This window comes from Andrographis paniculata, unplaced genomic scaffold (assembly GCF_009805555.1).
Source record: "Andrographis paniculata isolate CXL003 unplaced genomic scaffold, ASM980555v1 Contig69END, whole genome shotgun sequence".
NCBI lineage: Eukaryota > Viridiplantae > Streptophyta > Magnoliopsida > Lamiales > Acanthaceae > Andrographis > Andrographis paniculata.
The window spans coordinates 9,099,708-9,209,324 of NW_026137605.1; the positions used below are offsets into that span (position 1 = coordinate 9,099,708).

The 109,617-nt window shown below is 30.3% G+C and overlaps 17 protein-coding genes and 1 non-coding gene across 29 annotated transcripts; 14 read left to right on the plus strand and 4 right to left on the minus strand.

Annotated features, from left to right (window-relative positions):
- The first annotated feature begins 4,394 nt into the window (after nt 1-4,394).
- Nucleotides 4,395-6,692, plus strand: LOC127263472 (homeobox-leucine zipper protein ATHB-12-like). The gene is made up of 2 exons (XM_051292511.1): nt 4,395-4,882; nt 6,127-6,692. The coding sequence occupies exons 1-2, from the start codon at nt 4,586-4,588 to the stop codon at nt 6,427-6,429; spliced, it is 600 nt and encodes a 199-aa protein (XP_051148468.1). The 5' UTR covers nt 4,395-4,585; the 3' UTR covers nt 6,430-6,692.
- An 893-nt stretch (nt 6,693-7,585) lies between these two features.
- Nucleotides 7,586-10,354, minus strand: LOC127263846 (methionine gamma-lyase-like). The gene is made up of 2 exons (XM_051293107.1): nt 9,515-10,354; nt 7,586-8,347 (listed from the first exon to the last, which is right to left on the minus strand). Exons 1-2 carry the CDS (start codon nt 10,302-10,304, stop codon nt 7,788-7,790), a joined length of 1,350 nt encoding a protein of 449 aa, XP_051149064.1. The 5' UTR covers nt 10,305-10,354; the 3' UTR covers nt 7,586-7,787.
- A 10,758-nt stretch (nt 10,355-21,112) lies between these two features.
- LOC127264182 (protein HLB1-like) lies at nt 21,113-31,521 on the plus strand. 4 transcript variants are annotated; one of them, XM_051293624.1, is made up of 18 exons: nt 21,113-21,617; nt 21,934-22,065; nt 22,677-22,746; nt 23,162-23,275; nt 23,819-23,902; nt 24,550-24,600; nt 24,800-24,829; nt 24,979-25,041; nt 25,125-25,190; nt 25,340-25,468; nt 25,742-25,777; nt 26,273-26,392; nt 26,593-26,775; nt 26,894-26,966; nt 28,956-29,533; nt 30,121-30,165; nt 30,272-31,271; nt 31,357-31,521. In XM_051293624.1, the coding sequence occupies exons 1-18, from the start codon at nt 21,244-21,246 to the stop codon at nt 31,512-31,514; spliced, it is 3,306 nt and encodes a 1,101-aa protein (XP_051149581.1). In that variant the 5' UTR covers nt 21,113-21,243; the 3' UTR covers nt 31,515-31,521. The 4 variants fall into 4 exon arrangements, with proteins under 4 accessions (XP_051149581.1, XP_051149583.1, XP_051149582.1 ...); XM_051293626.1 differs by having other exon boundaries at nt 31,388-31,521; XM_051293625.1 differs by having other exon boundaries at nt 30,275-31,271.
- A 365-nt stretch (nt 31,522-31,886) lies between these two features.
- Nucleotides 31,887-33,278, plus strand: LOC127264184 (uncharacterized). The gene is made up of 2 exons (XM_051293628.1): nt 31,887-32,017; nt 32,200-33,278. The coding sequence occupies exon 2, from the start codon at nt 32,216-32,218 to the stop codon at nt 33,269-33,271; it is 1,056 nt and encodes a 351-aa protein (XP_051149585.1). The 5' UTR covers nt 31,887-32,017; nt 32,200-32,215; the 3' UTR covers nt 33,272-33,278.
- A 968-nt stretch (nt 33,279-34,246) lies between these two features.
- LOC127264185 (protein yippee-like At4g27745) lies at nt 34,247-34,819 on the plus strand. The gene is made up of 2 exons (XM_051293630.1): nt 34,247-34,394; nt 34,478-34,819. Exons 1-2 carry the CDS (start codon nt 34,272-34,274, stop codon nt 34,703-34,705), a joined length of 351 nt encoding a protein of 116 aa, XP_051149587.1. The 5' UTR covers nt 34,247-34,271; the 3' UTR covers nt 34,706-34,819.
- A 546-nt stretch (nt 34,820-35,365) lies between these two features.
- TRNAV-AAC (transfer RNA valine (anticodon AAC)) lies at nt 35,366-35,439 on the plus strand. Its single transcript has one exon. It is a non-coding gene; the product is annotated as a tRNA-Val (tRNA).
- An 81-nt stretch (nt 35,440-35,520) lies between these two features.
- LOC127263399 (protein LEAD-SENSITIVE 1-like) lies at nt 35,521-44,130 on the plus strand. Of its 3 annotated transcripts, none has more exons than XM_051292405.1 (3): nt 35,521-35,828; nt 36,177-36,979; nt 44,025-44,130. In XM_051292405.1, exons 1-2 carry the CDS (start codon nt 35,735-35,737, stop codon nt 36,965-36,967), a joined length of 885 nt encoding a protein of 294 aa, XP_051148362.1. In that variant the 5' UTR covers nt 35,521-35,734; the 3' UTR covers nt 36,968-36,979; nt 44,025-44,130. The 3 variants fall into 3 exon arrangements, with proteins under 3 accessions (XP_051148362.1, XP_051148361.1, XP_051148360.1); XM_051292404.1 differs by lacking the exon at nt 44,025-44,130 and adding an exon at nt 43,778-44,015; XM_051292403.1 differs by lacking the exon at nt 44,025-44,130 and having other exon boundaries at nt 36,177-37,152.
- Nucleotides 40,804-41,305, minus strand: LOC127264008 (protein yippee-like At4g27745). Its single transcript, XM_051293333.1, has 2 exons — nt 41,194-41,305; nt 40,804-41,039 (listed from the first exon to the last, which is right to left on the minus strand). The coding sequence occupies exons 1-2, from the start codon at nt 41,303-41,305 to the stop codon at nt 40,804-40,806; spliced, it is 348 nt and encodes a 115-aa protein (XP_051149290.1).
- Nucleotides 42,240-42,733, plus strand: LOC127264009 (protein yippee-like At4g27745). Its single transcript, XM_051293334.1, has 2 exons — nt 42,240-42,344; nt 42,497-42,733. Exons 1-2 carry the CDS (start codon nt 42,240-42,242, stop codon nt 42,731-42,733), a joined length of 342 nt encoding a protein of 113 aa, XP_051149291.1.
- On the plus strand, nt 43,817-44,252 carry LOC127264010 (protein yippee-like At4g27745). The gene is made up of 2 exons (XM_051293336.1): nt 43,817-43,930; nt 44,025-44,252. The coding sequence occupies exons 1-2, from the start codon at nt 43,817-43,819 to the stop codon at nt 44,250-44,252; spliced, it is 342 nt and encodes a 113-aa protein (XP_051149293.1).
- A 1,424-nt stretch (nt 44,253-45,676) lies between these two features.
- On the plus strand, nt 45,677-46,222 carry LOC127264011 (protein yippee-like At4g27745). Its single transcript, XM_051293337.1, has 2 exons — nt 45,677-45,793; nt 45,989-46,222. The coding sequence occupies exons 1-2, from the start codon at nt 45,677-45,679 to the stop codon at nt 46,220-46,222; spliced, it is 351 nt and encodes a 116-aa protein (XP_051149294.1).
- Nucleotides 46,223-47,999: 1,777 nt separating this feature from the next.
- On the plus strand, nt 48,000-48,440 carry LOC127264012 (protein yippee-like At4g27745). The gene is made up of 2 exons (XM_051293338.1): nt 48,000-48,113; nt 48,207-48,440. The coding sequence occupies exons 1-2, from the start codon at nt 48,000-48,002 to the stop codon at nt 48,438-48,440; spliced, it is 348 nt and encodes a 115-aa protein (XP_051149295.1).
- Nucleotides 48,441-49,280: 840 nt separating this feature from the next.
- LOC127264156 (uncharacterized) lies at nt 49,281-52,118 on the minus strand. 4 transcript variants are annotated; one of them, XM_051293583.1, is made up of 7 exons: nt 52,029-52,107; nt 51,887-51,960; nt 51,297-51,376; nt 51,122-51,194; nt 50,807-50,960; nt 50,420-50,467; nt 49,281-50,347 (listed from the first exon to the last, which is right to left on the minus strand). In XM_051293583.1, the coding sequence occupies exons 3-7, from the start codon at nt 51,374-51,376 to the stop codon at nt 49,464-49,466; spliced, it is 1,239 nt and encodes a 412-aa protein (XP_051149540.1). In that variant the 5' UTR covers nt 51,887-51,960; nt 52,029-52,107; the 3' UTR covers nt 49,281-49,463. The 4 variants fall into 4 exon arrangements, with proteins under 4 accessions (XP_051149540.1, XP_051149541.1, XP_051149539.1 ...); XM_051293584.1 differs by having other exon boundaries at nt 51,908-51,960; nt 52,029-52,105; XM_051293582.1 differs by lacking the exon at nt 51,887-51,960 and having other exon boundaries at nt 50,420-50,461; nt 52,029-52,118.
- Nucleotides 52,119-55,991: 3,873 nt separating this feature from the next.
- Nucleotides 55,992-57,998, minus strand: LOC127263378 (dof zinc finger protein DOF4.6-like). Of its 2 annotated transcripts, none has more exons than XM_051292369.1 (2): nt 57,605-57,849; nt 55,992-57,432 (listed from the first exon to the last, which is right to left on the minus strand). In XM_051292369.1, exon 2 carries the CDS (start codon nt 57,421-57,423, stop codon nt 56,524-56,526), a length of 900 nt encoding a protein of 299 aa, XP_051148326.1. In that variant the 5' UTR covers nt 57,424-57,432; nt 57,605-57,849; the 3' UTR covers nt 55,992-56,523. The 2 variants fall into 2 exon arrangements, with proteins under 2 accessions (XP_051148326.1, XP_051148325.1); XM_051292368.1 differs by lacking the exon at nt 57,605-57,849 and adding an exon at nt 57,872-57,998 and having other exon boundaries at nt 55,993-57,432.
- Nucleotides 57,999-65,649: 7,651 nt separating this feature from the next.
- Nucleotides 65,650-69,896, plus strand: LOC127263736 (WD repeat-containing protein YMR102C-like). 3 transcript variants are annotated; one of them, XM_051292926.1, is made up of 8 exons: nt 65,650-65,773; nt 66,419-67,615; nt 67,730-67,820; nt 67,902-68,059; nt 68,131-68,182; nt 68,567-68,646; nt 68,726-68,819; nt 68,902-69,896. In XM_051292926.1, the coding sequence occupies exons 1-8, from the start codon at nt 65,702-65,704 to the stop codon at nt 69,462-69,464; spliced, it is 2,307 nt and encodes a 768-aa protein (XP_051148883.1). In that variant the 5' UTR covers nt 65,650-65,701; the 3' UTR covers nt 69,465-69,896. The 3 variants fall into 3 exon arrangements, with proteins under 3 accessions (XP_051148883.1, XP_051148884.1, XP_051148885.1); XM_051292927.1 differs by having other exon boundaries at nt 65,724-66,037; XM_051292928.1 differs by having other exon boundaries at nt 65,751-65,810.
- Nucleotides 69,897-76,328: 6,432 nt separating this feature from the next.
- Nucleotides 76,329-78,980, plus strand: LOC127264013 (uncharacterized). The gene has a single exon (XM_051293339.1). It carries the CDS (start codon nt 76,329-76,331, stop codon nt 78,978-78,980), a length of 2,652 nt encoding a protein of 883 aa, XP_051149296.1.
- A 2,743-nt stretch (nt 78,981-81,723) lies between these two features.
- Nucleotides 81,724-83,520, plus strand: LOC127264014 (uncharacterized). Its single transcript, XM_051293340.1, has one exon. It carries the CDS (start codon nt 81,724-81,726, stop codon nt 83,518-83,520), a length of 1,797 nt encoding a protein of 598 aa, XP_051149297.1.
- A 7,933-nt stretch (nt 83,521-91,453) lies between these two features.
- On the plus strand, nt 91,454-92,719 carry LOC127264140 (transcription factor MYB123-like). Its single transcript, XM_051293560.1, has 2 exons — nt 91,454-91,786; nt 91,890-92,719. The coding sequence occupies exons 1-2, from the start codon at nt 91,654-91,656 to the stop codon at nt 92,546-92,548; spliced, it is 792 nt and encodes a 263-aa protein (XP_051149517.1). The 5' UTR covers nt 91,454-91,653; the 3' UTR covers nt 92,549-92,719.
- Nucleotides 92,720-109,617: the final 16,898 nt, after the last annotated feature.

Here is a 109,617-nt window from a genome sequence, read left to right on the forward strand (position 1 = left end):
AAATAATTATATGTTAGCACATGAATATCATTCATTTTTATATAAATTATAAATATACTATCACACACTCTATTCATCCCACATAATTTGTCCTTATTTTTTATTTTCATCTGTCCCACATAATTTATTTTTATTTTATATTTTCATCCATCCTACGTAATTTGTTCTTTTCTTTTTTGAAAAATTTCTTATACACTTTAATCATATTTTAAATTTTAAACTTTATTTTTTTAAAAAAATTTAATTAAACTATTTAGTTATCTTAATCTTAATTTACAATTATTTTTATTAATACACTTCTTAATTACTTACTAATTATATTCTACCTAAATTCTCGTATCTACGGTAATACGTTTATCTTATCTAGGATAGAGGGAGTATATCATAAAGCACAAGGGGTAAAATGACCAAAATTATTTCACATACTTAAACTAATTAATAAAATATTATTTTTTAATATAATACAAAATCTCAAAAATAATACTCCCTCCGTCCACTTACAATGTTTACATATTTCTATTTTGAGACGTCCAATTACAAAATAAATATTTCATTAAATACTCTATTTTTTTCCATAAATACCCTTACTTTTATACAAAAAAGTAAGGACAAAAATATCATTACAATACTATTAACTATTCACTATAATTAAAATATTATTATTTCTTAAACACTGCGCCAAATGTAAATGTAAACATTGTAAATGGACGGAGATAGTACATTTTACAGAAAGAGTATTAATTTTTTCCCACGAAATATCAAATTTAATCAATATTAAATTTTTTCTTTTTTTTTTAAAAAAAAAAAATCACAAGTCAACACATTCGAAGTTATAATTCAACGTTTGAAAAGATAAAAATCGAATTGAAGTCACTAGACAAAAAACAAATCGTTAACAATCTAATAGGATAATTTTGTTTGTATTGTAGATATTTCGCAGTTTTTTTTTTTCATTAATATATTTTTAACACAAAATAATTTTAAAAAGATTATTTAAGTATATATGCTACTCCACAATCCAATTTCTATTGTTTTAAAGTATATTTGCACGGTTTTTTAGGTGATTGTCATTTTGTTATGAATAGACAAATTTGCCCTTAAGTGTATGGTAGAGATTAAAAGTAATAAATGAATTAAAGATAAAAATTTAAAATTTGTGTTAAAAAAGGAAATAGGACAATAGTTATTGGACGTCCCAAATAAGAAAATAGGAAATTAGTTTGTGGACGGATGGAGTATATGATAATTTGAAGGTGAAATACACATATAAGTTATCGAAAGCATTCCACTAAACTAACTAAATTCAGGTGTTACGTATAATGTTATGTAAAAGTAAATAAAAATAATTAATTTTACTACAACTTTTGGGAGCATCGAATTGGTAGAAATTATGTCAAAGAATATTTATAGAAAGAGACGTGCACATCTCAAAATGTCCATGCATTTATCATATTTATTTATCAAAATAAATCCATTAATTTAATTACATGTGTCACAAAAAATAAAAATAAAAATAAAAATAAACCCTAAATTAAAGCAAGTCTTTGATGGGTAAGCTTTCACACACACCCTACACTTGTCACATCCCTTACCAAAGTGTGAAACAATATATATACATAATATATTTAATACTCTCTCTCTCTCCGTCCCACCGAAATTGAACCGGGATGGATACGGTATTTAAGGTAAAAATATTTAATTAGTTAATAATAATTAATTATGATACTATTTTTTATATAATTAATAATATTTATAGTTTTAAAGTAAATTTAATATATATGATTAAAAAAATTAAAATATATGTTTAAAAATTTAAAAATTATACATCAATTAAAAAATATATGTAATATAGATATTATTTTGTAGAGAATAAAATTTTTTATATACAAGTTAATAAAAAAATATTTTTGTTTATTTATAATTAATATAAATTAATTTTATAAAAGATTGGTAGTTTTAAATATAGATAAAAATATATATATATTTTTATGAGAGAGATAGAAATAAAAAAATTTTGAATGGATCCTACGTCTTTATGATGTTATATATTATGTAGTTAATTAAGTTGATTTATATTTGTTAAATATATTTTAATTTAATAATTTTTACTAAAAATAAAAAAGTATTAATTATTATAAGACATAAAAAAATGAAAATAATGTCAATTGTGATGGGATGAAGAAAGTATATACTAAACGACAATTTAATATATTAATATATATATATATATATATTCTAGTATGAACCAACGACTTTCTGATTTAAATAAATAAATATATATATATATAATTAATGTCCCCACACGGACACACACGATATGCTGCTCTTCTGTAGGTGATGTGTATTTTATTTTATTATATTTTATTAATTGACCCATCATAGCTCAATTATTAAAAATAATAATAGTAATATTTGGACAAATTTAAATTTCTGAATTGTCTGTTTAATTCTATGTTATTGCCAAGTGGAAATTATATCAGAAGTTATATGAAAGATACATTGGAATTATTGTCGACACTCTTGCAAGGTTTGAATGTTTTGTTTCTAGATTTGAATATATTTTTATGATAAGATTGGATTTATTTAATTTAATTTTTATTTTTGTTTTATGATGCAGCAACTCGCAACTATTATTTTTCGAATGAATTTAGGATACCAAAATTTATGTTCGACACCATTATATCACTTCTTACGTGATAACTTGGATTTGTCTGTATTAATACACGATAGAGTTTTATTTAAAAATAAATGAATATATTGATTAATTGAGTCTTTTTTTTTTTTTTATTATAGAGGAGTATGTTTTAATGCTTTTTGATATTTAGATCGTGAATTAAGAATAATAAAAAAAAATTATTCAATTGTTCACTCAACAAATTTTTAAAAACACAATTTTTAATAAATATTATTAAAAATAAAATATATATACATACACTCATATAATATACACAATGTATACTTTATATTTTATATATATATAATATTAATATTCTAAATTATTCGTGCAAAAAATAGATAGAATATATCTGTAAGGAGCCGACGGAGTATGTTTTTTTATAGAAAATGTGGAAATTACGAGTGAGGTGAGTCCTGTCCACGTGTACAGCCAAATGTGAAATGGAATAAAGCCACGTGGCCTGAAAGTTTCGGAGTCTTGGAAAGACGACGGGACACGTAAGTCTGGAGGGAAATGGATTGACGGCCACATTGGCAGGACGCCATTGGCTGCTTCCGGACAGCACATCGTTACACGTGTCACCCGCTGTCGTTGTTTCGGGCATATCGTATTCTCCCCCAGGGGACCCCTTTTTGTCTTAATTCTACCATTTATTATTTCCTGTCAATTTCTAACCACACTTAAAATCACACGTTCATACACACGCTGCCTTAGAACATTACAGAATCCCTCTGATCCATCTATTCCTATCATATCCTATGTATTAAATTTATATAGAGGTAAATTTATATTATGAATCGACGGAATTTTTCGAACAAATCTTATAAATAAATTTACAATTTAATAGATACAAAGCTATCAAAATGTTACTTTTTTGGATATGTCCGAACATTTTGCAATATTTTCAAAATATGAAATAATTAATTATACTTAATTTCTATCCCACACTTTATCTCACCGTATCATCCAAATAAAAAGAATAAAATATACATTTATCTCTCCATCACATCACCTAATTTTTAAATTATCCTACTTAATACTATACACCTAAAAATTTATGCCCAAAACAAATACTGCACCTTAGTTGGGACGGAGAGAGTAATAATTTACGTGATTCCAGGTCTCGTCTGTGATACCTAATTTATATTTTGAAATTTAATAAATACAAAGCTATCAAACTGTTAATCATTTACAAGTTTCCAGGTCTTGTCTGCGATACCTGGCCTATATTTTGAGAGGAGTAGATCATATGAAATATATTTTTTTCGTGTTAAATGTTTACAATTTTTTTTCAATCCAAAATAATAGTTTTATTTTCGTAAATAATTATATAATTATAAAAATATCTCTACATTTTTTAATATTATTATATAATTGCTACTATTTTTTTTTTTACTAATACATTCATAAAACAAAAAAAAAAAATTTTATCCATATTTTTTTATCAATTATCATTATAATATCAATATTTTTTAAATATAAATTATAATTTTTTAAAAGGAGGAAGTATATAATAGGGTCGTCGATAAGATTATCAATAAACATTTACATTAAGACGAAGAAAGTCGACACCTGGAATCTTACGACACAAGTGCAATCCCCATGACCCACCATAAATATATATATATGCGGGACCCGATCATTAAAACTGCACACGACGACGATGTTGCGATGATGCGTCATTTCTTGTCCCAATAAATAAATGATGCATAGCCTAGCAGCAACCAACACATTTCTGACAGGCGCCATTTTCATACATCCTAAGACATCGGAACACGCTACCCACCCTCATCTTCCTCTTCCTACCTTCCACAATCAAAATTAATCCCAAACATATTATCATAAGAAGAAGGTGTTTTAATTAATAAATATATATATATATATATATCGAGAAATAATCAATTAAGAATGTCGTCGAAAAGGTCGTCGATGAACAGAAACAGGCGTCGATTCAGCGACGACCAGATAAGGTCCCTGGAGACAACCTTCGAGAGCGAGTCCCGACCGGAGCTCCGGCTGAAACAGCACCTGGCCAACAAGCTGGGGCTCCAGCCCCGCCAGGTGGCTATATGGTTCCAGAACAAACGTGCCCGATCCAAATCGAAGCACATCGAGGGTCAGTACACTCTCCTCAAAGCCAATTACGACAACCTCGCCCAACAGTTCGACGCCCTCCGACAAGAGAACCAAACCCTTCTCCTCCAGGTCCGCACTACTGCTACTTATTGGCCCGGATTTTTATTTTTTTTTTAATCGTTCAAATTTTAATTTTTTATTATTTGAATTTTGTATTTAAAAAAATATATATTTCTTTCCTTCCATAAAAAAGATACGATTTTACATTATTGTATGTCCCAAAATTAACAAGGATACTATTTTCTTATTTAGTAATTGTACTACTTAATTAATCTAATAAATATCTTTTTAATTTATAATATATTATACAAATGTCACTACTTTTATATTATACAATACTAATAAGATATTCTTGTCTTTTTTTACTGCAACACAATATAATACTAATATTGAAAAATCACGTACAAAAAGCAAGAGACGGAGGGAGTACTACAATTTTTTTCTATTAAAACATCTCATCATAATTAATACTTTTTCCTCTCTTCGTTCCAACTAAATTATCCTATTTAGTTTATGTACGAAATTTGAAGTATCGTGTAATTAGTAAATAATTTAAGAAATGTGTTAGTAAAAATAACTGTAGATTAATATTAAAATGATTAAATAAACTAATTAAAATAAAAGAATTTATAAATTATGAATTTAAAAATCTGATTAAAATGTATAATTATATTTTTAAAAAAATAATAAATTATGTGGTACGTACAATACAATTACGAAACAAATTAATGGAAGGAAAGGAGTAATAATAATAAATATGCTGGATTTATTTATTTATTTACTAAATTGAGTATAAAACTATTTTATAAACTAATTCGTCCTCTCTCTATCTAGGAGTAATGTGTTCGTTGTACTTTATTGATTTGTCAGTCACAGATAAATATTTCATTGTTTTTTTTTATTAATTTTTTTGAAATAATATTCTTACAATTCTAACGTATTCACAATAATATTGTTCAGTAAGTTTTTTCTTCTCCTTCTTCTTCTTCTTTTTTTTTTTTTTTTTTTTTTTAATATTATTGCCTTTCTACTTGATACAACTATTAGTGTGTATAACTAAATTAAATAAGTATATTACTTGTAGAGAGTATTAGTATATAAGATTTTATTCTATACCATCTAGATTGAATATACTGAAATAGTATAATACTATATACTTTTTAAATATAATTTAAATTACAATTAAATATGTCAGTACTCGATGATAAAATTAAACTTTCAATTATACCTTTCTAACTTGCAACAAAACACTTTTTTGCTATTATTATTATAATCCATTGCAAGATAATGACGAGAATTGAAAACGTGGGCAGCTTCAGAGGCTGAGGAAGATGGCAGAGTGCAAGAAGGAAGTGGTCGGAATTATGGAGGAGGACTTCAAAAATAATAATAATAATAATAATAATAATAATAATGATTATAATAGTGATGATGGGAAGGGGAGATTTTGTGGGGATCGTTGCGGCCACGCGCCGCCGTGCAGCGAGGAGGAGTACCGCCAGCTGGAGGAGGAAGCCGACGTGTTCGACATGGTGCGAATGGCGTCGCCGGAGAATGGCTGCAGCTTTGAGTCCGCCACATTTCTTGATCACACTTCGCACTTGTGGGACTTTTAGCTTTTTTCTAATTTAATTTTAAATTAATTTCACACACACAGACACATAATATATATATATGTATTTTATGTATGTATAGTTGTGTGGTTATTTCTGTTGGTCAGTAATATTGAATGGAGGCAGAGGAGAGCAGGGGAGTAGAGCTATAGAGTTGTAAGTAAATACTGTCGTACATAGTATTACCCTTACAGCATATATTTATTTATTTTATTATTTATATAAAATTTTGTTGGTTGAAGTTTCAGATTTAATAGTTTAAATAAATTATATATACCCCTTTTCTTTCGTAACTAGAAATTCATTTGTTTTTTATATATAATTTTAAAAATATTAGTATTATATTTAAATGTGGTAAGAATAAAATAGAAATGATTAAAATAACTTTATTAGTATGTGTGATACAGATACAAAGGTGATGACATTTGTGTGATATATTGTAAGTTGTAAGAATACTTGTAACGTTAGGCACATACTACACTTACTAAAAAAGGGAAATGAATAGTTTGTTATGAGCGGACTAAAATTAAAAAAATGAATACTTTGTTATTTAACTAATCTTTGATTTTTTTTAAAAATAATAATGATACAGTAACGTATGTAATTTTGAAATATTATATTCAAAATGCTAAAGAGAGCCGATCTGGACCAGACCGGTTCAGTCCCTGTTGACCCAAACTTGCTTAGTTTGGGTTGTGATATAATAAGTCCAACTCTAGTTTGCTCTTGGGCCGAGCCCAAATATGAGAACTAGCCCGGTTCACCCCATGGAACGAAATGTATCGAGCCAATTAGGAACTAGGTTAGGCCATTTAAAAAAAAAAAAAAGAATAAATAAATAAATCGGGTAGATCCAGGTTTTATAAGGTTGGCCCGGATAAGACCCGTATTTAGTCTTTTATACTGCACAATTTTTAACTATATATAAAAATGTGAAGAATAAATAAATCACACGTAATCAAACACATTGAAATGGTTGAACTAATGTCCACATTGCTGATGGACCTTTAATGCTGGGATTTGGTTGATGATGTTTGGATTTATTCTCTCTCTCTCTTTTTTTTTTTTTTTTTTTTCCATCTAAATTTCTATGTTCATCTATTTTTTTAAAAAATTCTTGTCCATTCAAATACATAATTTTACAGGAGAAACTAATAAAAAATCAAAACAACACACAAATTAAAAACAACGAGAATATTGTCAACAGTAAATCCACAGTATCCATATATATATAAATATTCAAATATTATAATCACTTAAACGCCCATATCATCATCACCATCAACAAAGCAAGCTCAGTCACCAAGTCCACCGCCATCAATGGCGGGGCTCAGCCTCAACCCATCAAACAATCAAATTCCCTACTGCTGCTGCATTCTCTGCAGCGCCTTCTCAAACTGCCCCCACTTCTGCTCCAACCCGCCGCTGTACCCCACCGACATCCTCACCAGCCCCGGCGAGATTCCGGCGACCGCTTTCTCCTCGTCGTTCATCTCGCTGCTCGTGCTGCTGCCGGAGCATGACATCAGCGTCTCGTAGTAGCCCAGGCTGACCGCCATCAGCCCGAACTGCGTGCAGTTCTGCAGCAGGTTCATCAGCCGGTTCGCCTTCTCCTCCGTCTCCATGTCCAGGCACAGTATTCCGCCCGACCCGTACCCGGGATTCGCCATGGACTTCAGCAGTGCGTACTCCGGGTGGTCCTCCAGACCCGGATACACCACCCGGAGCCCCAGTTTCTTCATCCGGGTCGCGAACGTCTCCGCCCGCCGGCAGTGCTCCTTCATCCGGAGCCCCAAGTGCGGCAGCCGCTCCGACAACTCGAAGGCCACCTTCGGGTTCATTGTAGGTCCCAGGAGCATGAGGGCCCCCTGGTGGAGGTCCATCATCGAGTTCACCAGACTCGCTGGACCGCACACCGCTCCTGGACTTCGTTCAAATCACGTTAAAATTATAGAATCTATATAATTGAAATTAAAGAAAATTAAGGGGATTTTAAACTGTAGTTGTCAATCTTGAATTATTCTTTTATGAAAAAATAATTATACATATAAAAATTATTATATACACAAATTTGCAATAAAATACATAAAGAAAATTTAATAAATTAATTTCATTATTATCCTTCAAATAATAAAATTGGAATATATATAAACAACCATAGTTCATAGATATTTATAGGTAAAAGCAATTACATCACAACTATTGTTTTTTTTAATAGATAAATTATCAAAATTAATCATATTTAAATTTTGATAAATATTTTTTTTCCTTCATTTCATCATCTCACCACTATTAGGGAACAATTATTTTAATAAAAACATATTTAAAAATTATAAAAAACATAAGAATGAAATATAGGAGTATTAAATAAACTTAAATAGATCCGACATAGACATGATTTCGACCGCATCCCTAATACCTGTACAAATACCTATCCCGTCATCATGTTCCTAGCACGTGTTCAAAATTTACGAAAACATTAAATAAATAAAAAATAAAAAGTGAGGTACGGCCGCGGACAATGATGATTACTGTTATGTTAATGATAGAAAAATGTTAAAAATAAAAAAGTTCTCATAATTCGGTAACAACGTGGGCACGGAAAAAGACCGGACACGTGGCAAACGACTACATATGAAGTCAGGGAAAGGAAGCAGACAATTTGCTTCACTCATCGTCACGTGATGTGACCATTTTCTGTTTCGAGTCTTCCTCAATGTATACCAACTTATTTATGTAATTTACCTAAACCTATTTAATTAGTATTTATTTTGTTGCTAATTAGGTTCTTGGATACAGAAAATCTGATACCTAAATTACCAGTGTTTTTGGTATGAAAAATCTTACTCAGCAAATCCAATATTTCCGAAAATTAAAAAATAATACTTATCCGTCAATCAAATATATTATTCTCATTTTCTTTTTTATTAGTTCTTTCCAACTATGAATTTTGTTGTATCAACGAATATCACTAACTTATTCTTTTTTTTTTCTCTTTAATTAAATTTTAAAAAATTTCCGGAACCAAATAAACTAATTTTAACCGAAATAGTGAATAATAAATAAATTAAATTGAAGGCGTACGGACCTGCCACGATATCGCCGCTGCCGCTAATGTACTTGGAAATACTGTGCACGACGACGTCGGCGCCGAGCCTCGCCGGCGAGAGCACCATCGGAGCAAAAGTATTGTCGACGACGACGGTGACGCCTTTGTCGTGGGCGATCCGGCAGAGTTCCGGCACGTCGGCGACGGTGAGCGTCGGATTGGACATGGACTCGAAGTACAGGACCTTGGTCCTGCCCTGGACGATTTCTTTGCGCACGGAGTCGTGGTCCCGGATGTCAACAAACGACGTCGTTATGTTGCACGCGCGTGGGAGGAAGTGGCTGAGGAGCGCGTGGGTGCCGCCGTAGAGAGTGTGCGAGGCGACGACGTGGCCGCCGGAGCTGCAGAGCTGGAGGAGGACGGCGGCGATCGCCGACATCCCCGACGCCGTGCAGTAGGCGGCTTCGGTGCCTTCCATGGCGGCCATAAGGCGGCCGAGGTTGAGCACCGTCGGGTTGAAGTGGCGGCTGTAGATGAAGAAATCGCGGTCGGGGCCGAGCTCGCCGGTGAACATCCGCCGCATCGTTTCCGGCTCCATGACGGTGAACGTCGCCGACGCCTCGATCGACATGTTTACGCCGCCGTGCTCGCCGAATTCGTGGCGGGCGTTCGCCAGCGCCGCCGCCGGATCTTCCGGGAACTTATTGGTACCCGCCGCCGCCGCCGCCTTTTTTGAGGCGGCGAATTGATCCCACTGGTCGTCGGAAGAGCCAGATCTCTTCTTGCTGGAATAGTTTGCCACGTCGGAATTGAAGGCTGCGTCCGCCATTGTTGCAGAGTTCGAAAATATTTGGGATTGGTTTTGAGAAGTGCGTGGAAGGGAGATGCGTATGTCTTTTTATGCAACGGCGGAAGGCTCATTGGCCGTTGATTTACTGGAAAGGAGAATGGACGGCTGTGATTTGCCTGGATATTTGGTTCGTGGAGGTAGGTGAGTAAATGGAATTTTATTAATTAGCTTAAAGAAATAAATTTATTGTTACCTAAAGCTTTGGTAAATTTTCATTATTACTATTTTCCTGAAATATCGATAGGATAATTATGTTTACATAAAATATTATTGAATAATTAGTTTATTTCAGAAATATTAATATAAGGTAAGTAACATTAGTTTGCTCCTATTTTGGAGTGTTTATTTTAATTGTTGTTAATATGATTAATATAATTTATATATTATGTATTATATATTGTTAATTTTTACATAATGTGTTTTAGATTATATAATTTATGAGGTATTTATTGTATTATATTAATATAATTAATATATTTTTTCCCGCTATGCCGTAAGTTATACCTGATTATGTTAACATAATTTTTCTTTCATTTCGGATAAATTGTTTTAGAGACAAAATTTTAGATATTATATAATTAATAAATATATTAGTGAAAATAATTGTAATTTAATAAAAATAAGTATAAATTAAAATTAATATGATTAAATAGTTTAATTAAAAAAAATTATAAATATAAAATTTTAAATATAATTAAAGTGTATAATTATATATTTTTTTAAAAAAAATGACAAATCATGTGGAACGAATAAAAATAGAAAAATTGAACAAATTAAATAAATGGAGAGAGTATTATATATAGTCCATTCTTATATTGTGTGTTGTTAACACAATACCAAATTTTATATCTCTGCTAAGTACAATAAGTTCTGCTATAATATAAACTAAGAAACAATCGTTCCGTTTACCCCGTGTATGAATTGATTTTTTGATGTGCGATACGAGAAATTATGTAAAAAAATATAAAATATATTATTTTAAATTAAATAATTTATTTATTTAAAGTTTGTATGATTTTTTAACCTTTGTATGATTTTTTTTTAAAAAAATCACAATTAAATAATTAAATAAATATTTAAATAATTAATTAATTTAAAGTTTGTATTTAAATAATTAACTAAATATTTTTTTAATATTATTTTTAAAAAAATCACAATTAAAAAATGATACTAAAGAACATAGCGATGTTGCATTGTGTTCAAATTCAATTTGACTACATGAGTATTATTAACAAAAAATCCTACTAAAGGTTAACTATGAAATAATTTATAATATGAATATAATTAATTTGATGGAAAAAAAAAATACAAATATGGTATAAATTTATATTAATATTTAATATATTTATTAGTTTGTTTGACCATTTATTTTTATATATATATATAGATATATATGGGGTAGCGAAGTTAAATAACAGTTATTGACTAACACAAGTACCCATAAGAACTGCCAAATGCTCCTAATGCTCCGAATGCTCTTGTTTGATATATCGGCTGTGTTTTTTTAGCTGAGTTGGAAAAAATTTGGTTTTAATTTAATATTAAAACAATATTTAATAATATATTTTATAAAATAAAAAAAATATATATTTTTTTGAAAATGTATAATTCAAACAAAATTCAAGAAAATTTGATTAAGGAAACAGACCAATTATTTTGAAATAATAAATTTTTAAATTAAAAAATATATTTTTATTAATAAATATAAATACTTATGATTATTAAAAAAGATGTAATGTATATAAAACAATAAATTCTTTTTTTTATTTTTTACAAATTTCAATAAACATTACCCCTGCCGTCCGCAAAATCTAAACTAATTTAAATTGGACAGAAATTTAATTAATACTATTATACTCACTTCGTTCACTTATAAAACAAGGGTGTGTTTGTTTGGGGATTAGATTAAATTTTCACTATTCATCCTATTTTTTTTCTTAAAAAACATCAAATCAAACACCTATTTTTTATTTTTTATATTATACTAAAAATCAATTTTACATTCAAAACATAACATCAACACCTATTTATATCACATCATACAACTATTCAAATTCAAAATTTTTATTATTCAAATCCTAACTCAAAATCCAAACCCCCAAACAAACACACCCTAAGCATATTTTTATTTAGAATTGTTCAGTCACAAATTAATTATTTTCTACAAATATCTCTAATTTTATAGTGAAATCCATATTTATTTTAAATAACAAACTAGGCAAAAAATAATAATAACATATTTGTGGTTTGAAAAATCTATCCGTCTCTTCCTTGATTTAAAAATTGTATTAGACTCCCGCGTATTTTAGAAAAAATTGATATAATACTCTGAAAATTGTGTAAAATTCTTTTGTGTTTTTATAAATATCGTATAAAAATTTTTAAAATGAAATTTTGTACAATATTATTTAAAATACAAAGAAGTTTTATATCATTTTGAAATTATAAAGGAGAATGATATAGGTTTTTCAAATCACAAGTGAACTATGATCAATTTAGCTTAAAATAATAATAATAATAATAATAATAATAATAATAATAAATTGATGTTTTCTATTTCATTGGAAATCCCGTTTTTCTAATAATTTGAGACGGTCATTTTGAATTCGACATATTTGAATAACCAATACAATTTTGCCTTATATTTATATTGAAAAATAATTATAGAAGCACAACAATGTATCGATTGGGATGCATTTGGATGGAAATTTACTTTAGATTCATTTTACGAATATTCAAAGAGGTGTAGTTGGATCCGGTGTTAAATTAAATAAATTATTAATTAGTGAGCTCCATAAATTGCCAATGTATTTCAACATATTAATTTAATCTTTTATAATATGTACTTCCTCCGTCCACAAACTAATGTCCTACTTTCCTATTTGAGACGTTCAAGAACTATTATCTTATGTCCTTTTTTTAAACACAAGTTTTATATTTTTACCCTCAATTCATTTATTACTTTTAATCTCTATCATACAATTAAGGACAAATTTGTTAATTCGTAACAAAAAGACAATCACCTAAAAAACCGTGCAAATATGCTTTACATTGGACGGAGGGAGTATAATATATGCTTTAACAAATTTATATGATTCCTCCATAAATTTCAGTAGGGTGTCTATGATGTCCAATAAGGCAATTGATAGTTTTTGAAACTTCCAATAAAATTCTCTTAACATCGGAAATATTGCATAATAAGTGATGTTAATATCAAATAAAATATATTAAATTAAAATTAGATTTTAAGTACGGATTAAACGTCTAGCCCAATGAACAAATAAGAAATTAAATTAAGTATTTGATCATCGATTTAAAATAGTCTCTTTATTTAATTGATAAATTGATTATAGACATTATATACAATTATAACACAATTATAACACCATTTTTTTTTTTTTATCTCATTTGCGGCAATGGTAAAAAATAATGGACTACATCCTTAACCGAGGAAATAAACTAAGTACAACCTTAGAATAATTTCTCTAGCTAAAAATAGTACGAGAAAAAGTTCAATTCGAACATTAAATTGATTACGGAAATATTAAAATATTCTATTATGCAATTTTTATGTCAAGTTTGTTAACTTATTTATTATTTTATTAAACAAGTATACAATTACAATGCAAATGTTTGATTAAAATACAATTAGTAAATTAATCTAAAATTTGACCACAATAAAAGATTAAACATATCAATTGTAGACATAAATTATTGAAATTGCATAAAATTATACATTATTTTTTAAAAAAATAAAAATACACAATATACCAAAAAAAAAAATACACCCTCCGTCCCAAACACCGTGCAACATTTCTTTTTTGATATATCCCAAACACCTTGCAATATTTCCAAAATATAATTAATTATACATAATCTCTACATCACACTTTATCCCTTCACATTATCCAAATAAAAAAATAAAATATATATTTATCTCTCCATCACATCACATAATTTCTAAATTATTATACTTAATACTACCCACCTAAAAACCCGTGCAAAAAATAAACGTTACACATTGCTTGGGAGGAAGGGAGTATAACAAAAATACACAAACTTCACTTAAAAAATTGAAGTTTGCACAATTGGGGGGACTTTGAGGGTGGGTTGGAGCCCCTCCCCCAATTTTGGGGCAATCCACTGCATTTATTAATTAATTAAAAAATTAATTTATACAGTGGGTTGAAGTTGCCCTTAGGGTGTGTTTGGGATTTTGAATAATTGTATAATTTAATATAAATAAGTGTTGGTGCGATGTTTTGAATGTAAATTTTTTTTTAGTATAATATAAAAAATAAAAAATAGGTGTTTGATTTGATGTTTTTGGGAAAAAAAAATGAGATGAATAGTAGAAATCTAATTCAATCCCCGAACAAACACACTAGTTTTTAAGTTAAGCACTACGCTCCCTTGTGAACTCATGCAAGTCTTGCATTATTAATTAATTAAAAGATTTTATGCTTCAAAGATATTAATTAATTAATTAATTATATTTTTTAAAAACTATTTTTATTAAATATGCTGTATAAAAAAATAAATTATTATTTTGTAGTACTATCAAAACACCCTTAAATTAACCGCGTGCAAACAAACCCTTTTGTTATGTAACCATAAAGAGAATAACATTTGAGACAATAATTTCTTGCCCCAAAAAGGAAATAATAATGCTTGCACACTTTATATTTATTTGCGTAATATTTTAAAAAATATAAATTTAAAATTGGAGTCATTATTATAAAAAGAAAAGGATTTAGAGTAAAACTTAAAGAATTCAGGTATGTAATAATGGCAACAATGGCTTGCAAAATACTCTGTTCATATACTAACTACTAACTTGATGTTTTAAATGTAAAATTAAATTTTAATATATTATAAAAAAAATAAGTATTTGATCCGATATTTGTTAAGAAAATTTTTTATATGAATAGCGTATAATTTTCAAAATCCTTCAAATAAACACACTCTAAATAGATATTTTTTAAGTTTTGTAGGGAATTATAAAATAAAAATATTTTATTAATTAATTAAAATGTATAGGATAATTTTGACTTTTTCTATCATTTGTACTTTATTAGTATAAATTATATATATATAATGATATATTTATAATTTATATAAAAATTAGGGTATTTTAATATTAGAGTATGAATACTTTTCTTATAGTAGAGAATTTTTTTTTGAATAAAATAAAAAAAAATAATTTTAATTTAGACGAAAGAAGTATATTAAAAGGTCGTTCGCGATGCCTTTGATTTTTAATCCTATTACTGGCTATAGGGGTGGATATATACAGTTCCATTATTTGTAAATACGTAGGTATTTAATATCTGAATCGAACCAAATAAATATTCTGAGAACTCTATTCAAATTGGAAATTTCAAGTAATTGAAAATATTTGCAATATTTGAAAATAATTTGAACCGAGTCGAATTAAAAATTTCAAATAACCTAAAATATTTACAATATTTGCAAATAATTCGAATCGAGTCAAAATTAAGAAAAGATACATTAAAAATAATTAAAATTTCAATTGAATAAAAATATTTATATACGTTACAAACTACCAAACCGAACCGAACAAATATAAAATATACAATATTTATATTCAAACCAAATTTATTCGATTAATCGAACATTCGAATCGTTTTGATTCATAATCACAATTCAATTCCACTGTTTTGTCCACCCCTAACTAGCTACAGGATTATATATATATATATAACAAGTGGGATAATTAATTTTGATGTGAAAATAATACAATTGAATATATATATATATATTTATTTAAAATAAAAAAGCAAACACATCTATAGTCGATATATAAAGTAAGTATATTGTAAGAATAAAATATATACATATAAAATTAATAAACTTTTGTAAAGAAGGCATGTTATGTCTGTGCATTATGAACTAGTTATTATAATTTACAATTATAGCTCAGCTTTATGTAACACTTATCCACTCGAGAGATATTTGTTTTAATTTATACAATTATTCAGAAAGAAAATTATTAGTGTTATTATTATTACACGTCAAGATTATTACATTATCCATCTCTATGTTCATAATATATATATTTATTTATTTATTTATTTATTTGATGACAATGTGCACGCGACACCCACGTGGATCTTATCCCATCTCCCAATTGCCGGGAATAAATCAATAAATATATATATATTTGGCACCAAACAGAATTAAGAATGGTATACATGCATATATACAAAAAACTAAATTATAAACATTTGTAAGAGTGACAAACTTGTCATTTATAGACTATTCTAGTAAGGAATCACTCAAAAATAAATAAATAAGTAAAATATATTATATATTGCTATACATAAAAATATTTATGCCAAAATATATTCAATTATTATTTTAATTATATTAATTTTGTCATTACAATATATTTTTTAATATATTTATTTTTTTATTGTCAAATTCCATATACAAAAATCAATAGAAAAGAAAAACTAAAATACCACTATATATATATAAGTGCATTTGATTTATATTTGGATTTGATAAAATGTTTTGCAACAGAATAAGACATTTTTCTTTGAAAGCATGATAATTATAGAGTAACGATGTAGAAAAGAAAAGTTGTTAAATAACCGAGCCTTAAAATTATTTTTTATAACTAAAAATTGCAAAATATTAAAGGGTTTATTTGGTTTATATATATACATATATATTGATAACGTGGTTTATAAATAACCGAGTTCGAGTCCCACTCGTCCTTATTTGCGGTATATGCATGTGCAAGTTTCGCAGACTCCACTTCCACTTGAGGGGGCGTGTTGGGGACTCCCGTTTGCGGATATATAATTAATGACTGCGTTTGCCTAACAATTCGAGCTTCAGACAAATTACACTATGACGAACTATGTGCGGCAGGTGACCTAAAAGCATCAGAGATTTAAATATTAATTTTTATGAAAATAAAATATATATTGATAATCATATTGCAAAAAAATATTTGAGCAAACAAACCCGAATGAGATGTTTTTAAAATAAATACTCCCTTTATTTTGCAAAAGTATATTCAAATTTTTTTTGATACATAAATTATAAAAATAACATTTTAATATTGTTTTTTAATTTTTGTAAGGGTAAAATTGAGATTTTCATAGGGTTAATAATACTACTCCTTCGTCCCATAAAAATGATACAATTTTTCATTTTTATCCGTACTAAAAAAGGATATTATTTTTATAATTTAATAATTATACTACGTATCTAAAATAATTAATATCCTTATAACTTTCAATATATTACACAAATGTCATTACTTTTTTATCACACAATCGAATAGGGGCAATTTTGTTTTTTTTTTTCACTATAAACCAATATAATATTAATATTAAAAGATATACGTGCAAAAAATAAATGTTACTCTTTTTGCGGGACGAAAATAATATAATTTTTGGATTAAAATAGAATAGATGTAAAAAAATTGCTGAGTGTAAAGATTCAAATAAGAATTGTATTTTTGTACTAAATATTTATATAGTATGAGTATATTTTAAATCTATAGATAAATTAAAATAATAAAGTCATCACATTTTTACAAAATAAATGGAGAAAGTAATATATTTTTTTATAAACAAAAAAATTACTTAATAAAAATTTAAAATAAATAAATGAGGACATCGGAAAAGTAAAATGGTGGATTTAAATCAACAACTTTTTGGGAACATAAGATACATGTGAATGTTATTTGTGGGTTGATGTTTATCTTCTTCCTGCTCCAACCAATTTTGAGGAATAATATTTATCTGGATGCATATTTTTAATTAATTTATCTCCATTTTTTAATTTTAAAGGATTATGATAACTACGTGTTAAAGTATTAATAATAAAAAAAATAAAATAAAATAACAATATTAATAATAAAATGCAAGTATTGTAGTCCTCAATCAAATTTATTTATAATTTAATTTCATATGGTGTTACCCATAATGTTTATATATTACTAACTTTTTTAAATGTATATTATAAATATAACTAATTTTATAGAATCAAGTTATGCCTAATTCCAATAGTCATACACAAAATTTGGTTGCAAAATTAATGAAGAAGAATGGAAGATGATAGCTACATCCCATTGGGGCAGAGCAATCGTGGCCCTCGGATCAGATGCATCCGACGGCTACGATCGTGTTTCTTGCACCACATGGTCACGTCCTCCCCACCTTAGGAACACTACGACATCATCCAATTTTGAAAAATAATTGTTGATTTTGTATTTTATATTAAAATTTAATATATATATATATATATATATACATATCGTTTTTTGATAAGTAATTGGAAAAAAAAAAAAAGGAAACACAATGGATATATCTTGTTCTACTGGCCCTACAAATTAACACAAAATTTAAATACCTTTAATTTTAGAGTTTTTTAAATAGGATTTTCATTAAAAAATACTCCCTTCGTCCCGGATAATTTGATCACGTTACCGTAGACACGGAAATTTAGGAGGGATATAATTAGTAAATAATTAAAACTGTATTAGTGAAAATAATTATCGTATAATAAAAATAATTACAGATTAAGATAAAGATAATTGATTAGTATAATTAAAATTTGAAAAAATTAAAAATTAAAATTTTAAAAATAATATTAAAGTGTATAATTATTTTCCAAAAAAAAAAAGTGACAAAATAAGTGGGACGAACTGAAATGAAAAAGTGGACATAAGAAGTGGGACGGAGGGAGTATGTACTTTGTTAAAATCATTAATTTATTAAATTCATTTAACTTCTAATCAATTTCAAGTAACCTAATATTGACTCATCCACATTCGGGATCTGATCAAACAATCGCACACCTGAGTATCACAATAATTATCAATATTATAAATTTGAAAATAAAACTTTATTTTTCTTGATTTTTTTTTAAAAAAATATTTACTATATAATTTTAATTATATACTCTCTGTCCTAAACACCGTACAATATTTGTATTCGGCACGATAATTTAGGTCAGTAGTATTAAGTATGATAATTTGAAAATTAAGTGATGAGAAATGATTATTAGATTTTTTATTTTATTTGAGTGATGTGATAGGATAACGTTAAGTATATATTAATATATATATAAATATAATTAATTATTTTTAAATTTAAAAATATTGCAGTGAATTTGAGACAAACAAAAAATAAAATATTGCACTGTATTTGAGACAGAAGGAGTATTTTTTTATATTTATATAAATATTAGATTTAACAACTTTATTATTTTAAAAAACCAATAAAAAACAAAACACAAAGAAATAAAACGCACACATCTTAGATATAAAAATTTAAAATAATTTTAAAATAGACTATTTTTTCGAGAAAGACCTTTGTCACGTTTTCATGAAATACTGATGTTACATAATATATATATATATATGTATATATATAAAATTACATCTATGAAAATCATTATACAGTAATTTTCATTTTAATTCGAGTTCAAATTTATTTATTATTTGATTGACTACTTTTCAAATTTCTAAATAAAAAAATTGTTCCAATCTTACTAAGCATATCAACCAAGAAAATGGGGGATTTTGAAGATGATATGATGACATCAGCTGCACACGCCATTGACAAGGCCAAAATAAATATACAACAAAAAAAGGAAAAAATTAAAGAAATTGATATATATAATATAAATGGATAAACTAATTTAATTAAATGACGACAATGATGTTACAATGTATGTATAAAATTAAATTTCAATTTGATCACCACTGCTGCTGTTTTTGGAACAGTCAAAATTAAGGATATGTTATATATTTTTGGATAAATTATGAATTTTATATAACAATAAAAAAAGTAATGTATTAAATGTAATAATATTAACATGGATATGATGAAGATAAAAGAAATTAAAACAAAATAATGAAGTTAAAGTAATAATTACAGTAAATATTTTAATTCATTCATTATCTTATTTTTCAATACATTTTATTATCTAGACTGATTTATTCAGATCATTATATATATATATATATTTGTCTCAATCTAAATTTTCTTTTTAATATTTTTTTTTTTGTTAAATTATTTTATTTACAATTCTATTCTTTTTTATTGTCATTTCATTACACCTAACAAATCGCACCATTTAGGGATGTCAAATTGGGCGGGTTAGCCCCGGACCCTTCCCGAATCCGATCTTAATGGAGCGTATTCAGGTCTAAAAATTTTGGTTCGGAGCAGATTGTGGATTTTGAATTTTAGACTTTGATCCAAATTGAAATATTTTAATAATTATTATAATTAATTTATTTAAAACAATTTAAACATAAAATAGAATCTTAATTTTAAGCTAGCATTTGTTTCCCCTGTAATTCTCTTTATAATCGAGATTAGTGATGATTGTCTATCACTGCCATTATTGTCAATATTTAATTATTCTTATTTTTAAAACTATAATTTTTTTTTTTCTTTTTACTTTGATGCACCTTTTTTTACTATTAAATTAATTTTCAAAAAATATATTTTATTTTTTTCTTAAAACAAAGTCGGGTTTGTCAGATTTGCCTCCGTGGAACGGATCAAAGCGAGGCGAACCGAGTCTTGAATCATAATATTTTCTAGTGGGGCGGGTCTCGAGACCAGCAGAACCGTTCGGAACACTTGCCACCCTTACATCCATTGAGTCTTAGTCTTTAAGCATTTTTCATCATAATCCAATTGGACAAATGGGTTCATTGTAAAGCCCATTAGTCATATATGGGCTTCACGTCGTCTATATAAACCCTAGGCCCATGAGAAATGCTTAATCCGAAATTCGGGCCGGGCAAACTGAATTTTCACTTCGACTGGTCGTTGGACTGAAGGAAGGCTACCGGAGATCTCGTTGCTCAGCCGCCTACAATCCGAATCCGAAACCGAAACGTCTGTTTGTAGCCAGCAGCATGTCTTCTGATTCTCAACACTCTGAATTGCAAAATGGTTCACCGGAACCGGTGCCGGCAGCAGAAGCGGTGGTGGTAGCGGCGGCCGATCCAGATCCCGACGACTCCGATTTGCAGTCGACTGAGGGTGCACAGTCCAGCGAAGTGCAAGTGGTTAATGCTGAAGTGTCGAGTTCGGTGCCGGAGGAAGAAGTTTCGAACGAAATCAGCGCTGAGGAATCAGAGGCGGTGAAGTCGACCGAAGATGGGATACGCGAATCGGAAGTGGGGAAAGAGGACGGGAATAAGACTTTTACTATGAGAGAATTGCTGAACGAATTGAAGAAAGGAGACGCCAATGGCAAAGGTGGGAAAGAGGTTGATACTCCTCACAGGTAACTTCAGTTCTCATTTGTCAAGTGACTTTACATAACCCTGTAGGATCCACAGTTTTTTGTTATGGATGTGAAGGGTCAATTATCCACATCGCTGCAGTATTTTTTTCTTTTCTGTGTGCTTATGTAGTTTTGTGACTTACTTTTTACATATCGTATAGTTAGTTGTTATCTATTAACGTGCTAATTCATTTGTCCCAATATCAATATGCACTTTGTGATGGCTGATTCTGTGAAGTCCGTCCAGCATTCTTTAGGGAGTTTGGCTATTCTTGCAATGAAATGCTACTGATGCTCTTTAATTCTTGATTAATAGTGTTTCTAGCCAACGAACCTCAGAACAACAAATTGAGCAGAATAATGCTGCTATGGACTTGATTAATAGCGTCACAGGTCTTGATGAGGAAGGTAGATCCCGTCAAAGGATTCTTACTTTTGCTGCCAGAAGGTAGTATCTTATCTTTGGTGCATTATGTAATCAAAATTTTCTTATGTGTCTGCAATTCATTTTTGTTATTATGATTTATGATAACCGAACACATATTGTGACCCAAACATTTCAATTCCATTTCCAGCTGAAACTGAAAATCCTCACCCAAACAGAGCTCCTTCTACATGCCATTGTATACACTATGATTTATAGTTCCAAATGTGATCAATATAGAATATGGTCCATAATCATGACAGTGTAAAACTTGCATTTACATAGGGAAATAGAGATTTTAATATGACTTTTGTAATTGTTATATAGCGCATCTTTTGACATTTTTTATGAAGTGCAACTATACCTTCCCATAATTTTCTTTGTGCTATCTGCCATTACCATACATGCTCTACCTGTACCACTTTTTATGGCTGTATCACATATGCCAATAGAACATGTCATTGATCTGTTGTGTTTGTGCTATTTACAAGCTTAATATTTATTTCAATTTGATTTATATTGTTGAAATCAGTCTGTCATGGTTCTGGTTTCTATTACCAAATGCTTTTCCATAGAAAGCTTTTGTTCACTGAATTTGTATTAGATTGTTGACGCATTTCAATGTTGATTTCTAGATATGCAACTGCTCTGGAGAGAAATCCAGAGGATTATGATGCATTGTACAACTGGGCACTTGTTCTTCAGGTCTGTATGTTGCAGTTTAAGTTGAAGTGTAGTAAATGTGAAATAATAGTTTCTGTTATTGGGAGTTCTTATTGTGCTTGTCCTGGTTTTTTTCCTTTATAAGTAAATGGTCAGTCAATATTTTAAAGTTGTTCTTAGTTCTTACTTCTGTGTGAGGTGTAAAGGTCATAAAGTAGGGTCTATCTTTAAAATTTGGGGGATTGGAGAGAACACAATGATCAATAAAATGTAATATTTATGTTTTAGATATTATATATTTAATGTGAATTTTCAGATGTGATCAATGAACTCTCAAGGGTTCCAGCTGGGTCAAATCTCAGTAGATTTTGTATATTCTTTGAGATATTAAGTTCAATTTATATATTCTCACAATCATAAACATATCTTATTTGATAGTCCAAAACTGCTAATTCAGGAAAGTGCTGATAATGTAAGCCCAGAATCAAGTTCTCCTTCCAAGGATTCTTTGCTTGAAGAAGCATGCAGAAAGTACGAAGAGGCTACACGACTTTGCCCCACACTTAATGATGTATGTGTCATTTCTATTTTAATGATGTTCAAGAGTTGGGATTGCGGTGTGTTCTTTCTTTTGGTTATTGAAAGTTCATATGAAGGAGTATTTTGCAAATACTTTTGATGCTTCGTAACAAAGGGGGGCCATCTCAAAGATCAATATTTTCTATGTGTGCTTTTTGTGTATGTAATGTTGATCGTGTGAACTTTTAACTTTTGCTACCAAGAACTGTGTGCATTTTATTTAGATACCATAGTTTCTAGCATATTACCCTTTTGGTGATAAATTCCAATAGATGATAAGTTAATGTACTACTTGTTCAGTTCTTATTGGTTTCTTTTTATATTCATTGCAGAAAATAGTTGTTTTATATATCAAAATGGTTACTATTAGTTATAATCCATCTTTTGGAAAAATTAGGGCTTAGGCTTACTATAACTAGGCTATTGCAATCTCTGACTGAGCCAAAATTTATAATCATCTGTAGGAATTAGTTGATTTTATATATGAAATAATTACTATTACATATAATAAATCTTTTTGAAAATATGGGGCCAGGCTTACTATAATTGGGCTATTGCAATCTCTGACCGAGCCAAAATGCGTGGACGTACAAAGGAGGCTGAGGAACTCTGGAAACAGGTAAAGTTTGATTTTTGTAGTCGTCAGAGGCCGCTTACGATTTTTATATCTTGATTGAGAATGCATTCTTGTGTTTAATGTAGTGAGCTGTGCACTAGATTTTTATCATATGTTTCTCGCTGGCATCTAGTGAGAGGAGTAGAAATTCGATTCTTTTTTTTTTAATTTTTAATTTTTATTATATGTTAGTGTCATTAAATCTTGATTGAGAATGCATTCTTGTGTTTGATGTAGTGCGCGGTGCACTGGATTTATTTTTTTTCTTCTTTCGATATGAAGGAATTATTTGTAGTTGTTGGTTTATAGATGTGTGAGCATTATATCATTGCTCTGTCAGATGGCTGTATGGATGGATTAATATAGGTCATGGCAGACAATAATTTGTCTTGATTTCTAATATTTAAACTTTTACAGTCTAGCATTTTTGGTTTATTGATTGTTTTCTTCTGTGTCTTTACCTATGTGGAGTGTGGTGAATATAGCAATCTGAAAATGGTCCTATTATGGCCGTTACATGTTTTTGTACTAAATGTGCGGATTGAAACGTCTTTTGAGCTCACAATATAGTTTTGTTCCATATTTAAAAGCATATTGTTACAATATGTGGTTAAATTATTTGTCTGATAAAAGAGAATTACCTTTTTCAGGCAACAAAGAATTATGAAAAGGCTGTCCAACTCAATTGGAACAGTCCCCAGGTAACCATTAACTTAATTAAGCTGACTTAAGTAGGCAGCCAATTCATAATGTTGTTGCAGCCGCAAATATAATTAATTGATGATTTTATTTAAATTCCAAATATTATTCTTCATTCAACATCCCCTACCTTCTAGAGACTGCCCCTGTAACATTTCTTTTTTATTTTCCTTATGTCTACTAAAACTGATGAATTCACAGGCGCTTAACAACTGGGGACTTGCTCTTCAGGTACATCCATAATTTTCATCTTAGCCAATGGTTTTCCTCATTTTGGTGGATCATGTCCTAATATGAAAACTCGAGTTTTGGTGTCCCTGTTTGTGTGTGTTGGAGTCTTATTCTTCCTTTACCTTGTGTTCAAAACCCCCATCTCTCAGGAACTCAGTGCTATTGTTCCTGCTCGTGACAAGCAGACTATTGTGAAAACTGCTATCAGCAAGGTATTGAAGCTATGTCCCCCATCGATGTTAAATTAAGAATTAGTTATAGACTAATATACTTTCTTTTCTTTCCCTGTTCACAGTTCCGTGCTGCAATACGGCTTCAGTTTGATTTCCATAGGGCCATTTACAATCTTGGAACTGTACTGGTTAGTTAACACATGCTTGCCCCATCAGTAATTTGGCGGCACGTGCCGTTTGTTAACTGAAAATGAAATTTAACATGTTAAACGACTTAGAAAACAGGGAAAGATGAATGTTGTCAAATCTGTTATCCTAAACAAGACAAATTTTGCAGTATGGACTAGCAGAAGACATATCAAGAACTGGAGGACACATGAATGGAAAGGAGGCCTCTCCAGATGAGTTATACAGCCAATCTGCTATATATATTGCTGCTGCACATGCATTGAAGCCAAATTACTCGGTAAGGGCATTACTTTTAACCCAAAGTTTTCTCTCCTATCTCGTGTTTTTTCACTTCACATCATATACACTGAAAATTTTCATTTTGATCTCTATTATAATGCTACGATTGCTCCCATTTTCTACATAACTCTTTTGTTTTTCCTAATTTTGTCGTTTCTATCAACTGCTTCAGGGAATTTCGTATCCCCTGTTCATTTTGGCATTTTTTTCATTTGCCTGAGGAAATACTTTGTTCTGTATTATTAATGTTGGACATCATGATTTCATGCAGGTTTACACCAGTGCTTTAAAACTCGTGCGATCTATGGTGAGATGCCAGCTCTTCAGCATTTTTTTTTGTTTTTAAATTTACATGTACAATGTAATTGAAATATATTTCTATTATAGTTTGGTGCTAATTTGAATGTTTTTCTGCACTGAAAACTTAGGCCATCTTATTATCTATATCAGTAATAAGGATACTAAACATTTTTTTTTCTTTTTTGTATTTACATTTAGATGATATCATGAAAAGAGGCCAGCTTTTCCATGTGTCATTAACTAAAATAGTAATATAATTATTGCAGTTTATCAATTTGAGTAGACTCAAGAAACCAATTTTGTTTTCCTTCTGTTATTTTCTATTCTCTATTTTGATTTAAAATATCTTCTCCTTTTATGTTTATTATGTTTGGTCGATCTTTTTTAATTTTTCTCACTTGTACGGAGGAAGATCAGTAACCATTAGGTTTCATTGTATCCTTTTTTTCAGTGACTTTACATTTTATAAATCTAAGGTCTAAAAAGCACTTGTATTGTCCAGCTCCCTCTTCCGTATCTAAAGGTTGGATATCTGAATGCACCGCCTGCCGGAAATCCTGTTGCGCCTCACAATGACTGGAAACGCACTCAGTTTGTGCTAAGTCACGAAGGACTTCAAGAGGTAAGCAGCAAATATCTTTGATTCTATTGAAACAAGATCGTCACCAATTACTCTTCGCTTAATCACATATCTATCAGAATCTCCGACTCAGCTTGATCAATTTACCATGGAACTCTTAAAAGCTTGAAATCCAAAATATAATATTTACTAATCCTCTTAATTCCCATTCTCACCAGGATGTTAATTCTGCTTTCTCGCAGGTTAACAGATACGAACAAAGACATTCATCCCCAAGCCTTTCGTCAAAATCAGGAGATCTCACCTCTAAACCTTCCATAACTGTCGATGTACAGAGCATCGTTTCTGTGTCAGCATGTGCTGATCTTACACTGCCTCCCGGTGCTGGCCTGTGCATCGACACAATCCACGGACCCCTTTACTTGGTAAAATGATTATGCTTCCCAAAGGCTTCTTGGTTCTATCCAACTACATGATCTGCAAACCCGAGTGTACACCACCCAATAATTCGTGCTAATTTTGCTGCTTACACACACACTGCAGGTTGCCGAATCTTGGGAGTCCCTGGACGGATGGCTCGATGCAATTCGGCTGGTCTACACCATTTACGCCCGAGGTAAGAGCGATGTTTTGGCTGGTATAATAAGTGCCTAATTTTATGTACTGTGTATATCATGAGCCGACTTCCCCGATCCATACCGCCGTTTATACCTACCTCCTTTACACCATCAAAGTTTGTTGTGCACGTAGACTTACTTGTATGGTAGTTTTGATTATTCATTCTTGTGCAACTTCCTAAATTACATTTACATATTCATCTGATGGACCATTTTTCATGACAGAACTTGTTGATTGTACAAATGCTCGATGTTATTTTTGTGTATGTAAAAATGTTTTATAATAAGTATCGTTGCTTGTGATTATTGGTGTGTGTTAGTACTTACTATTGTGTTGGCTGCATAAAAAAATTTGTTTTGCATGTCTCTCTCGCTCACTCGGAAAGGAGTAAATCATTTTAGGAGAAATCATCGATGTTACAGTGTTAGTTTGTTCGATCTTCGTTCCAATCAATATTTCTAACTACTAAAATATACAATTGAAAATATCAACAATAATGATTTAAATCTTTAAATTTAAAATAAATTGTAAATTATATGTAATAATAATTTTAATTTAGAAAATTTGTATAGGCCGGAAGGTATGATCCAGATACTTTAAAATAGAGGATTACTTATGCAAAGTGCCAAGTGTTGAATCATTTCAAAAGAAACACTTGTTAATCTAAATATGTGACTCATGGTGCAATCACATGGTGCATAGGGGATATAAAAATATAAATATATATATATATTTATAAAATAATAGTAAAATTAAAATATCCCAGATATATTAACAAACATACCCTTTATCAAATAAAAATTATTTTTAAATGAATATACTAGTTTCTAGATATCTATAAAATTGTATCAAATTTAATTGATTTCCAAAAAATGATTTTCAAAGCAATGATACGAAGGTGAGCCTTTGAAATCAATTGGGACCATTAGAAGCAATGGCCCCGACTTATCTCTAAGGGCTCTCTTGACTGAGATTAATATTTTATTTATACATATTATTATAATGATTTTATTATTTGATAAATTTTATTTTAATTTAAATATCGGGTGTCTTCTTGCACGCATTCTGCAAGTAGCGCCAATGCTTCTCCTATAAATGGCGATCGGAGAATCGAGAACCGCCAAGTCGAATTTCGCACCGCAGAGAATTTCGCCGATATGGAAGTGCCTCCGTCGGAACCCGAGGCTGAGACTACCGTCGCACCAGTTCATTGGCCGTCTTCTGCCGCGGAGTTTCTGATGGCTTTGGATTTCGACTTCGATGGAGTGTCACCGATGGATCATTTATTTGCCGGAGCAGCTTGTACTCCATCCTCTCCGCTTGTGCTGTCTTGCTTGGAGCAGCCTTTGTCTCCGTTGTGGTCTTTTTCTGATGATCATAACAATGATGGCGATGGTCCACGGTTTGCTGGCTCCTCGAGTACTCGTTCCTGTATGGCTTTTGCTTCCACATTTTGTTTGGTGGTATTCCGTATTTGTTATACTTATGGCTTTTGGAGTTCTTACAGATTTTTATTACGAATTCAAGGTTACACAATTTCTATTTGAAGAACCCTTTCTTCTTTTGGTTTTCATTTCGATATAAAACTGTATCATTGTGAATTACTACTAGATATATTGCGAGCATCCTTGAATCGATTTGGTTTGGTTTCAGTAACAGCTTTAATAGAGTTAAATAACTGTTTTAATGTTTAATTAAATTTCCCTTAGTTTGTGTTCTAACTGTTCTGAGGTTTGGTTTTGTTTGTGCTCTAACTGTTCTGAGGTTTGGTTTAGTTTGTGCTTAATTAAATTTCCGTATTAGTTTGTGCTAGTTTAATGGAATCTATTTGGTTTGGTTTAAGTAACAGAACTAATTGAAAAACTGACTGATCAATAGCTTGTAAGACGTATCTTGCATTGTAAGCATCAATTGTCTGTTAACATTGTTAATTTGTTGAATCTATTGTACTGTAATGTTTAAGTGAGAGTTTGACATATTTGGACAGATACTGGTCATCTTGACATGGTGATTGAAACTGCTTCTAGAGATGCCGACAAAAGGAAGCTCCCTTCACCTTTTACTGGCTTGATGCCTATGGCTGATAATGATGGAAATTCGATAATTATGGAGAGATTGTCTCAGGCTCTTCGAAACTTCAAAGATTCGATTAGGCAACATATTCTGGCACAGATTTGGGTCCCTGTCAAAAATGCTGGCCGGTATGTGCTCACCACATCCGGCCAACCCTTTGTTGTAGATCCTTCAAGTAATGGACTTCATCAATACAGGTTGATATCTCTGTCATATACATTTCCAATTGACGGAGAGTCTGATGGAAGTCTAGATATTGCTGGTCGTGTGTTTCGGCGAAAGTTGCCAGAATGGTCACCAAATGTGCTCTATTACTCTAGCAAAGAATTTTCACGTCTAAACCATGCAATGCATCAGAATGTTCGAGGAACCTTGGCTTTACCTGTATTTGAGTCTAGTGGGCAATCTTGTGTTGGTGTGCTTGAGTTAATAATGACCTCCCAGAAGATCAGCTACGCTCAAGAAGTCGATGAAATCTGCCGAGCACTTGAGGTTAATTTATGTTTAGTTCATTGGTTTTCTGCTCTTTAACTTCATTTCATGGTCTTAATTGTTGAACATTATAGTATTTCTTACGTTATGTTTGATATACAGTGTTTAAATTGTCTATTTTCTTTATTGTTAAGGATTTCACAGCTAATGATCTTCATGAACCTAAAAATGAATTAGTGCAAACTGAGGATGCCTGAGAATCAGCTATTGTTGCTCATGATTATTATTGGAGATGGCTTATTTTGCCTTGTTGCCCAGACAACAATCTCTGGGGTCAATTCAAGTAACTAAGACAACATACTCAGGCTTTTACTTTAGGGTGATGGAACTTGTTTTAGATCTTCTTGTCAATGTCCACGGTATTTGTGAAACTACAATGATCGTTTACCATCTTGAACAATATAGAGAAATATTTCCATTGCTTTTTCAACGCAAGAATTTAGATCCTGAAATTGTATATTAAGTCCAGATCTATTGTTGATACATTTATGATATAAAATGTTGTGCTGGACAACAATTGTCCATTAAAAACTCATTCTATTATGTTTCTATTATATTGTCCATTAACTATGTTTAATTCTTTGCAGGCAGTGAATTTGAAAAGTTCAGAGATATCGAGTCAAAACATACAGGTAAAAAGATGCATTTGTTGATTTGAATATCATTGTCAGCTTCAAGTAATTTTTCTTCCTACTCAAACTTCATCTATGTCTGTGGTATCATACTATTCTTATACAGCAGATACGCAATAAAGGTAGGCAAATTGCATTGGCTGAAATTTTGGAGATAATTACAGTGGTTTGTGAAGCGCACGCGTTACCACTAGCTCAGACTTGGGTTCCTTGCCGGCATCACTCCATTCTCGTCAATTGTGGTGATCTAAAGGAACCATGCAGTAGCTTTGATGGGAGCTGCACAGGGCAGGTCTGCCTTTCGACAACTGACGTGGCTTTTTATGTTGTTGATGCTCATATGTGGGGTTTCTGTGAGGCATGTGCAGAACATCATTTGCAGAAGGGGCAAGGTGTTGCTGGCAGAGCATTTGCTTCCCGCAACTCATGCTTCTGTCCAGATATAACTAAATTTTGTAAGATTGAATACCCGTTGGTACATTATGCAAGGATGTTTGGGTTGAGAAGCTGCTTCGCAATTTGCTTACAGAGTAACTACTCTGGAAATGACAACTATGTTCTAGAATTCTTTCTGCCGCCTAACATTGAAGGCTACAATAATCAGCGTGCCCTGTTGAACTCCATTCTGGTGACAATGAAACAACATCTTGGAAGCCTAAGGATGGCTTCTGGAGAAGATCTTGACAATGAATGGAGACCTAGAGAGATCAGTACAGTATCCATGGATGACGATCTTGATCCGGGCTCTAACTGTGCTGCTTCATTGGGTAATCAAAATGTTAAAAGGTATGATGATCAGAACACCACACTCAACTCCTTCTCAATGGTGCGAAACCTCCGCGACTCGATGGTTTTGTCCAAAAATGACCTTGATCTTGTGTGGAGGTCCATTGATGGAAAGCTTGATCAAAGACCATGTTTGGTTGCAATGCCTGCAACTAGCTCTGCTCCCATTGATGCTCAAAATAGAAGATCTGTTACTGCAGCTACTCACACGCAAAAATCACCCAAGAGAAAGGGAGGGAAGGCAGAAAAAGCTATTAGCTTGGAGGTTTTGCAGCAATACTTTTCTTACCCTATGAAGGATGCGGCGAAGATTCTTGGGGGTAAGCATACATTATTTATTACATACCTATATTTGCACATATCAAAATCTAATCATATCCTGCATAAATGTTTCTGCTTTTCAAGTTTCTGCTTCTACACTAAAGCGTACCTGTAGATGGCATGGAGTTTCTCAATGGCCCGCCCGGAACATAAATAAGGTTAACCGCTCACTTTCAAAGCTAAAGAAAGCAATCGAATCTGCACAAGGCTTTGAAGGAACGTTCAACCTGACTTCGTTTTAAGAAATGAAGAAGTTGAATATATGTATGTAGCAGAGGAACGGAGCAGATTCAGTTGCCTTGCTGTTTCAAACATCAAAACTGCGCCACTGATGTCCACTGCCGTAAAGAGAGTCTGGCGCCCACAATGGGAGCTTCCACTGTGACGAAGCCCTCGGCTTCTTCATGATTCGCCTCATGGAGAAGTTCTTCCATGCACAGATCGTCCGCACCCGCTGATTACTTTGGATTTTACAGGTGCTAGAAACACTGACGCTGTGCTCGATGTGGGCGGTGCTACGAATACGATCATCATCAGAAGGGTTTCGAGCAGGTTTTCGGGCACATGTTCAAAACTAAGCTCAGTAGTGCTGGGCTTGTTTACAAGGTAACGTTCTAAGCAATTCCTAGAGTTTGGGGGGTTGGCGGGATTTTCGTGCTTTATCGGAGGAAATGAAACGTATGAAGATGCCCTTGCCATGGAAAAATGCTTCTTTCAAGTCTTGATGCATCATCACGACCTAACGGTGAGTAGTTATTATTACTGTTCTAACAACCTTTGTTTTTTCCCTATATTTGGGTCAGTATAGTATTTAATAAGTATCATTGATGAAAGCCTTGTGGAATTGTCACGTGCCAAACACTCTGGATATACACCCTCTTGGTGGCTTTGTCCTCTGCTAAGTTTTTATACTTTTGCCCCTTGCAGTTTCTGAAACTCAGCCATGGCGTCCTTCTCACACTCCCTCTGCATCCCTTCTTCTTCTTCCGCTGTTTCTTCAATGTCCGCTCTCAGGAAATCCTTCTTACCTGCTGCTGGTAATTGTCCCAGCCCCAATTTCAAATCCCATTCATTCTCATTCCCCCAAACCCTAAATCTCAACCCCAAATCCCTAATTCCCCCTCCGCCGTGCTCCGCCGCCGTCGCCGCCGCTGCCTCGTCAAATTCGCTTAAATCTCGCCTCCAGAACGGCGAAACTCTGTATGGAATCTTCCTCCTGTCGTTTTCCCCAACAATCGCCGAGATTTCGGGGTTCGCCGGCTACGACTTCGCCGTTGTCGACATGGAGCACGGCCACGGAGGGATCTCCGACGCCTTGCCCTGTCTCCGCGCCCTCGCCGCCACCAACACCGCCGCCATCCTCCGCCTCCCGGAGTCCTCCGCCGCCTGGGCTAAGAAGGCCCTGGACATCGGCCCGCAGGGCATCATGTTTCCGATGATCGACAGCCCTAAGTCCGCCCGGAAAGCCGTGTCGTACTGCCGGTACCCGCCGGCCGGCGTCCGAGGGGCGGCGCACCCGATCGTCCGCGCGTCGAACTACGGCATCAACGAAGGGTACTTAACGAGCTACGAAGAAGAGCTGCTGATCATGTGCCAGGTGGAGTCGGAGGAGGCGGTGGAGAAGATCGACGAGATCTCGGCCGTTGATGGGGTGGACTGCGTGCAAATGGGGCCGTTGGATCTGAGCGGGAGCATGGGGTACCTTTGGGATCCTGGGCACAAGAAGGTTAAGGAGGTCCTGCGGAAGGCAGAGAAGGCGGTTCTGAAAGGCGGCCGCGCGTATCTGTCGGGATTCGCGATGCCGCACGACGCGCCGCCGGAGATGCGGCGGAGGGGGTACCACATGGTGGCCGGAGCCACCGATATGGGGCTGTACAGGAGTGCTGTGGTGGAGGATGTTAAGAAGTTTAAAATGAGCTCGGTTGATGATGAAGATGATGATGAGGAGGCTGTAAAGGGCATCGGAAAAGTTGCAGAGGAAAAATATTGGAGTGAGTGAATGAGTTAGTGAGTGAGAATGAATTGCTTTTTTAACTAAAATATTTATCCATTCCCCCTTGTTCTTGAGCAGAAGAAAATATTGAGGACTAATTTTATAGAATAAATCAAATGCTCCCCTGAAATCTCCGGCCGGAAGTTACGCCGATGATGGCCCCTTCGCCGGACGGCGATGCTCCGGCTCCTTGTGCCGCCGGCGGTCGGAATTCCTTCTCTCTTTCTGCTGCTATCTCTGATCTGATCTGCTTCTGATATTTAATTAGTTTTTTCTTTTTGAAGTTCTTATGGTATACGCATATTTCTTTTTCTTTCTTTTAACCTCCATTTATTTGTTGTCATTATATTTTAAGCTCTTGATTGGTCAAAAGTTTAAAATGAAAAATGAAACTTCCATTAAAATTTGTCCTTTTCTCTTTGGCGTATGATCAGATCAAACAAGCCATTATTGTTTTACATTACCCATCCATCATGAGGGCCGACCCAAGACAATAATAATAATTACAACTTGTTCAATCCCCTTTGCCTCTTAGCCCTTCTCTCCTCTTTTCTCCTCTCACCGTCGCGACCCTTTCCAACTCTCAGAAGCCCCACGTCACGATTATCAGGTGATCTCTCTCTCTCTCTCTCTCTCTCTCTCTCTTTCTTTTTTTGTTTCTTTCTCTCTCTACTCTACAGAAGGGTGGTTCGATTTCTTGCGGAAATAATTGATCAGGGAGAGAGGCATGGATGATCCTCCATTTTTAGTTACTTCTACTTAAATAGAGGTCTCTTTCCAAACCCTTTTCTACAGATTCTCTGCTTTCGTTTTGGGTTTTTGATTTCTGTCTCTTTTCTTGAAAAATATTTCGGAGGCATTGACCTACTTGACTTGTTCTTCTTCTTCTTGGATTTGGGGATAAAACAAATCGAGATTCGAGACTGACTGACGATTTAAAAGCCCTGTTTTTTGTTAATTATTGAAAGAAAGTGAAGTGAGGTCCCAATTCTGATCATCATCGAATATGAATATGGCTGCTGCTGATAATAATCATACTAATAATATTATGGCGATAAGGGTTTACAGTTGCTGCAATTGCAGAACTCATGTCGCTCTTCATGACGACATTATTTCGAAAGCATTTCAGGCAAGAATCTTTTGCACTTTCTCTAATATTTTCTTTTGTTGATCCAATTTCGATTATTTAAGTAAATTAATTTGATATTGTAGGGTCGACACGGGCGTGCTTTCCTGTTCTCCCATGCAATGAACATCAATTTGGGGAATAGAGAAGACCGGCAGCTGATGACGGGGCTCCATACGGTGGCCGATATCTACTGCAGCGACTGCAACGCTGTTTTGGGATGGAAGTATTTGAGGGCCTACGAAGACTCGCAGAAGTATAAGGAAGGGAAGTTTATACTCGAGAAGTTGAAGATCATCAACACCGAGGATTGATCGATCCATTGAAATTGTAATTCATTGTTCGTTCTTGTGCATATATGCATTTTGATTTCTTTGCGATGGATAATTCAATAAATGCAGCGGATGAAGTTGTTCTTGATTATTGTATTCATATATTGTTATTATGTTCATCTTGTGTTTTCTCTTTTTGTAGTTTTGTTATTTTTCTGTATCAGTAAAATATTAAGCTAAATTTTAGGATAATAAAACTAGATTGAAAATAAATACATAGGACTTATCATTTAAATTGGAAACATACACTTATGTGGCTTATCTAGATATTATCTCCTACTGAAGAAATTGAAACCCGACACTCGAAGGCAAAACAGTTGGAATTGGAGGGCTTTGAACCGAAGAAAAAACTCACCTTAATGAACACGGAGTAAACTAATTCGGGAGATACGGTGAAGAAGATAAAAGTTTATTGCAACAGAGAACATAGCAATATATATTTATCGATCATGGACAAAATAGTTGAGATGGGCCAAAACACAACCACCATACAACTTAAAGTTTTCATGAATCAAAGTGGAGTTTGAATTTGATTAAAATATTTGAACATGCGTAATTAGTGAAATTTCACTCTTTTACGGTCATTCAAAGCAGTAAAATTTAAAAGTTTATAAAAGTATATGTGGAAACTTTCAAACGAAAGGTGTCGTGGTGTAGTTGGTTATCACGTCAGTCTAACACACTGAAGGTCTCCGGTTCGAGTCCGGGCGACGCCATTTATTTAATTTTTTATTTTTCCAAAATTATATATGTAACCGTCTGTTTGTGGGCTGTGCTATACTAAAAATTGAAAATTCTTAAAACCCGCTGTGCGTCGTCGTCGTCTCGTCTGCCCTCTGTCTGCTATTTTGAATCTGTAGCGATGGACCTTCTGCAATGGCGGAAGAAGAATCATCCGTGGATGAATGAATGATACTTCTGTAGTAATAATTACGAGGAACGGTAGAAGATTGCGGAAATTTCAAATCTGACGAATTAGAAAGGGGAAACTGAAAAGCTGCGGAATTTCGAATGGGCGTCCTCTCACACAGAGTGGAGCGAGGCGATTTGAGCGCCGCCGACCACATCTACACGTGGAGAACTGCTTTTACTTACTCTCACCACGGTTTAATTCTTCATCTCATCTGTTTCTACAGCTTCTTCTGTTTCCCTGTTTGTTACTGCGTCTGTTCGATTGGACGAATAATACGAAAATGCTGGAATTTACCTGTTCGAATGACGCATTTACGTTTGCGAAATTGGAGGGTGGTATTGATTCGTTCTCCGTACTCTTTTGCTTGTAGAATTGGGGATTGCATAATTTGTATTGATTTAACGGTCTATTTCATCCCTAGCTTTTGTTCGATTAACTAACTGATTGCTTTGGAACTGTAGTTTTCCAGTTGATGTTCATATTTGGTGTGATTCTGATTTCATATTTTGCTGTATTTCTGAAACTGTTAATTGTTCTTAGGCATCTTTGTTGGTGGGGATAAAGTGGTGCACTTCACACATGACCAAAGTTTTAGTTCACCCAGCGAATTAAGCTCCATGTTCCTGTCATCATGTTCGTCCAACACTGCAGATTCTCCTTGTTCAGGTATTCCAGACTGCGGATTCAGAAAACATCCTAGCGGAGTAACCATGTCTTGTCTAAATTGCTTCCTGGGGAAGGGGCTGCTGCATCGATTCGAGTATGGCGCCAGCCGGCTGGCATTCATTGCTAAATTCCGCGGCGGAACATGCACAACTGCAGAATCTGATCCATCAGCAGCTGTGATTCACAGGGCTATGTATTTGCTCCACAATGGATTCGGCAACTACCATTTGTTCACCAATAACTGCGAGGATTTCGCTCTGTATTGTAAAACCGGCCTCCTTGTTCGCGGCAAGGAAAGCAGTGGCCAAGCCTTGGGCGCCATAGGAGCTCCTTTGGCTGCTTTTCTGTCTGTGCCGCTTAAGTTTTTGGCCTCGGGTCCGGTTGGCTTTGTTGCGGCAACGGCTGCTATGTATTCTTTAAGCCGGTATGCTTGCGACATTGGGGTCAGGGATGATGCTGTGAAGGTGAATGTCGAGGACATTGCCTTGTTCCATGGCTACTGTGATGATGATAATGGCGCTGGCTCTGGTTCTGATTTGCTCGACAGTAATGGTGATTGTGGTGCAGGCTCTGGTTCGGGTTCGGTCGACAGTAATGGTGATGCTGATGCTGATGCTGATGGTGATGGTGGTGAGACTCTTCAGCGGAAGCGACGAAGGAGATGAGGAAAACCACAGGTTCAATTCTCGAAACACCTTTCCCTCTTTGCATTCTTTCACATCATATGCTCAAACATTTTATGTTGTTGGTATCCCAAATATTTGCTCTGTTATTTCAAAATCATTTTTTAAATGCGATTCTAAAAAATTAATAATAAAAAATACAATATTTTATATAAACGTTCGAAATCATTTTTTAAATGCCATTCTAAAAAATTAATAATAAAAAATACAATATTTTATATAAACGTTGAAAGGTCAAAATACAAAAGTAAAAAAAATTAAATATTCAAATATAAAATAATATATTTTATATTTTTGACACAATTTTATACTATACAAAAAAAGAAAATTATTTCATAAAAAATGCTGGTGAACGTTATTATTTGAAATAAATATTATTTGATTTTAAATAATTTATTAAAAATGCTGGTGAACGTTATTATTTGAAATAAATATTATTTGATTTTAAATAATTTATTAAAATATTAATAAATTTGAATAAAATATAATTTTTAGCAGGAGTCTAAATTTGGTAAGTCTATAGTATATATAAAGGTAAGAGACAAATGAAAAGAAACATTTTCTCTTTCCTCCTCCCTCTTTTCTCCTCGCAAATTTTAATTTTTATGCATCATTCCTTCCATTTACAATTTCCTTTCTTTCTTGTTTTTATTTTCTTTATGTTTTCTTTAATTTTTCTTTCATTTTGTTTTATTTTCTTACTTTCTTCTCATTTAATATTTGTCCCTTTCTTCTCTTTTTCTTATTTATTACTTGCAAATAGTTCCAGATCCTTTTTGTTATTTGTTTGCTTTCTTTTCATTTATTTGTCTCATTTTTCTCCTTTTCAAAATAGAAAATAATTAATTATACTTAATCTCTCTGCCCCACACTTTATCCCCTCACATCATTCAAATAAAAAACTAAAATATATATTTCTTTTTCTATAGCATCACCTAATTTCTAAATTATCCTATTTAATATTATCCACCTAAAAACCCGTGCAAAAAACAAACGTTGCACCTTATTTGAGACGGAGGAAGTATTTGCTATCCTTTATCATTTTTGTTATTTTTTTGTTTTCTTTTTATTTATCTTTGTCCATTTTTCTCTTTCTTTTTTCTTTTATGTATTACTTGCGAATAGGGTTCCGGATCTTTTTGTTATTTTCTTATTTTCTTCTCATTTATTTTGTACCATTTTTTCTCTTTTAGTTATTTATTTATTGCGAATATGGTTCCGGATTTTTTTGTTATTTCCTCGATCTTTTTTCATTTATCTTTGTCCCTTTTATTTATTTATTTATTTATTACTTGTGAACACTGTGCGGAGTTTTTTTAGGAAGCCGAAAAATTCATTCAATTTTGACTGGTTCGATCCGATAAACCATCAAAAAATATTTTGAGAGACCAGAGTTGTATTTTTATGTTTTGAATTCTGCAAATTGGGATCATATCATTAATTTGATGAAGTTTTTACTCTTCTTCTATTCTTTCGTCAATTAGATCTCTTAGCTAGATGCAAAAATATCATGCCATTCTGAAAATATCTTTTCTTAGATTGATAAATCATCGAAACTTACTTTTATAAAATTCTTCCAGCGCTGAATCTTTTAAGTTCAGTTCAGTTCAGCACAAAATGGCAGAGGATGTATTTAGGAATTTTAGTTTTTTGAGCTAATTTAATTGTTTTTGTAAATTAGTCTTTTGAAATTATTTATTGACTAAAGAGTTAATTTCTAAAAGATTAATTCGTGTATTCATATAATTTTTTAAGTTTTATTTTATTTTTTAAAATATTAAGTTTGAATAATTAAATAAAATTTGATAGAATAACAAATTATCATAATAAATAACCAAAATATGGATAAATTAGAATTTTGTATATATATATATATCCCAGATATTAAGCCAAACAATCAGGCCAAAATCGTTTAGACTAGATTTTTCGTCCAGCACTGCACAGATTCGAAAAAGTAGCGATTCCCGTTTCATTAACCATCAAATCAAAATATTTTAATAATATTTGAGGATTTGGATTTTGAGTTGAGATTTGAATAGTAAAAATTTTGAATTTGAATAGTTTAATGATGTGATATAAATAGGTGTTGATGTGATGTTTTGAATGTAAATTTGATTGTTAGTATAATATAAAAAATAAGAAATAGGTGTTTTTTTATGAAAAAAATTGGATGAACGGTGGAAATCTAATCAAATTTCCCAAACAAACACAAGTCTCCGTCGCACTGTTCTTTTCAGTTTTCCTCTCTATCTCTTGAGATTTTTAAGTTTTTACAATTTGGGAGATTTAGATTTGGTTTTATATTTAGATTAGATTGTTTAGATTTGTATTTGTATTCAATTTTCTTTTCCAATTAAAGTTGCTTTTTGCGATTCTATTTAAGTTTCAAAGAAAATGTTTATTTTAGATATTTAGTTTTAAATTTAATAGATTTAGATTTAAGTATGTTATGTGGTGCCTCTTCGTCAAATAGAAAGCTTTTCATTTGACTTTTTTACGCGGAATAAAATAAATTAATATTTTTCAGATAAGTAGTGTAATTTTTATTTTATCCTTGGAATTAAAATAAAAGTAATGTGAAAATTAAAAAATATAGTTATTTTGATATTTAGCGTGACTTCCTAAAAAAAGTTTTCATTTCGACAAATTAAAATGACAAATAAAAAATTTACTAATAGACAAATATAATATATTATATAATATACCAACTAGGCTATGACGTTTCTTTGGGAAAAAATCTTCCTCAATTCCACATCATTTGCACTCTTTTTATTTTGTTCCATCCCATCAAATTTTTCTGTCTTTTTTTTTTTTTATATTTTAATATTTTAATACATTTTAATTGTTGGTAAGTTACTTGGTTCCAATCTAATAAAAAGGAGTTTTGATAAATTTTAAAATTCATAATTTATAATTTTTTTAATTTTAATGAAACTATTTAGTTATTATAATTTTAATTAATAATTATTTTTATTATATAATAATTATTCTTTTATCAGTTCATCTTTTTATTTTCATCAGTTCCACTTATTTTGTTATTTTTTTTTGAAAATATTTATATATTTTAATCTTATTTCTAAATTATTAATTTTAATTAGACTAATTAATTTTTTAATTTTAATTTATATTTTTATTATACGATAATTATTTTTATTAATAGTATTATTAATTATTTACTAATTATACCATCTTAAATTCTCTTGTTACGGTAAAGTGGATATAAGCAGACGGAGTGATTAATAATAATATATATAGGATGTGTTTCTTTTGATGGATGGTAAGAAATTTTGGTTTGGTTTTGATATTAAAATAAGGTATGATGTGATTTGTAAAAAATAAAAAAGTGTATTTTTTTAAAAAGACATAGTCTAAATAGTAAAAATTTGGAGCGTGGCTGGTAAAAAAAATACACTCATATATTTTCACATCAAAGCAATCAAAGTATCAACCAAGAACCAAACCCGACACCTCCATGTTTGGTAGCGGTGGTGAAATGAGCTCGTGACTGTGAGATCATGAATTCAAATTCCGATGTCTTTAAGTCTTGTCTGTCACACATAATTTGTCTAGTGTGACTTGCTTGTCGGACTTAATTTGCATGCTATTAGATTTGACCAGGGATTTACCCAGAGAAACACAATTCAACCAACATGCATTGAATCGTAACTACGCGCAAGAATCTTTAGAATTCTCCATTGGACACGAGAACAAAAGTATCGAACAATGAAAGAACTAGTGTTTTCGATTCAGCAAGAGTAAAATGAAAAATCCATGATCGAGGTACACAATAATACCATCAATCAATTATCAATCGACAATCAATCCTCCTTGACCTCGATGATATTTCTTCTCTCAATAACGAACTTCCCTTCCTTATACTTTTGCGACTCTTGGTCTTCAGTGGCCATCAAGTACTTCCATCCCAACACGGTGTTGCAATCGTGGCAGTAGACATCAGCCACGATATACTCCCCATCACCAGCTGCCGGTGTTCGCTCTTCCCCACCCGAATGTTGAATACATTCGAGAATAGGAAAGCACATCCGTGTCGACCCTACAAACAAATTAATTAATTAGTTGATACTATTTGTAACAAATGTCGTACTAGTAAGTAGTATTATGCTATATGTAATTGAAACACCACAGCCACAGCCTAATTAATACACAAACACACTACACTCCACTGGATCAAGAAAAAGGGCCAAAACGTCTTGCCTGAATTTCTCTGCATATGATATGATCATCAAGTGCAACCTGAGTTCGGCACCTGCGGCAACTGTAAAACCTTATCTCCGTTGTATCAGCAACAGCGACAGCCATACTTGTTTCTGATGATGATGATTACGATCAGAATTGGCACCTCACCTCATCTCACTTTGTTTTTCAACAATTACAGAATCAATCAGAGAACAACAACAACAGCCGTCATCAGTCTGTCAGTCTTGAATCTTTATAGATTTGTTCTTTTATCCCCAAATCCAAGCAGAAGAAGAAGAAGTCAAGTAGTCGATCAATGTCTCCCGAGAGGAAAAGAATCAAGAAAAGGTCGTCTATAGAAATCAAAATATCCAAAACGGAAGGCAAAGAAAGAAACTGTAGAGAAGAGGAGAGAAGAGCATATGAGAAAAATTGTACTGGTTAACAAAACCCTTTTTGTTTGCATATACATATATAGTATAGGCAGCCGATATATATATTATTAACTGTTTGACTTAAAATTTCTAAAGAGTGATGTTGTGCTGAATTGAACTTAAAATTCAGATTCAGCACAGTAAGTAACTGCAAGCGCATTGGGATCAAATATGTTATCATCAATCAAATCAAAGAAAACAAATATTTTCAGAAATGAGACAAATGATGAAGCCTTAGCCGCTAAACTGGTATCAATTCACCAACAGGCAGGCATATTATATGCAAACAAAAAGGGTTTTGTTAACCAGTACAATTTTTCTCATATGCTCTTCTCTCCTCTTCTCTACAGTTTCTTTCTTTGCCTTCCGTTTTGGATATTTTGATTTCTATAGACGACCTTTTCTTGATTCTTTTCCTCTCGGGAGACATTGATCGACTACTTGACTTCTTCTTCTTCTGCTTGGATTTGGGGATAAAAGAACAAATCTATAAAGATTCAAGACTGACAGACTGATGACGGCTGTTGTTGTTGTTCTCTGATTGATTCTATAATTGTTGAAAAACAAAGTGAGATGAGGTGAGGTGCCAATTCTGATCGTAATCATCATCATCAGAAACAAGTATGGCTGTCGCTGTTGCTGATACAACGGAGATAAGGTTTTACAGTTGCCGCAGGTGCCGAACTCAGGTTGCACTTGATGATCATATCATATGCAGAGAAATTCAGGCAAGACGTTTTGGCCCTTTTTCTTGATCCAGTAGAGTGTAGTGTGTGTGTATTATGTAGGGTGTGGCTGTGGTGTGTCATTTACGTATAGCATAATACTACTTACTAGTATGACATTTGTTACAAATAGTATCAATTAATTCATTAATTAGGGTCGACATGGGTGTGCTTTCCTATTATCCCATGCATTCAACATTCGGGTTGGGAAGAGCGAACACCGGCAGCTGGTGATGGGGGAGTATATTGTGGCTGATGTCTACTGCAACGATTGCGACACCGTGTTGGGATGGAAGTACTTGATGGCCACTAAAGACCAAGAGTCGCAAAAGTATAAGGAAGGGAAGTTCGTTATTGAGAGAAGAAATATCATCGAGGACAAGGAGGATTGATTGTCGATTGATAATTGATTGATGGTATTATTGTGTACCTCGATGATGGATTTTTCATTTTACTCTTGCTGAATTGAAAACACTCATTCTTTTATTGTTCGTCACTTTTGTTCTCGTATCCAATGGAGAATTCTGCTTACTGTGCTAAATTTTAAGTTAAGTTCAACACAACATCCAAACTGCTAATTTAAATATTTTGTAATCAAATTTTTAAAATAATGTATTGATTAAAAGCTATTTAATATGTTATATATATATATATTCTTTATTAGTCTTAAAATATATTGCATGATCAGATAAAATATAATAATAGTCTACACAATATGTTGGCGCCTATTTATGATGTGCGGACGGAAAAATCAAAATCATATGGATTTATACCCCTCAGTACATGAAGGGTGTATTTGTTTGGGAGTTTGGATTTTGACTAATAGTAAAAATTTTGAATTTGAATAGTTGTATGATGTGATATAAACAGGTATTGATGTGATGATTTGAATGTAAAATTAATTTTTAGTATAATATAAAAAATGAAAAATAGGTGTTTGATTTAATATTTTGGGGGGAGAAAAAATAGGATGAACAATGTAAATCCAATCCTCCAAACAAACACACATTCGCCCACATAAAAGTTGATATATAGAGAAAAGATGAGAATGAGCATACCAAAGAATTTTCTGAATTAATATTTTCCCATAAATCTAAACCATGTAAGAGTATTAATATATAAATAGTTACACATCAGATATGAAATGAACATCCTTTAAGCTTATTAAAGGATATATACACATAATTTATTTGCTACCATGTATGTATCAATGCATGGCAGAGAGGGAAAACTGTTTCTTGTTTTCAAAACTAATTAATTATTTAATTATATATATATATATATATGCAAAGAAAAAAAGGGTTTTGTGAACTACTACTACAACTTTCTCATTTGCTCTTCTCTTCTCTTCTCTCCTATTTTCATGTTTTTCGATTTCTTGATTCTTTTCTTTTTCTGCTGTTTTTGTTCTCTGATTGATTCTGTAATTGTTGAAGAACAATTACGTGAGGTGTCAATTCTGATCATCATCGAAGATGAACAATATGGCTGAAGTTTCTGCTGCTCTACCGAAGATAAGAATTTACAGTTGCTGCAGTTGCAAAACTCATATCGCATTTCATAATCATATCATTCCCGGAGACTTTGTGGCAAGAAATTTTTGGGCTCTGTTTTTCTAATTTTCTTGATCCAGTAGAGCATGCATTAATTAATTAGTTACAAGTGTTATAAATTAATTTGTAGGGTCGACTAGGGCGTGCTTTCCTACTCTGCCATGCAATCAACATTCGGGTGGCGAAGAGCCAACGCCGGCAGCTGATGACGGGGGTGTATACGGTGGCGGATGTCTTCTGCAAAGATTGCAACAGCATGTTGGGATGGAAGTACTTAAAGGCCGAAGAAGATTCGGAGAAGTATAAGGAAGGGAAGTTCGTTCTTGAGACATTGAAGGTCGCTGAGGTCGAGGATTGATATTGACGGTATTATTGATGATGGACTTTTTGGTTTGTTCTTGTTGAATTGAAAAGACTTATTCTTCATTGTTCGTTCTTGCTTGCTCATAGTCTTAAAATCTCTTATTCACACACATAATTAATATGTATATATATAGATGGATATATGATTAGGCGATCGTTCCGATGCTGAACTTTAAAATTTAACATTGACAACTCATTGTTTGTTAATCGCCACTTCGCCAACCACAATATTGTATCAAATTATCTATATACAATAAAATGTATAAAAATATGTTAGACCGCTTAGTGGTTTAGGATACACTTAGGTTCAAACCTCCGATGCTTCCAGATTACATGCTACACATGGTTTGTATAGTTAGACTTGCCTTGTCGGCCTAATTTGCAAGTATTAGATTCGGCCGAGGGTTCAGCGAGTGCGCACTTTCAATTTATATAATTTATATAAAAAGAAATTAGCAAAACAAAAATAAAAAAAAAAATCTAAAAATACAGGAATCATAGGAATCAGACACTCTCTTTGTTTCTTTTAACAAAAGTATACAAACATATTTTTTCAAAAAAATTAATATAATACAGACTCTTTATTTTTATATTGCCTACACATTTCCTCATAATTCACATAAAAAAATATCAAAACACAAAACAAACACACACATTTGGGAGTAATGATTCTCATATATACAACATGTTGTCAGCCTATTTATGATGTGCCATCATATGGATTTCTACCACTCAGTACATTAACTTGGCTCACATAAAAGTTGATATATAGATAAAAAGTGAGATTGAGCATACTCAAGAATTTTCTGAATTAATGTTTTCCCATAAATCTAAACCATGTAAGAGTATTAACAGAGATAGATATATATATATATATATATATAAAACACCCTTTAAGCTTATTAAAGGATGTATACAAATAATTTATTTATTTATATATTATGGAATGGAATCAACCAACTACCTACCATGTATGTAGCAATGCATTGCAGAGAACAAAACATCTAGCTAGGGCATGCAGCAAGCATATTAATTGGGAGAACTGTTTCTTGTTTCCAAAACTAATTAATTATTTAATTATATATATATATATATATATTAATGCAAAGAAAAAAAAAAGGTTTTGTTAACTACTACAACTTTCTCATCTGCTATTCTCTTCTCTTTCTTTTCTTTCTTTGCCTTCGATCCGTTTTGGATTTTTTGACTTCTGTCTCCTTCTTGATTCTTTTCTTTTTCTGGAGACATCGATTGACCTACTTGACTTGTTCTTCTTCTTCTTGGGTTTGGGGATATATAAGAAAACAAATCTATCGAGAGAGATTCGAGACTGACTGACTGCTGTTTTTGTTCTCTCATTGATTCTGTAATTGTTGAAGAACAAAGTGAGGTGAGGTGCCAAGTCTGATCATCACGATGATGAATCATAGGGCTGATGTTGCTGCTGCTAATATGCCCGGGATAAGGTCTTACAGTTGCTACAGGTGTAGAACTCATGTCGCACTTCATGATCATCTCATTTCCACAGACTTTCAGGCAACAAATTTCTGCCCCTTTCTTGATCCAGTAGAGTGTGTGTATTAATTAATTAGGTTGTGTTGAGTCAATTACATATAGTATGACATTTGTTACAACTTTAGGGTGGGTTTGAGTTTTGGAGTTTGGATTTTTGAATAGTAAAAATCTTGTGTAAAATCCACAAAAAACACAACCTTAATAATTAATTTGTAGGGTCCAAAAGGGTGTGCTTTCCTATTCTCCAGTGCATTCAACGTTCGGTTGGGGAAGAGAGAATACCCGCAGATGATGACGGGGCTTTTCATGGTGGCGGATGTCCACTGCGACGATTGCCACAACGTGTCGGGATGGAGGTACTTGATAGCCGTCGAAGATTCCCACAAGTATAAGGAAGGGAAGTTCGTTATTGAGAGATTGAATATCACCGAGTTCGGGGATGAGGATTGATAAATTCATGATGGATTTTTTTTCCGGCGATTCTTATTGAATTCAAAAAGCTAATCCGATGTTCGTTCTTGTGCATATACATACATAAATACGATTTTTGATTTCTTCGCAATGGATAAGATGATTGAATTCTTGATGCATTTTGGTTGCAATGAAGTTGTTCTTGATTGTGTTGATAAATTGCTATATGTTGTTTTCAATAAAATAGCACGTCTCACCCATTGTGGAATCTTTTATGAATGATCCCATAAAAAAACATCGACACAAATTGCAGACATGATCATCTATTCTATTCAAAGTAGGAAGACCAAAAGCCAACAGCTCTCTCAAAATATTTCTTAATTTTTCTTCGATAGACAGATCATTTGATTTCCTGTCTGTCACAGTACAGAAAATTGTTCCTAACAATCACAAAATGAAATAGGAAATTAATTGCATTTCTACTTCACATATGAAATGAAAATCCTTTTAGAACATAAAAAATGTATATCAAATGGAAATTCAGAAACAGGCATAATCGAATATAAACATTAGTACAAATATTACTTAAGATAAATTAATCTCATCCATTTAGTTGGGATTAATAATCCTTATATAGTGTATTACTAATTACAATCTTTTACTTATTTCGCAATATTCATTTTGTAAAAAATATCAGATCAAATGGATTTTTTCTTTTACAAAACATCAAATCAAATATTAATTCTTTATTTATTTATTTTTCAAATTTCTAAAATTCCAAAAAAATCCGCATCTAAACAAAGCAGAGCCCTATTCTCCCATGTAATGCAATGCAATCGACATTCGATTGGGGAATAGTGTAGAAAAATTAAAAGTAAAAATAATACTAATAAAATGTAATTAAAATGTATAATTATATTTTTAGAAAATGAATAATATATTATATCGAAGAGACGAAAATAAAAAATAATATCAAATTAAGTGAGACGGATTGAGTAATATATATTTTATTAGATCAAATTTATGACCATTTAACACAAACAACATAGCTTCACCATCCAATCTATCTGCGAGTCTCCCCTTCTTCATGGAATTACACATTTAAAACGATTGCAGCTTGAAATACTCTATTAGTTTCAATTCAAAGTAATTTTTTTTTACTATTTTCGATCGTCTTACTCCAAAGTATTCATTCCATATTTTTAGTAAAGTAATCCTACATTAATAACAAAATATTTTTACCTTTTATTTAAATTACAAACATATTATTCATCGTACAATTACTTTATACATGACTCTTACGCACTTTCACTGACTAATAAAATACTATTATTTTTAAATTTACTAGAAAACCCTAATTGGCCATTTGGAGTGAGAGTAGAGGGAGCAGTAGATAACTAAGTACCATATATGTAGCAATGCATTGCAGAGAGCAAAAACTGTTTCTTGTTTCCAAAACTAATTAATATATATATATATATATATTAGGGCTGCCTATATATGCAAACAAAAAGCTTTCGTTAACTACTAGTACAATTTTCTCATCTGCTCCTCTTCTCTTCTCTCCTATTTTCAACAGTTTCTTTGTTTGCCTACCGTTTTGGGCATGTTTTTCGATTTCTTGATTCTTTTCTTTCTCTGGAGACATTGATTGATCTACTTGACTTGTTCTTCTTCTTGGATTTGGGGATAAAGAACAAATCTATCGAAAGAGATTCGAGACTGACTGACTGACTGCTGTTTTTGTTCTCTGATTGCTTCTGTAATTGTTGAAGAAAAAAGTGAGGTGAGGTGCCAATTCTGATCATCATCGAAGATGGATGATATGGCTGAAGTTTCTGCTGCTCTACCGAAGACAAGAATTTACAGTTGCTGCAATTGCAAAAATCTTATCGCATTTCATAATCAGATCATTCCCGGAGACTTTCAGGCAAGAAATTCTTGGCCCCGTTTTTCTAATTTTCTTGATCCAGTAGAGCATGCATTAATTAATTAGTTACAAGTGTTATTAATTAATTTGTAGGGTCGACATGGGAGTGCTTTCCTATTCTCCCATGCAATGAACATTCGGTTGGGGAGGAGCCGACACCGGAAGCTGACGACGGGGGAGTATATCTTGGCGGATATCTACTGCGAAGATTGTAACAGCCTGTTGGGATGGAAGTTTTTGTTGGCCGAAGACGATTCGGAGAAGTATAAGGAAGGGAATTTCCTTCTTGATACATCCAAGGTCGCTGAGGTCGAGGATGAGGATTGATTGATTCGTCAATTGATTGATGTTTGATTTTTGGTTTTGTTTCTTGTTGAATTGAAAAAACAGCTGATTCTTGATTGTCCCTTCTTGCTTGCGCATACGACTTTTGATTCTTCATCTCATTTCTTTTGATTGGCATGGAAATGTTGTAATCTGCGTGCCTGTTTGCGGATTTGGAGATCTATTTGTATTGATTCGTTCCTTCTCTGCACGCTTCTGCTTGTAGAATTGGGGATTGTCAAGTTTAGCCCTAGCTGCTTTTCTGTGATGAAGATTGCTTTGGTACTGTCAGTTACACAGTCATTTCGTTGCATTTATTTATTTCTGATACTAAAAAAATATTGTCAACAAACTCAAGTAGTCAGGTTGATGGTCAAATAGTACTTGACTTCATTAGAACCATAAAAACAATTAAAATTTTAGAGTCGATACACTCCCATGCAATCAACATTCGGGTGGGGAATAGCCAACACCGGCTGGTGATGACGGTGGTGCCACACCATGTTGGGATGGAACTACTTGATGGCCATTTAAGACGAAGAAAGTTCGTTATTGAGAGAATAAATATCATCGAGGTCAAGGAAGAACGATTGTCGATTGATGGTATAATTGTGTACCTCGATCATGGATTTGACAAAACAGCTAATTCTTCATCGTTCCTTCTTGCTTGCTCTAATACATTCGACTTTTGATCTCGTCCAATGGAAAATTCTAAGGAATCTTGAGCTTCGTTACGATGTATGTATGTATTTGGTTCTTGGTTTTTTTGATGTGAAAAATTATATATGTAAAATTATAGTAATCTTGTGTTTCTTTGTATGCACATATTCACAAGAATCTCCAAAATCAAAATCATGACTCAACTTTAATTTAACCTAACAAATTGTAAAAGTAAAGGTATTCGTATTTACTACCTCTACAAAATCATTTCTGCATATATTACGGATTCTAAAATCCTAATCCAACAATTATCCAGAGGCTATTAAACACAACATCTTCGAAAATTATGAGGAAGACAACAGCCCATCATACCTCTTTAATCAAAGGCTTTCCCATCTTTTCGGTTTTGGGATTCATCCCGGCGACGTTGTTTCGTTTACTGTCTACGTATTCCGTTGCAGACATCTTCTCCGAATTGACAATAGCCGCCAACGAGGACCACGCTTCGGATGGCTGCTCGTGTACCCAACACATGATGAAGTAAATCTTCCGGTCAGCGGACTTGAGTTTGTTCTTCAATTCTTTCCTTTCTGAAACGGGGAGTTTCTCCGACTTAACCTCTCTCTCGCCATTCTGAACTATTTTCTGCATATCACAAAGCAAGCACACTAAAGCAGATCTCCCGAGATAGAGAAGATGAATTATATCATCGATAATGCCGAAGCCAAATTGCAAACCACCCATGTGCCGGAATTGTGCAGAACATGTTTGCTCCAGGCAATGTGACAAGGCTTCGAATATGGTTTCTGGCTGATCTCCTTGTCCTAAAACAGAGGATATAGACAGCACAACTGTCGCCGACTCAAGAGGGTCTGCTCGCCAGTCCCCGTTGTAAAGACGAAGGGTGAAGCAGTAGCTGAATAGGATGTCGACAAGGTGGATGGTTAGTAATGGAGACGGGCCGGATGTGGTGAGTTTGCTGATTGGTGGCAGGGGAGTTTCGGGTCCTGGTGGTATATTGTGCAACTGGTCACTGTCTGTGTCGTTTCTGGAGGACTCCCCCGGCTCGTCTTTTGAAATTGATTGGATTAATTGGGATCCGTCGGGGCTAAGGGATACAAATTTAGCAGAAGGTCTCAACCACCATGGATCCCAAGGCTTGATCAATTTGCTCAGCTCTCCAGAGGCCACCGCTCTCTGAAAATATTTCTTTTCTTCGATAGATAAATCATCGAAACTTACTTGATCTCCTGTGAAAACAAGAAATTGTTCTTATATTAAGTTAAGAACAAAATATATATATAGAGAGAGAGAGAGCATACCCGATAGAATTTTCTGAATGGTCTGCTCCGACAACGGTGAATCTGAATCTAAACCATTAAGAGTATTAACATATGGTAATAAAGAAATTGTTGCACATCTATAAATCACAAAATGAAGAGGAAATAGCATTTCTACTTCAGATATGAAATGAAATCCTTTTAGTGCATCAAAACTATCAAATGGAAATTCAACAGCAGGTATTTGATATGGTCATAAACCTACATCCGGATAACTTGCGACAAATTTAAACAAAAAATATCTGTACCCTTTTCCACTCAAAAGATGTGCTTCCATTGACCATTTAACACATAAATTGCTTCGATTGTGTGGCAGAAATCTTACGATTAACAACTTTATTTAGTAGTCGAGCTTTAAATGAAACATACCTTCACCATCCATGCTATCTGTCTCCTCTTCTTCATGGAACCGTTTAAGTATGTCCAGCATCTTCGATTTACTTTGTTCATTCGGTCGCACCTGTTGAAGTTCTTCCATGACATTTTCTCTCATAAAAGATTCAGTACAGCGAATATTATGAGACTGCAACAATACCAGAGGATAGTTCAGAAAATCTATATCAAACACCGTATATTAAGCTCAAAAGGCATGAAACAACAATGGAAGCATTCAAAAGCAAGGATAACATCAAATACTCATTTACAACCATTGCAGCATATGAAATAGATACAACAGATAACTACCTTGTAGCAATGCAGAGAACAATACCGAACATTGCATCTAGGGCACGTATATTGCGAAAACTGTTTCTCGCAACTGCATAAACACAAAAATCATTTATTAGGCATACTAATTGAATCAAGCACTAACGCAATAAGCATTTTAATCAAACAACCATTGATTTAAACAGGAACTTACACGCGGCAAATCATACGAGAGTTGGAATTTAAGTCTGACGATTTGGAAGATGCTTCCGAGGTTAATATAGTGTCCTCCATCTTAAAAAAAAAAAAAGGAAAAACCTCAGCAGTATCTTTCAGTTGTGTCTGAAAAAATTGCTGTAACAAATCAGCAAACAAGCTGTGAAACCTAAGACATCTTCAAACTGAAATTGAGATAACAAGGAGCAAAAATAATGAATTCACAAGAACAGCAATAAGTAATATAACAATAAGACATCTTCATATTGAAATTGAAATTAAGATAACAATGAACACGTCAAATTCGGAGATAAATCATTGTAACTACATAGATTTGGGGAATGAAATTAAGGCTTAGGGTTTGGCATTCTCTAACCCAAAATCCAACCATGGAACAAACACACCGAAAAATTCTATCCTTGAAGAATTATTATAGCACATTAGCTGCTCTGCCTAAAATCAGCAACCTTAAGAAGCAATGCTAAGTAGAACTTAAAGGAACACTAGGTCCGACTAAATTTATGCTCTCTAACGTTCGTTCCTTACAAATCGGCAGGCGAAACGAACAACAAGTAGAGGTTAGCTTACGTCTTATGCAAAGCAAATTACCCATAGGTTGATGTCAGGAACAATTCATTCGATTATACAAGTGAGAGTTTCTCCTGAAAATTAGTATAGAAAACCCTTACTTTTGCTTCGATAAATGAAAGTAATCGTCAATTTGAGATACCTGGAGCAAGCGTCTGACGGCAGCGATCCGACCGCAACCGAAACGGTGTAGGACGAAGAAATCAACCTCAAATGGAATTCTCGACAGCATTTCCACAAATCGGATTCTAATCGAACCCAACAAATACCCGCCCGCCCGAATTTTTACAAACCCGATTCTACCCGATGAAGATTCGCCCCGACAGACCCGTACTATTGGGACAAGAGTTGCCTTTCCCTTACGACCGGCGGTTCGATTCACCTCAAAATCGAATCGAAACCGAGTTTTTAAGGGTTCGTGGCGGCCTGGCTTTTTTTAATAAAATTTTATATAAATGAAAATAGTAAATATATTAAATAGGCTTTTTTTAATATATATTAAATATATTAATTCTTCATTTTATAAATTTTTATGAATAAATTATTATTTAATTTTTACAAAAATGGTAAAAATTTAAGGATTGATTATTTATTTATTTTATTAAAAAAGATTATTTAATATATTTCATTTATTTTATTTGTATAATCCAAGTTTGTATTTACAATAAAAAAAATATTTTGATTTAATATTTAAAAAAAAATTATAAACAATAAACCATCTATATATAAAACAAAAAAACCTCAAACAAAGGTCTTTAAATTATAAATAAATAAATAAATAAAACTTCATAATAATTCTATATACTACTATTATTTAAATTAAAATAATAATAAAGTAGGAAATAAAAGAGAAAGAAAAGTGAAGAGTATGCAGGTTTCTTTCGATGTGCAATAGCGACATAATCACCAAAACAGCAACAAAAACATACTATTGATCTGATCTCTTATCGACCGCTCAAATATTAATTATATACTCCCTCCGTCCCATATAATTTTTTTTTAATCTTAATTAAACTATTTAGTTATCTTAATATTAATCTATAATTATTTTTACAAAATAATAATTATTTTTTCTAATACATTTTTTAGATTACTTACTAATTATACTTTACCTAAATTCCCGTGTCTACGGTAATACACCCATATTACATGGGATGGAGGGAGCAGTATATTTTCACTCTTGTATATGATATAACACATCTTATTGTTTTGGCCCTTTAACCAAATTTATATAGAAATAATAATATATTTAACTCATAATTATTGCAATTGAAATACTATTTATATTACTGCGTGTGCTAATATATTGTTATGAACTACCTATGTGACAGGTTTCAGCATAAAATGCTAACGTGCATTTACTTTTGTATATTTATTTTAAAAAGTAAAATTGCTCTATGATTAGCATATACTTAATTTGTAGCCGATTCTAAAAAATATTGTCAACAAACTCAAGATGGCCGTCAAATAGTACTTGACTACATAAGAACCATACAAACTCAATCAACAAAATTTAAGACAACTGGAATATAATAAACTTTTATTATGACATCAAATTCTCTGTTGATCTGGCCAAATTAGTATTATATTGATTTAACCAGATCAATATACGGTTATAAGAATAACTAGCATATATTTATACATATCTAAACGTATATTTGTATTATAAAATAGCATAGGATATAGGAGTAACTAGTCATTTGATTATTTATATTTTAAATTTAAATTTAAATTTAAATAAAAAGTGTACATATATTTAGCGGCTGATGGAGTACAAAATAGACGTTTATGCCCCCACCCCACGTAGTGCTTTACAGCAAATGACGAGAAAATAGCTATATAGGAGTGGTATATATATATATATATATATATATTTATATTTGTACACACACTAGGCTAGATTGTAATAATAATACCATTTTCATTTTAATATAGTATTTGCTAGGATAGTATCCATTGATTTTAATTTTTTTAGTGTATTAAAAAATAATGTAATTTTATTAGTTAATGTAATGTATAAGATATTTTTGATATTTTTATAGTCGCTTTAATGTAAGAAATAGATATATTTTAATATGACAAATAAAAATAAAAAAAATAAAAAACATTTATTTGAAACTAATGAAATATTATTTTTAATTTAAAAATAGTTATAAAGTTTATTCGTTAATAGTCAGTTATTATTATAAGTGCAAATTATAAATTCAATGATAAAATGGATAAAAAAATAAAAATAAAAACTATCAAGATTATACTACTTAAAAATCGTATCAAGAGTGAACAAAACAAGTATTTTGGAAGTCATGTAAAAGATGGTACGATGGTGTGGGAATGGACTCGTGACTGTGAAATATGGGTTTAAACTTTCGACTCACTAAATAAAAATATACGATTTCTCTCTCAATTTAAAATATCATTTTTATAATTTTTGTCTATCATATTTCAAAATATTTATTTTTTATTTTAGAAAAAGTAAGCATAGACTAATATCAAAATACATTTAATTTTTATTTAAATTACAAACATACATACTATTACACGTACAATTAATTTATACATAAAAATCAAATAACAAAAATATAAAAAACTCTTAACATACTACTTCCACTTACTAACAGCACACTATTATTTTTTAATCTATTATAAAATTTAAAAAAGTCTAATATAATTTAATTAGAGAGGAAGGGAATAGAAGTTTAAGAGAATGTTTGTGGGCCCATTTGTATGTTCAAAAATGTGTAGGGTTCTTGAGATCTTTCTCAATCTTTTTCTTTCAACTAAAAGAGGAACATGGCATGGCATGCCTTTCCTCACTCATTTCTTTCTACTCAAATATATATCTATTTTACTTTTATAATAAATAAAAAAATGTTATTCCTAAATAAATATATATATATATAATAAAGTATTGACCAATTTTCCATTATATGTATAAAAATTTCAATTTGTATTAATTTTTGTTATAAGCATTTTGATATCTAATTTGTATTGGAATAACCTTACTATAAAACCTTATAAGATATAACTTGATGGTGAAAGGTGAATTCGTGACAATTTATTAAATAAATAATTTATAACAATTATTATTTTAAATATATATATATATATAAATACTGCCTTAAATTGATGGGAATAAGTGAAATAAAATTGGAGGTGAAGAAAATTAGTGGATTTATGCACAAATATGAATCACTCAATGATGCTTCAACAGTATGACCCATACATATTTATATATATATATATATATATTTTTTATTTTTTTTTTTTTTGAATTTGAAAGAATTAAGAGTAAATAATGATTAAATAAAATATTATATAAATTAAAAGGATTTTGATATTAAAAATAACTCTTTTAATAATAATTTTAGGTATTCTATTTATTTGAAATTTATAATTTTTTGTAAAATTATAGTATCATTTATTCTAACAAAAGATTATGTTCAAATTGCTGTTTAAATTAAATTTCAAATAAACAAACATAAATTATATCATGAAACAAAAAAAAAAGAAAAAAAATGAAAATAGGGTAATTGGCGGGTGTGTATATTTGTTTTTTCTTTTTTTTTTTTACAATGCCTATTAAAAATATGTTTTAATATGATATATTTTTAATAATAATAATAAATAGTAAAAAATAAAAAAATAAAATAAAAACAATATATAGAAAGAAAATCCAAATTATATAAGTGAAGCTTCACTCTTCTTGAATTTTGATCATGCATATGTTCTATTAGAAATTTTATTTTAGTTTTAGTTTTTTTTACTTCATGAATTTACTGTTATTAATAAAAATAAATTCATTTTTTTTGTAAACAATTCAAGCAAAATTTCATCTTTAAAAAACTTATAAAGACGTGTTGTAGTTTAAATATCTTAATTTTTTGTTATTTTTGGGCAAAATAATCCTTAAACAATATTTCACATGAAAATATTTATTGAAAACAACGAGCTTGTATAATAAAATAACTTATAAAAGAAAATTAAGAGAAATGTATACATTTTTAACATATATACATCAACCTTTTTTTTTTTTTTTCCTAAATATTAAAGTTAATTATATTTGAAGTTAAAAATCATATAAAAATAAAAATAAAGCAGAAGAAAATCACACATTGATTGAAAATCATCTCATTGACTTGTTCATATCTCTTCATCTGCCCTCAACACAATCACTATATACACAACATGCATACATACATACATATATATATATATATCACCCCCACTTTCTCACCCTAAAAATAATTCATCAACCCCATGAAATCAAATCACTCACACATATAAATAAATATATATATATATATCTAGAGAGAGAGAGAAATGTAAACCTGAAGAAGCACTAGCAGCAGCAGCAGCAGCAGCAACCCTAAACTAATTTCTTGACATTTGAAGAGATCCAAACAAGTCAAATTAATTTCTCTCTAATACAAAATTAAATTAAACCACAATAACACAATCCATCAAATCATATATATTAAAATAAATATACCAACTCCCTCCCTCCCTCTCTCTCTCTCTCTATATATATATATATATCATCATCCTCGTCATCATCATCAGTAGCAGTGAAGTGAAGAGTTTTTTTTTTTTAATGGTGTGTGGTGTGTGTAAATTAATTTTAATTAATTATTAATTAATTACCAGGGGCCTCCACTGGTGCCCATGACTCCATTCCAAAACGATCCTCCACTCGAATGATCACCTCCACCATTGTTAATCTGATCCCTATTGCTTCCCTCATTCTCCTGATGATGAATCTGATCATCGCCATTGTTGGAATTCGAGACCTGCTTCAGATCCTCAAATGGAAACAGAAGCTGCTTCCCATTCGCCTGATCCTCCTGGAAGCTTCCATAACCGCCGCCGCCGCAGCCGAGCCCGTCCAGGGAGAAGCTCAGCGACGACGCCTTGAACTGATCCGATCCCCCCAACGGATTAACGTTAAAATTAAATCCCGACGAATAAACCATGTTCAGATCAGTGAAACCCCCCAGGCCTCGCCCTGTTAGGAGCTCCAGATTCGACGAAGAAGACGATGAAGACGGATGGTTCTGGAGCTCCAGCTTGGTCGCGCTCCCGTCGAAGTCCGGGACCTGGATCATCTCCGTTATCGCCTTGAAGTCCTGCCGGTGGGCCGAGAAAATCCCCAAATTGAGATCCTGCGCCGCCGCGTCGAGGATTTTAGGGTTAGGGTTTTGTAATTGGGGAGGGTGGATTAGGTCTGGGAGGGACACTTTCTTTGCGGCGGCGGCGGCAGAGGAAGAAGATGACGACGACGACGATCGCTTGTTTTTCCGGGAGCCGCCGCCGACGGGGATGTTGCGGAGGGAGCCGCCCTCCGTCCAGTACCGGCGGCAGGTTTTGCAGAAGTAGCGCGGCTGAGAGAGGCTGTAGTTGTTGTAGTAGCAGAACTTGGTGTTGGTGGAGTTGCAGCGAGGGCAGTTCAGCGCGTGCTCTTTCTGCGGCCGGACTTTGGACTGCGGCGCCGCCGCCGCCGCCGGCTTCGGACATGTTACGATCTCCTCCATCGGTTTCATCACTATGTCCTAAAAAGGGGGAATTGAAGAAGATTTACAAATTACTGATGAATCGAAAAATAATTAAATAAAATGAATTAGCTAAGATATAAAAACAAGTGGAAAGGAACAAAACATAATACTAACAAAAATAATCTTTATTCACTTTATTCACAAAACTGAAAGGAAAAGTGAAGGTTACATGTATATGTGTGTGTATGTCGTCTCCGATCAGACCCAAAAAGAAAATAAATAAATTGGAAAAAGGTAATTAAAGAGATAGACACAGATATATATATATATATATCCAAAAACAAATTGAAGAGAGTAGATCTTAATTAATTGAAGAAATAAATTAAAATGAAGTTGCAGAAAACCCTGATTTGATGGAAATGAATAGAGATTTATACAGGTTGAAAAAGGCAATTAGTAATTAGAAAGGATGTAAGGAGGATGAGGAAGTGTTGACCTGAGGCCATTGAGCAGAAGCAGTATCCATGGAGGATTGAGGAGAGAGAGAGAGAGAGAGAGGAGAGCGTGAAGAAGAAGGGAGAATTGTTAAAAAGGGAGGGCGAGGGTGGAAGTGCTTTTGGTGCAAGTGGCTTAAAAAGCAGGAAAGGGAATGTTTGAAAATTGAAATGTGTGTGTATGTATGTATAGTGTATGTAATGTATGTGAGAGTGAGGGCTATGGAGCTTCTTCTTTATGCGTGTCACTCACAGAGACAGACATACCCCTCTCTCTCTCTCTCTCTCTCTTACTACCTCCTCCTCCATTAGGTAATTTACGTCTCCACGTTAATATTTGAATATCAATTACTATGAAATTATATTCTTTCCGTTTCGAAATTAAATATTCATTTATTTTTTGTACGTAATTTTAAAAATATTAATATTATATTAAGATATAGTACAAATAAAGTTGAAATGACTAAAATAACCTTATTAGTACGTGTGATATAAATGTAGTGATATTTGTGTAATATATTGTAAATTGTAAGGGTATTTGTAATATTATGTAGATAGTACAGTTACTAAAAAATGAAATGGATACTTTGTTATGGGACGAACTAAAATGGAAAAATAGATATTTTGTTATGGGACGGATTAAAATGAAAAAATGGATACTTTATTATGGGACGGAGGGAGTAATATAAATAAAAAAAAAATATTTTAGTATTTTATAATATTATTATAATAATATTTGTGTAAAATATTATACAAATATAAAAAAAAGTAAATGAAACCAAAGAATGAAAACGACACAAATAAATAGATTTTATTATTAACAATACACGAAAATATGTTTCTGTACATTTGTATTATAGATAATTTTCTTTAAATATGTATAGATATATATTAGATGTTATGTTAAAGACATAATTTCATTGTACATTGCATAATATGAAAACATACAAAATTAAATTATAGCCCGATAAGAATGGTCGTGTTAGTCTTGTCGAAATCTATTTTTGATCAATTTTGCTTTATAATTTTTTATAGTCATATTTTGATCATATAAACATATATTTTACTATTTTATAATTGCACAATCTTGAATTTTATACAAATAAAAGTATGTGTATATGACAAATACAGGATCATACAAAACTGTAAGAATAAGGGAGCTCTTGGGTACAAATAATGGAATTGCAGAGAAATGTGAGTAGATAATAGAATTGGAGAAAAAAAAATTAAATAGAGAATGAGAATCAATTCTCTTGTTTGGTTCAGTTGAGAAATATATATATAAAAAAAAAAAAAGGACAAGAATAAATGATTAATCGAATAAAAAAATTTTTTGCATTTAAGTCACTCTATAAACGTAAAAAATTAGTATTTTTTATCCATAATTTATTATATATATATTGATATTCTATTAACAGTGAAAATGATTACTATCGTTTTTTAAATTATATACTTTTTTTCATCCTAATTCAAAATATAATTTTCATTATTTTTGTTTATTCCATTTAAAATTATCAATTTTTTATTTTAAAAAATATAATTATATATTAATACAAAAAATATTATTTAATTTTTTACTTAAATTATAAATTATTACAAATACAATTTTTACCTTATATATAAAATCAAATAACAAAAATAACAAAACTTGTTACATATTTATACAATTATTCTAACTAATAAAATACAATTACTTATTAATCTACTACAAAATCGCAAAATAACCTTTTTAAGTGGGACAAGCTTATTTTCTCTTTCACGGAATATAACATTAAATACTCAATTTTTACTTATTAATCTACTACAAAATCGTAAATAAAATATTATATTAAATTAAATAATTATTATAATTCTAGATTTTTACTTATTATAAAAGACACCAATGCCGTCAATTTTTAGGCAAGGTAAATTCGATATTCTGCCATGAATTTAAAATGAATCCATTTTCAAGATTTAGGTTGAAAAATGCCAGATCTATATCCATTTTTATATGTGTTTGAATTGACATATTTCAATAATAAATAGTTGTAAAATGATGGTAATAAAAATAAAAATAAAAAACAATTTTATTTTATTTTTTTTGAATTTTACTATTCAAATTATTTTTTCTCTAAAAATATATCACATAAAACAATTACTTTTATATATATATATTATAATTCAAATTTATTTTGTATTAAAAATATTACATCAATACTTATTTATATTAAATCATACAATTATTCAAATTAATATTTTATTATTAAAAACTCCAAACCCACAAATAAACACACCTAGCCGCTATAAATTTGGAAATGCGTCATTTTTATTGTCTATTATAAAAATAAAATAAAAATAGTATTAAAAAAAATACACAAAGTACTAAATACTAGGAATTTTATTTTACTTTTAAAAAATATTTGACTATAATTACGCAAAAATAATCAAATTTAAAGAAGTTTGTTTTATTATAATTTAAAATTCTATTTAACTAATATTTTATAAAATAAAATAATATACTTTCAGTTAAAATTTTAGATATGAGTAATACCCTCTTCATCCATTTATAAGGTTTACATTTACTTTTGGCGCGGGGTTTAAGAAATAATAGTATTTTAATTACAGTGAGTAGTTAAAAGTTGTGTAATGATATTTTTGCCCTTACTTTTTTTGTGTAAAAGTAATGATGTGATATAAAGTAAGGGTATTTGTGGAAAAAAGTAGGGTATTTAATGAAATATTAACTTTGTAATTAGACGTCCCAAAATAGAAATATGTAAATATTGTAAGTGGACGGAGGGAGTATTAATTTTAATTTAAAATCATAAAAAAACAAACCTAAAACAATTCGTCCCATTAATTAATACTCCCTCCGTCCCAGATATCATGTCCACGTTGCCGTTTCTGTCCGTCCCACATATCATATTACTTTCTTTTTTTGGAAAATGATTACATACTTTAATCTCATTTTAAATTTTAAATTTTTTTTATTTTAATTAAACTAATTAGTTATCTTAATCTTAATTTAAAATTATTTATATTATAAAATAATTATTTTTACTAATATATTCTTAATTATCTACTAATTACACTCCTTCTAAAATACCGTGTCTACAGTGTAGCAGACACGATATCTGGGATGGAGGGAGTAATAATTTATGTATGTTTTAAGGTTAAATTTGGCGGCGAATTGAGGACGTGGAAGCGTGGGGCCCGCGGTGGGTTGCCACGTGGAAGGGTGAATGGGAAAATGTTTGGAAATTGAGTAAGGGCCCCACAGGAATGAGTCATCATGTGCGCGTGTTTGTAATGAAATGATCTCCACCGTCCGATTTTGATTTTGCAGACCACAATCATACTGTCCCAACCGAAAGTGCTTCTTACACCTCACCTTCTACCCGACTTTTCCGGATTCCAATATTTTTCTCAGTATCCCTTAAATTTAAATAATTTAATAATAATAATAATCAAATTTATATTTATATCTATATTTTATTTAAATATGTTCGTCAAATTTATATTTGTATTATTGTGATCGTTATGATTAGTCTTCCGGACAGCATTCATTGATTTGGGTCAATTAAGAAAATGTCGAAATGAGTTCCTAGTCAATTAAAAATAAAAAAGTATAAAAAAAATTTTATGGGCTTGGTCTTATTCGAAATATGGATCCAATAAAAATATATATATCATTTATCTTTTATATTATTGTACTTAACGTTAAAAATATTATAATATTTATATAATTTACTTAACAAATATTATTGTATTTGTATTACAAGATACTAATAAATATATTTTTGTCATTTTTTCTTAATTTGTACTACGTACTGATATAATAATTAATATTCAAATATCTAAATACAAAAAATTCATATACTCTTCTTATGGGACGAATGTAACATTACAATTGATCTTAGCCCAAAATATATATTAATACAACACGTATAAATTAAAACAGACTATGTATAATAATAATTTATACAAACATAATATTGATTAGCCCTGATAGAAATGAAACAAACACATTATGGCTAATCAATATTACGATGATTAATTTCGATTAACACATGAAAAATAGATTAGACATCACATGACCTATCAACACTCTAATTATTCCCTAACGAAAAAATATATATATATATATAAATAGAATATAATGTTGGAATTTTATTTATTTATTTTTTTTTTTAAAAAAAACATGGATATAATATTGGAATTGAATGGAAATAGAATATTGAACTTTAAAAATAAATAAATTATATGGAATAAGAAGTAAAAAGAAAATTAATTGGCTTCACTTTTTGGTGTGTTTTGGTTCTCTCACGTGGGCTCGAATTTGGCCCACTTCAATAATTATAAATAGTAGTGTGTTCAATTTTTTGGACAAAGATGTTAATATGGAAATGTATTTTTATTATTTTTTATGGTAACTCATGACTATATTAATTTGCTAACTATTACGTTTAATCGAAAGTTTCTTATATCATTTTAAAAATAAAAAATAAAAATAAAACTACCAACCACTATACTAAGTTGGTGTCACCAATCATTATATTACATTGAAACTCAGGCACCCCTTATACTATATTATTTAAGTTGATGAATTAAAATAGACAAAATTATGGTATATTTCAATATAGATAGGAGTCATCTAATCATTTTTTTTTATATGATTTATGATGAATATTACTAAAAAAAATATATAATATATATTATTGTTATTTACTTATAAAGTATCAATAATTTAATATAAAATATTATTTAATTTATTTTTTATATTATTGATATGATTTTTTATAAAAAATGCAATAATTCAAAAATAAAAGTAAACATACTATAGTTGGGCTTAGCTGAAGAAAACACCAATATGGATCGAAGAGCCCTAAGCCCATAAAACCCATAAATTTGAAAGTCTCCTGAGTTTGTCTCCCCGTGTTTTTTTGTGTGTTTGTTTGGGGGTTTGGATTTTGAGTTGGGTTTTGAATAGTAAAAATTTTAAATTTGAATAGTTGTATGATGTGATATAAATAGGGTTTGATGTGATGTTTTGAATGTAAAATTGATTTTTAGTATAATATAAAAAATGAAAAATAGGTGTTTGATTTGATATTTTTTAGGGGAAAAAAATTGGATGAATAGTAGAAATCCACCAAAATCCTTCAAACAAACACACCCTTAAGTTTATTTTTTTACTATTCAATCTATGAATTTTATACTCCGCCAAAGAGTGGTGTTTGCTTTTTGCACGTAGATTTTTTAATATTAGTATTATATTGGATTATAGTAAAAAAGACAAAAATACCCCTATTAATATAGTGTAATATAAAAGTAATGACATTTGTGTAATATATTGTAAGGTAGAAGGGTATTTATTATGTTAGGTAAGTAATACAATTACTAAATTAGAAAATGATAACCTTGTTTTGGGACGGACAAAAATGGAAAATGACAACCATTCGATATTCAATAGTTTTTTTTTTAAGAGAATAATTTAAATTTTTTTAAATATACATATATATATACAAGTAACAAAATCGAAATATTTGTAGTAATGATAATTTATAGTTTTATTTGTATAATTACTTTCAAAAATTTTGATAATATTTATTAATAATAATTTAAAAATTACACGAATCTTTTTTTTCTATAGAAAAATAATATAAAAAATACAATTATCTATTATTTAAATTAAAAAAAAAAACTCCAAAACTTTTTATCTAAATAGTGTAATATTAGATATAAAAATGTGTAAACAATGATGGTATAAATACATTAAAAATTAGAAAAATAAAAAATAAAAAATAGTGAAATCTTTGAAGCAAAGGTTTGATGGGAAAATGAGAAGCAAAATTAATGGCTTTTGGGACACTCTTTTATTATTATTATTATTATTATTATTATTATTATTATTATTCATTCATTGAGAAACAGTTGAGCCAACTTTTGGACACAGACAAGTGACAAAAATCAATACATAGGTTTGGATAGCATACAATAAATATAAATTAATAGGTTCTGTTTGGTCACCAAATTAAATAAAATTAAATATTATTTAATGTCGAGCCACGTGTCTGTTCAATGTTGGTGCCACCGCAGTCCATAAATGCACCCCCTAATCCACATCACGTATATTCTGAAAATAAAAATATTTTAAAAATAAATAAATATATTTTCTCCATCGTATAAAAATATATTCACTCTTTTTTTAAAATAAAAAATAAAATTATATATTCAGTTGTCCAACGTTCAATTTACTGAGAAATTCAATTCAACAATATTTCCAATTCAATTTATATACTACTCCATATTAACATCTAATTAATAGACAAATTAATACTTTCTTCGTCAATTTTAAAAATATTTATTTATTTTTAATGCAAATTTTTTAAAATAATCATATTTTAATTATAGTGATTAATTAAAAATAATACAAAATTTATTTTACATTTATTTTTTTATATAAAAATAATGATATTATTGTAAAATAAAACTATTTATAAAAAAAATGGGATTTATAGTTAAAAAGAAAAAAATTACTTTATAATTAAAAAAGAAAACCAAAAATATAAGGGTGTGTTTTTGTTTTGTGAAATAATTAGAATGAACATTTTTTCTATATAAGGTATGAGAAATTTAAAAATAATGAATGTATATAAAATATTGTAAAAAATAAAAGGCCGATGACTGAGACATCGGGGGTTTGAACCTATGACTAAGTTGAACTCCTACACCATTAGGCCATCTCTTACCTAACATAAGTGTGTTTTCTTCGTATATCTTATACTTCAAGTTTAATTATAATATGTATTGTATTATTATTTTATATTGGGATTTATATTATATTCCTACAAATCTTGTATTATCGATTTATATTTTATTGAATGTCTATTAATATTTAATATAATGTCAGAATCATATTTATTCACCCTACAAACCACCTCCACATTCCAAAACTTATTATGTGCACACACGTATTACATTTACCAGCACATAAATTATACATAATAAAAATAAATAAATAAATAAATAAGGTCAAAATCAATATTTTAATTTATTCCAACACCAAATTCTCTAAATTAACACTAATCAAATTCAAATTTAAATCTGCCGACAAACTTTTACTATTTAAAGTATTTCTAACATCTCGTAATCAACTAAGTATACGTAATCAAATTGCAGTCCAGACTGTCCTAGAATAAGAATATATATATATATGGAGTACAATTCTTAAAAAAATAAATTAAATCACATATAATTTATTTTTCTATTAAAAATAAATTTATAATTTTGGAAACATAGACAAACACACCGAATCTTACGAGGCTCCCAATTCAACCGCATAAATTAAATTAACAAATTATTTCCAATGGCTACAAACTTTGGAATATTTTTATATACATATGTATATACATATATATAAAAGGACCAAATGACTTTGAAATTCAGATGAAATTAAACCCAAATGAAAATTCACGGGAAGGTGGCGTCGGTTTGACGCATTCGCGGGACGGCAACAAAGAAGCGTCAAAAATTAAATGCCGCACTCCCATCCTTTTACTAAAATCGCCTTCGCTATTTTGCCGGGAAAAAACGCTAATTTTGAAAAAACGTGTTGGTATATAACCCGACTTTTCGGTTGAAATTTTATTGTCGTTACAGATATTTTAATTTATTTTACGAGCCATAATTAATTTTATCATTTCGATTTAACAAATTTAATTGTATCACATATCATCCACACGTTTACAGAAGTGACCTTGGAGAAGAAAGGCAATTCAAAAGTCACGTCCGTTAGTTGAGAGGATGGACAGGGTAGGGGTAGAATGGTAATTTGACATGATATTTATAGCATGGTGGGTTTTAACCGAACACGAAGAAAAGCGAAAGGGGAAAAGAGGGAGAAGACTGTGTCAGAGGGGGAGGTGAGGGGAGACCACAGTTTCCATCTTTTTTCTTTGGGTTTGTTCCACCGTACCATCTTTTTTCCTGTGTTTTGAATTACCGTTCGGGGAGGTTTGGTATCTTTTTGGTCCAATCCAAGCGTGTTTTTGTTTTTCCTTGTTGCTGCTGCGTTTGTTTTGGTTCGATTAGTTTGCGGATCGATTTTGCTGCATATGTTGGGTGATCGGTGATGTGAGAGGATGTGCGAGGGTTCCTTGTTCTGATTCATGTGTTTGGAAGAACAGGTGAGGGCGAATTTTTTAGTTTTTGGTTTTTGTAAAGCAGGGGATCTCAATTTCCTAAATTTAGGTGCATGATTTGTGTATGTGTACTCCTAGGGTTTTGGGGGTTGGGATTTGGGAAGGGGTAGGGTGTGTGAGGATGATCGGCTTGTAGTTTCTAGGGTTTGAATTTCGTCTATATGAATTTATGGTGTATTTGATTTGATCGCTTATCTTAATTTCCGGTGATTGATTTGAGAATTTCAATTTTCAACATTTTTTTGGTGTGGAATTTTGACGTTCGTTGATTGATTACACGAGATTACCTTTCTCTATGTGTTGTACTGTTGATAATTTGAGAGATATAATTCATTCCTGATTGTAATTTGTTGTTTTGGAATGTAGGTATTGTATGGGATGAATTCAAAAAGGATGGATAATGATGCTGAACTAGATGAACATAAATTCTTCGACACTCGTGATGAGATCTCTTCAGCATCTGATTTGAGTTCAGATTGCTTAGAAGTTTGTACGAGTTCTCAGCTAGGGAATTGTGCTCTTGAATATGAATTTTGGACTAAGAAACCAGAGAGTGTATGCCAAAGACGTGATAGATTTTTTAGATGGATGGGTTTGATGTCGGATTGGCAGAGTAATAGTGTGGATGATGATGAGGGTTCATCTCATGAAGACACGGGAAGAGATACTGTCAGATCAAGGGATAATGAAGAGGCTATGCTTCTGAATTTAGATTCAAAATTGCAATGTTTTTCAAGCCGTTCTTTGCAATCTTTCAAATCATGTGATTCCATGCATTCGCCCGATGATGGCCCTGTAGAGGGGAGCCTCACTGTGAATCTCACAAAATTTGATGCTGGAACTGAATATCTCGTCGATAAGCCAGATTATGATGGCACTGTTACAACATTCTGGGAACTTGGGACAGATAAAATGCTTTCATTTGATAAGTTACAGAAAGCATTTGGCTCTTCGTCCCTCGTGCAGCACTTATTGAAGAAAGACTGTAAGATTTTCAACATACTTGATCCCATGAAGAAAGAAAAGCAAAATTGGCTCCAGGGATTTAGGTTGATGGCCAATATTGTGAATAGGACGAAGGAATTCCTTGGTAAGCCCGAGAACATTCTGAAAACACAGACGAGTTCTGGAAAAGTTCATGTTAGTGTACATAAAAAAAGCTTGAAAGAATTATCCTATCTTTACACGGGACAAGAGTTTCCAGCACATGAGGGTTCCATCTTGACTATGAAGTTCAGTCCCGAGGGCCAATACCTGGCTACTGCTGGGGTAGATGGTGTAGTGCGTGTCTGGAACGTCCTTGAAGATGACATTGTAAACAAACTCAACACTCACAATATCAACCCTTCTTGTATATACTTCTCGCTGAACCATTCTTCCAAGCTGGCTCCACCTCATGTTGCCATAGAGAGGGAGAACTATAAAAAAAGTTCGAAGAATTCATCATCAGATTCAGCTTGTGTCATTCTTCCTCCAAAGGTCTTTAAGTTGTCGGAGAAACCTGTTCATGAGTTCCATGGCCATCAGGGCGAGGTGTTGGCTCTCTCATGGTCTAGAAATGGGGTTAGTATTATTTATTCGATAAAGCCCCCTCCCGCAAGGGGCATGCCTTGGAATTATGTCTAAAATATAAACTTCAGCATTTTCTGAAGTGCACTTGTCTTGTTTATGTTGCAGCATTTAATTTCATCGTCGGTTGATAAGACAGCTCGGTTGTGGAAAGTTGGGCACGACCACTCCCTTGGAGTTTACCCACATAATAACTACGGTATACTCTTTATTGATCTTGTTGTTAAAGCAGTCTGATGTTGAAGTCTTTTATTCATTTCTGTATTTTTTTCGTGTGCAGTAACTTGCGTGGACTTCAACCCTGCGGATGATAACAATTTTATTACGGGTTCAATTGATGGGAAATTACGCATATGGAGAGTTGATAGTGGCCGCGTTGTTGATTGGATTGACATCAGGGAAATTGTGACGGCTGTGTGTTATTCTCCTAATGGAAAGGTTTGTGTACATTCCCTTATTATATCTTTGATTTCTGTGACCTTTCTTTAATACAATTTTCATTTGTTCAGGAAGGAATTGTTGGCTCCGTGGATGGAACTTGCCATTTTTTTGACGTCATAGGTATCCAATTATACCTTATCAGAATTCATGTAGTGTCTGGCTGCCCCTACCCTCTTAGGGCAGTAATGTGTATTATGTAATGAAAGGATCAGTTTTTCTTATGCACTGTGAAACAAGACCACCAGTAATTCAGTATTATTTATAGAAATAAACATGTGCCCTAAGAAACCTATGAGAAGTTTCTTTGAACAATCTCGCTGTAGTCAATTGGAAAAAAATAAAGAAAGAGCGATATGGAGAGAACCTGCAAATATGTAAGTCGATAATAGAAGCTAGCATTATTTGCCGTGTTCAGAGCTGTAGTTAATATAGTTGCCTGCATTTGCCTTATTAATTTTTCCTTTATATTTTTGGGAACATTCATGCAATGTTTTTCCGATTCAGATAATCAACTGCAGTTGGGTGCTCAAGTTTTCCTGGAGGGAAAGAAAAAATCACCCGGCAAGAAAATAACTGCATTTCAGGTGGAGTTTCCTATTGTTTTTTTTTTATTATTATTATTTTCATATTGATATCCTAATACATCTAATATGCATTTTCCAGTATTGCCCCGGCGATGAAAGAAGAGTAATGGTCACTTCTGCAGATTCTCAAGTTCGAATACTTTGCGGGACTGATGTTGTCTGCAAATTCAGAGGTGGAAATTAGTTTGTCGATTGTAATCGGCTTCCGTTCATAACCAACGTATACATCTGAACTTCCTCTGTTTCCTCCTTCAGGCAATCGAAGCTCTGTAACAACCCAAGCGCCCGCTTCTTTTACATCAGACGGAGAACACATAGTTCTTGCGACCGAGGATTCCAACGTCCGTGTCTGGACCTACCCCAGCCCCGACCTGATAAGTTCCCACCAGAAGAAGAAGAAGAAGAACATATGGTCATGTGAGAGATTCTTGTCGCGCCATGCTTCCATAGCCATTCCCTGGTGTGGCTTGAAAAGCAAGCTCGGAGCTTTACCGGGGAGTATTTTGGGCAACGGGCATCTTGAGGAACGGTTGCCTCTCAAGTTCCCTGCATCTTTTCCCGATTATTTCACAGCAAGCCTCGGCTATTTTCTCGATGCTTTACACAAAGGATCCTCAACATGGCCGGAGGAGAAACTGCCCAAATCCATCCCCGCCCCGGCTAAGCCTCCGCTGTACAAATCCGAGTTTAAGTTTCTGAAAAATGCGTGGCTCAGCGCATTGAACTCTCCGCATTCGTGGGGCCTCGTCATCGTGACTGCTGGATGGGACGGATGCATTAGAACATTTCTCAACCACGGTTTGCCTATACGGTTCTGAAAACAGACAGCATAATATATACCCCCACTCGACTCTATGAGGGATAAAGATCAGATCATACACAGCAGCAGCAAGTGGTAAGCTTAAGGTAAATGACATTTTGTATTCGAAGAAATTCTTTTTTATACTTCACACGCGTCGATGTATACTCAAAATCTGTATGATGTGCTTAGACAGACAATCTGTTGTAGTGTTCGTATACACAATACACCGAGCATCGTTGTTACAAATGAATGCCGGATATACAATGTTTCGTCTTTGGTTTATTACTAAAGAAATTTTCTTAGCAGTGGCTTGTGTTCTATGGTGCGCGCTCGATGCGACGCCAGCCCCGCCAGGTGGGGAAGTAAGTTCGGGTAAATTTTTGAGAAAAGTTTGTACCGATCCTATGTTTCATGTGTTAAATGAGAAAAACAATATTGAGCTGATTAATCCCATTTTCACTCTGACCTGACCAAATAAAAAAAGTCGCATTTTTATATATTAGTAATAAGGTAAAATTGTATAAAATTCAATTGTAATTTTACAAAAATTTTCGTACTGTATTAATTTTTTTTTTTTTATGGTTTTTATAAACTCTATGATGCTTGACCAAATTGTTAAAAAGGATCCGAGTTTTCGACTTATAACTAATTAATAATATGTGGAGTGGTCCTTCACCTTTATATGCAAGGGAATCCCCAAATATTTACCAATGTAGAATAATATTAAACACAAATTGTGAATGTGCATTAGTATCTCAGTTTCTAAATTATTAAAATTACAAATGTATGTATTCATTTTATGTTTTTGGCCTTTAAGGATAGTAATATATATATAGAGAGAGAAAAAGAAACTATTTTTAAATATAAGAAAAATAAGTATGTTTGTATTTTAAAAATTTAAAAATGAAGATTGTTACACATTGTTATACAACATACATCTATGTTAAATAAAAAAGTCTGTTAGTGTTATATTCCACACCCTACTCATTCCTTAAATATTATTTAACATTGACAAAAAGCTAATATGTATATGTATACTTTTGATTTGAATACAATATATATATATATATATTCATATTAGAGAACCAAATAATATGAGAATTCAAATAACAGCATTTGCATTGGTAATGTTTTTTGTTGTATATTGTTTCACATTGATAAACATGTGGAAAATCATTTGGCTTATAAAGGTGAATGACCATTCAATCTATCACTAATTGATTTTAAATTGGAAGTCCGAATATGTTCTTAATCGTTTCCATGAACATGAACCATTACTACAACGGGTAAAGAAGCTCTACGCCTATATTGATGTAAACACATTGAGTATGGAGCACCATGATCGCCTATATTGAGTATGGAACACCATGATCCATGTTTCCTTCCCTACCATTTTTACCTACCCATTTTAATGGTGCGACAAAGGTTTGTTCACCGTATTAACTTTTTTTTTTAATATAATTTTCAATATATAAATATAATATTTATATTATATTCTGTCACAAAAAAATTAGCAATTCAATATAAAATATTAATTTTTTATATTATCTACATGACGAAAATAAATATTTCAAATTAAAATACCAAACTAACAAACCCATCGTCATTTACGTAGATGCTACCCGAAGTGCGCACCATGTGTGGCAGGTGACCTAAGACGTCGGGGGAACCCATGATCTCACGGTCACAAGTCCAACTTCTACACCACCAGGTCACCCATGACCTCATGGTCACAAATCCAACCTCTACACCACCAGGTCATCCCTTACGGGACAACCCATTGTCATTTTTGTTAATACAATGTTGGGTGATACTCCTTCGTCCAGCTATCTCATTTAACCTTTGTGTCATTGTACTTAACATTAAAAATATTCTTATATTTGTATAATTTTGTTCACAAATGTCATTATAATAGTATTATAAGACACTAATAATAAAAATATTTTTACCCTTTTTTTCCCTTTAATTTGTACTTTATTTTTATATTATAATTAATATTCAAATATCAACACGTAAAAAGTAAATGTAACCCTTATAGTCGGCTAACTATCTTTGACATATTAAGTTTTGCCATAAAAGCTTTGGCTCTAATTGAACTTGAAAAAACTAATGTGAGACCTACAATTTCTGTCATACTTATTTTTTAATATTTATTTTATACGCTTTTTTATAAAAATAAAATATTTTTTTATAAAATATTATTTATATTGAATTTAAATTAAAAAAAAAAAATCAAAATCAAACACAAATCAAACAAATATGGTCCCCAAAAATTTTACGTCATAAGAATATGACAAGACAACATACGCCATTTATTGAATGATGAAAACAATTTCATAAAAATAGAAATTAATAATAATAGTCAAACGCATTTATTTATCAAAATTTCATTAGATTTTATAATTCTAAAATTATCTCTTCATTCCAACAACCACTATAATAAAAAAATTGTAGCAATATTATGGTGTGTTTTCTTGTAATATATGTTTTAGATAAATAAATAAAAATATATTATTTAACATAATGTTTTTAATAAAAAAATAGTGTTAAATATAGTATTTTCTAAAAAAAAATAAAATAGTGGTTTTTTTAAATTAATAAAAAGCAAAAATATGCTACATAAATCGGAACAGCTTATACTATTATTTTGTATGTCTCTTTTTTTTTTTCAATTATTAATTAATTTTTAATTAGTTAAAAACCCTTTTTCGTATATGAATAACGAATGGTTGATATTTCATCCCATTATAAGGGAAACTTTTATTCGAAAATTTATTCCAATTTAAAATGAAAATGAAAATTAAATTAAAATAATTTTTTTTATTCTATATTTTTGGATAGACCGTATTTTTATGTTATTTATGAAAAATTTTATTGCTAATATAAAAAATAATATTTTACTTTTTTATAAGTGAATATAGTATATATCCCTTTGTCTTGTCTATTATATCTATATTACTGTAAATATGATAATTTAAAAGGGATATAATTATTAAATAATTAAAAATATATTAGTTAAATAATTATTGTATAATAAAAATATTATAAATTATGATTAAAATAATTAATTAATTTAATTAAAATTATAATAATATATAATGTAAAAAATGTAAAATGAAATTAAAATGTATAATTGTTTTTTTAAGGAAAAATAACATGAGATGTGAAGCGTAAAGAAACAGCAATATAAACAAGGTAATTCAAACGGTGGAGTATTATGTGAATTTGTTTATATTTTTTTAATAATATTTATGAAAATTTCTCTATCCAATAGCAATTAAAAGATTATTTTATTTTATTTTTTGTTATTGTTCAAACTAGACATGTCAAAACGGGTTAGTAGGGCGGATTAGCCTACAACCCACCCTACGGGTGGTTTGCGGGCCAACCCGCGGTAATGCAGATCAAAATTTCATCAATCCAACCAACCCAACCCACCGGCGGGTGGCGAGCTAAGCGGGCTAGCTCACAGGCTTTTTAAAAATATTAAAAGAATATTAATATTATAAATAATTTTGTAATTAATATTTCAAAAATAGCAAAAAGTAATTTTATTGTATAATTTAAATAATAAATATTTTAAAATAAATAACAAATATAAAAATTCTCAATTTTAAATATTATTAATTGACTTATTTAAAAAAAATTAATAATAAGAAATACTTCATTATTAAAAATAAATCATAATTAATTTTATGAATTTGTAAAATTATAAAATAATAAAATAGAAGACGAACAAAACAAATGATATGAAAAATCAAAATAAATAACAATGTCATGAATAATATAGTTAGAGAAAAAACAACGTGTAGACAATATTGATAATATATTTAAGCTAATGATAATATAAATTGTATTTTATTCGTCTTAACTTATTTATAATAGTATGTTTGTAATTTATAAAAAATTAAAAATATGTTCTTATATTAATATTTGATTAGTTTTATTATAATTTTTTAATATGACAGTAAAAAATGGTAAAAAAATACATTTAGTTAGACAAGTGGGTACTAATTGTTATATTTACTTGACCCGCGAGCTAACCCGCCCCACTGCGGGCCAACGCACCCTCAACTCACAGCCCATGCGGGTTGGCTCATTTAGGCTCGTATTTTAACGGGCTTAAAAAATTACAACCCAACCCTCCTTAAAAGTAAGGCGGAACGGGCTAACCCGACGGGCTCAACCCATTTTGACACAAACATAACATTTTATTAATTTTCTTTTTAGGAAGTGTAAATTACAACACATTACAAAAGCTTAGATTTATACCTATTTATTTATATATTATTGCATCAAATTAAAAGAAGAACAAAATATTGTTAACATACAAAGGTATTTATTACCAATATTAATATACAATATTCATTTTGTATTAAAAATAATGAAATTTATTGAACAGACGAAAGAAATATATAATTTATTTTCAAAATTAGATATAATGAAAGAAATTCATGAATGCCCTTGTTACGTATATTTCTTATAATATTTGTACATATATATATATTAAATTTTTCTCTCTATATAGATCTATATATACAATAATACAAATATGGTGGTACAAGATTATAAAATGCAAAATTTGTACGAAAATAAATTAATTATTTAAAAAATAAACTCTCTCTTACAAATTATGCAATATGTGATTTTCTGCACGAAAATCTTAGTTGATAGTATTAAATACTCATTTCGTTTTAGAAATGATTATTCATTTGTTCAAGAAACACTTTTTTGTAAAAATAGTTTAGATTAATAAATTATTGATAATATATTTTATTATTTTTTATGTTATTAGTTTTGTTGTTATTTAAAAACATGAATTAATATATGTTATTAAAAGAAATTTAAAATATTTGTTTAAATAATTTTAGTATTATATCTGAAATATATTCAATATAAATATATTTTTATAGATAATAAATTTTATATTGTCTCTCCCTAGCTAATTTGTCAATTGTAGTTGGGGTACGAACTTTTAAATATTATATAATTAATTAAAAGGTATATTAATAAAAATAATTATCATATAATTAAAATAATTATCATATAAAAAATTTTAAATTTTAAATATGATTGAAATGTATAATTATATTTTTAAAAATAAATGACAAATTGTGGGACGAATAGCGTATAATACAAATAAATAAATAAATAAATACTCATTTATTTTCATTATCATTAATTTAATCTAGTTTTATTAAAAAAAATACAAAGAATTTTAAATGTAAAAAAAAATATTTGTTTATGCAGTAAAGATATTTTAACAGAGTTTTGAATAAATCAATATATGTATATGTAAAATATTAAAAATTAAATTAAATTAATTTATATTATTTAAGTATGTTTAATATAATAAATTTATTTAAAATAAAAAATAGTCATATGCTATAATACGAATAGAAAAAAGGAAAATAAGTTATTATGATAGGACGAATGAAGTACAGTAAATTGAAAATTAGGTGATGTGACGAAAGATAAATATATATTAATTTTTTTTATTTGGATAATATAACGTTATAAAGTATAATTAATTATTTTTTTTTTTAAATATTATAAGCTTAGACGGAGAGAATACTTAAAAACGATAAACATTGGTTTACATAGTTCAACACGTAACAAAGACATCCCGAAATGTATTGATGCATTTATTATTATAAATTTCATTGGAATTTACCAAAAAATATCAATTGAGCTTTTATTTATTATATTAATTATGTGAAATTTGTGGATGTGTTCCTCAAGTAATTTCCACACATCATAATGAATTAATGTCTTTTCTCTTAATTTAGACATTTGAATATGTATATATTGACAATGATAATAAAATAAGTTGTACGATTATGATTGGACTAACTCAACACCAGTATGATATTATTTATTTTAAGCCGAACTCATGCGAATTTTTATTTGAATTTTTAAAAATACCTTGTACCAGTGAAGTTACTTATGAAAGTTACAAAATATAGATTCTTTTTCTAATAAATTTAGTGTGCGATTTGAGTTTTTGTTAAGATAATCTCAATTCCTCTACATCTAATTTTGGCATAGTGACAAAAACACTTTTTGCTTCTGGGGTCGTTGGCTTTCAAAAACAGCAACTCTGGCCCTGCTGGTTAGTCCAATCATGCAGCCCTTGTGTCCCCTCTCGTTGGTGGCTGCTCAAAGACAAATTGGACATTTCGAATTTGTCTTCTTGTGATCAGAACTGATTTGATACAACATCATTCCTTGGTTAGATCAAAGGGAATTTAATGCATGTCATTTCATGGCTGCTGTGGTGGTATGTTTCATTGTATTAGAGTTTTGGGAAGTAGATAGAGTGATCTTAGAGAGATTGGGTAGTAAGATAATTATTGTGCTTATCCTCTCAACAACTTCCCTCCCACCTCCATGCATTAAGTAAGTGATTTTCATTGTATTTCTGTTGGAGAAGCTTGGAGATCAAAGGAAGACTGGAGTTCTGATAAGGGGAGCATTCGAACTCTGTGCAGCCCAACTATGACGGTTGTTAGTACGAGTTTGTAACAACTGAACCTTGAAGGGTAATTAATTCGTAGCGTGGGTTGGTGGAGGTTTGAGTGTTTTGTTATTAATCAGCACTGATTAATGAACACCTCCTGGATTGGTATCCCCCGGATGTAGGATGGTTTATATCCGAACCGGGTAAACAAATAGCATCTCATTTATTGCTTTGAAATACTTTCATTTACTTCATCGACAAGTGGGTGTCATAACTGTGATATAACTACGCTTCGGGAGGTTGGCCCATTTGGATTTGTGTATGAGGATTTATTGGAGTTGCACTCATTTCCATCCCAACATTTGGTATCAGAGCAGTGTTCTCTAAGTTGCTGAGTAGATTCTCTCACAGTTTGCAAAGATGAGTAAAGAAGGTAGATCTACATCGAGACCTCCACTGTTTGATGGAACAAGTTATCGAAGTTGGAAGAACAAAATGGAAGCATTTCTGATGTTACAAGGTGAAGATGTTTCTGAAGCTGTCGAGTCTGCATGGTCTCATCCCATGAAGACAATTCAAAATGAAGATAATACTGTCACTCTTGTGAAGAAACCAAAAAGAGAATGGACTCTCAATGAAAAGGCTGCTGCAATCGCCAACTCGAAAGCCTTATTTTCGATCTTCAATGCTGTTGATGAAACTCAAGCGAAGCTGATATCAAACTGCAAAGTTGCGAAGGAAGCATGGGATATTCTTGAAAATGCATTTGAAGGGTCTGTGCAGGTTCGAGAATCAAAGCTGGATCATGTTGAAACTCTGTTTGAAGCACTAAAGATTAATGAAGATGAAACAATTGCTGTCTATCACAACCGATTCATGGATGTTGTAAATCAAGCTGAAGCTCTTGGTATGCACTTTGAAGAAAAGAGACTGGTGAGAAAAATGCTTAAAAGTCTCACAAAAAATTTTAGGCCAAAGGTGATTATGCTCGATGAACCGCCAAAGCTGAGACACATGACATTGGATGAACTATATGGTACACTGGTGAGCTATGAAATGAACTATCTTGAAGATGAAGCACCCAAAAGTGTGGCTCTGAGTGCTGAAGACTTGGAGATGATTGAGTCTGATGAAGAAATGGCTCTGCTGAGTCGTAAACTTTCTCGAATGATCAGTGAGAAACGAGCTGCCAAACTAAAGTTTGGAAAGTTTCAAAACAGGAATAGCTATCAGGGAGGAGGTACATCCAGCTCTCAGCGAAAGTATCCTGAGCAGAAACCTACTGCATACAGCAAACCGAAAGATAGATTTGATGGTGGATTTAAGAAGAAGTTTGTAGTGTCTGCAAAACCTGAGACGGTTCAAGAACCTACCTGTTATGGATGTGGTGGTGTTGGACATATTAAATCTGAGTGCCCAACAGTTAAGAAAAGGGAGAAAAGGGCATATCAAGCTACCTGGAGTGACAATGAAGATGGTGAATCTGCTGGTGGTGATGAACAGACTGAGAATCATGAAGTTGTTGCATTCATGGCAGATGATGATGATTCCAGTGATGAGAAGACAGAATCCAGTTCTAAAACTACTGATGAGTCAAGAGAACTTGATACTGATGAGTTGATTGAGGCTTATGAGGAAATGGTTGCCGAGCAAAAGAAAGCTGTTGTAAAAAATAAAGAACTTCTGGATACCATTTATCGTTTGGAAGCTCAAAAGGAGAAACTTGAAGATGAACTTGAGAAGTTGACAAAGATCATTGAAGATAAATTTACTGAATCAAAGGAATTGCAGTCAGATAATCTGAAGTTGAAGAATGAAAATGATAGACTTCGGAAAAGGAAGGAAAAATTGGATGAAGTCCTCTCAATTGGTAAACCGTTTGGTGATCACAAAGGATTAGGCTTCTGTGAATCCTCTCAAAGTAGACCAACTACATTTGTGCGAGGTGGTCTGCTTACTGATGTCAAACTTCCAGAAAAGAAATCAACTCAAGTCTGGAAACAGAATTCAAGAAAGAAAAGAAGCAGAATCAGAAACAAAAACCACAGAGAAACTCAGAGTGAGAAGACAAAGCTGTCACAACCTACTGACTGTAAGTACTGCATGTATCCAGGTCATTCGGCTGTGAAGTGCTTGAAGCTGGCAAAAGATGTTATCAGTGGGAGACGGATTCAATGGCCTACTGAAGAGCTGAAACAGAACATTAAGGTCAAGTTTGTATGGATACCTAAGGAGACTCAGAAACAGCTCGAGTGTAATGTGATCTTGTCAAGTCAAGAGTCTACCAGAGCTGATCGATGGTACTTTGATAGTGGTTGCTCAAGGCACATGACTAATCAAAAGGGAATTCTGAAGAATTTTGTCGAAGACCGAAGTGGAGAAGTCATTTTCGGAGATGGAGCAAAAGGAAAGATCAGTGGCTATGGTATTCTTGAAAAAGAAGGAATTCCAAGGCTATCAAAAGTCTATTTCGTAGAAGGGCTGAGTACGAATCTGATCAGTATAAGTCAACTATGCGATGATGATCTACATGTGAAGTTCACCAAGGATTCATGTGAAGTTTATGACACTGCACAAAAATGTGTGATGACTGGTATTCGTTCGAAGAACAATTGTTACTTACTGGAATATCCTCAAATGGAAGCACTGATATTGAAGGATGATGAATCGATGCTGTGGCACACCAGATTAGGTCATGTGAATCCACAGAATCTGTTGAGGATCAGCAAAATTGGAGCTGTCAGAGGACTACCAAAATTTTCAAAGATTCCAAATACTACTTGTGGTGACTGTGCAAGAGGAAAACAGAAAAGGGCTGTGCATTCCTCTTTGGAACAACGGTTCAGCAGCAACTGTCTGGAGCTGTTACATATGGATCTCATGGGTCCAGTTGATGTCTGCAGTCTTGGAGGAAAGAAGTATATCTTGGTCTGTGTAGATGATTTTTCGAGATATACTTGGGTCGATTTCTTACGTGAGAAAAGTGATGCGTTTGATGTTTTTGAGAAACTGGGTACGAGACTCATGAATGAGAAGAAATCAAAGATTAACAGATTGAGAACAGATCATTGAAAGGAATTTGAAAATCAAAGATTTGCTGGATTTTGCAATGGATTGGGAATCAGACATGAATTCTCTGCTCCAAAGACTCCACAACAAAACGGAGTAGTGGAAAGGAAGAATCGAACGTTACAAGAGATGGCTAGATCGATTATGCATGCAAAGGGAGTAGCCAAATATATATGGGCTGAAGCTGTCAACACAGCTTGCTATGTGATTAATCGAGTTTATCTTAGATCTCACACAGAGAAGACAGCCTATGAAATCTGGACAGGGAAGAAACCAAATGTTTCTTACTTTCATACCTTTGGATGTAAGTGCTATATAATGAAGGACAGAGATCAACTTCATAAGTTTGATACTCGATCAGATGAAGGCATATTCTTGGGATACTCACTGAACTCGAGAGCTTACAGAGTATTCAACAACCGTACCAAGAAAATGATGGAATCCATGAATGTGATATTCGATGATACCATCTCAGAGAAGAAATCTATTCACTCAAATGATGATGATGATGAAACTGTACCAGATGTTAAGGTGACTCAGAATCCTTCAGAGGTTCAAGTCATTCCTCAGTCCCAAGATGTTCTGCCACAGACTGGTGACAACATTCCTGCAGAAAGTTCTGTAAGATTCGATTGGTCAGAACCTGAGTGCTCAACGGATGTAACAACAACCAATCAACAACCTACTGAAACTGAATCGGATGCTGAAGTGAGGAGACATGGTTCAAGAATTTCACACAATCATCCAATTGACGCAGTTATTGGTGATCCAATGGGTGGTCGACTGACTCGAGGGAAACAGATCGATTTCAAGAATTTGTCTGGGATGAACTGTTTTATTTCTACAGTTGAGCCAAAGACAGTAGACGATGCCCTCAAGGATGAATACTGGATCAATGCAATGGAGGATGAGTTGAACCAGTTCACAAGAAACCGAGTATGGTATCTGGTTGAAAGACCAATTGATGTGAATGTCATTGGAACTAAGTGGATCTTCAAGAACAAATCTGATGAAAAAGGGAATGTTACCAGAAATAAGGCGAGATTAGTTGCACAAGGGTACACACAAATTGAAGGGGTTGATTATGATGAAACATTCGCTCCTGTTGCTCGTATTGAAGCAGTGAGATTGCTGGTGTCTGTTGCATGTTCCTTGGGTTTTACTCTCTACCAGATGGACGTCAAGACAGCATTTTTGAATGGATGGATTAAAGAAGAGATCTATGTAGAACAACCAAAAGGATTTGTGGATCCTTTCCATCCAGACCATGTCTACAGGTTACGAAAAGCCTTGTATGGATTAAAGCAAGCACCTAGAGCATGGTATGAAAGATTGTCAAATTATCTGCTGGAGAAAGAATACGTTCGAGGATCAACTGATAAGACAATGTTTATCAAGTTGAAGGGAAAAGATTTGATGATTGCACAGGTGTATGTTGATGATATTGTGTTTGGGTCGACTGCAGAATCCTTGAAGAATGAATTTGTGAAATTCATGGAAGCCGAATTCGAAATGAGCATGATCGGTCAGCTTAATTACTTTCTCGGATTGCAGGTTAAACAACATGCAGATGATATCTTTCTGAGTCAAACCAAGTATGCTCAGAACATGGTGGAGAAGTTTGGATTTCGAGATTCAAAAGGAGTCAGAACTCCTTTGGGACAACAAGAAAAGTTGTCGAAAGATGATGGTGGAAAAACAGTTGATCAGAAACTCTATAGAAGCATAATTGGAAGCCTTCTCTACCTGACTGCAAGTCGTCCAGACATCTCCTTCAGTGTTGGTGTATGTGCAAGATTTCAATCTGCTCCTAAGGAATCACATCTTAAGGCAGCAAAGAGAATTCTCAGATATGTCAAAGGAACGACAGAACTAGGATTGTGGTATTCCAACAGGTCTGGTCTTGATCTCATCGGATTCACAGATTCAGATTGGGCTGGCTGTTGTGATGACAGGAAGAGCACAACTGGTGGATGCTTTTATATTGGAGATAACATTGTTAGCTGGAGTTCGAAGAAGCAAAATTCCATTGCCTTATCCACTGCCGAAGCTGAATATATAGCTGCTGGAAGTTGCTGTGCTCAGTTGTTGTGGATTCGACAAATGCTGCATGATTATGGTATTGCTCAAGACTCATTCACCCTGTTTTGTGACAATACTAGTGCCATCAATATCTCCAAGAATCCCGTTCAACATGGAAGAACAAAGCACATCGACATACGGTACCATTTCATACGAGACTTGGTGGAAAATGGAGTATGTGATTTAAAGCACATTGGAACAAATGATCAAAAAGCTGATATTCTCACAAAGGCTCTAGATGCTGATCGATTCGAAAAGCTACGAAGGGATTTGGGTATGTGCTCAAGTCCTCCTTGATGATGCATGCTTAAATAAATAAATAAACATCTCCATTTTGTTTGGGAGAAAATTGGAGATTAAAAATAGTCTTCTGAAAATATCAAAAAGAAGAAGGATCATTTTGCGAAAAGAGAAAATTTGCACCAAGGATATTATCGGTATTTGGAGAAGGGTTTTAATTTTAAAACCCAAAAAGGGATGATTTGACGGCTCTGCGTCGCTGCTCTGGCTGTCATCACAGCCTTATAGGAAGTGGTGTTTCTGAGGACATTGAATACATAACTCGAACAGGTCACTCGTCTTCCTCATTTCGCGTGATTTCGCTGAGTACAGTGGTGAGGGTTATCCTTACTCTTCTTCCTACAATTTTCTCTTGGAGAGAACAATGGTGCGAACTCGCTTTGGAAAGGAAACAGGGTCAGGAAGTACAGTTGCTCGAGGACGTGGTCGTGGAAGAAACAGAGGTCGTGGGCGCCGTGGTGGACGAATCAGTTCTTCTCCACCTCCCAGCGAACCAGTTAGTGAGATTCCAACTCAACCTGAAGCAAGCGAGGAAGTTCAGGCTGTGGTCACTGACAGTGTGACTCCGCCCTCTCCTAGGGATCACATTGCTGATGCTGAGGAACTTGTGCAGAAAACCCTTGATGAAACTCAAAATGATAGTCCTGAGGATGATATTCCTGGAGATCTAGCGACTGATCATGCTGAAAAAGAGGACGATGGGAAGGAACAAGAGGTTGGTGAAGCTGATCCTAGAAATGTTGAGGAAGACACCATGATACACTCCGAGGGAGCCCCTGAATCTGAACACCAGAGGATCGAAAAGGGTACTTCACCCCTTCATCCTGAGGAACCAGCGGTTACTCATGAAGGTGCAACTGCTGAACTCTCTTTGTCTCTGTCTGATCAAAGTCTCAACACAATCATAGATAGAACTGTTGACAAACTTTTTTCTGAACGAATGGAGCATGAAAATGCTGTGGTGATGCCTGCACCGGTTGAACCAGAAACCAAGTCTGACGACTCGGACAATGCCCCTCTTGCCACTCTGAGAAAACGCCACTCTGGAAAACAAAAGAAGAAAAGGAAGATTTCTGATGACTTCTCTGGTCCTTCAAAGAAAAGAAAGAAGGTAGTGATTGCCAAGATGAAACTGAAGCAAAAGAAGTCAAAATCTCGAAAAAGGAAAGCTACACTTCCCCCAGTCTCGGCTGAACAAGCAATGGACGTTACACATTTCGACGATGGAGCAGAGTTGTTCGAATACGATATCTTAGCCAATCGGAAATTTGTTCCTGAGGCCCGTTTTACCGACCCCCTTCACAAAGACGTTGGCTTCCTCGCTTTCTTGAGGATGAAAGGATTGCGACGTTGGGCAGTCTGTCTCAAATCCTATTGCCCGAAGCTTGTCCGGGAGTTCTATGCCAATCTCACACGAGACGTACTGGAAGAGGAAAGTCCTTGGTTCCACAGGGCTTATGTACGGGGAAAGATGATTGAACTCAGTCCTCAAGTAATCAACAAGTTACTACATCTTCCGTCTGATAATCCTGAAGTGTATCCGTCTACCTTGATCAAAGAATCCCGAAGAGAAGTGGCACTTCGACTATCTGCATGGAAATCAGATGACTTTGGACGAGCTGGCCTGGGTGCAACTGAACTGACTATGAAATATCAGTGTCTGTTTCGATTTTGTGCAATGAATGTTTTTCCCACCAGTAATGGGACTAACATTGGATATGAGATGGGTAAGTTACTTCTCTGCATTGACAAACTTTGTGCTGACATCAATTTCGGCTTTGTTGTCATCTCCAGAATGATGAAGTATGCCCGCGGCAAGTCATTTGACAAAACGAACCTCCCATATCCGGCCCTCATTACACTGTTACTGAAGCAGAATGGGATCCTTCCTGATCCCACTGAAGATTCCATTCAAACAACATTTTTCAAGCCTAGGTCGAACTTGCACAAGCTTTTCAACGACTTTAAGGAACCTCTCCCAGCCGATCCGTCCGGTCAGCTCTTGGAAGCCCGAAGGATACTTCTTGAAGTTTTGCAGGAACAAGCTTCTATTCACTCCACCTTAGCTGAACATAGGAAGAAAATCATTCGTGCTCTACATCTTCATCCTCGGTTTGCCTCCGGTCCGGATGAGGAGGAGGAACTCCCTGACTTCCTATAAGCATCCCAGCCTTTTTTGGCATCTGTCCACGCACGGGGGAGAGATGCAGGAGAGAGGGGGGATTGCTGCTGCATTACTGGAAGGAATGGGATCATCGGATCATCAAGAAAGGGGGAGCTCGGTTTGAACTGTGTTTGTAGCATCACTGTGTCATGACTTCTTAACTTCTGCCTGTTGCTGTTTTAGACTCTTGTTTTGCTGTTCTTGGACTTTAATTTCTGTAAAGGCTGCATGTAGCCTTCTTTGGATTGATGGCATGTAAACCTAACCTTAACTTACTCTTAATTTGGATTAATCTACATGTGTGGGAGATTATCTCCTGCATTGTGTGTGTGGTCACATATGCCAAAAAGGGGGAGATTGTTAAGATAATCTCAATTCCTCTACATCTAATTTTGGCATAGTGACAAAAACACTTTTTGCTTCTGGGGTCGTTGGCTTTCAAAAACAGCAACTCTGGCCCTGCTGGTTAGTCCAATCATGCAGCCCTTGTGTCCCCTCTCGTTGGTGGCTGCTCAAAGACAAATTAGACATTTCGAATTTGTCTTCTTGTGATCAGAACTGATTTGATACAACATCATTCCTTGGTTAGATCAAAGGGAATTTAATGCATGTCATTTCATGGCTGCTGTGGTGGTATGTTTCATTGTATTAGAGTTTTGGGAAGTAGATAGAGTGATCTTAGAGAGATTGGGTAGTAAGATAATTATTGTGCTTATCCTCTCAACAACTTCCCTCCCACCTCCATGCATTAAGTAAGTGATTTTCATTGTATTTCTGTTGGAGAAGCTTGGAGATCAAAGGAAGACTGGAGTTCTGATCAGGGGAGCATTCGAACTCTGTGCAGCCCAACTATGACGGTTGTTAGTACGAGTTTGTAACAACTGAACCTTGAAGGGTAATTAATTCGTAGCGTGGGTTGGTGGAGGTTTGAGTGTTTTGTTATTAATCAGCACTGATTAATAAACACCTCCTGGATTGGTATCCCCCGGATGTAGGATGGTTTATATCCGAACCGGGTAAACAAATAGCATCTCATTTATTGCTTTGAAATACTTTCATTTACTTCATCGACAAGTGGGTGTCATAACTGTGATATAACTACGCTTCGGGAGGTTGGCCCATTTGGATTTGTGTATGAGGATTTATTGGAGTTGCACTCATTTCCATCCCAACAGTTTTTATCCAAACAATTCTCTAATTAAACCAATGACTATACATAATACTCTCTCCGTCTCATATCTATCTATTCATTTATTTTTTGTACGGAGTTTTAAAAATATTAGTATTATAGTATAAATCAAGGTAAAAAGACTAAATTATCCTTATTAGTATTGTATAATATAAAGGTAATAACATTTGTGTAATATATTGTAAATTGAAAGAGTATTTGTAATGTTAGGTAGATAGTACAATTACTAAAAAAAAATAGATATTTTGTCATAGGACGGATCAAAATGAAAAAAAATTGATAGATTATTAAGGGATAGAGGGAGTATAACTTATGGCCTCCCTCCAGTAATGTTATATTGATCTATCTATCTTGCAATGTTTTTAGGGACGCGCTACCTGACCACACTTGTCCAAACAAAACACAATGTCGAGAAGATTTTTTATACCAGATACTAGATAATTTTAAACTTATGACATTAGTACTAGATAATTACGATCAATTCTATTGTCTAAATTTAATGGATGAAATTGGATGAGTAATGGTGTCGTTGTCACCCGAAAATGCTATAGAAACTAAAAAAATATAAATACGATCAACAATTTTTAGATATGAAATTTATTTCAAAATCGATAAAAACTAAGCATTTTCCGTAGCAATTCATAAATCATGTACAAAAAAATTTAAAGATATTTTCAATTTTTTTCACATTGATCGGCATATTTAGCAGGTCACATAAAAACCATCACATGTTACATTTAGTATAATTTAATTTATTTTCAATAGATATGTAAAAGTTTAAAATCTTCACTAAATTCAACATATTTTTCCGTTCCCTTCTAAAGGTGTTCATTTTATTATTTTTGATCGTTCAAATACAAAATTTTTTTTTATTTACATCAATATTATTATATTAATTTAAACAATTAAGGTAAAATAACTTTTATATACAAAAAGTACAACAAAGTATTAACTAATACTCCTTTCGTCCCATATCAATATATCCATTTGCTTTTTGCATTGAGTTTTAGATATATTAGTATTATATTGGGATAAATTAGAAATAAAGATAAAAAGACTAAATTAACCCTATTAGTATTGTATGATATAAAGGTAATGACATTTGTGTAATATATTATAAATTGGAATGGTATATGTAATATTAGGTAGGTAGTACAATTACTAAAAAAAAAAAAAGAAATGAATACTTTGTTTATGAGACAGATTAAAATGAAAAAAAATGTATAAATTATCAAGAGACGAATGGAGTAATTATTAAGAGCATAGATTTTGACATCCTAAATTATTCTAGAATAAATATTTGTCTCTAAGTGAATTTACGAGGAAGGCAATATATTGTCAAAGTTCAATGATACTTTTGATTTATGACATCCATTGGATTAGGTATATATTTGATCCAATGGCTAAAATTAATTCAATATATTGTATTCCCTCGTCTCAAACACCGTGCAACATTTCTTTTTTGGTATGTCACAAACACCCTGCAACATTTCTAAAATAGAAAATAATTAATTATACTTAATCTCTACCCCACACTTTATCCCCTCACATCATCCAAATAAAAAAATAAAATATATATTTCTCTCTCCATCACATCACCTCATTTCTAAATTATCTTACTTAGTACTACCTACTTAAAAACCCATGTCAAAAGTAAATGTTGCACCTTGTTTGGGACGAAGGGAGTACATAATACACATCACAATTATTTGAGTGGACCACAATTGAGTGAATTCAATTGTTTGAGGGGCTTCGTGCTAGATAATTCTTAATAATATATAAATTTTAAAAGAATATTAAATGTTTATATTTATTTAAATATCACATTCAAAAATATTTTATTTAAATTAATTCTAGATATCTCGAAATATAGAGAAAAACATCCATTGTTATGAAAAATATATACTACTCCTATCATCTGCTCATGAAGTTTTTTCTTTTTTTTTTTTTCAATTGTTTCAATATAAATTACTTCATCCGTCCCACGTACCATGTCCATATTGCCGTTTATGTCTGTCCCATATTCCATGTCATTTTCCTTTTTTGAAAATGATTACACACCTTAATCTTATTTTAAATTTTAATTTTTTTTTTAAATTTTAATTAAAATAATTAGTTATTTTAATTTTAATTTACAATTATTTATATTATAAGATAATTATATTCACTAATACATTCTTAATTATCTACTAATTACACTCCTCCTAAAATGTCGTATCTACCATGTTGCAGACACGGTATGTGGGACGGAGGAAATATATTTTTCCATTTCTAATAAATATAGATTTAACTTCAAATTATAAATGGGCTCACACTTATATTTTTGCATGTCGATATCGCTATATCATATCAGCATATATAATGTTAAAACTAATTATGTTAATATAGTTTATTGAATTATATAATTAATATAATAATATTTACACTATCAGCAGCATACGTGTTCATTTTAGAAAATCAGCACTAAATCCTTTCCTAATTAGTCGTGTGAAAACTTATTTTAATATATATATATATATTTCATTCCTTATTTAAAAACATGATCATCTGTTTTGGGCATAATCTGAATAAATAATACTCTCTCCACTTGAAAATTTTATTTGCATTTTCTTTTAGTTTTTTCGCTAAATTTACTTAATGATTAATTTTGGCAAAGTCAATAAATTCAATATTTAATTATTATCCTTTGTTGAACACGCTTATTTTCAACAAATGTCACTACTTTTATTACGTTCACGTTCCTCATTATTTTAATTTCTAATTTACTTTTCAAAAATATCTTCAACTATTTTTTTACTTTTATCACTTTTTTAATAAAATATTCATTTTTCTTAATATCCGTGCCGGATTCAAATATTCTAATTTTTTTTTACAAAAGATACTCCCGTCCTAATTCAAAATATAATTTTTATCATTTTTATCAATTTCATTTCAAAATATTTGTTTCTTATTTTAGAAACTAATCATACAATAATACATCATTACACATACAAAAGTCAAAAAATAAAAATATCAAAAACTCTAATTAAAAAAAATTAAAATATATAATTTTTCCTAAAAAATAATAAAATAAATAAACGGACAAAAATAATAAAAAAATATAAATATTATAAATATGACAGAGAGAATATTATTAAATAAATTTAAAAAAACGGGTGTAATGGATTGAAACGAAAGGAGAATAAAAAATGAGTGAGTATATGTAATTTGAGGCAAATTTTTCAGAAAAAAATAAAAGAAGAAAAGAAAAGAATGGCAGAAAATGAACGGCTGTAGAATGGTGAGTGGGATCCCTAAATTTGGAGAATTATTAAATGAGTCACGTGCTAACACAAAAGGACCAATTCGCTAAAAAAATAAAAAATAAAGGACCAATTCACTAAAGCAAAGCGACAACGGACCCTGTCGTGTCTAATCCGCACATGTCGCCTTTTAAGAATATACACTTCTGTCGGTTACTACCACTTCTATTTATATCCAAACTTTTCTTTCTTTTACCAATTTTCATCTATTATTATTTTTTATTTATATATTACAATTATTTTAAAAAATACTATCGGCTTTAAAAATCTTATTTACTTTTTCAATGTTGATCTTCTAATATTAATTATAATATTAAAACATAGTACAATTTAATAAAAAATAAATGTGATCCTTAGAAGCGGAATGAGGAAATATTATTGTTTAATATTATACCAACTAATTTTCATCCATTGTAGTATTATCATTAAAAAAAAAAAAAAAAAAAAAAAAAGGAAATTGTCATAAATTCGAAGGTATGTTTCAACCTATAACCAAATTTAAAAGGTTATGATTTTATTTTTTAGAAAATAACATTTATATTGTAAAAAGTTGTTGATTAATAATTTTTTAAACACTTCAATATGTACATATATTTATTAAATTTATTCTAATCAAATATGGAAGATTATAGGCTTTTTTTTCTATGTTTTTTTTTTCCACAAGATTTTTTTTTTCAAAAAAAATAAATTAATACACTATACACATTCATTATTTATATATTTTCTACACAATTTTTTATATCTCACATAAAAAAATAAAAATAAAAATAAATTTCAACAATATACATAATCATTAATTAAATAACATTCCCATCCAAGTTAGAACCGAACTTCCAACTATGATATCAACCTATAACCAAACATAATCATTAAATCTTAACTAACTCAAAATAATTTTTATTCATAATTATTTCAATAATTTATTTTCAATTATATTTAATTAGAACTAACAAAAATAAATATAACCGAAATTTTGAAAATCTAATTCGGACACTATACGCAAATTAGAATTAGATTGGGCCAGACCTAACTGAAAATTTTTCAAATAAAATAATTTAAATAATATATTCTTTCCATCCCATAACAAAATATCCATTTTTTCATTTTAGTCGATCCAATAACAAGTATACATTTTCTTTTTTTAGTAATTGTACTATCTACCTAACATTACAAATACTCTTACAACTTACAATATATTACACAAATATCATTACCTTTATATCACACATACTAATAAGGTTATTTTAGTCATTTTTACTTTATTTTTACTATATCCCAATATAATACTAATATTTCTAAAATTATGTACAAAAAGTAAATTAATATTTAGTTTCGGGACGGAGGGAGTATTCCATAATTAATTAACTATATTCATGCGTTTGTTTTGAAAATATTAGTGAATATGAAAATTATGTGGAAAACTCAACGCACAAAAATATTTAATGAATATTTTAAATAATTACACAATAAATTATTATAAATAATAATTATTTTTTTTTCGAATTGTAATATTGTTACAAAGATTTGAACTAATAATTTATCTAAATACTAAAATAATTTATGATCAAAATTAATTAATAATTAGTTTACCTATAAAACATTAAATAAATAAAAATATTTTACCATATAACAATATTACAGCAAATAAATTTAAAATAGTTATCTAATACGTAGCTTTTTGATAACTTTGTAAAAAAAATTGTGATATAATAAGTCGGAATGAAAGAATATACTTTTATCATAAATTGTACTATCAAAATTATATAATTTAAAATTTTAAATTAAATTAAAAAAATAGACCTATTATTTGTGGTGTGGACAACCTATCAATTAGTGTGTGCATATATAGGGGTATAACTAGGGGGTAGCGGGGGTGGGGGGTAAGGTTTCCCTATTCCATCATTTAATATGTTAATATAATTTATATTCTTTCTATTTTATTTTAAATGATATTTAGGTAGTTGATGTTTAATTAATTAATAATAATAAATTATGATATTATTTTATTAATTTTATACAAAAAATTTTGTTAATAATTTTAAAATAAAAAATAATATATATAATTAAAGGAAATTTAGAATAGGTATTAAAATATTTTAAAGTTATATCTCCATAAAATATGTAATATGAATATTATTTTTGTATAGAATAAAAATTTATATAATATACATATATATATTTATGTATAATTAATAATCCCTCCGTCCCACGTTGGATGTCTGGATCTATGTAGACACGGGAATTTAGAATAAATATAATCAGTAGATAATTAAAAATGTATTAGTGAAAATAATTATTCTATAATATAAATAATTATAAATTAAGATTAAGATAACTAATTAGTTTAATCAAAATTAAAAGAAAAATTAAATTAAATTTTTTTAAATGAGATTAAAGTGTATAATCATTTTTCAAAACGAAAAGTGACATGGAATGTGGGATAGACAGAAACTGCAATATGAACATGATAGGTGGGAAGGACTGCAATATGAACATGAACATGGTAGGTGGGACGGAGGGAATATAATTTATTATTTTTTTTTATAAAAGATATGAGAATTTTAAATATATATAAAAACACAATTAATATATAACATTTGAGTTTATTTAAGTGAATCGATCACTTTCTCAAACCTAATCAGTTTGCACGACACTAAAGTTGATATATAATATAGCAATAATTCTTTTGATTTATAGGAGAAAAAAAAAAAAAAAAAAACCCTTAAAATATTAAAAACCATCGATGAGTACGATCAACTTATCATCTCTGACTAAATATCATAAAATAAAAATAAAAATAAAAATAAAATAAAATGATCTGATTACATCAATTTCGAAAATAACCATAATAATAATTGCTGAATGCTGACATCCCAATAAAGTGGCACGTACCAAATTTCAAATGACAGAGCATGTGCCCACAATTTTAAAAATAATAAAATAATTAAACAAATAAACATGTTGCAATATGAAATAAAATAAAATAAAAATAAAATAATACGTTAAGATTGTTGACCAACTCCCTAAGTCCGCGGTGAACGGCCCAGATCCGATCCAGCCAATTGACTCAAAATCTTCTCAAGAGCTCCACGGACTTCAACTCCAGACCGATTCATTTCCCGCGCGGCTACTATATCAACCGTTGGAGCTCCTCCTGCGTTGAAAGTCCAGGGATCTCACAAGATTTAGTTGATGAACAGCCCCATCCCCTTGGAAATTAATCAGCCTATTTAATAAAAAAAAATAAAAAATTCAAAAAACTCTATACATATTTTTTGCGTTGTAAAATCAATGAATGTATACCAAGATGATGATGACATCTTCTTTTGTCCCTTCATGATTGTCATCACATTGTAAAATAATTGTAAGAAAGGCTATAAAGCACCCCCCATAGCAGCCCCTCATGTGTGTATTTTTTTACTTACACCCTTTTCGCTCTCCTCTCCATCCCAATCCTTACTTTCTCTCTCTAGACTGTGGCTGCTGTTGAAAAACTTGGGATTATATATATAGTGGAGTGACTATTCTTGGCTTTACATATTTACACAACCCATCATTACAATACAATTCATTTCACTTATCTATATAGAGATAGAGAGAGAGAGGGTATCTAGAGAAGGAAAGAGAAAGCATATCAAAATGGGAAGATCTCCATGCTGCTCCAAAGTGGGATTGAGGAGAGGGCCATGGTCAGCAAAAGAAGACAATTTACTCACAAATTACATCCAAGAACACGGGGAGGGTCAATGGAGATCTCTACCAAAGAAAGCTGGTAGGGTTTGTTTGATTTTAGAGAAATTTAATGATGTCTGGTTCTTGATTTTGGGTAGTTTTGCAGTTTAGTCCCTCTGACCTTTTGGGTATTTGCAATGAAGGGCTTCTGAGATGCGGCAAGAGCTGCCGGCTCCGGTGGATGAACTATCTCCGGCCCGGAATCAAAAGAGGAAATATCTCTCAGGACGAGGAGGATTTGATCGTAAGGCTCCACGGCCTCCTCGGAAATCGATGGTCATTAATCGCCGGGAGGCTGCCGGGTCGAACTGACAATGAGATCAAGAACTATTGGAATACCCACCTCCTCAAAAAGCTCAGGACCGCCGGAATTGAGGTTTCCCGGCCGGGGAAAGTGGCCGCCGCCGCCGCCGGGAAGAAGAAGAAGAATAAGAAGCAGAAGAAGGGCGGCGGCGGCGATGGAGTTTTGAAGGGTAATGGAAGCGAGGGAGAGAAGACGAAGATTTATCTTCCGAAACCGACGAGGGTGTCGCCGGCGATTGCGAGGGTGGAGAGCTACGACAGCCTGGCGAGCGGCGCGTCGTCGTCAAGCAGTAATCCTGGGGAGAAGGCGGCGATTTACGCGGCGGTGGGGTGGGCGCCGGCGATTTTCGATGTTGACGGCGCCGGCGCCGGCGAGGATGATTTTCTCGGCGGCGGGTATGTTCTCCCGGCGATCGACTCCGCCGATTCGATCTCGAGCGATGTGGACATGCTGGAGAAAGTCTACGATGAATACTTGCAGCTACTTCAAGAGAATTGAAAATAATCGGCGGCGGAGGCGCGGCGGCGACGGTGCCGGAAATATGTTCAGTAAATAATAATAAAAATAATAATAATAAGAAGAAGGAAGAAGAACAAGTTTGTGTGGTTGGTGTTTTCTCGACTATGCTAATGGCTTTTACATTGTTTTAACTATTTTGAGTTAAAAAGACTTTAATACCCTTATCGAAATTGAAACTCTTTCTTTTGATCTAAAACTTCTGATTTTTTACTATTTTAATTTACATTTTATAAAAAAAAAAAATACAAAACATCTTATTAAATATTATTTTAATACTATATTTGTCTCTTATGTACGCATTAGTTTGTTTTTTGCACCGAGTTTTAAGAATATTGGTATTATATTGGAGTGTGACATGAATAAAGTAAAAAATATTAAAATATGATATAAAGATAATGATATTTGCGTAATATATCGTAAGTAAATTATAAGAGTATTTTTTTATGTTAGTAGAAAGTATAATTATTAGGAAAAAAAATAAAATGAATACTTTATTATGAAATATACCAAAATAGAAAATAGATGATCAAACAAAGAAGGGAGTATAAAATTTAAATCAAGTTTCTTTTCACACCAATAAAAAAAAACATACTCAAAAAGAAAATTATGCGTTTCTTTTGATGAATTTGTAAAGAAATTGATTTGAATTTGGTATGAAAATAATATTTGATAGAATTTTTTGTGAAAAAAAAATAAATAAATACCATGAATAATAAAGAAACATATCATGAACATTGCACTTATCAATCAAAAACTTTTTGAATAATAATAATAATTGAATATTTAATAGTATAATATTTTATAAAATAAATAAATATTTGATAAAATATCATTTTAAAAATATTAATACTCCCTATTTACATTTGATAAAGTAACAATTACTTGTATGCAAATATTAAATATATATATATATATATAATATTTTAATAATATTTAATGTTATTTTATGCTGAATAACTAGTTTATTTTTATTAATTTATTTGCAATGAAATCTTATATTTGTAAATAGATACGATTTTAATGATATTTATAAATGTGTAATCGGTAGATATTTAATTTTTTTTAAGTGTAACTCTTTTCAGGAGACCAACAAAATATTACTTTCTCCGTCCTACATACAATGTCCACGTCATTGTTTCTGTCCGTCTCACATACCATGTCACTTTTTTTTTTGGAAAATGATTACACACTTTAATGTCATTTTAAATTTTTAAATTTTATTATATTTTTAATTTTTAATTAAACTAATTAGTTATCTTAATCTTATTTTATAATTATTTATATTATCTAATACATTCTTAATTATCTACTAATTGCATCCCTCTAAAAATATCGTGTCTACAGTGTAGCAGACACGGTACATGGGACCCATGGGACGGAGGGAGTACATTTTTTCAATGCCAAACGGGTATGCCGACGTGGCATTTCAATTTGTAGGCAAGATAGGGACATGTTGAAATTTAATAATTTAATAAGTTATGATTAGTTCTAACTATTTTGTTTTATGCTGCGACTAATAATAATATAGTTGTTACGCTTTCGTGTATTTTGAAAAGTAATTAAAAAAATATTTAAAAAAAAAATGATTTAATAAGGTACGATTAATTCTAACTATTATGATTTAATTTATTCCACGACTAATAATGACTAAGTTGTCGTGCTCTCGTGTTGTTTATATTTAAAATATTAAATAAAATATAAATATATAATGTGATATGTTTCTTTCAAGAAAAAATTGATAGTAAACAATTTGACCAAACAAACCCATTATTGTTTTGTTGTTTATAATTTTTTTTATGCAATTACTAATATTATTTTATAAAATTAGGATATTTTCTCACGTAAATATAATATTAAATTATAGTTCAAAATCAAAATCAAAACCCACTAATAAATCAAAGAAAGCATAGTATTGCTTAAAAATACGATAATAATTATAGAATTTTATCTAAAAACGTTAAATCAAATACTAATTTTTTTTTATTTTAATGTTTTTTTTTAAAAAAGAATTAATCTAAATGGAAAGTTCATTGGTTTTATTTTGTAATGTTTAAGTAATTACATAATCATTGTTGTTATTGAAAGATGTCGTACTTAATATTTATTCTTTTATATGATATTTATGTTAACTAATAATTATTTATTATTTTACACAAATTAAATAAAATATATATTTTAAAAAAAACAAAACCCAACTGCTAACATGTATAAAAACAGTTATCGAAACATTGACCAAAGGCATTATTGAGATTATGCTTCGAGGGAAGTATCTTGAAAACAATTAATTAATTAATTTTATAGATCACTTCGATAATTGGAGTGCAATAAATAATTAATAAAAAAATCATTGTAAATTATTTAAATCAATAATTAAAAACATGTTTATCACTTCGATAATTGGAATGCAATAATTAATTAATAGAAAAATCATTTGTAAATTATTTAATTTAAATAACATGGCTGGCTTGTCTCTTCTACTAATAATAGAGGAGCACATCCCGTGATATGTGCTCAATTCTCATTAAATAATTTAAATTAAATATTTAAATTCACTACTGTAGGCAGATATTTGTAATTAATATATTAGTATATAATTACAGTAAATATAAAAATAAATATTTCAAAGATAAATTAATCTAATCAATCATACAAATAATATTACAAAAATAATTTAATAAAAAGTATAATTAAATTGTTGAACATCTATTTAATACTCCCAATGTCCCACTTGAAACTATTATTTTGGAATTAAATTATTATAATTAAATTATTAATTTCAAAATTTTAATATGCATTTTGTCCTACTCAAATTTATATATAATGTTATTTTGGTTTGTCCATGCAAATCAATGAGTTTTCTATAATGACAAATTAAAATAATATATATAATAAAATATTTTTAACTTTCATATAATTTACATATATGTGATCAACTTTTAAGCAAAATTTTAACACAGCTAAGCCCATAAAATTATAGAAATATTCTTAAATATTTTTACTCAGCAATAAAAAATCGATTATTTTTAATTTACTATAATATATACATATAAACTGATAATAAGAAGTATACTATTTTTTTGAAGTCTTTTTTTAGTTCCTATAATACAATCGAATATGACTAATTATAGATTATGTTCCTCGGGTATTTATTTTAGTATTTTTATTATTAATTATTGAGAACTATGAAAATATTATTATAATACTTATTATTACTATTATTATTTGAATATGTTGTAAAGAAAATAATACTACAAAGTTTATTAATAATTAATTATACACAATATTTTGTAAAAGTAAATAAATCCATTTAATTAAAATTGCTTTACACGAGAAACAGCTTTCAAATAATTAATTAGGATACCATCAATCATGAGATTATATTAATTGTTTTTTTAGAATGCGTGAATAATTAAACATTCAAGATCCATACGCAAAATAATTATATAAAATAATTAAACAAAATATATAAAATAATTAAACAAAATTATATTCCCTCCGTCCTATATACCGTGTCTGCTACACTGTAGACACCGTATTTTAGGAGATGTGTAGTTAGTAGATAATTAAGAATATATTAGTGAAAATAATTATCTTATAATATAAATAATTATAAATTAAGATTAAGATAACTAATTAGTTTAATTAAAATTAAAAAATTTAAAATAAGATTAAAGTGTGTAATCATTTTCCAAAAAAGGAAAGTGACATGGTATGTGAGACGGACAGAAACGGCAACGTGGACATGGTATTTGAGACGGATGAAGTATTTCAATAGGTATATATTATTTTCAAATAAACTTATATATGTAAATTAAGAAGACGACAAATATACAAGTCATTGTTCTTGTTTTAGATTTTCTGAAATTTTGTTTGTTGATTTTAAATTGAAAGGATATTCCCTTCGTCGTAAATACTATGTTCGCATTGCCGTTTTTGTCCGTTCCATATTCCATGTCACTTTCCTCTTTTGAAAAATGATTACACACTTTAATCTCGTTTTAAACTTTTTAATTAATTTTTTTAAAATTTTGATTAAACTAATTAGTTATTTTAATCTTAATTTATAATTATTTATATTATAGGATAATTATTCTTACTAATACATTATTAATTATCTACTAATTACACCCCTCATAAAATACCGTGTCTACGGTGTATGTGGGACGGATGGAGTATTATTATAAGTGTCTACAGTGTAGCAGACACTGTATGTGGGACGGATGGAGTATTATTATAAGTGTCTACAGTGTAGCAGACACTGTATGTGGGACGGATGGAGTATTATTTATAATGTACGATTTTCAATAAAAATATACTAGACTCAAATTAACACTCAATTTCAAATAAATCTAAAAATTATAATATTGTCTAGGTGAAGTAATTTTTATTTATTTTTAATTTAAATATTTTATGAAAAAATAGTACTACGTGATAGGAGCAATTTTTTTATATTGAAATACTGTAAAAAATTTTGTTTACTTGTGTTTTTACTTTTTTTTTTTCTCGAAATTAGCAAATAGCATTTTATTTGTGTTTTTATTTTTTTTTAATATAAAATAGCTTTTATTATATATATATAATATTGCACTTAATTGTTTTTTATGTAAAAAAATTGTGATATTATTAATTTATTATTGGTATTTGCGTCAATATTTAAACTTAATTATTTTTTACAGAACACAATAATAATAATAAAATTTCAAATTATTAAATAAAAATACAATACAAGTAGACAATCCGTACAAGTATATTCCTAGTTATGATTTTGGTTGCTAGTGTGCGTTTGTGTTTTAGATTTATTGGGTTTACTATTTTTCTTTTCTTTTTGTTTTTTTTTTCTTTGTATTTTTCCCCAATTTTTATTATTTCATTTTATTTCAAAAGAAAATTTACATATTCATCTTTATACAAATATGTAAATACTATTTTATTAAAAAATATATCAAAATTCAATGCATATATATATAAATAGATAAATAAGAGTAACATATTTTGCTTTGAAATAAAATAGTAATTAAATTTTTTTAAGAATTTTTGAGAATTTTATTGTTAATTATTGAAAACTACGCAAAGTATTATTAAATATTATATTTTTATTACTTAAAAATAATTTGTAAGAAAAAAAATATGTTATTACGAAAACAATTTATTTAATTGTGATTTGAAATTAATTTAAATGAAATATTAAATTTGAGTTGTTTAAATAATACTTTGACGTAATATTTTATATAAAAAATAATTTATATTTTTTATTAAAAAAAATATTTAGTTAATAATATTGATTTCAATTTTAAATTACACCCAAAAGCATCCTAATGTCCTATGAAAGTGAAATTAACATCTTAAATAAATAAATATAAAATTCACAAGTAAGCAATCGCAAATATATATAAAAAGAAATTTCTTTTTTTGTTTTGTTTGTTAGTATAATTTTTATATATTTATTTATAAGGTGAAAAGCATATAAGGTTGGTCATAAGAAATTTGGTTAGTTGGCGAAGTTTTGAGAAGTTCTAATAAAGACAAAATACGTACATATACTTATATATATATTTATATTTAAAAATATCTCTCAAGGATGATTTGGTGACGCAGTGTAAAGTCGTGTCCACGAGATTATGGATTTAAACTTCCGAAACTTTCGGATCTTATCTGTCACATATGATTCACCTAATGTGATTTATTTTATCAAATTTAATTTGCAAACTATTATGATCAATTGTAAATTTACTTATAGCGCATTCAAATAGTAGCAGCCAGAGGCGGAACCAAACCAGGATGAAATGGGGGGCTAATTTTTAAAATTTTTAAACGATCATCTATTTTTATCCAATAATTTTATCAATGGAGTTATCATATTTTGAAAATCTTACAAAATATCAATCTACATTGACAACTGCGTATTACAAGATGAATTTTGTATTATATGAAATTGATAAATAATAAAAACATTTATTAAAAAAAAAGCTGTTGAAAATATCATTTCCGGTGTATTTGATTGAGAAATTTTTGAAGATTTTTTTAATTATTATTTATTACTTTTTTGGTCATATCTATTTTTATATTATCAAAAAATTATTATCATATAAATTTTTTTATTCAAAATTTAAATTTTCACATAAATATTCTATCAATCTTTTACAATTTTTAATTTATTTATTATTTTTATATTATATATTATAAAATAAAAACAAAGAATTAAAAATTATAAGGGGGTGGGGTGGAGCCCTCTGCCCCACATACATCCGCCCCTGGTAGCAGCTACGTGTTACCACATCCTTAAAAAAAAAATATAACAAAAAATAAAAATATCTCACAACAATTCCATCCTTAAATTTCATACTACTTTTTGTCAATTTATTTGCTATATATTATGTTTATTTGGAAATCTTCAAAAATAGTTGTCATTTTCTTTATTATATATATATATATATATTTCTTTTACCTTTACCAATATAATTTATAAAACAGATCAGAGCAGTTTTTATTTTTATTTTTTTAAAAAAACAGCGGTCAAATAAATATAAAATATTTTATACATTAATATGAACATTCATATAGCATATCTATATGCAGGTATATTATTCAATTATATTTAAATATTTATAGTAAAAGATATAAAATATGTACTTTTGTAATATTTTTTTATTTAAAGTTTTTTAAAAATTAATTTTAGAAAATATCTTTTAAGATAAAATAATACTTTAATTTTAATATTTTAAATGAAATTCACTTATTATGTATACGTACGTTTATTAAATATAAGTTCAGATACAAATAAACGACAAGGGTGGTCAAAATATGATAGTAAATGGCGCGTGGCACATGCAAATGACATTGTGGGGGCATCACGTGCCACGCACGCACGCATGCATGCATGCTAATTGACGTAACGGACGTAATCAATAAATATTTATAATTAATTAAAGGAAACTAATAATCAATATTAACAAATTTCAATATTTATTACAAAGTCTGACAGGCAATTTGCATGGATATTACGTGGCATAGACAGCATTTACAAAAGATGACATTACTTTAAATGGTATAATTGAATTAACCATTAATATTTTTGGATAAAATTATAATATAAATAATATTTAATTGTACGGTCTTATTAAAGTTTGTACTCCCTCCGTCCCACATAATTTGTCCCTATTTTCTATTTTCGTCCGTCTCATATAACTTGTCCTTTTTATTTTTGGAAATATAATTATACACTTTAATCGCATTTTAAATTTTAAATTTTATCATTTTTTAAATTTTAATTAAACTATTTATTTATCTTAATCTTAATCTATAATTAGTTTTACTAAATAATAATTATTTTTACTAATACACTTTTTAATTACTTACTAATTATACTTTACCTAAATTCTCGTGTCTACAGTAATACACCCACATTACATGAGACGGAGGGAGTATTTAATTAAATGTACTATTGTATAATGCTTAATTATAAACAATTTGAACTATAAAAAATTATTATAATAAATTTTGAGTTAATTTTATACTTGAGATTTAATATTCATTCTAATTTTTCGAAATATTACTAAACTATTATTTATATTGAGTTTGGTTCATGGACTTTTCTAATGGGACTGAGATTTTGCAATAAGATTGTTATGTGATGGGATTTATTGTATTTAGATTTCGAATCCTATCCTGTGTTTGGTTGGGGTTGTTTGGTTCAAGGATTTTGATTTTGTATATTTTAAATGACGTAATTATCCTTTCACGAATTTTATTTATTATGATAAATTAAACTTTACATCCATTTTTTTTCCCGTAAACTTTATTTTTTACTAAATTTAGTGTATTATAATAAAAAAATTTTAATACGATTTTTGATTAATAATAAAATATATAATATATTTTCATACCAGATACATACTGTAATATATAATCTATACACTAAAAAATACAAAAATTTAATTATTTTTTATACTATCGATATTCTTTCTCATATTTAATATAAAAATAATAATTTAAACTAAAAATACAAAATTAATACACCATAAAATAAATTTAAATTATTAATTGATATTTTAAATTACTAATTTATTTAAATTATCATTAGTAAAAGAATTATATATATAACATTTTTATAAATAAATACTATATGATTTGTAGTAGTATGCTTAAATATAATATTATATTTTATAAAACTAATAAAATATAATTTAAATGTAAATATATATTTTATACATTTAATATTAAAAAGGAAAAGAAATATAATTTTTTTTTGGAGGTTATAATAGTAAAATGAAAAAGATGACATGGAATCTTAAAGTAACATGGGGTACACTGTTATTAAAAAATTCTGCATTTGCAGGATTTTAAAATCCCATCAACTTAAAATTCCATTATCAATTTTATAACTAAACATGGATTCATTAGGATTTTAAAATCCAAATCTCATTGAATTTCACAAAATCCACGAACCAAACAACCCCTTAACGTTTATTCACTTTGTATTTTTATTTTCATTAGAGAAATAATTATTGAATATTTTTATTTAGAAAAATTATTATATTTTTGTAAAATAGTAAACTTACTCATTAAAAAAAAGAAAAATTAAAAAAGAAAAATAAAGAGAACATAGTCTTTATAATTTAGTTTATTAAGGTATCTAAATGTGTATGAAGAAATTATGTTAGAATTGGCCTTGTAATTTATTTGATATCATTATTATAATAATTTCGTATGAGAATTTTCTTACCTGATATTATTGAAATTGACACATTTATTGATGTGGACTTTTTTATATGGAAAAATATAATTAAGCCTAATTTTCATATATTTAAAATAGATTATATAAGTAATGAAGAATTTCAAACAAAATTGTAGTACTCTCTTATTTTTACTGTGTTTGATGAAAATTGCCAATAATAATAATAATAATAATAATAATAATAATAGAAAAAGACAATAATGTATATATCAGAGTTCATATCATTCTTTATTGCAAAACACTGATAGTGAAGATGTCTTCAAAATTAATACAAACAATTAATTGTCACAAGTCAACGTGCGATATATTTGAACGGTCCCCATTTAAATATATATATATATATATAAGTATTATTTTTTTAAAACACATATATATATATATATTTAATTCATTGCTCCTTCATAAATAGTGTGTCCATTTTGATATTTTGGACAGTCTACAATTAATTTATATTGTTTTATAATTTAATAAATATGACATAACAACATATAATAAAATATCTTTATATTTCACCTTACACTTACATTTTGTTTACATTTTTTTTCAAATCCATAATAATACAACTATTTATTCCCAGAATTTTTTTTATCACATCAAATAATACTAAAGATTAAATTTTCATTATTTCTATTAAAAAAAAAATTCCAAATTTAATATTCCCTCCGTCCACTTACAATGTTTACATATTTCTATTTTGGGACGTCTAATTACAAAGTTAACATTTCATTAAATACCCTAATTTTTTTTCCACAAATACCCTTACCTTACATCACATCATTACTTTTACACAAAAAAAAGTAAAGGCAAAAATATCATTACACTACTTTTAACTATTCACTATAATTAAAATACTATTATTTCTTAAACACCGCGCCAAAAGTAAATGTAAACTTTATAAGTGGACGAAAGGGAATATTAAAACAGACATTTTTAGAAGTTTTGGCACTATTAAAAAATAATATATTTTTTTTAAAAAAATAAACTATTGAATTTTTTTTTTTCCATAAAATATCACATCAAATACTAATTTTCTTTTATATTCTAAAATTTAGTCAAAACTCCGAAAATCATTGTCTGAGCGGAGATCCTTGAAAATAGTAAGTAAATAGAACCTTACATTTCGTAAAATTATCAGTATGCCCCACTATTTATCTTTAATCAATAAATTTTGATACAATGTCTATCATATGTAACAACATTAATTTACACACAACTTTTAGAATTTTCATACCGTTTATTTTTTATTTTTTTAAAAAAATCACATTAAATATATTTTTTTTTATAAAATATTATTTTTTTTAATAAATTCCTAAAACCTTTGTCCAAAACAGAGCTGTCTATATGCATAACTAATAATAATAATAATAATAATAATAATAATAATAATAATATGCAAAATGAAGGGTGGAGTATATATGAATTTATTTTTTATTTTTTATTTAAAATGTACCAACGAGTAAGAGAACTGTAATATTCGGGTAAATTGAAAATTTAGTGAGTTGTGACTTATTATTCAGCAAAATTGTCCATAACTCCCTTGTGGTTTCGAAACTCAGCTTAAATTTCTCATCTACTTTAAAAATTGCATGATGTTCCTTATACTTAAAAAAAAAATGTTGCATGAAATCACTTTGTGGTTTCGAAACTCAGCATAAATCCTCATTTTACTTTAAAAAATTGCATGACGCTCACTTATACTTTCAAAAATATTGCATAAAACCCCCATGCCAAGCAAAACATATAGATAGAAAATCATCTTCTTATCACACGAGGAAAGTTTCATGGTGGTGGGGTTTCATACAACGTTTTTTAAAGTATAAGAGGATACCATGCAATTTTTAAAGTATACGGAGATTTTAAACTGAATTTCGAAACCACATAAAAGCAATTTTACTCTTATTATTATTATGATTATTATTATTATTATTATAACAACAAAATTGACAATATTAAGTGGAATGTCAAGAATTCAGCACCTGTCATCAAATTTAAAATTAAAAAAGATTAGACAATTCCAAAAGTATATCTTCATCCTACCAACTCCAGATTTGGCATAATGCATGAGGTAATTATAAAAATATTCACGCAAGTAGTTAATAAAAAAATATACTAAATACATGGGTAAAGAAAATATATATATACACATAGTGCTAATATTAAAATATCAATTTAATTTGATATCTTTAAAAATAATAATAATAATAATAATAATTAAGAGTAGTAAATTTCGCATTGAAAACTCACAAATGGATACTTAAGGTTTTTTTAAAAAAATAAAAAATAAAAAATTAATAATATTATTATAACTCCACTCAATAAACACTTAAATTATATAATTACATAACAATTACAGTGCGTTATTTGTAAATAATATATTTTTTATAGTAATATTATATATTTTTTTGTAGTACATGATGTATTATGAAGTACGATAATAAATTTTAAATTCAAGACCACACAATGATACCATAATTATCATATCATTTTTTCTTACATAGTAATTTTCATATAAATACTAAAGTATTATTAATTTTAATATAGAGTAAACCTTTTTTTTTTTTTTTTTAATCATCAACAATGACATTCCTTGTTATTTTATTAAAATAAATGGACTTTGCATACAAATAATTTTACAATTTAAAAATTTCGATAGAAATAGTCTCTTGATACTAAAATTGCATGCGTGACACCCTCGTAACATTGACAACATAGTCACGCGTATCAACACATCAGTTCCAGCAAGCTATAAGGATCGAGTTACATAAAAATTATTTACGTCAAAATAAAATTTTAATTATGAAATCATTTCTACATAGAGTTATTATAAATACATCATAATTTTATTTTACAATCTATTGATTTTATTTTAATAATATTTTAATCAATCTACTATTATAAGCTACCTAATACATGTAAAATATAACAAATTAGTACAATATAAAAATAAGGAAAGAGTATATATAAATATAAATATTCCAGTAGCCCCATGTCAATAAATATATTTTGGAGGGGCCCAAAACATAAAAAATAAAAAATTGCAGCACCCCCATAACAATAAATATTTTTTGGAGGTTCCTGTTTCTGCCATTCAAATAATTGCTGTTTTCTGAAAGTCACATACCAATAATTTATCAGTATATTCCCATAAAATTAGTATATTTCTTTTTTTAGGGGTGTGTTTGTTTGAGAGATTTGTTTGGATTTCTTACTATTCATTCTATTTTTTTTCTTAAAAAATATCAAATCAAACACCTATTTTTTATTTTTTATATTATACTAAAAATCAATTTTACATTCAAAATATCACATCAACCCCTATTTATATCACATCAAACAACTATTCAAATTCAAAACTTTTACTATTCAAATCCCAACTCAAAATCCAAATCCTCAAACAAACACACCCTAAGTGTGTTTTTTATTATATATATTCTTTTTCCATAAAATTTATATTTATATTTTATGTAAATTACAAAGATAAATAAATACAAAACTAACGGACAAACAAATTATTTTTTAATTTATATTTTACAGTTTTTATTAGAATATTTTGTAGAAGTATAAATATAAATATAAATAGTAAAAGTAAAATAGTATAAAAAAAGTAAAAAAATGAATATTTTAAATAGTATCAACAATTATCTTCTTTTTTTCTCATCTCTTCTAACTTTTCGATAACCTCCCCACTCAGTTCCTCTCTCGTTTTTGTTCGCCGAAGCTCCAACGATTAGAGGTGTCACTCTCATTAGAGATGAAAACTATTATATCTTTGGGTTAGAACGCCAACCACCGAAGACACTATCGATGCGTATCTAATTTTCAGAAAGATAATTTATCCTCGACTCAATTTCACATTTATTCTTGCAATATCCATATATTCCAACAACTTTTCCTTAAAATTTATGTTTAGTTTAAATAGATATATGTACTCCCTCCTCTAGAGTGCTTTATTCCGGAATGATTATTAAGTTTAGTGTTTATTTGCACAAAATTTTTTTACACAATTTTTAATATAATTTTATTTTTTTATAAAAATAAAAATTCAATATAAAATATTATTTTTGTGTAAATTGCCTTTTTAGTTTCATAATTAGACGCATTTATCATTTTTGTTTCGTAACTGAAAATTGTCTTGAAATAGTCTTGTAAGTGAAATTTTTTTGTACATTTAGTCTTCCAGTGCCAGATAACATGTGCCCGCCATGTCAATGTCACTTGGTAGACACGTATATAATTTTTAATTTTTTTATTCACGAGTATGCCAAGTTGTGCTGAGACGGCAGACACATGTAATCCGGCATGCCTGTAGGCATCTTCGATGGCAGATAACTAAATGTACAAAAAAAATAAAATTCACTTATAAAACTATTTTAAAGCAATTTTCAGTTACGAAATTAAAATAATAAATAAATACAGTTACAAAATTAAAAAAAATAATATACAATATTATTTTTTATATTATTAATACAATTTTTTATACTTTGACACAAAAGAAAACTCAAATAAAAAAAACTAAACAAACAAATCATTATTATACTCCATAAACAGTTCTTTTATAAAATGATGTACAAAAAGGCTTTGATTGCATTGATGGAGAAAGTGATGGACGTAACAGAATAATGGCAGAGAGGTCACGTGACATGTGCATGCATTTGCAATTCAAGTGACAGATCCTTTAGCGGACATTATTGTTTTTATTTGTATTTCACTTGCATCTCCGACCACTCCAATCTATTTATCCAATTTTAACTATAAATATATAGTTATTATAGTAATTTTATTTCAATTATAACTTTATTTTTTATTATTATTTTTTAAATATTTAATTTTTTTTATTATTTAGAACAACTTTTTATTTATATAATTTAAAATAAAAATTTTAAAAATTTTAAAAAATAAAAATTAAATTTAAAAATTAAATTTTTTTTAAAAAATAGAACAACGCAAAAAATTAGCGTTGGATTTGGCGTTGGTTGAAAATAACCCATGCCAAAAAAAGCCAACCCAGCGCCATTAACAACTATGGATTGGAGATGTCCTAAGAAAATATGCTATTTTAAATTTTATAATTTTTGTCTTTTTAAAATATTTTTACTTTAATAAAAAATTATACTCCCTCCGTCCCATAAGTTGCTTTTTGCACATAGTTTTAAAAATATTAGTATTATATTGAGATATAGTAAGAATAAAATAGAAATGATTAAAATAACCTTATTAGTATATGTAATATAAAGGTAATGACATTTGTGTAATATATTGTAAGTTGTAAGGGTATTTGTAATGTTAGGTAGATAGTACAGTTACTAAAAAAAATGAAATTGATACTTTGATGTGGGACGGGCTAAAATTGAAAAATGAATACTTTGTTATGAGACGGAGGGAATACTATTATTATTATTATTATTATTATTTTACTATAAAATATACTAAAAATTCATATTCATATTCATATTCAAACATGTGCTTCAAAATTTAAACATATTTTTTAAAATAAAGAAAGTATTATTATTATTATTATTATTATTATTATTCAGATATTAGTACCGTGCGTATTTATATACAGTGTGGTTTTCGTCCTTTTATTCAGCTCCCATAGGCTTGGAATGCAATCATCTACACATTTATTTTTCATTATGATTTTAAATTAACAATATATATATTTTTTAAAATTTGAATGGGCCAAAAACGAAATAATAATTGAAGTCTTTTTAAAAATATATATTTATATATATATATATTAAAAGTTTGTTTGATTTATGTTTCAAATATCAATTTCAATTATTATTTGAATTTTAAATATTTTTAAAAATATCATCTGTACTGGAACATAAAGAGTATATAAAAAAAAATCACACAATATTTTTCGAAAAAATGTGTAAAGTAATAGAGAGATAATAATATACTTCATCTGTCTCAATATTCTTTGTCTGTTTCATAATAATTCTTGACACATTTATATTTTTAGTAAAAATTACTAAATGAAAACATACTTAACAAATATATTCTTTCATAAAAATAAATATTATTATCTATCTTTAAAACTTCAATTTTTTTATAAAATTATTTTATGTTAATTATAAATAAGTAAACGTATTTTTTAAAATCAAAATCAATCAAAAATTGTGTTATAAAGAGGAATGTCCACTTGATTTTGTAGCATAATAATAATATTATTTTGCAATGTGCAATTATGCATGGTCCAAATTGGTCCCAAATCTCTCCCTATTGGATTACCTAACCACGTCCATATATTTATTTATTTTATTATTAATATATATATATATATATATAAATACAGGTTGCAATAATTTAATTTTATTTATTAGCTCATAAAAATTTAACCACATTTCCAGTCAATTAATCTAATTATTACAACATGGGCGACTTGGTAATTTTTTTTTATTTTATCTCATCTCATCTATCTTCTTTTGTGGGTTCCACCTAATAACTCATATTAAAATATTATATATTATTACATTTAAATTTAAAATTTTATTTACAAAAATTAAAAATTAGCTCTGTTTAGACCGAAATTTTGAAAATTTGACAACTTTTTAAATGATAAAAAAAATCAAATGTTTTATATAATATTTTTGTAAAAAAAAATATTACTCCCTTCGTTCCAAATACCGTACAACATTTGTGTTTGGCACGAAAATTTAAGTGGGGAGTATTAAGTATGGTAATTTGAGATAATTTGGATATTAAGTGATGTAATTGGATAGAGAAATGATTATTTGTTTTTTTATTTGAGTGATGTGATGAGATAAAGTGAAATGTATATTAATATATGTATAAAAATATTATTAATTATTTCTAAATTTGGAAATGTTGCAGTGAGTTTGAGACAAACAAAAAAGAAAATATTGCAGGGTGTTTGCAACGGAGGGAGTATTAATTAACAGTATAAAGATTAATTTAGATCAATTTTATAAAAAATAATAGTTTTAAATATAAATAAAATACCACTTCCTCTGTCAAAAAAAATGTCTTATTGAGAATGGACACGACAATTAAAGAATAATAGTATTTAATTGAAAGTGAGTATAAAATAGAAGATAAAAGACTAAAATACCATTACTTTTTTGAATAATTTTAAAAAGTATTTTTTTATTTTACAATCTATTTATGGTACTCTGTAAAGATATTTTAATTAATATACTTTTTCGCATCTAATAAATATAAAATACGAATTTTATTTAATTTGTGTATATATATCCATAAAAATTATGTCAATTATTTTATTTTTATTAAATTTATACATGTTCTATTTATATTAAAATAATTATACCTATAATTTTATTATTTTTAATTTAACATATAATAATAATTTTGTTATTATTTTTTTCTACTTATTTTACCAATTCTTTTATCAAAGCGAGTATTATACTTATATTATAATTTAATAATTTTTTATGTTATCGCAAAACTTTAAATTAAATTAAATTTGATTAGTAGGGACATAATTATTTGGGTGGTGGCCCAACAAATCTGTAGATAAATAGGAGACAAGTTATTGATTTAAATCAATAATTGCTAATAAAATAAATTCCTTACATCTGTGCCGCTGAAATTTAAAAAACGTGTCTCATTTCTCCATTGATACGTTGTTGTCAGAATTTGCAAGGTGAGGTTTGTTTTTTTTTTTTTTAAATATATAAATTTAATAGAATAATGTAATGATAGTCTAAATAAAAATAAATTTTATATAATTCTAAAAATTATTATATAATATACACTGAGGGTAAAAATAATTTCTACAGCCCAATTTTATGTTGGGCATTTGGCTTAATTTATTAAGATTACTACTAAGAACAGAATTTTAAATATTTTCGTATACTGATTACAATATGAAATAATAGAGTTATTTTTTTAATGTATATTTTATATTTTACTATCTACTTTTATTTATTTATTTATTATTATTAAATTGCTATGAGATTAAATAGGACACAATAATTAGTGGGCTTTAAAATCTCTTGGGCTATATAGTGGAGTATATGCCTGATATTATTTTAGTAAGGCCCAATAAAGTAATTAAAGCCCAATCAAACCTATGAACTAAAATTCTAAGGAAGATAATAGAATGATAATAGAGTACTCTCTCTGTCCTGCTAGGCTTTTATTTACATTTTGGAAATATAGTTATAATAGTATTGCAAAATACAAATAAAAATGTTTTTATAATTTTTTAATTTATACTATAATTTATATAATAATTAATATTTTAAAATACAATTGAGGAAAAATAAAATTCATTAATTATCCAAGAGTGTGTTTGTTTGGAGAATTGGATTTAAATCCAACTATTTAT

Bases quoted from the DNA above. Each gene is read 5' to 3' on its own strand.
- LOC127263472 (XM_051292511.1), top strand. From the start codon at position 4,586: ATGTCGTCGAAAAGGTCGTCGATGAACAGAAACAGGCGTCGATTCAGC. The intron at 4,883-6,126 runs GTCCGCACTACT...AAACGTGGGCAG, and splicing joins ACCAAACCCTTCTCCTCCAG to CTTCAGAGGCTGAGGAAGAT.
- LOC127263846 (XM_051293107.1), bottom strand. From the start codon at position 10,304: ATGGCGGACGCAGCCTTCAATTCCGACGTGGCAAACTATTCCAGCAAG. The intron at 8,348-9,514 runs GTCCGTACGCCT...AACGAAGTCCAG, and splicing joins CAGCGGCGATATCGTGGCAG to GAGCGGTGTGCGGTCCAGCG.
- LOC127264182 (XM_051293624.1), top strand. From the start codon at position 21,244: ATGTCTTCTGATTCTCAACACTCTGAATTGCAAAATGGTTCACCGGAA. The intron at 23,903-24,549 runs GTAAAGTTTGAT...TACCTTTTTCAG, and splicing joins CTGAGGAACTCTGGAAACAG to GCAACAAAGAATTATGAAAA. The intron at 26,393-26,592 runs GTAAGCAGCAAA...GCTTTCTCGCAG, and splicing joins GTCACGAAGGACTTCAAGAG to GTTAACAGATACGAACAAAG.
- LOC127264184 (XM_051293628.1), top strand. From the start codon at position 32,216: ATGGCGTCCTTCTCACACTCCCTCTGCATCCCTTCTTCTTCTTCCGCT.
- LOC127264185 (XM_051293630.1), top strand. From the start codon at position 34,272: ATGAATATGGCTGCTGCTGATAATAATCATACTAATAATATTATGGCG. The intron at 34,395-34,477 runs GCAAGAATCTTT...TTGATATTGTAG, and splicing joins TTATTTCGAAAGCATTTCAG to GGTCGACACGGGCGTGCTTT.
- LOC127263399 (XM_051292405.1), top strand. From the start codon at position 35,735: ATGGGCGTCCTCTCACACAGAGTGGAGCGAGGCGATTTGAGCGCCGCC. The intron at 35,829-36,176 runs GTTTAATTCTTC...AATTGTTCTTAG, and splicing joins TTTTACTTACTCTCACCACG to GCATCTTTGTTGGTGGGGAT.
- LOC127264008 (XM_051293333.1), bottom strand. From the start codon at position 41,305: ATGGCTGTCGCTGTTGCTGATACAACGGAGATAAGGTTTTACAGTTGC. The intron at 41,040-41,193 runs GTTTTGGCCCTT...ATTTGTTTGTAG, and splicing joins CAGAGAAATTCAGGCAAGAC to GGTCGACACGGATGTGCTTT.
- LOC127264009 (XM_051293334.1), top strand. From the start codon at position 42,240: ATGGCTGTCGCTGTTGCTGATACAACGGAGATAAGGTTTTACAGTTGC. The intron at 42,345-42,496 runs GCAAGACGTTTT...TTCATTAATTAG, and splicing joins TCATATGCAGAGAAATTCAG to GGTCGACATGGGTGTGCTTT.
- LOC127264010 (XM_051293336.1), top strand. From the start codon at position 43,817: ATGAACAATATGGCTGAAGTTTCTGCTGCTCTACCGAAGATAAGAATT. The intron at 43,931-44,024 runs GCAAGAAATTTT...ATTAATTTGTAG, and splicing joins TCATTCCCGGAGACTTTGTG to GGTCGACTAGGGCGTGCTTT.
- LOC127264011 (XM_051293337.1), top strand. From the start codon at position 45,677: ATGAATCATAGGGCTGATGTTGCTGCTGCTAATATGCCCGGGATAAGG. The intron at 45,794-45,988 runs GCAACAAATTTC...ATTAATTTGTAG, and splicing joins TCATTTCCACAGACTTTCAG to GGTCCAAAAGGGTGTGCTTT.
- LOC127264012 (XM_051293338.1), top strand. From the start codon at position 48,000: ATGGATGATATGGCTGAAGTTTCTGCTGCTCTACCGAAGACAAGAATT. The intron at 48,114-48,206 runs GCAAGAAATTCT...ATTAATTTGTAG, and splicing joins TCATTCCCGGAGACTTTCAG to GGTCGACATGGGAGTGCTTT.
- LOC127264156 (XM_051293581.1), bottom strand. From the start codon at position 52,118: ATGCTGTCGAGAATTCCATTTGAGGTTGATTTCTTCGTCCTACACCGT. The intron at 51,195-51,296 runs GTAAGTTCCTGT...GTGTTTATGCAG, and splicing joins TCTCGTATGATTTGCCGCGT to TTGCGAGAAACAGTTTTCGC. The intron at 50,468-50,806 runs GTATGTTTCATT...TTAATGGTTTAG, and splicing joins AGATAGCATGGATGGTGAAG to ATTCAGATTCACCGTTGTCG.
- LOC127263378 (XM_051292368.1), bottom strand. From the start codon at position 57,901: ATGGATACTGCTTCTGCTCAATGGCCTCAG. The intron at 57,433-57,871 runs GTCAACACTTCC...CCCCCTTTTTAG, and splicing joins CTTCTGCTCAATGGCCTCAG to GACATAGTGATGAAACCGAT.
- LOC127263736 (XM_051292926.1), top strand. From the start codon at position 65,702: ATGGTGGGTTTTAACCGAACACGAAGAAAAGCGAAAGGGGAAAAGAGG. The intron at 68,060-68,130 runs GTTTGTGTACAT...TCATTTGTTCAG, and splicing joins GTTATTCTCCTAATGGAAAG to GAAGGAATTGTTGGCTCCGT. The intron at 68,183-68,566 runs GTATCCAATTAT...TTTCCGATTCAG, and splicing joins CCATTTTTTTGACGTCATAG to ATAATCAACTGCAGTTGGGT.
- LOC127264013 (XM_051293339.1), top strand. From the start codon at position 76,329: ATGAGTAAAGAAGGTAGATCTACATCGAGACCTCCACTGTTTGATGGA.
- LOC127264014 (XM_051293340.1), top strand. From the start codon at position 81,724: ATGGTGCGAACTCGCTTTGGAAAGGAAACAGGGTCAGGAAGTACAGTT.
- LOC127264140 (XM_051293560.1), top strand. From the start codon at position 91,654: ATGGGAAGATCTCCATGCTGCTCCAAAGTGGGATTGAGGAGAGGGCCA. The intron at 91,787-91,889 runs GTAGGGTTTGTT...TTTGCAATGAAG, and splicing joins ATCTCTACCAAAGAAAGCTG to GGCTTCTGAGATGCGGCAAG.